The sequence below is a fragment of the Saccoglossus kowalevskii genome, chromosome 3 (assembly GCF_978046115.1).
Source record: "Saccoglossus kowalevskii chromosome 3, keSacKowa6.1, whole genome shotgun sequence".
Lineage (NCBI taxonomy): Eukaryota > Metazoa > Hemichordata > Enteropneusta > Harrimaniidae > Saccoglossus > Saccoglossus kowalevskii.
In genome coordinates this window covers 35,167,535-35,277,732 of record NC_140643.1, presented here as the reverse complement: position 1 = coordinate 35,277,732, position 110,198 = coordinate 35,167,535, and the positions used below count along the sequence as shown (strand labels likewise).

Here is a 110,198-nt window from a genome sequence, read left to right as displayed (position 1 = left end):
TAAATAGAAACTGAGCTCGCGACGTGGACTCGGGTCGCACACAGTCGGACAGAGCAAGGGAGCAAGGGAGTGTTTGGTTATTGAATGACCCTTGGTTTGCGGTGCTACTATTCGATGACTCGCGATGTAACGGTCGGTACTGTGACTGATTCAAACGCCGTGTGCCGTTATATTCCTGGGCACAGAATGTGTTTTGAGGCCTTCGAGTTCCAGTTCATAATCTTCAACTTACCGGTAGTGATGTTTTCAACAATTAGATTTTTCGGTACTTTGTATAAGTTGGTCATGAAGAGTGACACGTTTACTATAGAGTCCTGTAGGTCCTAGCGAAGTACTCTGATGACAACAAACAATGATGCTCGCAAGATAATTCTAAAATAAAACAGCGTTTGCTTATAATTATAAATGTGTGGGTTGAATAGAACTGCGGTGCTATCTAAATTTAACTTTGAAAAACAGATTTCCAAATAATCTGGGTGACAGGAAACTCTCAATCTATTACATAAAATATACATGATTCGTCTTCATAGACTAAAAAAATATTTGACCCATTATTTGAATTGACCATCAGCACTAAGTTTCATGTTTTAATGCTGTAATGGAATTATTTACGTTCAACAAACTTATATAGAACTCACGGTTTCACGTTTTGTCACAGTCCGTGCTATTACAGAGAATGGCATTTTCCAGTACACTAATAACGCTTTATAAATTCTCTCAGAGTGCAAATTTTATTTCAAATGACAGCAGTGTGATGATACCATTCAAGCGAATGTTTTATTTGCAAAATCAATGTCGAAATATGTAAGATGGTATGTTTTAATAGGTGTTCTAAACTCCACTTCTTATTTATATTAGAAAAGGTCTTAAAACTCAGGCTCCATTTTGGGTAAATTGTACTAAAATGGATATTCCATTTTCGACATTTTGATGAAGATGTGTTGTCATAATAAGACATAGTTCTACATTACACTGAAAAGAGGGGTTAAACAGTTTGAAATGAGAACTCCGTAGCGCAGAATGTACCTATACCTCTCCAACACAAGGAGCTTCAACTTGGCAGTGAACCCCTTCCATTCACGGTGAATCGTCATTTAAGGATGTAACCCTGCATATTGTCTGTCTTTCTGTTGTCTAATAAGTATATTAAATGAGATTGGGTAATGCCAAAGAAATATTATTTTCTATTGCTATTTTGACAAATTATTATACTCAGTTTAGGTGATGAATTCCACGTCTTTGTTTCACTCATTTAATGAAATATACATTGCACTTACTACTAAATCAGAAAATACAACAACAGCTACATACAAATTAAAACAATATAGAGTACTGAGGCCTTTCATAGAAATGTAGATGTTTTAAGAATTATCATATTTCTACCGTTAAATGCGATTTCAACTTGTTCATTAGTACGGCTGCCAGTGAATGCAATTCATATTCACATAACTGACTTGCAGTTGATTGCCGAATGCACTGTGAATCAAAACACATTTAAAAGATGCGTAAACTAACCACTGAGCTTAATGTTTCATTTCGCCACGGTTTTGAGAATATGGGCTACTGGCAATAAGCCCCTGCAAAATTCGCCGATTGGCTTTAATACTAACCTCGGAGTATGCAATGTTATTTTTCTTTTAAGGGGCAGTTACACGTGATTCTTTGTGAACCCTGTGACAGACTCATCAAGGCGTAAAAGACAAAATATCCGACATGTACATATAATACACATATCCATGTGATACTAGTATATGACCCAACCATCCGACTACACTATACATATCCATGTGATACTAGTATATGACCCAACCATCCGACTACAACTACACATATTCATGTGATACCAGTATATCACCTCAACCATTCGACTACAACTACACATATTCATGTGATACTAGTAGATCACCTCAACCATCCGACTACAACTACACATATCCACGTGATACTAGTATTTCACCTCAACCATCTGACTACAACTACACATATTCATGTGATACCAGTATATCACCTCAACCATTCGACTACAACTACACATATTCATGTGATACCAGTATATCACCTCAACCATCCGACTACAACTACACATATCCACGTGATACTAGTATTTCACCTCAACCATCCGACTACAAGTACACATATTCATGTGATACCAGTATATCACCTCAACCATCCGACTACAACTACACATATCCACGTGATACTAGTATATCACCTCAACCATCCGACTACGACTACACATATCCATGTGATACTAGTATATCGTCTCAACCTTCCGACTACAACTACATATATCCATGTGATACTAGTATATGATCTCAACCATCCGACTACAACTACACATATCCATGTGATACTAGTATAGTATATCACCAACCATCCGACTACAACTACATACATCCATGTGATACTAGTAAATCATCTCAACCATCCGACTACAACTACACATATCCATGTGATACTAGTATATCATCTCAACCATCCGACTACAACTACACATATCCATGTGATACTAGTATATCATCTCAACCATCCGACTACAACTACACATATCCATGTGATACTAGTATATCACCCAACCATCCAACTACAACTACACATATCCATGTGATACTAGTATATCACCCAACCATCCAACTACAACTACACATATCAATGTGATACTAGTATATCACCCAACCATCCGACTACAACTACACATATCCATGTGATACTAGTATATCACCTCAACCATCCGACTACAACTACACATATCCATGTGATACTAGTATATAACCTCAACCATCTGACTACAACTACACATATCCATGTGATACTAGTAGATCACCTCAACCATCCGACTACAACTACACATATCTATGTGATACTAGTAGATCACCTCAACCATCCGACTACAACTACACATATCCATGTGATACTAGTATATGATCTCAACCATCTGACTATACTACACATATCCATGTGATACTAGTATATGATCTCAACCATCTGACTATACTACACATATCCATGTGATACTAGTATATGATCTCAACCATCCGACTACTAGTATTTTATAAAGTTTATTCTTTACTCTGGGTTTTAAGTGTTCAGTCAAGAGAGCAAGTAAACATTATTCCTTGCAAAATCCGCTATTCTTATGATGATGCACAGTCCCTCTGATGATACAAGGGTTCTTCAGCTTTTTAAATAAATTTCAAATACGTACACAATTTTTTAAAAACAACAACAACAACAACAACAAAAACATTCAATTAACAAAAACATCAAAAGCATACCCTATTGGCGTAATTTCAACACATCAATAAAAACGATTGCCCTGTTAGCATTTTGCCCATCTTTATTCTAAACACCGAATATACATGTTCCCGAATGAGGTTTGCACATCCAACATTAGCCGGCCAAAAAATGAAAATATACTTCTATGAAATCCAGAAATATCATTTTGAAAAAAAATATAATTCATCATACCACCATCATGATATAATTCAGTGTTTGGCTGAACTATTCATTACAAATTAACTCACATCAAAATGTATCATACGCCTTAACGATTAGATCAACTAAGTTCTATATTCAGGAAGGAAATTATACATATTTATGCAGTTAACACGCCAGTCTGTTCTTCGCGATTATTCAGGGGCGGGGGAATTCTGAACGTCACGTACTACTAAGTATACCTTACCGGAGATTCGCTGGTAGGTTCGCCGGAGAGATTCACAGAAGAAATTACAAAAATGTAAAACTTGAAGATTGATTAGTAACCTCTTTTCCGTTTATCTTATATGTCGGAAAAAATATACCCGTATTTTGTTTTCTCGATTTTAATAACCCTACCTACGTGTAGACATTACTTTCTATTGCATAACCACATTCACGGGCATGCACGCGGGGGGGGGGGCAGTTGATACATAGCTGGGTAGGGAAGTGCCCCTGAGTGCTCAAAAGTGTGGCCAATTTTATAACTGGATAGTGGCAAAATCTATACCCATGTTTATACCAAAGTACCATTTCTGTCCTCACTGTTTATTTCGAATAAAACAGTTACCTAGGGATATGAGGCCGGAATCTGAGGTGGAGATATTCGCTCATATACGGAACCATAAATACACCAAATTGGGAAAATACTACCGATATTCATACCTATCTTGATCAGAAATAAGACCGATACTTATTTCTAATATTCTAAAAACGAGAACCACTTCAGGGGCACGTAAAATATGCCGCCACTCGAAAATCAAGCTGAAACCTTTTGTGTCAGCACAATTTGCCCCTCAAAATGAAGGAAATAGCTTAGGTTGTAGAGGGTCTAGATTTCAAAATTCAAGGAAGAGTATGCCCCTGGGTCCTCCTAGTAAGCGAGGGGTGATGAGCAGATCTCGCCCCTCCATGGGATATTTCGTTCCGCCGCCTCTGTAAATCATAATAGCGACTGATTTGAATATCTCGGCAAAATGTATCCTTGTTTATATTACTGTGACCCCCCCCCCCCCCAATACGAGACCACAAAATCTTTGTGCGCGTGTGTTCTCTAGAAAAGTTTGTTCTAGATGATTGGATATAAATTGTATTATCTGATGAAATGTTGAAACCTTTCTACACAACGGAGCAAATGTAACTTCCAGCCATATGTGCTAATTGTTGTAATCTTTCATTTTCCTTCGCAGTGCTGCAAAACAGCACGAACAAGTAATATTAAAATTTACTGTTTTGTCTATTATGTTTCTTTAAGGTTTATGCACACTACGAATTGTTTCCATAAAATGTTAAGAAAATATTGTCGTAACTAATAAGTTTTTGTTGTGTGATAAGTAACTGCCATTTTCGACGGATCAACATGAAACCTCAACCGCAGCCTTTCAAATAGAGCCTGCGACGAACCTCAGACCAATGGTCTGACATTTACAGATAAATATCACAACTAGGACGAAACGAAACGTTGGCATGGCGACATCGATACACATACTAGTATATGGCGCATTACGTGTGAAATGCTAGAAAGTTGTAAATATGCACAATGCTTTCAAAACCTTATGCTTTCACAAAGCTTAGAAGACAGGATGCCCATGCACGCTTATTTGTTCAAATACAAATCTGCAATATATGACCCTGATTTAGAGCTTGTGCTGCTGGGTGTAATCAGACCAGACGTCACAAACATGATTTATTGGTTGTCATCGTGGGTGGGAAAGTCCAATAACGTGTCGGCAGATGAACATTTGTAGACGGAGTACAGTTCATATAGCTGACGGCCGTACGTGGCTACATGGGGGTCGAAAGTTTTTTTGATAGTGGTTTGTCATCAGCTAGGTCAGTTTACCAGCTACCCAAGTTACAGTTGGTTTTCCAGTTCTCATCACGAATAGCGGCTACTTTTGTTTGAAGTAGATATAAGACGCATAATAATAATAACTGTATTTAAATCTACAAATACAACACTATCAGATATTGACAATAATGAGCTAAAATCGTCACAAATGTCACGGATATACGATAAAATAAAAAATGTATTTATAAAGCATTGGATTAACTCAATTAATGATGATAACAGACAAAATACTAATACATGTACAAAAAACAAACTGAGGACTTACAAAAAATTTAAAACAAACTTCATTTTGGAAAACTACTTAATTAAGCTAAAAAATAAAGAACTGAAAAGTACCCTAACTAAATTCAGACTGAGCAATCACAGTTTAGAAATTGAAAAAGAAAGACAAAACAGAATCAAAAGTAGCGACAGAATCTGCAAATTGTGTAATAAAAATGATATTGAAGATGAACATCACTTCCTCATAATATGCCCAGTATATAGTAAAGAGAGGGTCGTTTTATACAATAAAGCTGAAAAGATTATTCCTGACTTTACTAATCTCACACCTGAAAATAAATTCATAAAAATAATGTCAAATAATAACTTAGCAATTCCTCTGGCACAATATCTGAAATACAGCTTTGCTATTAGACAGCAGCACCTACCCCTGGTACTTAGTCATTCACTTTTTCTTTTATTTTTTTTTTACACCTATTCATTGGGTTTTTGTTTTTATATTCAGTTTATAGTTTTTTTTTTGTGTTTTATTTTACTTTATTATATATTTCCGTTACTAACTTTTATTCTGTTTTTAGTCTGATTTTGGTTGTCTTTAAACTATTAGCCATTGTAATTTGATTAATTTTTTTTCTGTAATTTTTGTTGTTGTTGTAACCTTTAACCTCCTTCAGTAGGTTGTTATGAGTTAATAAATTGTACTGTATTGCATCTTTAGAAATACGCAATTTTCTATCAGTACCGGTATATAGCAATAACTCCAAATGTATTAGAACAGTGTACAGAACAGTGTTGGGTGCTTCCGCAGTAAGCTATTTTGGGGGTTATGTATTGCATGGAGCTTCATGTGTAGCCAGCTGACAATGAATGTTTGTTAGTTCATGGTATTATCAGCACTTTTAATATGAAAAACATTTAAATATCATCTGAAACAATTTCTTTTCATTGTAATGTTTCAGTGTCACTTTATTTAACCCATCGAGGAAAGGGAATTATTTCCTGGACTCAAGACTCAAGTTAACAAATGAAAATAGCTTATAAGATGATTATCAAAAAAATATTTTCATTATAAACTGAAATAATCTGGCAAAATGTCTGTCCTGACGTTGCACCCACATCTATACAATGTTGATAATTCCAGGTTAGCCAGCATTAATTTATATTATATCCAGTATACAGTGCAGTAATGTTGGTTTCCATACAGCTTGTTCTAAAGAATATAAAGGAAAAAATATGGCATTCTTTATCAGCATCCTCAGTTATATTATATAGGTTCTCTAATAAAACACAATTTGTTTTATAATAATTGTAAATGGTTGCAGTGTTGTTCCATACTAAATAAACTTGGTTCTGAATGTCCATATGATTTGTGTGACATTTTAGGCGCAAAACTGACAATTGAGATTTGTGTCCACAAAATATAAATAACTGTACATCCACAATTATGAGCAACTAATTTAAAGGGCCAGTGAAAATTTGCACCACAAATTTCATCAAGTATCTTAAGTAGGTAAAGATAATTTTCCAAAAAAATTGAAAACTGTAAATGTGCTGCCTTCTAGATGACTAATATGGCAAGTGTCAGTTCTGCAGTAGCAATAATTAGCTATTTAAATTTGAACTGACATCAATGAAAATCAGTTGTCACTAATACCCTCATAATTGTATTAAAGTTGCCTACAGTGCATGTAAGTAATATACTGGAATGTGGTGGATACTTATGTCATCGTCATCTCAACATTTTATTACAAACTATGGAATTATAAACTTGTTAAATAGGTTAATCAGGTCTAGTGTGCAATGTCTTCATTATAACACTGTGTGACTATCTCTATATGCACTAGTGCTCCTGACAGGACTCTGTACGAACCTGTGAAAATAGGGCATCAAGGGACACCAAATACTTTCTGCATTTTCCTATACTAATGTAACATACAAACTAGAAAAGCATGCACTCAGAATGTCAAACACACATGATATATACAAGGATGATTTATCTGTGGTTCCACAGAATTTCTGTTTTCTTAGCCATGTTTTTTAAGATTTATATATAGTTTAAGCTCAACAAAACAAAATAATGTTTCAGATCACCATGCACATCACTCAAAGATTACATGTCAAATGTTTTTTTTTGTAGTTGGCCATGGTAGTAAAGAAATGCATCAGTTTTGAAAAAATAATTTGGCCAGAAACATTGTTTTTGGGCAAAGAGTGTACAATGTCACCTTTGACTTATTGTGGTACAATTAAACTGCTATAAATAGATAAAACCCAAGTTTTACTGTATTGCCTGCCCAAAAATACTATTAACAAGTTATACAGTCCTCATTGGTTATGAAGTTTAAGTCATTGCATAAAAAACAAAATCCATCCAAGAAGGGGCCTTCTGCAGTCATCTTAATAATATTTATTAGATGCATAAAATCCTCAGGGAAGAATAAAAAGGGTCTTACAAAAAGAAATTTAAAAACTATAATTTAAAAAAAAACAAAAAAGAAAACACACTATTCTAAAAATAAAAAAACAAATAAAAAACAAATATGAATAAAAAATATGCATCCCGAGTTGTGTGCATGTTTAAAGTTTCAGGTTAACTATCCAAGTACTTTCAAGATATGGAACCAGAATTATATTTGTTAAATCAAAAGGAAAGGACGCGCATCAAGGTTCAATATTAGTTCAGAAAGGCCAATTTAAATAAGTTTAATGCATTTTTAGTACTAAATCTTGAATCAAGTAGTAGCACATGTTGTATGGTGTTTGTATAAAGTTTGAACTTGACCATTCCAGTGTTTCCAATATAGAGACCTGGAACTGTATTTGGTAAAACAAAATGGCCACCAGTAAGCCATTTTTAATTATATCTGCATGTCTCGTGCATCAAGGTCCCATTCGTTTTCATTGTACCAAGTTTGAATGTAATCAGTCTATGCATTACCAAGATCTGTTTCTGAAATGGCCAAAACAGGGAATTTTGATGTATTTTTAGCACTAAAATTGCCACTGTTTGTCCATGTTAAATAAGTCTGTATCACAAATGGATGTTCATATGTAAGTCATATGTACAAGCCTATATAACAATTTTGTAAAAGTCTGGAAAACAACCAAATTTGATGTGAAATCAGTGAATAAATTCATTTGCACAGAAATTAAGGGTGACCAATACATTTTCAAGACTGTATTCAGAAATGGCTAAATAAAATGTTTCATTACTATACACCCTTTTTCAGTTTACATGGTGGTCTATGGGGAAAACTGCAAACATTTAACGTGATGGTCAATTTTGTAAAAAAAAAAATACCAGTTTTCTTTATACTCCAAAAAAATTAGAGAAAAGAAATAGAGAACAACAATTTTAATGCACCAATAGAGAAAAACTGTATTGATTGTATATTTTAATATCAGTAACATTTTCCATCAACTGTAAATTCTGCAGTACTGGTAGTAGCATTGGAAATGATGGGAAATGTTCTTAAGAAATATGTTGCTAACATAAACACTGTATTTGCTGTTTAATTTGTTTATGAAAATGATTGGTCAAACTACTACTTGTCCTAATCAATATGGAACTCATGACATACACAATACGTGTAAAATACACATTTGTTTACAGGGAATGCGCAGCAACGCTTTAATGACCATGAATACATTAAATACAATTATTTAATTGTAAATACGGCACTGCCAAACTGTGGTTATATTTATTCCCACTTTTAAGAAACTTTGTGCATGCAAATTTATGGGATCTTCGTTGATTTTATTATCAGGAACAACATAATATAATTTTTAAGATCAAAAGGTAAAATAATAAAGAAACATAATTCAACGAGCATGCAACACAAGCTATTATATAGTATTCCCTATTTTGAGTGACGTATCACTAGGAGTCCACAAACTTCAGATCTTCTGTGCAAATCAAAGACTCAGATTCCTATATTTCACATGGATGTTACCCTAATATTCAGAACTTGTAATGGTTGTCGTTTATAGATTGCATATGTGATTTGATAGCATACCATGTACACAGTGATGATTTGTGCTGTGAAATAAATCATTAATCTACTGAAAACCAAGCGACCTGACGGTCGAAATAGGTCCGCTGTCTTCATTATCATGGAACAAGAATCAGTGAAGTGGCATTGTGGTTGTAATATTCATAGTCAGTCATTTAGAAAACATTGCAGTTGCAGTTTCTTGCAGTTGCAATTATGAACTTTTATAGTGTTCATAAGGATAGTGCATTTCATTGGACAAACATCATTGAGGCTAAACTTAAGAAATCATGGATGTGCAAAAACCTGAGAAATGGTCGAGAAAAAAAAAAAATGTTTTTGTTTGAAAATTGTGGTCATGTTTTTGAAATGTTATCTTTCCTGATACGTTGTACATATATGTAATTGTTTTGTTACACCCAAGAACAAATGTTCAATAAATCTGTGCAGTAATAATCTTATGATCAGGTATAAAAGAGTCAATTACAAATGTACTCCAGTTTTACATAAGACATTGCTGAATGCAAGATCAATTGTTGTGCCATATATGTGGTGGCTTCTGAAATAAGCTGAGAAGATCTAAAAGTTGTTTCTAATGACTGTATCAATGTTCTATTTATAATGGCCATCCAAATTATTATGTGTGCAATTTAAGAGACCTGATATAAGCAGAATAATCATCGCATTTTTCATCAAAAATACCAGTTACTTAACTCACTTGTGCTATTACATATTCAAAGTATACTTTAAAGCTGTATTATGTTTTATATTTAGTTGAAAGCTCTCTGTGAATAGGGCTTACGGTTTTGAACCAGTTGTCAAAAATAACATTTTTTACCAAAAATGAGAAAAATGTTCACTAAAAATCCAAATTTGCTTATTTTGACACCAGTTTAACAAATCTGACCATCCAACGTATCATTGCTGGAAATATGAAAACATTTGGACTTATGGTTTCGAACTAGTTGTCGAAAATAACATTTTTTACCAAAAATGACAAAAATATTCACTTAAAATCTAAATTTCCATATTTTTACACGAATTTAACAAATCTGACAGATATATATATATATAACAATTTTTTTTTAGATGGTGCCGAGCATTTTTTAGTGGAACTCTGTTAAATCCAATAGCAATGTAAATCAGCATATATTTTTACTTAACTATAAAATATACAAATTAGCAATTGTCTCTTATAAACTTTACGCTTTGACCTTTTGTTTTAAAATTTTCACAAATGATTGACAATGTGTTTATCTTCAAAACGCCGTAGGGGCATTGTTTTTGGTTGAACAGTGTTACAACAATCATACAGACAACTAACCTGGGTGTTAATTTATGCATAAACTTGAATTAGTGAAATTTGAGCTGCTGCCCAGGTAGACAGTTTTCAAGACGAAACTTTCTTCATAGTAAACAGATGTACCCGTAAACCAATTTTGACAGGAAACAGAGACATGGTTTAGAAGCGAATTTGTTTTAAATCACTTTTGACCAAAAAAAAAACATTTTTGTGCATATTTCAATTTACAATGTCCATAAAAAAAATACTTACAAAATTTTAAAATTCATACAATAAGCTTTCTAAAAATATATAGTTATGTGGACAAGGGAGGTCATCTTGGTTGCCTAATTAACTAATTAAAATACCTGTCTGGTAAACTGCATCTCTACCTTAAATATCAATTGGCCCAAACCTAATAATCCCCTTATATAGCTACAATGGTATATTAATGATTTGTAAACACAATCACTTTTCTATTTCAAAACAATATTCCTTCCATGAGAAATCTCAACCCAGGCATTTGGGATGTGGGATTCAATTAGTCTCAAAAATTGAATAATGCTGCCTAGCACAAAGGGATGGCTGGACAAATGTGAACAATAAGATACAGTATTGTATTTATATATGCAATATTATGCAATATTCAAATGCTGCACCTTTCACAATATGAATGATTAAAATATTAAATAAATGAATTTTCAGGACAGCTGATTCCAAAACTATGGTGCACACAATATATTAAGACATGCCTGAAAAATGATATTCTTCACTTCATGATTTTAAATGGTAGAATTTGAACAAGGTGGAACTACATTTACAATTATCAGACATTAATCTTTCTTGAACTTCTATAAAACTAACAATTGCTATGCAATCTTCAATTTCAATTACCGGGGGTAGTTCACATTATTTTGTATCTTTCTCCAAGCAACCCATAGAGGGCACTGTGTATTTAAAAAACATTCACTGGTTTGAATTCCAGTGGATACTAAATAGAAATATTCATTAGATTAAAAATTCACTTGTTTGAGAAAGGTAACTATACATTCTACTGTTAAATCATGGACCATTTTATTAGGTTCATACTGTCTATCAGCCATCCAAATCAGCTACTGGTAATAATTTAATCTGATTTATGTACATGCAGCGGTAAATTTGATAAAAATCATTAGCCACATTTTATTTATTATAAGTAATAGAGATGACATCTATTAGTAAAATAATTTGATTTTCAATAAACACAAATTAGAAACATACATTGATCATTATTGAGAAAACAATTGTAGCACCTGATGGTTACCAAAAGAAAGTTGTTGTAAAATACATTGCAGTAATTAGCCTGTAGTAAGCACACCAATCACTGTCTTCCTTTTATTTTAAGGAACTATTCAACATCATGAAAGATGTTTATTCCAATCACAGTTTTGAAATATAGGTTCTGTCTTGTGTATAGGAATGGGATTGAATGTTTTGATCACTGAAGCAATATAAGACCAAACATGCTAAAACAGAAACATGTTATGTTCTAAGATATCAAATTTATACTGCTCCTTATACCGGGGTATAAACCACTACTATACCAAGATAATAATGTTTAAAAATTACAAAGGTATGAAGTATTGTTTTAACGACAACAATAATACACAGTCACCTGAGTTAACCAGTGAAATTTGTTTACGTCTAATGTGGAAAGAATATTACCCAGTTCTTTAATGCTGTGTTCCCCAATCTTAGAAAAAAAATTTACCCAAAAACACTCAGGTCTAGAACAAGTAATATCAGGATAACCTTACATTTATTGAAACATGTCAAATTCCTGGAGAGGAATTAAACTAGTTTTATACAATTGTACCAGTTAAATGCTACAAGCTAACATACTAGATGTTAAATAGTACATTGGAACAGTACATGCTTCAATGCCCCCAGACATCACTACCTCAAACAAGGATTAGCTGAATTAAAAAATAAATTAATTTGTCAAATAATTTATTTATTCAACACTAAAGCGAACTACAGTGAGTTGTTCTATGGTCATATAACAATAAAACTAGATAAGATAAAATAAAATAAACTACACTAAGATACAGTAATGTTAATCAACTACACAGAATGCTAAATAAAGCTAAATAATATTACAAACACGCAAAAGATCATAATAAACTTATACGGTACAATACAATACACTAGCTAATATTATTAAGAGGTAACAAAATCACATTAAAATCACATTAGTCATAATTATGGTGGAAAGAATATTTTTAATTTTGGTGGAGCTGCTCACATCTCATTTGCATACATTTTTGTATGTATTGTGCAGTTCTTATTCCTGAACAATATTTCATGATTGCATTGAATTTTTCTAGTTCATTTAACTTCCTAAAATTTTGTATAATTTCCTTACAGTACTTGAATAATTCAATTCTGTGTGTATTGTACAGACTGCAGTCCATAAGGAAATGTATCTCATCTTCAATCTGCTTTTTAGCACAGTGTTTACAGACCCTTTCATTCCTTGGAGTTCTGCAATGCCTGCCAGTTTCAATATGAAGTTTGTGATCAGAGATTCTGAACTGGCATAGGGAGTGTCTCAGTTTAATATTACTCATTGTTATTAAACATTTTTCCATTTTAAACTGTGTTTTGAATGTTCTATAATTTTCCAATTTGTTTGTTCCACCATTTGCTCTGTTGTCATCAAATAGAGCTTCTTTCCATTTTATTTTATAATTTTCTTTCAGTAAAGCAGAGATAGTCTTGGTTTGGTGTGGTTTCTTTTTTTTTATTTGTTGTTTTATTGCCTTATCAAGATTGTTGTCACTGATTATTTTGTCGACATTTCTTGTCCACCTAGTTTTTACTGTATTGACCTCATCAAAGGTGCTTTTTATTAACTTGGGCGTCTATGGAAGTTTTGATCTGAGCCAGAATTTAATTATTTGTGTGATAATTTTTATGGCAAGAGGGTATCTTCCCAATTCCCCTAAGATTGCAAGCTTAGTAGCATTCTTTTTAACCCTCAGGAGTAATCAGAAGAAAGAATAGTTAACAGTTTCAATAATATCGCTATTTTTAGTGACTTCCTCTCCCCATACTTCACACCCATAGCTAATGATGGGTGCTATCAATTTATCAAATAGGTTTAGAGCTATGCTTATTTTGAGGTTTGAGACAGAATTGAGTGTTTGTTTTAGTACGAACTTGTACTAGTGTACGTTTGTTTCAGTAATAAGCCTTCTTCCCTATACCCCCTCTAGATAACTATAGGCGTCCTTAGAAGGGACATACGCAATTAAATTGGGCTAGGAGTGGTATGGGGTGGTGGTTTTGGTAAAAGGAGCCCCCCCCCCCCGTGTTGGAGCACAGGAACTATGATCAAATTTGAAATTTTAAACAGCAACCAATATTCTTCAAGCTGGTATTTTTTTTTTAGATTTTATTTTTTCATTCCGTTTGACTGTTTTTTCGAGTTTAAAAAATATGAGCTGGCTGGAGCCTTCATCCCTTATTTCTTAAACTAGATACCAGCCGATAAACCCCCCCCCCCCCCGCTCATAGGGATTGCGTACAGTTGATCAAAGTTCCTGGGCTCCGACTGGTTGGAGGGTCACAAGTGTTCATAGCAAAAATGTCTGGAGAGCATTTATAAAATAAAAACGATTAAATAATGTTGGGCTTAAGTTACAGCTCTGTTTTACTCCTGAAGAGTATGGAAATCTATTTGTTATTCTTCCGTTTAACAAGCTGTCGAAGATTCGGGTCAACGCAACGAGTCCGATGCCAATAAATATTCCAATAAATGTCAATAAATCCTACGTTCATAAACATGAATAAACATGCAAACTGAATCGCTATCTCGCGAGGCGATATTGGTTCAAATACTGCGTCAGGAAAACGTACGATTACTGGTAAACGCAAAACATCGAGTACACACTGCGAAGAAACCGAAAAAAACTAACAACTAACCTACCAGCCATTTTGTATAATGCAATATGGGTAATATGTAAAGTAGGTCGTATTCGTGAGGTCCTATTTGAGAGCTCCCAGATACGACCCAATGTGGCGTGCGCATAACCCTTCTCGTTTCTTCAGACTATTGACCATTTGACGCACATGCATAGTTGTCTTTTCCGTGAGGTATGTATTCATGTCGTTACTGATAGTGTTACCTAAAAAATTGTGGCTATTTTTCGTTCTTTCGTTCTCGTATAGAAGTGGCAATAAGTTGGGTGCGACACACCCCCTGTTAACTAACTAAACATTCTTTTATAACTTTTTTGCTATAGACTGATAGAAAAATTGTATTTGTAAAGATTCAATAAAAATTATTATTATTATTATTAATCCCTTGCTTGGCGCAAAGTATAATATAATATAATGCAATTTTCTTTATCTATGAACTTTCAGAACTACCTTGCCACTTGTATTGATAGTTATTGATGTGTCATGGCTGAAGGTGGTGGTGTAAAAATTGATCTGCTGTGTGGTATTTGTCTTATGGAATACAAGAAACCCAAACTGTTGTCCTGCTTACACACGTTTTGTGAAGAATGTCTCAAGTTCAATGTTTCGGTCGGTGCAATTGTCTGCCCAATTTGTGAACACAAGACTTCTTTACCAGATGGAGGATTAAAAAGCCTAAAGGATAACAAAATTGTGGAGTATGATGAGAATGACTCCGAATTTGGAGCTCGATGTGATGGCTGCATGAGACCAATTGGATCAACTAAATGTCTGGACTGTTCCTCGACTTTATGTGAAGGTTGTGTGGCGAGTCACAATTATAATTATGCTGACCATGAGCTGAAAAGTCTTCAAGATGAGTTGTTGGTTTGCCCTGAACATCAAGACCAGTGCCAGCACTACTGTAAAATGTGTGATGAACTGCTCTGCGATAAATGCCTAAGATCGCATGAACAGCACATCACATTCTCTCTTCCAGAAGGAGATGAGGACGCTGCACTGAGTATCGTTGAAGCAATTAATAAGTGCAAACAACAAGTCAGGAACCTTCAGCTGACTTCAGCAGATATCGAAAAAGCTTCTGAAAAGATACAGCACGAGAAAACAGACAAGATAAATTTGATCGAGAAGAAATTTGAGAAGCTGTTTGAAGACCTTGCAAAGTGCAAAGATAAACTGATACAAAAGATTGAGAAGAGTTTTTATGTTCAGCAGAAGTATTTGCAAGTGGAGAAACATAGCATGTATGTTGGGGAAAGTCTAATCAACCATTGCTGCCAATTCAGTGAGAAAGTAGTTGGTAGCAACAACCACTCTGGTTTGGTTCTAGCTTATAAGAAAGATATTATGAAACGTCTATGTCAGTTGTACATGGCAACAAGCTTTTTACCCAGCTTCCAAGATAAGAAGTTCATTAATTGTCTGCCAAGTGTCAACACTCAAGATTTATGTAAGGTGGAAGAAGTAGTGAGGGATTTGGCTTTGGAAGATAAGGGAAATGTTAAAAGTGAAGTTTCCACAACAAAAATCAACTGGCCAAAATCTGGGGAGAAAAATGTTCTTAATTGTTACTGATACAACTTTTCTATTAAGATTTCATTGGTTTTTATAAAAAGAAAAAGTTATATTCATTCATCCAATGAGAAAGTACAGCTGTTTTACATCTAAGCATATGGCTTCATACAGTTAATATATATCCGAAAAATAACACAGAAGTGAAACAGGCTACTGTAAGTGTTGATATAACCACTAGTGCAATGTTACATGGACACAGTTCTCCTTTTAGATGGAACCTTGTCATTTTTTGTATTTTTTGTTATTTTGTTAAACTTGTTGAATTATCTACTTTAGTACACAGATCAGTTTTTCTAGTTTTAACATATTCATATGTTTACTATATGTACTAACTTTGTCATAAAGATGTCAACATGACTACACCTTACTTTGAAACATTATTTGATTTGCTGTTATTGGTCAGTTTAAGAGATTTTACAAATTATCTGTGATATCAGATAATAAGCTTTTATATTAGTCCAGAGGTGTAGTCTAAGAAAAAAACAATCTTGGATTGCAGTAGTTAAACTTGTACCAAAATATGGTTAGAATTATTTATTTTAAAAATGTATCTGATTTCAGTTAAAAATCTTTTCATCATGTTTGTTTTCGTTGGTAGAAAGATACCAGTTTGTTTTTAAATTTTGCTTTAATAAAGTCTTGCATTTTTGTTGAATGTGTGTTTGTTTGTTTGTTACAAAAATAAATTATAAGTGATGTGAGAAATGTATCTCCATATTTATTTTGTTTATGAGACTCCAAAAAAATTAGGTGCCATATTAATATTATGAGTTCCCACTTGAGAAATTATGGTAATTATTTTCTCATAAATTCTCGTACCTGCTTGGACCTGTCTTTAGCTTGAACCCAGTGTCAGCAGACAGATTTTAAAAGTTAATGTGAATTTAGAAGAAAGGACCCAAAAGGCAGAGGTGGTGTTTATAGCAAATCAATTCTGATGGGGTTCACATCAATTTTAGATTAAGAGGGATTCATTCACAAAATGAGTTTGCCAGACTAGATGGTGCCCTCTTTCGCTTCATGACATTCTAAGATGCTGAAAATTAAATCTAATCTGCGGAAATTATCAGTAATTTTTATTTGCGAAAAACATTCCGACCCAGATATGTTATAAATATCATAATTGTTGCATTTGACCTTTAACCCTAGATCTAGAGTCAATTATGTCATAGCATGGAAGGTACTAACGAATGGATCCATGATGCCTATCAAGTGGCCACTTAAGCCTCTTAACTTCCATGGCCATAGATACACAGCGCATGTAACAAAAGGTCATTGTAGTTTCTCTTGGGTTTATGATGGAACTAATTCATATATCAAAGGTTACATACAAAATATAATTGATAATATTTATTATACATATCACTTGACGATGAAAATATTCTTTCAAATGTATTTATTTGTGAAAGTCTTCTTTCCTGCTGAAGAGAGAATATTGGTTATAGGCAGTACCCAAATAAGTACAGATTTGATCCCAACATTGCTCATTTGTCGCAAACTGTTCAAACTTAATACAGTACAGTGAATTAATTTTCATATAAAATATTATGCATTTTATAAATTTTAAATGATGATTGAAAACAACTTGACCAATCACAGCAGGAAACATGGCAGTAAATCGGCCAATGATTGGAGAAACCAATGAAAACATACTATTTGGATTTGGACTTCCATCCTAGGGTAAAAGTCATAAAAAAACATTTATGCCTTCATAAAATTCAGTGTACTTTACTATCTATTTATATTATTTTAAACATTTAATTCAAGTTGATTTGTATAAAAACATATCTCTTCAAGAATCAGGTCCCCAACAGATATTAGTAATCATTTGATTTGGCTGGTTCTGGTTTTTCTATATCTTCTTTCCGGATTAATAATAAGTAAATTATCCTTTTTTTGAATAATTACATTTATTGATCACCAACGCAAATTGTATTTTGAAATATATAGTACCCCCGGTATACCTTTCTTTTTGTATCAAAAACGAAAGCAAATCTATTTCAAAATAAGTTCTTAGAGGGCGTTCACATTTGCCAATCAAGATGGCCGTCCAGCTGATCTAGAAACACGTGTGAGTAACATATTCAGGTTTATAGATTTACTTTCAAGCATATAATCAACAATCGCCATTTATATGCATATAATATCGTCTGCGATATTTACGATTCACTTTTGTGTATAGAATCAGCTGTGATTCGTGTATTTTAGTGGTCGGGCAGTAATATTACTGTAAGTAATATCTTCACTTCAAATGTTCGAGTGACCTGCTAGCTGTTTCTACCTCGCTACTGACTATTTCAGTCAGATCTTATGTCTGTCGAACTTTACACGCATCCATCTACTCTCGTGGATGTTGTCAGCTTCATGCGTCGGCAAGAGCATAGGTCGTGAGCGTGCAACATACCCCGGGCATCGTATGACTTTGATATCCACAATTCACGAATTACTATAACGCGGTGATCCCATATACGAATTTTGGGATTCTAAAAATAAAATAGTTTTAGCCACACAAGTTCAAACTGGTTTAGCCACTTGGCAAATAAGGAGAAATATCAGATAGGTGAAGAAATTTAAATGTGCTACTGTAATATACACTTTATATTATGAGGTTATTCACAAAATCATGAATGAAAACGTAAATTCCAGTATTTTGTGTATAACCTTATTATTATACTCCTTTTGTGGACTAAAACGTTGGGCTTGCACCTGCCATCACCCATATTTATATCATTGAACATTGCTTTAGCTTCACTGATTCCAGCTTGTAGTTAGCATTTCAATGTATGGGAACATGATGGTCTGAATTACCAACTAGATCTTTAGTGCAGTACTTGATGTTCAATTTACATTTCTATGGGAGACGACGACCATTATCATAGAATAAATTATGGTTTGAAATTGGCCATTTTTGGTGAAATTGCCACAGATCTAAATGAACTTCGTCATCGGTCACTGGGAAAGGGTTATCGGAAACCCAGACAAATTGCGTTGAATATGCATCTGTTAAAGTGATTATTAAGTGTGCAAACAAGGAGGGAGGATGTTTATCGTCATTATTCAGTGTGCAAATTTTGTTTTCTAGCTTGCCACACAAGACACATTTATTTTAACTTATGATCTATTTCTATTTATGTTATTACTGGTAGCATTTAGTAAAGGACATTAGTATGGCATCGGTTCAGAAGAGATTGTATATTGGTGGCTTGTTTGATGGAATCAAAGAAAGTGATCTGAAAGAAAGATTTCAACAATTTGGTCAAATTGATTCTATTAATATTAAAGGAAGAAAGAATGAACAAGGCAAGTGTATTCAAATATTATGTTGATTTGTAAGAAAGTTGTTTTTGAATGTTGTCACTAAACAGTTGAGCCTTCTTTTCTTCATTACTTGTATTTGATGTGTTTCATGCACTGAGAAAAGTTCTACCATTGTATATTTTGGGTGTTTAGGAAACCCGATCCTGCCTTTTACAACCTGCTTGAACTACAGGAAACAATTCATTTATCTTCCAAGATGTTTATTGAATTTTATAAGATGACATTTTCACCATGTTGATATCATTTCAGGTGAGACTGTGAAAACATTTGCTTTTATTCATATGAAAACTACAGAAGAGAATCTAAAAAAATGTAAGTAAATTTATGTTCAAATTTTATTTGCTGGATCTGTGAGATTAATCTCCTTGCATGTGTTACAATATATTGTAAAAAAAAGCATCAGTTCACATTTTTGATATAACAAAATTAATTAATTACAAAAACAAAACGTTGTTTCGCAACCATAAACTAAACTATTACCGAGGAAATCCTGGTTACAATATTTCTACTTTTATGTACGGATTGGCAAAACATATTGCTTCCGAGACAAATTGTGTCGTTCCTAAAACTTGACCCTATTTTTACTCCTTGACCCTAATTTTTTTTTGGGTCATATTTGTGAAAACATCACAAAATTGTGCCAGGCTTTGAATGTGATTTTACAGAAATTCAAAAATTTGCAAAACTCAGTAATGTAATCAACTTTCAATATCAGTTATGACACTCGTCTGCAAAAACAGTCCTTATATGGAAGGAGGTATAAACAGATACCTCCATGTTATATGCAAGAAAAAAATTTAACCCAAAAAAAATATATATATATAAACTACAAACAAATCCTTCCTTTTCCTACTGTATTTTTGAAAAGTCTGTTACATTTGGCCTAATGACACTTTCTGTTGGTAAAAGTAATATACTGTTAAGCAGTTGCCCAGCTAATTTATACATGTATATGATGATTTTTTAAAAGGTATCAGTATTTTCAGCAAATCAAAATGGAAAGGTCATCAGGTCGTAGTTCAAACTGCCAAGGAAGACTTTATTTCAAGGTAAATTCAAAACAGATTTATGTAGTAAAATTTTTAATTATTTGTACATAGTTTGTTTAATAAAAACCCTAAATCACACATATTCCTGCTAGCAAAGTTTTCACTTATCACCACAGAGGGCAGTTTACCCATATAGGATGTCATAGATTTTCAGCATTTTCAGTTTGTTTCTCAGCTGTGAGCAATTACTTTAAGAAACAGTGACATCTTTACACCTGTATGGCAACAATTTTTATTTCTAGATGATACTATTCTAGGATTTCAAGAAAACTGTTGAACCAACAGTAAATGTCCATTTCAATATTTTTGGAAAATCATTGTATTTAAGAAAACATTCTCTATGTTGTCAAGGTAACTGAAAACTATGGTATTTTAAAGTGTTGATTATTGCATGTTAATTAATTAGTTTCTATAAAATTTACGTTGAAACACACTCATAAAAAGATGGCTGCTCATGTTTTGTTCAACAGATTACAACAAGAAAGAAATTCAGCAAATATTCCTGACGTCATTCCTGAAAAAAAGACTAAGACAAATTCTGAACTGGAAAAACATTTATGTGATGCTGGTGTGAAGGATTTTAACAAGAGAGGAGCGGTTCCCGGAACAGGGATTCCAGGAGAAAGGGTTAATATGTTAAATAATATAAGTTTATTACGAAGATACCTCAAAGTATGCACGAAGACAGTACAGCGGCAGTATCGACCGATGCACAGCAGAGGTCAATGCGACAACGTACTGTCTGAGTGCATACTTTGAGGTATCTTCGTAATAACCTTATTATTATACATCTTTTCCTTCCAATGATACATCATGGGAATGCCGAAATCAGAAACAGAATCAGCGAAATTATGGAGTATGGAGTCCGGTCAAACCCTTGTGGCAGCTATGTTTGTTTTTCTTTAGAGGACGCTTATGCGTGTAATCATTCCATATTTGGAATTCGCATTTCCTAATATGGTAGGATGAAAATACCCTGTAAAATACCGCAAAATTATGGCACGATGTAATTTACGGTGACAGATGTATAATAATGTTGTATATACCATATGCACATGTTCTCATCTATAGTCTTTTGCTCCAACTTCAACTTAGTGTATCATGAGTGTATTTGTATTAGTCTATTCTTACTAAGTTAAGAAAATTGTAACTATGAACTACTGTTATTTTCATTTTATCAATTCAACAAAGCTGACATTTGAATGTCGTAATCATCTTCTATTATCTTTCACACAAAAAAAACCTGCATATTTTTTCTAAATTTAACCAAAAATTGTTTTTAAAATTTATAGCGTATGAAAAATTGTTTACACTTGGTCAAATAATAATTTCAAGAAAGTCACTATGACTTCTTGTCTGAAGAACTTCAGTGAAATTCATGAAAATTTGATTCTGATGAAGTCAAATGAGTTTACTGTATTTTAATGCCTTGCTTCTGTTTGATCATCACTGGTGTTTTTTTATTGCAGAATTGGGTTGTCGGAAAATTTGGCCGTGTTCTTCCTATCGTACATGTGAGAAGAAAAGATAAGAAAAAAATAATGAAGTATGATCCTTCCAAACACACGCATGGTCTCAAACGGTTCCAAGATGGTGCTGATAATGATGAAAATGACAATGAATTGACATGGGAGTTACAAGAAAGACAGGACGAAAATTATAAAAAGAGGAAAGGGGAGTTTGAGGAACGTGAAATAAAGAAAGGAAGACTGAGCAAAAGCCAAGATGGTTCTTTAGAAAATCGTGCTAATGAAATTTCCACTAGTAAGGATGCTAGAGATGAGAGTGAGGTAAAAAAGGGTAATCATTCAAGTAACCATGGCAATAATAATAAAATTTCCAAAGACGTTGACAATTTGTATATTGTGCAAGAAGATAGCAGTGATGAGGAAATTGTTTTTACAAACATAAGGCAAAAAATGAAGACTTCAGAAAGCGCCGCAAAATACAAGGATTTGTCTCCAAAGAGAACTTCATTGAACGATTTTTATGATTCTGATCATTTCATTGATGGAGACGAAGATTTCTTTGACAGATTAGATGCTGATAAAACACTAAAACAAAAACTAGAAGTGATGTCCTCAAAATCACATGAAAAAATGCGATCTTCAGCGTTAGAAGATGAGGACGGTGTAATGGAAGTTGTTAGCGAGACATTTACTCCTAAATCATACTTAATTTATGAAAATAAACAGGGCCCTGGAACTATGAAATCTGACAAATTGAGGACTAAGGTATCTAAAAAGGTTGATATCAAGACATTAGGATCATGTGATGATTCTGGAAACGACTCTTCTGGTTCCGCAGACACTGATGATATATGTACAGTGACAAAAAAATCATTTCTGGTTGATGTCATGAGCACATCAGAAAAAAAGAAAAAGAAGACAAAATTGGATTCTATGTCAACTGTTAAGAAAACTCCAGTGAAACCATTTATGGACAATGAAGAGAAGAAATCTGAAACAAAGAAGAATAAAAAGATTCTGGCATCCATGCCAACACCTACAACATGCGAAGAACAAATTAAAGTGAACTCAAAAATGGACATTGTGGATGAGAACAACAAAACATCAACTAGAAAAGTTGATACTGAGACAAAAAAACGTTCAAAAAAGCGGAAAAGTGAAAAGATTGATGGAAATAAACTGAAGAGCGAAAAGACAGCAAAGACTTTGGACTCCAGCAGAGCAAAATGTGATACATCAACAATTTTGAATAACAATGAGCACGGGAGAAATACTGATAGTGGAACATGTGACAGTTTAGTCGATCATACAAAAATATTAGATAAAACTGAACAGAACATATCAAAACTACCACTAACTTTGAAGGGATTAACCACCACCCCTGGTTGGGCTGCTGATGTGGAATTACCAAAACAAAAGCCATCAATAATGGATTTTTATGATTCTGATGATTTTGTTGATGAAGATGATGATTTGTTCGACAGATTAGATGTTGATAAGTCATTAAAACAAAGACTGGAAGTGATGTCATCTTTAAAATCAAATGAAAAGAAAAAAACTTCTGAGGATGTTGCTCTGGAAGTTGTGAGTGAGAAATACACTCCAAAGTACCGGTATAGATTGTTTTTCGGAAGTACTGAAGGTAGTGAGATAAAAACTGATAAGACAAGGACTAGAACATCCACTGAAGGTGATATCAAGAAACAAGGATTTCTTATTGATTCTGGAGACGATTCTACTGGCTCTGCTGACACTGATGATATATGCACTGTGGCTGACACACCGAGAATGGTCCTGTTTAATATGGATGAAGTCATGAGCACGTCAAAGAAAAAGCCAAAAAAGAAACAAATTGATTCCGTGGCAACTGATCAATCATTTCAGAATACACCAGTGAAAGTTATTGGAAATCATGAAGGGAAAAAGTCTGAAACAAAAAAGAAGAAAAAGATGGGAGTTTCCATGGAAACACCTACAGTATGTGAACAACAAGTTAAGGTGAAATCTGACAAGGATAAATATGATTCAGATGAGAAATCAGCGAGTGTAGCTGCGAATGCTGTCGAGATTAAGTCAAAAAAACTTACAAAGGAAAGAAAAAGTAAAAACTTTGAACTTTTAGATTCTGATTGTGAACAACAGAATGACAACAGTGTAAAAACATCAATAATGAAAGACTCATCGAAAAATTGTGAATCAAGAAATCAAGTGAAGGAAACTGAAGAAAATATGAGTATATTGGATTGTGAGAAGTCAGCTCACAAATCTGAAGTCAAACAATCAACTAAAGTAAATAAAGCCAAGAAAGTTAGAAAACCTGCAGCAGTAAGAAAGATGGAAGCTAAATTAAAAATTAAACATAAAAATGATAATGAAAAGAGACTGGAATCAATTCGTGAAAAGCAACGAAGCACTCAGAAACAGAAGTCTGCCATTCAGGATGCCTTGGCTTCTGTCGTAAGTTGAATCTATTTCATCTTGTTTGTCAACCCCTAACGAGTGGTATTTGATACAATTTATTCTGCCTTACCACAAGACAGTGGAAGAAATAATTGTATGTTCTTCTAATATAAGCAATATCTTTTTTAGGATTCCAACAAGAAAATGGGACAGTATATTGTGTTTGATTCAGATGAAGAATCTGAATCTGAATCTGAACCACAACCACAACCACAACCACAACCAGAATCAGAATCAGAATCAGAAAGTACTGGTACCATTGATCTGAAGGTTCGTTGTACATTTACTAGACTAATTTATTTCTGATTTGATATCCCGTTTTCAAGATTTATTCTGATTAAATGCAATAGCAAGTATAACCATGGCAACTGCTATATTGATAATTAGTGTTAATAAATTCAATCTTGATTCAAAATAAGATCAATATAGCTATTTTGATTTATTTTATATCGCTATATCTGGATTACCATTCTATAATTTGGAGTCAATAGGAAAATTAGTCATGTATTATTTTATTAGGACACAGATGCAGTTTCCGCTGGTGATGCAGAAGACTTGAAGAAAACCAAAAAGACGAAAGATGCCTTAACATTATTTGATAGTGATAGCAGTAGTAATGATGATGATGATGATGATGATGACAGCGATGAAGACAGATTTCAAATTAAACCACAGTTTGAAGGAAAATCAGGTGGCAAGGTAATAAAGGAAAGTTTTTTGGTTAAAAATTCAATTCAGTGACAAAAGATTTTGCACATTTTACTGAATTTTTCTTTAATGTTTTTGTTGTTTTCGAACCTAATGGACGCAATTTGTAAAAACAAATGAGAAAATTTGTTTTTCATGAATGGTGATGAACATCGACTTTAAAAGGTTAATTTTTGAAACAAAACTAAGACTTTGATGTCAGTTTTGAACAATTACTCTATTGATTTGATTATAATGTTCAATACAGACTTTTGTTACTAAATATTTTTAACTTTGTTTATATTTATTGATGTTTAATTTCTTTTGACAGTTGATGAGTTTACAGAGTAGATTTGGAATGGATGAAAGATTTAAAATTGATGAAAGATTTCAAGAAAGTGATGAAGGTAAGAGAAAAATGAAATCCCTTAACATTATGTTGTATTATGCAAATTGTTCATTGCCAGTGAATACTTTGAATATTTTAGTGGTATTAGCTTGGAAGGTTATTATGTTTTACTAAAAGTAGACTTTTTCATGAAATTGAAATGCCACTCCTGTGATAATGAGTGCAATTGTTATAGGACTGATGTATCTGCATGGATTCCAACAATTTATAATTTAGAAGGGAGGTGACAAAATTCACATAATAAAAAAAGGGTGAAATCAAAGGCAAAAATATGAATAAAGACGCAGTGGGAAGAAAATAAACTTGTGCGAACTTTATATGGTGAAGATTTGTGTCATGTGGCAATCAATGTTGAAACATTATGTGTGCAACTCAATGTTTGGATCCACCATTGTCATAGTGACCATGTTTGGTTTTCTTTTTCCCCGTGCAAAATTAAAAAAATAAATTATAGAAAAATGTTGTTTTAAAATTTCAAGATTAAAAAATCAGTCACTCAAATTCCTTTTTTATACTTTCTATAAATTTATTACATTGTATTTCAATATTGTATATTTTTCCACTGTATAGAAGACAAATCTGAAAAAATGAAAAATAAAGAAGATTCAGACAGCGATGCTACAGAAAATGAAGACTATGACTTGGTGAAAGAAAAGGCTTCACAGCTTTCTATCTTACAAGACATTGTTGGCACCAAAGCACTACTCAAATTTTCAGCAAAATCAAAAGGCTCCTTCAAGTGAGTGATCCTGAAAGTGTTATCAAAACAAGCCATGTTCTGTATATTGTACATAATATTTATGTCTTAGTAGACAATGAGTTCTGTCTCATGAATTGAAGTCTGTGTAAACCTAAAATTTATCTATTACACCAATCACCTATTGTAATATGTCAGGAATGACCATAGATCATTGAGCAATGCCCTCTATGGCAGCATTCGTTTTGACTTTGTTTTCTGGAATAAAAAAATGGATTTGTTAAGACATAACCAGATGAAACAAATACAGTACTGTATTTACCCTATTGATAGAGTTATGTCGATGATAAATAATTTTTTAATCATCCAGTATACTAAATTCCTTTCAGAGATGTGCTTGTAATAGAACAAACATGATACTTGGTGTTTTTTTTAAACTGAACATTTTTTGTTGGTGTTCAATTAAAGCAACACACAATGTACAGAGTTTTTTATTCTCTTCCTATTACTGTATGTATTAGAGAAATATTACAACTTAGGTCCTATGCCTACACTATTATAATCTAACATCAATTTATTTTTCAAAATAGGAGTAGCCAATTAATTTCTGTTTTATATAGACTACTGTAAAACATGAAAAAGCGGCATGCAATTTTAGCGAATTGTGGTAAAATGACGTAATAGCGAAATGTTGATTTAACGAATCTCTCTTGTCATTGTTGATTTCTTTGTTTGGCGGCCATTTTGAATTGATAATAAAGTCATTAGCGACATCTTGAATTAGCGAATCATTTCTCTCGCTAAATTCGCGAAAAAGACATGTTTTACAGTATTTTCTTTATTAGAAGTGGATCTTTGATTTGTATACTTGATTATTTAATATGACACATGTCTGTCATTTACGTAAACCCATGTGTTATAAGTAGAGCCTATCTGGTATGTATTGGAATGTTATGAACATCTTGTGATCACTGTGTATGCAGAAAGTAAATAATATTGCTGTTTTTCTCTCCTATTAATTCCAGAGACATGGCTTCATTACATTTTGATCCAACACGAAAAGATCACAGTGAATTTGAAACTAAGATAAAAGATGAAAGATTGAAGTAAGTGACCATATATTTATGAGTGTTTCAGTTTTGAAGTCACCATGTGCAAATATTATGTTTGGTTGATTTTAATAAAATTCTGAGTTCTTCTTCTATACAGTATAAATTCAGCTAAAATATTCTTTATATGTAATTGCACTTCTAAATAGAGATCAACAAATAATACCCAATATATATTGCTATACCTACATCATACTTAATACTAAGGGACGACGTCAAAAGATCGATGTCGGATAAAAGCAAGTTTCTATCCTACAAAAACGATTTAATTTTTTAATGAAGTCAAAAAAATCTTGGAGTATTTGTAGCTCGTTTTATTTCTATCCAATCATGGACAGAAATAAACGAAAAGGAAAAAAAAACACACATCCAAGACGAGAAAATGGTTTGGTTCAAGTGTAAATATGTGCGTCAAATGAGGTGCATTTGTAAGTCTTTTTACACCCACCCAACAACCAACTGCTATGCAATACTACTGTCGGATTATCAATTTGTATTTAATGGTGAATGTAGTCTGACGCCATGACCAATATTTATCAATTAAGTTTCAGTGGGGGGTTTGGAAAAAAAATAAAGGAATTAAGTTTTTTATCCGACATCAATCTTTTGACGTCGTCTCTAAATATATCTTATGGAATATTGTCTTTATATCAACTTTGAACATAATTGGGATTGCATACTAGAGAAACAGATATATAGTGGAAAAACAAAATGGCAACATTGAATCAGATCTTGAAAAAAATTATTTTCTCCATACTAAGTTTGATGAAAATAAAGCCGGTCATTTCCAGGAACTGGTTGTGAAAACATTCAACTATAAAAATCTATCCATATCTTACATTCGATTAATCATATCAAAAACAATATTGGCTAATGTATAAGATTACATATACGGTAATGTCTTTGTATTAAGTTTGATAGAAATTGACAAATAGCTCCAGAAAGACACATGTACGGACAAAATTAAATGTGCCCGTCTGCAGACTTTGTCCGATTGGTGAAGAAAAACCTCCAAGAGACAATCTTCAGTCAGACTGACTGTCTTCTATTTTCTCTGCATAAGTAATACTCTTTCACCATAGATGATAGAGAACAATTTTCAGCTGCAGTTGAAATGATGACAGGCATTTTCTGATATCTGCAATTACTTGAGATCTTTATGTCTTTCACGGTAACTGAACCATGCTATAAAACTGTACTATTTGAAATTACTCCAATAAAGGTGGATGTTTGAAAATTTTGTTTAGCAATGAATTTCAAACTTATCAACACATAGGAGCTGTGTAATGCAAGTACTTGTATTACCGTGGGTCGACCAATGATCTACCAAAGTCTTATAGACATTAGACATTTCAACAATTTGTGGAGACTGATTTCAATTTGTTTTTCTTAACAGAAAGAAGGACAAGAAAAGTGAAAAGAAAAAAGATGAAGAAGATCCTCCAGAAGTGACAAAAGATAAATATTTTGAAGTTAGTGAAGAAATAAAAGATGGATTCAGTGCTGAGAAACCATTCTCGTTTTCATTTTTACCTGACGACGGTCAGCAAACAGGTATAATATGAATCCATATGCAGCAAATCTAATCATTATTTGTTGCTTAGCAACATCTTATTAACCATCTTTCAAAGTTTCAGACCTGGGTTTATTACTGAAATCTGTAAAGAGAGTGTGTCATTGTAGTGTTCAAATGACATTTTGGATAAAAGTACCTTCTTACATATTCTTTCTGTGTGTGGTAATAATGAATAAAAACAACAAAGTAACCCGAAAAAAAGAGAAAATTTAGTAATTTTAATGCAATTTTTAAAATGTCATTGTGTTAATTTTCACTGTATACTATATATATTTAAATTTTTTTTGTCAGGAGATAAAATGGAAACAGAATATACCACTTCATCTGTCTCCAAATCACCATGGCAACCCAAATTATTTCGCTATGACAGCACTGATGAAGAGATTGAGGAAGATGATCCTATAGATGAGACTGTATCTAAGCAACACTCAAATGAGACAGAAGATAAATCACAAAATGTAGAAGACAAAACCTCTCGACCGACATTCTTCTTCCATCTAAATGATCCAAGATTAATTGGTAAGCACTGATCCAACTTACACATTTAGAAAGAATAATCTTTTCAAATTTGGTGTGTATGTATATTTTACAGTAATTGTAATGTGAAGATCAGAAAAAGGGGGTGGTCACTGATCTTTTATTCATCTTTATGATCGTTTAAGTATCGCCATAGGAACACTGCAAAACAAAGTTCAAAGTTTGGATTATCAAAAAATGTATTTTAATTCAGTTTTGTGATATGAATCAAACAAATTACAGTTGCACAGTAATCAATCTCAGTCATAGTCGTGAGACATGTGATTTGTCATTTAAGGTAGAGATGCAGGTTCGTGGGCACCTGGGAGTGATTTTTTTTTTTTGCTTTTTATTATCCAAACAGTCTTGGCTATTGACTGTTAACATTTTGTAGAATTGTGAATAGTGGAACATACTCAAAAAAACGATTTTAAAATATAGATAACAGGTGCAAACATTCTCTCTTTTGAATGCTTAGCAAGATTTAGCAAGGCTGTACATAAAAAAAAAAAAAAAAAGAAACAAGGTGAAAAAAAAGAAATGACGGGATCTCCATCTTATGCACTATATTTAACTTTTTACTAAACAATAATACATTTAAATTTGGAACTGTTACAGTCATTTTAATTATGAGCATAAGCAAACTTCTTACTGAGTGAATTGTTATGCAAATTAGCAATTATCTCAGCTTCTTTTTAGTGCACGTCCCAGAACTTTAAAAAAAAATAGCTCCTAGACGCTTTGACCTTTTATTTTGAAATGTTCACAAATGAATGACAATGTGTTTATCTTCAAAACGCCGTCGGGACATTGTTTTTGGTTGAACAGTGTTACAACAATCGTAAAGACTAGCCTGGGTGTTAATTTATGCATAAACTTGAAGTAGTGAAATTTGAGTTGCTGCCCTGCGAAATTGACAACTGGTAGACAGTTTTCAAGACGGCACTTTCTTCATAGTAAACAGATGTACCCATAAACCAATTTTGACAGGAAACAGAAGCATGGTTTAGAAGCTAATTTTTTAAATCACTTTTGACCAAAAAAGCACATCTTTGTGAATATTTCAAACTACAGTGTCCATGAAAAAAAATACTAACAAAATTTTAAAATTCATACAATAAGCTTTCCGAAAATATATAGCTTTGTGGACGGGTCCTACTACTTAACGCGCAGACACGCGAGGGAGTGTCCGGGCACGCGCGGAAGCGAACAGGTGGGAATACCTAACGCGCGGGGCAGCGGCAGCAATCCTTGTACTGTATAATATTCGTTTATGCTCAAAATTTGAACCGGAGTGGTGAATTCGAGCAACTATCCACACTTTTTATGATCGACGCCCGGGCATTTCGGCGAGTCGAGTCCGCCATGTTGTTTACTAATTTTGGTTAGCGTTTAACAATAGGACAATACCATTCGATCCATGGGGGTGACAGTCCTACGAATGTGCCGACATTGTCGAAGGACAAGGACAGGACAAGTTTGTGCAAGTGTGGCGAGACTCCCGTAGTTACGCGGAAATTATTTACCTCATGTAAAAAAAGCATCGTTTCTCATTGTTGTGCTATATTGTATTGTATCATGGATCTAGGTAGTCCTACGTACAGTCTATGGAGGTACGCCGGGCTGTGGTGGGGTCGTCCAACTAAACGCGCTCCCGTACACACAGCACTGTATGCAGGGCTAGCATCCAAGAGCTTCGTGATTGTGTAGTCAAAATAATGTTACCATGTGAAAACAGACAACCACTCAGCCATAATACGTATCGAGACAAAACAATTTGTCGATAATCGAGTGTTGCAAGGAAAAGTGAAATTGTCGCAAAATGTAGCAAATCGTTTTCAAAACAGTGCCGCTAAGAAAGTCTCGCTATATTGCAACGTTCAGTAAGACTTGAATCTTGTTTGCGCCCACTGTCAACATGTATAGTAAACAAACCGCCCTTTTAGAAAATATTTTTATTAAAAATAAGTACAAGTCAACTAAAACGAAAATTAAAACATGTATAGTAAATAGACAGACACCCGCACTCTGTAATAGTTCTGAAAAAAAAACATTAACATGTCGGCAAGTTCAATCGTCCACACCAAAGACAATGTCATAACTCTGTAATAGTTCTGAAAAGAAGGTGTTATCATGTCGGCAAGTTAAATTGTTCAAACTAAAAGCAACGTCATACACTGATTTAAAAAAAAAAAAAAAAAACGCCGATAGCACACAAGTTTGGAAAAGATCGATCACGGGGCGTGTATACAGAAAACTACTGGTATGTAGCTCGCCAACTGGGCTTGGGATCTCTCCATCGCGTCAAGTGGTCATTCATTCGCAAACGTGAATTCGTACAGCGGGCGATGAACTAAACTTGACCTTTCGATGTGTCGCTTCCAAGGCGTTTTGATACTCTCTTTATTACTACCTATATTTAATAAAAGTTGGAACGTCATTCAGTTTCATTGTTAACGGCAGGTTACACTAGTGCACCGGAAGTGTGCGAATAGAGGTCATACCCGTCGCATCGCGATTTTATAGTAGCTCACATACCAGACTCACATCCTGCTCGGGGATCATGTGGTCCGTGTTACGAGCCCGGCCGTTACAAATTGGTCTGGGATCAGCTTGTAAATAATCTACTGTACTACGCCATTAATTTATTCAAGACCTTTTGTTACCTGTTACAGCTCCAAACAGAAACAACAAATGCTTTGTCTCTCGACGCAACTCGCCCTGGTTATGTAAATGTTTTCCCTTACCATCAGGCTCCAAGCCGGAACAAATGAAAAACTTTTTTTTCTGAATTACGCAAGTTCATCATATTTGGTATGTCATGTTTATTTGAAAAAAAAACGTGCCTTGCTTGGGTTGAACCACGGTTACTAAAAAAATAGTGACCGTGGTTGAACTGAATTAAGGACATTGTATGTTTCCCTCTTTGTTGTAGTTGTACAATAGAGTGTCAATCACAGCTGAATATGTGTCGCGGCGTCAACCTTAAGCTTTGAAATATGTGGACGAAACGTAATATACCGTACGCTATACTGTGCACGAAATTGACCAAACTCTGTGTTTTCGACAAGAGGTATAAACCAGGTTTACCGTAAACTGCGTGTACAATAAAAAATTTACCGCATGCTGTAAGAGTGGGGACAGGGGGTGGGTGACTGGTACAGGAAATAAAAAAGGCATCTTAAGTTTTTACAGGAAGTTACCATTTACAGTAAAAAATTTGATTTTTACACTTAAAGATATATTTGATATTTTGTGTTTAAGAATCTATATTGGAAGCTTAATGTGGAAAATGCTTTATACACTTACAAAATATACGATCTTTGTACAAATCATGGATGAATAATTAATAATAATAATAACTTTATTATACAACTTTTAACCATCTGTGGGTTTAGTAAGGTTAAAAAAAATGAATACAAAAGACAAATAAAATAAGACACAATAAAATTAAAATACACTGAAATTCAACATAGAAAGAATAAAATAAAATGAATAAAACGGTTGATTACATTTTAAGGTAGAGATGCAGTTTATTTGGCTTGCTTTTTAATTGAGTAATTAGACAATGAAGATGGTATTATATATCCAGCATGTTATATATTTTCTGAAAGCTTATTATACAAACTTTGTAAAACTTGTCTTTATTTTAAATATCCAGAATACGTTTTTGATTTTGGGTCAAAAATATGCTTTTTTGGACAAAAGTGGTTTAAAAAAAATTAGCTCAAAAACTTCAAGTCCGTTTGTGGCTAAAATTACATCACTGGATACCTTGGTATACTACTAATTCAAATGCGTCCACTCATCTCTCTAACGGCTTTCAAAGTTGCACAGCATGACCTCAAAGTTCAGTCTTTTCTATTTTTGCATAATTTATATATCCATGTTAATTGCGGACTTGTTAATTTTGTTCCACTTGCAGTAATAAACTGTCCGGACGCATTTTGAAGGGGAAACATCTTGTCAATAATGTGTGAAAATTTCGAGGCAAATGGCCAAAGCGTCTATCAGCTATTTTAATTTAAAACCCAAGAATTCACCAAAAATAGAAGACGAGAAAAAGGCTAATTTGCATATTTGCGCGTTAAACCGGGAATTACTGCTTTGTCATACTTTGTCATACTTTCTAGACTATTGAAATTGAAAGTTAACGTATAGACATAGACATTTTATGTAAAATTGTTGGACCAGAACAACTGCTCTTGAATATATAAATCAAAAACACGTCATTCATACCAGTGTTTTGATGGGGTCGGTAAAAACACGTGTCAATGCCCAGTAAACATGACGTCATCTCATGAATAATTAAACAGGGGGCGGTCCTAGGAAGGCGACTTTTTATCACGATCAAAACATCATGGCTTCTCTTCGATGTATTTTCAATAAAAAATCTACGAGTATTTCAGAGCCTATGAAGAGTACAAAGAGTACAAAGTGGGATATTAAATTAATTATCCTTGATGATTTGTTGTATGTAGTATTTAGAACCAACTCCAGGAAGCGAAATCCTCTCGAATCGAAACGCGAGGCACAGAAGTTTTGTTCAGCGTTTCCAATCCCATTTTCCCACTGCAACATATTTGTTAAAAGAAATATTTGAATTCTGTTCGTTTTTTAAGGAGGCAATTTTTTTTTATTTTTTCCGCTTTTGGTAACGCCTTATTCAGGGATTTTCTAAGACAGTCGCACGGATGTACGTACTAGTACAAAACATGCTGTTGTACTACCGGCGACGGTCGCTGCAAGGAGAGAGCTCCAGCTCCTAACGTAAAAGTTTTAAAATTTCGACCGGTTTTAAATAATTTGTGTTGGAAATCTGACATGACATGAGTGCAAAATTAAAGTGCATTTTCGAGCGGTCGAATTTTTCTGAATAGGAATCAGCAAATGGAAAAATAGGAGTGCTAAACAGTGTGCTCGTTAGTTTAAAAAAAATGGAATGTCCGTCAAATTGACGTAAACTTCCCCATTTTTCACGGAAAAAGCAAAGGTCGTGGTTGAGTTGCAGGCTAAAGAACTCAAAAATCAAAACAAAATCATCAATCAGTAAGTATTATGACAAGGAAAACAAAACATCAGACGCGGAGAAGCGGTCAGCGCGTCAAAAGAGTTGTTAATGTATCAAGTTACCTCTCTCTGTGATTTATTTTTCATTGAAATTATTTGGTTATTTTCAATTAATTTTAGCATACCTCTGCAATTTATTTTAGCATTGTCAGTTGTTTGTTTCATTGAATTAAACGGAGTTCGTCCGGTTGCAAACAAAGCTGTCTCGCACCACCTAGCACCTAGCATTGGACAAAAGATACACGAAAGTTTGTATCTCCCCGACCCAGTGCAATATATCCGGTTAGAATCAAAGCTCACGTGTCCCTTATTTGAGGGACCAGATTCTGCCGTAAATTCGGGATGGGATTTAGAAAAAAAAAGGACTTTTAAGGTGTATTTTGGCGTCATTTTCGGACATTTCAATCATTCCTGATGCCTAATATAGAGTCTAAGTTTTACCGTAGTCATTGACGCCTATTCAAGAGTATGATGTTTATTGTGACTAGCGTGAATGGGTAAGCTTCGTTTCGACAATGAGCTGTTATCACTGTGAACAATGTTAAATTATTCTTCACATGCTCAGTTTATTTTTTGAGAACAATTATTTAAAAATAAAATCTCTCAGTCAATCAGAAACTCGGATTCACGCCTTCAGGGAAAGTCACGTTTAGACGCTCACATCGATTTTGTTTTTCGTTCGGCGGGCTGATGCCTTCAGTGTAGCTTTTGCCTCTTCCGACATAGAAATCTTCTGAATCTTCTTTCTACCTCTCTTTCTTTTCACACCACGCATAATGTAATGATAAAAATTAGGAAAAAACGCCGAGGAAATATAATGTTTGGTTTGCTAGCGAGCGATAACTGATTCGAGAATAATAGCACATGCGCGTGAATTGAATGAACCATGACCCATACAATCTCGATATGCATATTGTCAATCAAAGGTCCTGTTATTTGCTTACTTATGCAAATTAGGCAATTGGACATAAACATTGCCACGTGTGAGTGTTTTTTATTTTTAACCAAAAAATAAACAGTAATTTTAATGGTGTTCCAATAAGAATTCATTGGTCAAATTTTCACAGAATGTTCTTTAGATGAAAATCTATATAAAAAACGAAAAAAACTATTTTTGATTGAAATTCACAAATAAACTGCATCTCTACCTTAAATCTTGTCCATGGCTACGAATATACGTTTTTTATTTGTTTGAATTACATTACAAAGTATAAAAACATTGGACGAAAATATCCCCTCTGTATCGTACACAAGATTTACCGAACTCTGTACCGTTCACGATATTTACCGTATACAAACTTGCACTGCAACAGGAAACACAAAGACGTTACGATATTCTTAGGATACCGATGCTGTGTTTACAGGGACACATAACAATGAGAAAACGACATGAGGTGAATAATTTCTGCGTAACAGACATCTTACATGGTCATTTTTAAATGAATCTTACTAAACAATACTATGGGAGTCTCGCCACACTTGCACAAACTTGTCCTGTCATTGTCCTTCGACAATGTCGAATGGTATTGTCCTATTGTTAAACGCTAACCAAAATTAGTAAACAACATGGCGGACTCGACTCGCTGGAATGCCCGGGCGTCGATCATAAAAAGTGTGGATAGCTGCTCGAATTCGCCACTCTGTTTCAAATTTTGAGCATAAACGAATATTATACAGTACAAGGATTGCTGCCGCTGCCCCGCGCGTTAAGTATTCCCCCTGTTCGCTTCCGCGCGTGCCCGGACACTCCCTCGCGTTAAGTAGTAGGACCGTTGTGGACAAGGGAGGTCATCTTGGTTTCCTAATTACCTGTCAGGTAAACTGCATCTCTACCTTAAATGTTTGATTCAGTTTTATAGCTACGCTGTTGACTTTGTCAAGCGGAGCTTATCATTGTCTGTTGTTCGTGTCAACATTTTACTACTAGTGTGATTGCTTTGCTACATGGTGTATGTATATGTACCTTGGGTAGACCCCTCTTAAATTTGTTCATTGCATGACGACATGTTTGATTCTCTAATTTTGGTGAATATTTTTATCATTTTCTGTAAAAAAATGTTTTTTGTTGAAAACAGGTAGTCCACTTGCTTTGATATTACACATATAGGTGAATCTGCCTCAGATTTGTTCATTTTGGGATGAAATGTTCTATCTGAAATTGAGTGCTTTTCAGTTCCAAAGTTACATGAAACAGAAACTTTACATGACAGAATAACACTATATACAGCACTCATGTTTTTCAATACAGAGGGTCCAAAGTTGTTTTGTAGACCAAGCAATGAGACAGAGATTACAAAGAAATGGAAAGAAACAATTCCTCTCATTCAGGAGGTAAGATTGATTTTTATTATTTTTGTAACTTGTGCAGTTTGTCTTGTAATTTATGATGGCATTGCAAGTCAGCGTCGATGATGCACTAAAAGATGCTAGGCTGTACATCTGGTTACAGTGTTTTTGTGAGTGTGCCCACCTGTAGCAGAAAGTCTCATGCTTTCCAAATTGTGCATTTCTAACTGGACTACAAACTTTTTCTATATTTGACCCACATACAATGCAAATGCATTCATGTGTCATCTATATGGCAGTTGAGATGCTCATTTCTGTCTGTATGCTACCAATCGCTTGCCTGTCAGTCACATTCATCATTAAAAAATGTAAATTTATGTTTGAAAGCTCTGCCCATCAAATCCTGTGATATGTAAATTACACCAAGTCCCTTGTTAGTTTCCATTTATAAACTCACATAATATTTGATTTTATTCAAAAAACACCAAAAACAAGAAACTGTATCCACCAGGAATTGAAATGTCTAAAATGTCTGACAATAACACACACACTGTTCATAGTGTATGTATAGTAAAGTATGCACAAAAAGACAGTACTGGTACAACGGAAGTATCGACCAATGCTCATTATTATTATACATCTTTTCCTTCCAAGGATCATGGGAATGCCGAAATCCAAAAAGTTTAGAACAGAATCAGCGAACTTCTTTGTGTGGAGTTCGGTCAAAACCCTGGTGGCAGCCATTTTTTTTGTTTTTATTATTAGAGGACACTCACGCGCGTAATCATTCCATATTTGAAATATGCATTTCCTAATATGGTAGGATGAAAATTAAATATCACAAAATTACGGCATGCTGTAACTTATGGCGTTACGGTGACAGATGTATAATAATATACCGGTATATTATACAATAAATGTCTTATTTAATTTGTCTACCAATAATTGTGGGTGAATTTTAATTCCACTGCATCAGTTAGTTAGTTAGTAGAACTTGGAAAGAAAATGCACCCACAATTCACAGTTCATGCTGGTTATAATGCCTGAAATACTAGTATTGGATTTATTTTAATTTTCATTGTAGGATTATAGAAAACGTCATCAAGATGCTCTCAGAAGAATAAAGAAAGCTGCCAAACAGAGGAGAGGCAAGAAATGGTAGCTACAGCAACTTGCATTGATCTTTCAACATTTAGATTTACTACAATAACATGGTTTATCACAGACTTTCGGTCAACCTTTCATCGCAAATGTCTATCGCCTCCAACCTCATCTGTAAACTCACTCAAACTATATGCAGATACAAGTATTATATGACATGATATGTAATGGTGTATCTCTTCATTCATGGATCTCTGATTTTTTTTACCCTACAGGGTATTATTAATTCATTTTTATTTCATTCTTGTTGATAATATATTCTTGATTCTAATACTTATCTTTTGTCTTTCGAAGCAATGATGTGATTAATATTTAAAATCAACATTTTTGTTACCGGTACTTCTCATCTCCACTTCAGAAATATCTAAATTTCTGACCAAACTGCAGAAGTGTAAAACTGGATTTGTATCTTGAGTTCTCTGAAATATACGTTATGTTTATGATTTTATTATTTTTAAATAATATATTTGCTTAGATAATAAATATTAATCCCAAATATATTCAGTTGTTGTGTTTCTTATCTTACCCATCAATAGCAACAATTGCAGGATGCACTATATACATGCGTTGAATCTTCTCAAATACAGCTGTTTGTGGGATTTACTATGCCCCCACATGCCGTATTTGCTACGTTCACACAACAGCATTTTATCGGAGCCCTACGGCTTGAGCCAGCAAATATGGTCGTGTATACGCATTCGACTCGAGCCAAGTTCGGCTCCAATAAACCCTTGGGGTTGAACTCCGATAAGGTTGAGCCCCGTGACATGGCCCCGACCGTGTATACACAGGGCCCAAATCACACCCTCAATCGTCGTCTTCAAGTAACCTCTCATTTCAATTATGGTGGAGGCAACATCGTTTGTAACTTCACGCAATTTCAGAAAGAGTAAATACTGCAAAATACTGCAATAGATTGACAGGTCAAGGAACGGAACGGATCCAATGAAAATTGAAGAAACTTTTTAAAGACACCAGAGATATAAATAGTAAAAGCGGTCACGGTAAGGTGACATGTTCCTCGTAGGTTTAGACATAGACAGTATAGTAGGACTATAGTGTCTATGGTTTAGATTGACAACTGTAACACATATCACAACAATTGAACAATAACAATAGGCTGTAACACATATTAGCTGCTGTGTTTCCAGTGTATTGTCTTTTCTACCTCCATGCTCAGACTCTATCGTGACTGTTTCTTTTTTTCTCCCAGCTCAACAGAATCGTGCCATGTAAAGAAACAACACAAGCACGACAACAACATTGTTTTCAGTCATGTTTTTTTCATACTAATTATTTGAGGGCAATGTTCCGTTCTGAACTGAATCAAACTATGGCAGATCTCGGCTGTCATGCGCCTTCTGATCATATGAACACATTGGAGATCATCTCCTGTTAATTGGTGGGAGGAGCAGTAGTTCAATTTTTTCATCTTTCAAATCCACTTGATTGTCTCACATTTAATTGACTCTAAATCTAATATGCATTAATTTTATGGAGGGATGATTATTATGGTTTTTGATAGTTTATCTTGACTCATTAAAATTCCCTTATGGTCTGTTGCAATCATTAAAATGTAATAGAAAAAGTTGAAGAGAGATCTGCACCTGTCATATGAAACCCAATACACCCTATGGCCTAGTCCATGGGTGGTCTTGCCTCACTTGTAACTACTGTAGAATACTTTATTTTTGCTCAGAATTTATTTTCGCTATTTTCACTGAAAGGATGATTCCGTGAAAATAAAATCCAGCGAATATACTTTTTTTTCTATATTTCACATTAAACTCATCAAAAATCAGAGAAATAAATTCCATACAAAACGCCCAAAAAGCCTTTTCAGCGAAAATTAATTCCAGCGAAAATAAAGTATTCCACAGTATTCCAAATAAGGATTAATAACAACCATGATTATATGAACAAGAGAGGGATGAGCTCTGCTTAGGAAGATAAAGATAAATAACAACAGGAAGTTGTCCACATGCACCATTGATGACTTGTTCATTACAAATTAACAATAACTTAAAACACAGGATAGAGGGACTGTGCTTAAAATCTAAATTTTCCCTTTCTATTATTTGAGCTAACCCATTGCATATTGACTAGCCTCTTTAAATTTAACTTTACTCTTAAATTTATAATATATACATTCAGATATCAGCTTACTTACAGTACTAAAAACAGTATTTGTATGTGCAATCATGACCTCTGACCCTTATGGCAAATATGCAGACAACATCTTCCAAAGAAGTACATGGTTAGTTGAAGTGATTTCAAGTTATTTTTTTGAGTATATTATATTTTTTCAAAATTCCTATAATCAAATTAGTCTATTAATTATTATCCCATTTTCCTAAGTACATTTTTAGATATTTATCATAATTAACCTGCCAGTACCTGACTGGTGTACTACTTGGCACTACCATATGGTATCAATGTAAACAACCAGTGATCCTTCTAAGAAAACAATGTATCAAATTACCTTTCTGAGTAGACCTGATTGGTTGTTGGTTCAGGGTGACTGACACTTGTGTTATGTCATCTTGTTCCAAAAGAACAGTTTTCTGTTTTGTTTCTTCTTAAGAGGTTGTTGGTGACAGAGATCATGTCAAGAGTACTTATCTTTGTACTGTAAGTAAACCATTTAGTGAATATCTACCATAATGTAATTTTTGTGTGTGTTTCATGAAAATTCTGGCTTGTGTTTTTCCCTGGAACTCATGCTATTTCATTCAGCTTTATGAAGCAAGTACCTTATTTGCTACAGAACATGGAAGATAATACCTTCTTCGGTTATAAGCACCTCTCCAATAGTATTGCATATATATATACCGAATAATTAAAATATTACTTATTTGTCATGAATATTTATAGCATGTAATTATTTTTTGTTATTTTGTCATCATCCAATTCACTGTTGTTATATTAATTGATAGTATCCTAGAATGTCCCCAACCCACAATGGTATCATACATTCATCTATCCTAATCTAGCAAATTTAGTTTCTTTGTGATAAACTTTCAAAATTTTAGTGATTAACAATACAAATCAATTTGATAAATGTAATAGGCAATAGTATTCTTCTACAGGGGCAAACTGATGTTGTATAATCATTTAGTTTGTCACCTTTCCCAATACTGAGTCAATACTGTCCAACTGAGATTCTGTCCAGAATAGACATAATTTACATCAAAATACTGTAAAATACTTAATTTATGCTGGAATTAATTTTCGCTGAAAAGGCTTTTTGGGTTTTTTGTATGGAATTTATTTTCACTGATTTTTGATGAGTTGAATGTGAAATATAGTGAAGAAGGTATACTCGATTGATTTTATTTTCACGGAATCATCACCGAAAATAGCAAAAATAAAGTATTTTACAGTATATGATCTGGTATACATTTTATTTTTGATAATTTTAACCCAATAAAAGTTGCATTTCCACTTTGTGATATATATTAAACAACTTCCATTGAACATTTTATCACAGTGTATCACAGTGTTGTAATCACTCAAGGCCATTCACATGTGTGTACTAGTATTTTGATGTGGACATAGCTTCCTTTCTGAATTCAATTTTAGGATTCTGTTGAAAAATTTCATGAACTGTACAAAATCTGAAGCCTGTATGATGATTAGTTAGTGAAAGTTTTTTTTACAGATCATGATAACTGCATTGCAACTTTGAAATGTTCAGACTGAATTGAAGATAACATGTTTTCATCATCTCCAGGTTTTATTATGGATTCATATCCTTAGAATCCCAAACAAAAACAAAAAATTGGGTCAATAGGTATTTTATTCTTGTTATTGCAATTTTATATCTCAGTGATTGCATTTATATTGTTACTAGGTTTTCGGTAATAAACTGAATTTAGTTAGTACATATATTAAAAGTTTTCTCTCTCATAGTACATGCTCAGTCACTAAAGTTACTATGCATGGGTTGTCTAAAAAACCCGGAACCGGAATGTAAAATTAAAAATATTTGGGCATACGGGTTGTTATATAATATAAGTGATATTGCATTAATGGACTTAGTTTGTATATTATTAATATTATTTATTTTATTATAATCACAATTTGTAGTTGTGTGTACACTCATTCTAATAATGTGGATGTCATACCGGTAATAGACAGAAAGCGCATGTTTATGATGTTTCCGCTTGAGGGTGCACTTCACGTCTTGAGTCGATGTGTCACACAGTCCTGTGACGTGACGTCCTTGTTGCTTCCATGGATCCAGAATAGGAAGGAGAGAGGACACTATTGTTTCTGTCTGTTCTATGATAGTTATAGTTTATTTGCTCATTAGATATTGACCCCTTCATTGTAAAAGATTAACAGGGTTTAATCTTTTGTTGGTTGACTTCATGAATATCTGTATACTGTAAAATGACTAATTTTCACTGGGTTTAAATTCCACTGATTTACCATTTCAGACATATGTTCACTGGGTTTTAATTTAGCGCGAAATAGGCAAAATTAAAACCAGTGAATAATTAGCTCTTTACAGTAAGTGAAAAATTAGCCCTTTCTAGCTCCATGTTGCTTCCAAATATTTTTAATTTCACGTTCATGCTACTACAATAGATAAAAGAGAACCAAAACGCTATTTATAGCCTACAATGTTATCAACATCTTGTGCAGATCACAGTTCATTTGCTCATGGAGATTTTTTTTAGCTCCATAATTCGCATGATTTTGAATGTTGAAAAACAGTGTTTTCAATAGTAAAAAAGGCACACTAACAAAATTGTTGATCACATAATTCCTTAGACAAACATAGGTAAGGCTTATGCATTACTGTATTTTACTATATCTAAGCTTTCAGATGATATATAGGTTGTTAATACAATCATGGAGGTAGAAAAGAGATTTTCTACCTCCATGATACAATGTAGTAGCATGCTGAGTTGGATTTTTTACCTTTGTTGTTACCTTAATAATAATACTTTGATTTATTTTAGAAGTGTAATTCTAGCAGCGTTTGGTGCCAGTACAGGGGATAAAGGTGCCTGTGTTCATAGGTTACGAGCAGGTTCACAGTATGGAAGATTTACATCACCGCATTATCCTTTGTTATACGACAGTTCGACTGATTGTCAATGGATCATCAAAACTGATAGATCACACCATATTACATTAGAATTTGAAACGTTCTCATTGGAGGAGAGTTCAGATTGCACGTAAGCCAGGTTATTTAATGTTTTCAAATAGACCGTGATACATGATGACTTTTTAAATTTACTGTGAAATACATGTACTTCATTTTCGCTGGAATTAATATTCGCTGAAAAGACATTTTGGGTGTTTTGTATGGAATTTATTTTCACTGATTTTTAATGAGTTGAATGTGAAATATAGGGAAAAAAGTACCGGTATATTCGCTGGATTTGATTTTCACGAAATCATCCTTTCAGCGAAAATATCGAAAATAAATTCCAAGCGAAAATAAAGTACCGGGTATTTTACAGTACTATATATTGTATGTGCAGGGTTGATCGTTATCTTTAATTGGTGCTCTGTTTAAATTGTCATCGCCCTGTTATATTTCCTGTACGCCCTGGTCCCAGACAGAGAATTGTTTACAAAACAGACCATCACTCATTGTCTTCCGAAGATGATTCATCGTACTAAGATGTGTGCTCTTTGTCTGCATTGGTTTATAGAATGCACTAGAATGTTTTGTATGTGAAAATGTTCTTACTTTGACAGATATGACTATGTAGAGGTCCGTGATGGTGGGCATGAGAGAGCTCCTTTGATTGGTCGTTACTGTGGTCACGAACGTCCTCCAGTTCTTACATCCACTGCTCATTTGTTATTCATTCAATTTGTATCTGACGAATCTTATGAGAGAACTGGTTTTTATGCTAAGTTCAATTCAGGTAAATAATCTCATATTTGCAATCAGAAAGAATGAATTAAAAGTTTGGGGGGAAATACTGCTTTTATTAATTTTTGAAAAAAAATTTCATAAATCACATGACATTATTACATATAGTTTATTATTTACAATCATGACACAATGTAATAACATTTTTTGTGTCTGCAATGTCGTTTTTTGAGAACTTTTCCTAATATTTTTCAAAAATGACTACAGTGTATTTTTAGAACAAATGTTAATGAAAAGTTGCATTTTTTGACCATTTTTAAAACCCTGATTTTTATAATAATTCAGGACAACTAAACATACCCTATCATTAACAATATAGGATTTTTCCAGCTTATTTTCACCAGCCTGCCATCAATATAAGATATGGCATATTATCTCTCAGTCTACCATAGGAACCTATGGTAAAAGCGTTATAATAGTGCCAAAATGGCAACTACGGTACCACTAATTGGTGTCCCCCAACTTTTTATCAATATGCTTATAGGTATATGCTTATATTGCTGTTTAATACAAATTATTCTGGGTACCGGTATTTTTATTCATGAGTAGGCTTCTATTAATTTTAAGGGTAAAACTTAGAATTGGGTATTGCGATAAACTCTCTAGTCAAATTGTTTTTTCAGATATTGTCTTCTAGTTGGCTTTATTATATCACATGTTTGCATGATTGTGGCTGTTACAAGCCCTTCTTTTCATCTACCCTGATTGGTAATTAAAGTAGATAATATTTTTTTTTTTTGTAGGATGTTCACGGACACTACGTGGACAAAGTGGATCTTTCTACTCACCCAATTATCCCGGAAACTATGACAGCGATTGTAACTGTACCTATAAAATCATTGCACCCTTGGGTCATGTGATCAATCTTAGATTCCCAGTATTTAACTTAGAAGGTACAAGCAGTCTTGGAACCTGCGGATATGATTATATTCAAATTCTGGATGGAAGTAAGAATACATCTATTTTTTTCATTGGATTTGAATGATGTGGGTATGAACAGCACCACCATTCAACTTTATTTTTGAAAATATAAAAAAAATTATGTGAACAATTATGTGTGTTTATTTAGGGTAGCAAAAATTTATTTCACATTTCAAGAGATTAATTTATGTATGAGTTGTTATATTTTTCAATAGACTGTTCACTGAAAGATCCTATGCTGTGCGTGAATGTAAAATCAGAAGAAACAAAAAGTCGTAGTTATGTCAAAACATCACGCAGACTTCCACAAATACAACAGTATTTTTTGCATTTCAATGTTTAATAATGTGCTATACACATTTGATGAAGGTCAATTATGATAATGTAATGGTATTTCATCACCGTTTTGTCTACGAAAAATCAGCATTTCAGCATTGATCAATAAAAAAACAAACTTCATGCTCAAAATCAAATTATTTAATTTTTGCAGCAGACTTTCGTTCAGTCCAAGCCTCTCACGCCGTAAAATCTGTATTAGAATCGGCATTCCTAATAAAAGTCGCATGCAATCTTTTTGAACAATTGTGAACCAAAAATGTGTGTAGATTCTTTAATAGAATCTGCATCTCCTTTGTTGCATTGTACCATTTTAATAGAAGCCATGGCTTCTAATACAGATTTTACAGTATTTACACTAATATCTATATTGTGAACTATGCACATTATGTGTCAGAATTGTGTTTCATGTCAGTATTACTGAATACTTTGTTACTAGGTAACCATCGATACTGTGGACCAGAAAGACCAGATATAATTACTTCACACTCTAATGTCTTGACTTTGAGGTTTGTCAGTGATCGGTCTGTCAACTATCAAGGATTTGTAGCAGAGTTTGATACTAAAGGTATTACACATAGCTGATTTACTGTAAATAGCTTCAAAAAACCTACCACAGATCACTGCTCTACGATGCGGTGCAAAAAAACTGTTGTATCATAAGGGCTAAGCTTGTCTGTCTTGGACTTACTGGGTAATTTGCTGTTGTCACGAATTACAATGTTATTGAGTCCCATTGAGTTGCTTGCATTGGTCTGCACTTCCAGTGGTTTTGCAACATTAAAATGCACCAATCAGAGAATGGGTTAAAACTAGAAGAAGATGAGTAGATCACATGGTATGAACAACAATGAAAATAAAACAATTATAAAACTAGCTAAATACATACCCCGGTATATGAATGTTTCAAAATTAGAGAAAATAACATGAAAAAGCCTTCATTCTCATTCAAATAAACAACAATATTATTATCAAGGTATATCTGCAAGGTTTTTTTTTTTTTTTTTTTTTCCTGGTATCATCATTTTTACTTTATCTTATTGTCTTTCTGTCTTTCTTGTTTTTCCTTTCATCCACACTTTATTAGTCCCCGTTCGGACGCAGTCCGAAAACGGGTAGTCCCCGTTCGGACGCAGTCCGAAAACGGGGACTTATGTTTTGCCCTGTGTGCGTCCGTCCGTCCGTGCGTCCGTGATCACCTGTATCTCGAACATGCATGGACCGATTAAGTTCAAACTTCACTCATACATCACACATTATATGGGACATATGCACATGCATTTTTTTCATGATCCAATTAACGATAGCCGAATAGCGGCCATTTTAAGGCCGAAAATGCATCAAAATCACACATTTTCACCATTCCATACCCGGATCTCAGTTATGCATGGACGGATTTTGTTCAAATTTGGTACATACATTAAACATAATAGGACCTTGATGCACGTCATTTTTTTTTTGGATCGGGTTCGAAATGGCCGACTGGCGGCCATTTTGTTTTAAAGAATTCAGTTCTGGATCCGTATCTGAGACATGCTTGGATTGATCGAGTTCGAACTTCACACACACAAGGTACATCATGTCACAAATATGTATGTGCATTTGTTTCATGATCTCATTAACGATAGCCAAATGGCGGCCACTTTAAGGCCGAAAATGCATTGAAATCGCACATTTTCACCATTCCGAACCCGGATCTCAGTTATGCATGGACGGATTTCATTCAAATTTGGTACATACATTAAACATAATAGGACCTTGATGCACGTCATTTTTTTTTTCGGATCAAGTTCGAAATAGCCGACTGGCGGCCATTTTGTTTTAAAGAATTCAGTTCTGGATCCGTATCCGAGACATGTCTGGATTGATCAAGTTCAAACTTCACACACACAAGGTACATCATGTCACAAATATGTATGTGCATTTGTTTCATGATCTCATTAACGATAGCCAAATGGGGGCCGCTTTAAGGCCGAAAATGCATTGAAATCGCACATTTTCACCATTCCGGACCCAGATCTCAGTTATGCATGGACGGATTTCATTCAAATTTGGTACATACATTAAACATAATAGGACCTTGATGCACGTCATTTTTTTTTCCGGATCAAGTTCGAAATAGCCGACTGGCGGCCATTTTGTTTTAAAGAATTCAGTTCTGGATCCGTATCCGAGACATGTCTGGATTGATCAAGTTCAAACTTCACACACACAAGGTACAACATGTCACAAATATGTATGTGCATTTGTTTCATGATCTCATTAACGATAGCCAAATGGGGGCCGCTTTAAGGCCGAAAATGAATTGAAATCGCACATTTTCACCATTCCGGACCCGTATCTCAGTTATGCATGGATGGATTTTGTTCAAATTTGGTACATACATTAAACATAATAGGACCTTGATGCACGTCTTTTTTTTTCGGATCAAGTTCGAAATGGCCGACTGGCGGCCATTTTGTTAAAGAATTCAGTTCTGGATCCGTATCCAAGACATGTCTGGATTGATCAAGTTCAAACTTCACACACACATGGTACATCATGTCACAAATAGATATGTGCATTTGTTTCATGATCTGCTTAACAATAGCGGAATGTTGGCCATTTTAAGGCCGAAAATGCATCAAAATCACGTATTTTCACAATTCCAGAACAGGATCTCAGTCATGCATGGATGGATTTTGTTCAGATTTAGCACAATGTGTTGTACATATGCAGGTGCATTTCGGTCATGATCTGCTTTGAATGTATATGTCACTCAAATATGAACGGAACGGGGACGTGTCATTGACAATGACTTGTTGTAATTTAACTCAAGATCCTAGTTTATTATTATTATTATTATTACCAGTACACACTTTTCATCATGAAAACACATGGCAATCACATGATTGTGACAGTTGTCTTGCATCATGTTTTGGATGGTGATCTGTGGTGAGCTCTAGAAACAAACTTTATTAGATCAGGAAATATTCACCTAATTGTATAGAAATGAATATTTCACCGGGGTCTTTATGACAGGGAGTAATCAGAACTTGTTATAAAACAATAATGAAATAAATATTTATATTTTTTCTGAATATAGAATCAGTAGATCGCAGTCCATGTCTGAGCAACAATGGCGGATGTGATCAGGTGTGTACTTATCGTCGTGGTGATGTCTTCTGCACTTGCCTAACTGGTTATGTACTTCAAAGAGACTACAGGAGTTGTAACGGTAAATATTAAGGATGTTTAGGGTTGGCAAAATTTTGTATATGATAAGTGCTGGACAATTATATGCATGTTATTTTATTTTTATTTTTTCACTTAAATTAATAAATACATTTGCAATGCTTGCATTCTTCCCTGCAACAATTATCATAGTGGTATACAAGATTTTGTTTACATTCATTCATTCAGTCCGCACCTGGGCCGTCTGGCGCTTAAGGCGAAACAAGGAATTTCCATCTGGCTCTGTCAGCCGCTATTCTGGGGGCAGTCTCAAGGGACAGTCTCTTACTCCTGAGCTCCTTTTCTATTGTTCTTCTCCAGGTTTCTCTTGGCTGATTTTGTTTACAGTAAACATCAAAAGAAATGTGAACAGTATTTAGTTTATACTGCATGTACCTATGTACTTTTTATTTTTATGTGTCCTTAAACGTTTTTTGTTTGTATTAAATTTTTGTCAATGTAGGTACAAAGACAAGACATATGCATGTCAATTTGAGGATTTTTGACCGAATGGCAGAAATAGTTTCCCAGTCATGGGTTACTAATTTATTTTAAGATTTGTATGATTGTTGATTATATTACAGATCTAAATGAATGCATGGAAGATGTGAATAGTTGTAATCAGATTTGTGTCAATACACTGGGTAGTTATGAATGTTTATGTTCTGAGGGATTCTATCTCATGGTTGATGGCAAATCATGTAAAGGTATGTAATCCAGTTTGAACCAGTTATATCTAGATTCTGACATATCATGTAAAGGTATGTAATCCAGCTTGAACCAGTTATATCTAGATTCTGACATATTACTAATAATCAATATCTACAAACTTTTTGGTCAGGTCAGAATAGGGGTGGTAACGGTAGTAACTCCTCCAAATTCTTTAATGTAATATTTTTCCATTAGAACCACATCAAAATTCATATCATTTAAAGCCAAAAGTTATTAGCTCTGCTGTTGACTTCGTCAACTGGGGCTGTTGTTATATTATATACTGATTGCTTTGATATTGCATATACAGGTTGTACCTGTGGTGGACTTATTTCAGATTCGTTCATTTTGTGATGATACCTTCAATTGATAAATATTTGTTTGTAATTTTTGGTAAATAATGATATTTTCAACTTGGAAACGGCAAGCCCAATTGCTTCAATATTTTATATATAGACACCATGAATGGAATTTAGTCAGATTTGTTCATTTTGTGATGATATATTCAATTCTCTAATTTTAGAGATTCTCTAATTTTTAGTCTCACTATACAGCAAAGCTATATTAGCTGACATACTGCTTTTATTCCTGAAATATTCAATCTTCAGATAAATTTATTTTAAACATAATAAATAATAATATAAATTTTTTTATGTATTCTGTGGTGTTTATTTCCATTAACTCAGATGTTGATGAATGTATTAGTGATAATGGTGGTTGTTCTGATGAGTGTGTTAACACTGTTGGCAGCTACAGATGCCAATGCTTTCGTGGATTTCATTTAGCAGATGATTTACATACTTGTGTAGGTAAGTATCAATGATTGGCTACTGTAACTTTGTGTCACTCGTGTGACATTTGCTGAAATATGTGTATGAAATCAACAGACGTACATATCCGTAATACTTGGACCCTCATGGTGACATATGTATGACATCATCCATGTTATTTTCTACCAATCACATTCTATATATTAGGTGCTATGGAACAAGGTTGTGTGAATAATGGTGGTTGTGAACAAGTATGCCATCCTTTGGATAAAGGCAGACATTACTGTACCTGCCATCCTGGCTATAAACTCAAATCTGATAGACACGGATGTCGAGGTAATTTGTAAAATATTTCTAGTGATATTCTTTAATATTAATAAAGTGTAAAAGTTTGTGTGTATTCGCAATGTGAAATGAAGTCAGGCATGATTGTTACATGCTTTTGAAATCGGATTGACATTTTATTCAACATTCACCATGTTTTCTTATTTTATACTACCGGTACAGTGAATTATCATGGTTTTGTTCACATGTTTATTGATATCACTCCACAGTAATCACATATGTTCACTCAACATTTTTATGTTTTATAGATCCGCAGTACATTATAAATTATCATATAAAACTTGATTTTTTTAATTGGTTTCAGATATTAACGAGTGTGATAGAGAAGCAACTGAACATCAATATTACTCTCATCATTGTAATCAATTATGCATTAACACACCTGGTAGTTATTTCTGTGATTGTGAAACAGGATTTTATCTTAGTCCCAATGGTAAAGTATGTAAAGGTAGGAAAAAAATTCACTTTGTCAAGCATAGTGGTTGTCTCATCAGATTCATGATCAGTAGACCAAAGTTCAAATCCTACCTAATTAGGCTGGACACCAAAAAGAGTTGACTCCCGACCCTGGGTGAGTGTGCCACAGACTCAATAGGAAGGCCGATTCCACTGGCCGAGATTCATTCACTAACAAATGCGACTTTGGAGAACTTTGGTTAAGGTCTACAATGCTTGTGTTCAACCGAGCCTGGTTGATGCCACGATAGCGCATTATAATTCCATTTGATAGAAAGTCGATGGCCGCACATCCCTGTCATGTAGTCCCAAGCATGAATATGGTTTCTGTGTCAAATTTGAAATTTGCAAATTGCGCATAAAAAAAAATGTCAGGAGAGATAACACATGTTATGCTTAAGTATTTAAATGTAAGAAACCATCCATAGGTGGTTAAACATAACTCGTTTTGGCCCTAGTGGTAAAATAAGAAATTATTTTGACTACAATTTGTCTTTGATTCAACATCGAAATATTGAGAAATAAAAAAACGATATTCTGCTATACTTATCTAGTTGAGCTTAATCAGTTGATAGAATGGTCTAAGCTCATATTAAACCAAAATAATTTGAATTAAACTGTCATTTTATTTGCAGACATAGATGAGTGTACAACTTCAGAACCATGTCAACAGGGGTGTGTTAACTTTCCTGGTGGATATCGTTGTGAATGTTATGATGGATTTATATTAAATACAGATTCGAGTAAATCAGTTCAATGTGTGGATTATGATGAGTGCATTAATCCACCTGATAGCTGCCATACATGTATCAATACAATAGGAAGGTCAGTAAGAGTCTTCAACTGAATATAGTGTGTCTCTTTAACCTTTTAACCACCTGCAGTTCCCTCTCTTCATCACAAATTCACAAAATAGTTCTGTTTATAGTCTGCACTTTCTTTCAGAACATTGGGAAAGAAATAGCCAATTTTTTTGAGTAAAAACTGAAAATTTACTCAAATTTTGTCTAGGCTCCAAAATTAGGGTTCATTTCCAGAAATATTGAAGAATATAAAAAAAAGTGCACACAAATTTTGGTGAAAAGGTTGAGCAACCGTTTCAGGCAACTCAACTTTAGTCACCATCACATATTGTTTGAAAAATTTTCAAAAACTTTGTTCAAGACATGTAGTCAATAGAAAATTTTGTCCATTTGTGCCAAAATAATCAAAAAATACAGAAAAAATACATTAAAACAGCAAAATGTTGCACTAAAATTTTGGTAGGAAAAATTGCTCAGAATGTTTACTTCATCGGAATATTCATCTTCTTATCAGCTTCCACTGTGAATGCAATATTGGTTACCAGAAGAATGAAAATATGACTGGTTGCCTTGACAACAATGAATGTACTAAAGACAATGGAGGATGTCATCATGTGTGTATTAATCTGCCAGGAAGTTACAAGTGTCTGTGTCGTGGTGGTTACCATAGTAATAATGTCAACAATACGATGTGCTATGATATTGATGAGTGTGCTACTAATAATAGACGAGGACCATGTGACCAGTTGTGCACCAACACTGAAGGTCATTGTATTTATAATTATTAAATTATAATTATACTTTATAAAATAATAAATTATTTTACATGTTGTAAACATTGTGTATGGCAATCATCAAAAATAAAGTGGATTTTAATGACACTCAATGTGTTGCTCAAGATTTGACTCCAGAATTTTAGAAGGTGACAATACACACATTTTTCAAAATCTTTACTCTTAATTGCAGGCTCGTTTCTCTGTTCATGTGATAGTGGTTTCTATCTGGAAGATGATAGTATTTCGTGTAATGACATTGACGAATGTGCTACGAAAAATGGAGATTGTAGTCAGTTATGTGTGAATTTACCAGGTCGATTTCAATGTGGGTGAGTTTTCTATGATTTTGCAGTGCTGTCTTTTGTCATAACTATATTTAGTCCCTGTTCAGTCAGAATCAAAAAATAAGAAATCATAATTTTTGCTTTCATGTGTGTACCCACACCTATATCTCTAACATACCAGTACTTGGATGGATTACATGAAACTTTGCATGCACATACACCATTATATGTCATGTATGCATTTGTTTCACTCTCTGATTCAAGAGAAAATTTCTTGGAAATAATTTATATGTTTGTGTATCTTCCATCGCCATTTGAAGTCTATACCTATTTTATATCTAGATGTTTTGCTGGATATCAGAGAGAGAATCCTGAAATAGATGATTGTGTTGATATTGACGAGTGTTCTGAAGACGCACATGAATGCGCTATAGAGGAAGGTGCAGATTGCAACAACACACCTGGCAATTATTCCTGTATCTGTCCTGAAGGATTTCTGAATTATGACTGGTTCCATTGTCGAGGTAAAATAGTTATAAATAAACAGATTTATTTAAAAATATTTATATATCATATATCTACCCAATATTCATCATTAATTGTATACATAAAACATATTTTTTTAGCCAATTTAGCTAATACGTAATTTAAGATATTGCTAATTTAAAATAAAGTTTATTCTCACAATTCTCACGTTTTCTTGTAAAATAATTTCAGATTGGTAGCCCAGTCTGGCAGATTCTTATGGAATAAATGACATTATCAGTATGATGATATTACTGATATGTTTCAGTGAACAACTCTTTGAAAAAAATATTTTATACATTTGTGTGTTGATTTCAGATATTAATGAATGTGCTGATGAAAGTTTAAATGAATGTGAACAAATTTGTTTGAATATAGATGGAAGGTCAGTTTAATACTATTTATTTGGGGATTTAATGTATGCATTATATTTGCATAAATGTATCATGTTATTTCTTGGACTCGCCGTAGTCAGCTTCAGGCACTATTCATAAACTAGTTCCATTTATAGTTTGCCCTTTGCCACATAAAATGTTGACAAAAATTTCAAACTTTTGGAACTATATTAAAAACTAGAAGCAATGTCACATTTTGTTCATTTGATCAGATATCTTGTGCTTGTAATGTACTGTATCCATGGTTACTGTGTTTTTATTTGTAACAAATATGTATTTTATTATCCTTATTTTTTGTTATTGTTAGTTACAACTGTTCGTGTTATGATGGCTATACTCAGGTAGATGAATTCTACTGTCAAGGTGAGTCAAATATTATAATTACTGGTAGAGAATAAAGCAGTTTCACATGAACTCTAGAATCAAGACATCCTTGAGGTGAAATGATTGGTTTTGGTTGACAATATAGGATGTCATTTGCAATAACAATGACCATACTTAAAATTAAATGTAACTCTGTGTGGAGCGTAAATTGCTATGAACATGGTTCCAATGGCTACTGTACTTATGTGTACTGGAAGTTCAGAAACATTGTAGATTCAAATGTCTATGATTTTAATTTATCAAATAATAATTGATCAATAATTGACCTAATAATGATTACTGATTGATGAATATGATTAATAAATGATATAAATATGGTAATTCATTTAAATATGATTATGTGGTACTCATTTTTAGATGTGAATGAGTGTTTAATTTCACCGTGTTCTCATAATGACCTGTGTACGAATACTGGTGGCAGTTTTCGTTGCGGTTGTCATGAAGGGTATCAGATAACAGCCGATGGTTTGACGTGTAATGATATCAACGAATGTTTAAATGATAATGGAGGATGTCAAGATGAATGTGAGAACTATGACGGAGGGTAAGTTTAATGGTCATATCAAAGTTTATTTTATTACTATTTTCCATCACAGCAGCTTATACCGTTGTCAAAATATAGTTTTCACCTGTCCCGTATCAAGGAAAAGTGGGAGAAATTTTATCCTGTGGGTAGAATAGTTTTTGTGTCTTTCACATGTACCATTTGATACACACACAATGTAGGTGCATGTAAATATGGTTTAAAAATTAATTTCTGATAGTTACAATAGCTCAAGAAAATGTATTTATGTTGTTAACATATTGCCTGTAAGAGCTTCCAAAAGGAATGAGGTAATAATCCATCAACAAGCTCTGTATTTATCAGTATGAATTCTAGATCAACATTTATGTTGGTGTGACTAGCATGTACTAGTATACTTTGCTGTGATCTATTGAAAGTAAGCTACCAAGACCAGTTGGTACAAAAAGAAAAATCGGTCAAACAATGTGCATTGAGACTCAACGTAGAAGTTTACATTCATTTCACCGCACACGGAAAGCATTCTGCCACGAGTGGCGAAATTTATCAAACACAACAGATATTCACCATTTCGCCACGAGTGACTAAAATCTTGCGTAAAGTTGCGCGCACACGGAAGATTTTTGCTTAAGCAAACAGCAACGAATGAATTTTGCCTGAGCTGATAGCTCTCGTGTGCGCCAGGCTTTAGGTACATCAGTTCATGCTCTCAAATTTACCAAGTTATTCTTATTTGATTGTAGGTATAGATGTAGTTGTAGCCAACTTGGATATCATTTGGGTTTGGATAACAAGTCATGTGAAGGTAGGCAATGTTCGCATAACTTAAAAATGGCTGAAAAACTATGGATGACGTAAATAATTTAATACACAATTACATCAGATGATCATTAAAATGCAGTTGTAGTTTAAACTCAAATATTTGCTGCATGTTCATGATTCAATATTTTGATGGTCAGGTGTTTAACCCTTTAAGTTTCAAATTTGTTCACACTCAAAATGTTTTTCTTCACATTTTCTGTAATTTCCATGGAGTTCAATTTTCATTATGGATTGTTGTCAACGAGTTGTTGGGTTTAAGGTGGGATCAAGGATCAGGCAATTGAACGATACACCAAGTTACCGTATGTACTGTATGAACGTTGTCTCATTGTACTATATTATATGAACTGAACATTAAAAATGTGACATTGCTACTACTTTTAGATCACAATATTTGACATTTTTGGCAAAATTTTCCGTGGAAATGAACAGACTATAAATAGAACTATTTTATAAATGGTGTCTGAAGTTGACTTTGGCATTTTAAAGCGTGGTGGTCGTCGCGCAGCTCGTGTTCGAATTTAATGTAAATAAACAATGTATTTTACACGCGTTGTATACATCGCTATGAGTCCTATATCGAACAGGACGCGGCGCGACGACCACCACCCCTTAAAGGGTTAATCACAGTAACTATGGCAATATAATAGCACAGTCATACGTAATACTGTCTTAATTAAATCAACAGGAAATTTTAATATTTGGAATGATTTCTTTGAATTGATTCTGTGTATGGTAATTTTTATGCATAAAATAATTGTCAGCCATATGCATATGAATGGGTAGCAGTGCTTCCTTCATAAATGCTAATGTAGTTCCAGCTTTTCCTCTGGAGATCTCAGAATATAGATTTATTAACAGCCATTCTTTGTTAAATCAAAATAATGTGAAAATAATTCAACATACATCTTTTTCATTTTCTTATTGGTTATATATTTGAATAGACATTGATGAGTGTATGAACAGCATGTCATGTTGTAATGAGAAACGTAACTGTGTGAACTTAGCGGGTGGTTACACATGTACATGTGATACAGGATATTATATGGATAACGATAACTGCACATGCCTTGGTGAGTAAAACCATTGATTCATCAAGTCATCACTGATTTCATTGTCATTGATTTATTAAGTCATCACTGATTTCATTGTCATTTATTTATCAAGTCATCCCTGATCTCATTGTTATTGATTTATCAAGTCACCACTGATTTCATTGCCATTGATTTATCAAGTCGCCACTGATTTCTTTTTCATTGATTTGTCAAGTCATCACTGATCTCATTGATTTATCAAGTCATCACTGATCTCATTGATTTATCAAGTCATCACTGGTGTCATTGTCATTGATTTATCAAGTGATATCATTGTCATTGATTTATTAAGTCATAACTGATATCATTATCATTGATTTATCAACTCATCGCTGATCTCATTGTCATTGATTTACCAAGTCACCACTGATTTTATTATCATTAATTTATCAAGTCGCCACTGATTTCTTTTTCATTGATTTGTCAAGTCATCACTGATCTCATTGATTTATCAAGTCATCACTGATCTCATTGATTTATCAAGTCATCACTGGTGTCATTGTCATTGATTTATCAAGCCGCCACTAATATCACTGTCATTGATTTATCAAGTCATCACTGATCTCATCGTCATTGATTCATCAAGTCATTACTGATTTCATTGTCATTGATTTACCAAGTCATCACTGATATCATTGTCATGGACTTATCAAGTGATATCATTGTCATTGATTGATCAAATCACCACTGGTTTCATTGTCACTGATTTATCAAGTCATCACTGATTTCATTGTCATTGATTTATCAAGTCATCGCTGATCTCATTGTTATTGATTTATCAAGTAACCACCGATTTCATTGCCATTGATTTACTAAGTCATCACTGATCTCATTGTCATTGATTCGTCAAGTCATCTCTGATATCATTGAAATTGATTTATCAAGTGATACCATTGTCATTGATTGATTGATCAAGTCATTACTGGTGTCAGTTATTGATTTATCAAGTCACCACTGATTTCATTGTCATTGATTTACCAAGTCGCCACTGATATCATTGTCACTGATTTATCAAGTCATCACAGATATCATTTTCATTGATTTATCAAGTCATCACTGATCTCATTGATTTATCAAGTCATCACTGATGTCATTGTCATTGATTTATCAAGTTGCCACTGGTATCATTGTCATTGATTTATCAAGTCATTACTGATTTGATTGTCATTGATTTATCAAGTCATCACTGATATCATTGTCATGGACTTATCAAGTGATATCATTGTCATTGATTTGTCAAGTCATCACTGATCTCATTGATTTATCAAGTCATCACTGGTGTCATTGTCATTGATTTATCAAGTCGCCACTAATATCACTGTCATTGATTTATCAAGTCATCACTGATTTCATCGTCATTGATTCATCAAGTCATTACTGATTTCATTGTCATTGATTTACCAAGTCATCACTGATATCATTGTCATGGACTTATCAAGTGATATCATTGTCATTGATTGATCAAATCACCACTGGTTTCATTGTCACTGATTTATCAAGTCATCACTGATTTCATTGTCATTGATTTATCAAGTCATCGCTGATCTCATTGTTATTGATTTATCAAGTAACCACCGATTTCATTGCCATTGATTTACTAAGTCATCACTGATCTCATTGTCATTGATTCGTCAAGTCATCTCTGATATCATTGAAATTGATTTATCAAGTGATACCATTGTCATTGATTGATCAAGTCATTACTGGTGTCAGTTATTGATTTATCAAGTCACCACTGATTTCATTGTCATTGATTTACCAAGTCGCCACTGATATCATTGTCATTGATTTATCAAGTCATCACAGATATCATTTTCATTGATTTATCAAGTCATCACTGATCTCATTGATTTATCAAGTCATCACTGATGTCATTGTCATTGATTTATCAAGTTGCCACTGGTATCATTGTCATTGATTTATCATGTCATTACTGATTTGATTGTCATTGATTTATCAAGTCATTACTGATATCATTGTCATGGACTTATCAAGTGATATCATTGTCATTGATTTGTCAAGTCATCACTGATCTCATTGATTTATCAAGTCACCACTTATTTCATTGTCATTGATTGATCAAGTCGCCACTGATTTTATTGTCATTGATTTATCAAGTCGCCACTGATTTTATTGTCATTGATTTATCAAGTCATCACTGATATCATTGTCATTGATTTATCAAGTCATCACTGATATCATTGTCACTGATTTATCAAGCCGTCACTGATATCATTGTCATTGACTTATCAAGTGATATCATTGTCTTTGATTGATCAAATCACCAATGATTTCATTGTCATTGATTTATCAAGTCATAACTGATTTCATTGTCATTGATTTATCAAGTCATCAATGATATTGATTTATCAAGTCATCACTGATATCATTGACATTGATTTATACAAGAAGCAGTGTTCTTCCAAAATGTATTTATTATTGTACATGTATGTTCTAAATTATTCAGTCATATTCAGTGTCATAATTTGATTCTGTAAACAACCATTTTGTTTCTGTTCCACATGATGTGCATCAACTTATAAAAAAAGCAAAAATAGAGCATCGACATTTTCGTATAAATTATCTTTAGTTCATCTTTGTGCATTGTTTTTGCCATGGAATATTAAACACAGTACTCATCATGAAAATATCCCAGTTGTGGTCATTATCTTGTTAATGTACAATAATAAAATAATTTGTACAATTACCTGTATGTACTCTTATTCTATAACTCAATTTAGATAATACAGTTTACTATTGAGAGAAGATATTTTGAACTGTAGAGGGCAGTGTTTGTTATTGCCCACTCACAGTAACTGTATACCAATAATGTGTGCGAATACCCTGGTCTAAAATGTTTTATATTTGATATATAAATATTTATATAATGTTTATTGATTATTTTTACATCTAGATATTGATGAGTGTGCCGTAAACAATGGCGGTTGTCAACAGCAGTGTAATAACAGTGCTGGAAGTTTTAAGTAAGTGACAAAACAACGCCATGACAACAATGTGTATGTAATTTGGGAGTCTCTTACAAAATACTTGATTGTTCTGTTTTTTGTGTTGTGTTCAGGAATTAAGTTCATTACCAATGTTCACTGTCAAAATATGCCTGTAACAGTTTGTGTATTTGTTGAAAGCTTCTAAAGTTCAAATTATTCTAAGTAATTATTTTGTTTTTCTTGACAGTTGTTTATGTAAAGCTGGATATGTTGTTGCCGAGGATGATTCCAAGTCCTGTGTAGATATGAATGAGTGTTTAGTTGTAAGTTTTTAATCACTGATGGTATTGTGTGGTGTAACTATCATCATCTTTGATATTAATGTCAGTTTTGAACCAAAGTGACTTGATTTTATGGAAACAGGAAATGTCATTATATTTATCACTTTATCAGGTTTGATTGAGAAATGAAACATGCAAACAATGTACATTTCCTATAAGTCGTGCCCTCTCAGTTCTGTGATGTCAAAATGACATAGGTCGGTGTATTACGCAATGCCATTCAAATTGTTGTGCAGTTGATGGTAATTTTAAAAAATAGCAAATGTAACAAAAAAAAATCATTGACGAATGGCCGTTAATCAAAACAATATTGATGCTTCTAACAGGGTCCCTTAGACCCATTTACATCATAGAAATGCTTCATCGTTATAACGCGTGCCATTCTATGCATCCAATTGTTGGCAGTAAAAATGTTGTTTTCTGTAATCGTGTATATTTTTTTTGCTAGGACAATGGAGGATGTGATCATATATGTACGAATACCAATGGTAGTTATGAGTGTTCTTGTCTGGCTAATTTTAGATTAATTCCAGACTCTCATGGCTGTAAATGTAAGTTAATGTACAGTATATGAGATGTATTCTGAAAACACTGATATATTGTGTACTGGGCCTCAGGATATGTTGTCTTCGCAGCTGTCACTGTATTACATTGATTTATTGAACCCATCCTGTCATGCTAAGGTCATAACTTGAGATTTGTTTTTCAAAATAAATGGACAAAGCATATTGAGGAGAGAATGGCAAATCTGAAATTCAAAGAAATCCCATGATGTGTCCATATAATATAAGCAAGGTGGTTGGATTTCTGCTATTTACCATGCTTGCTTTCCAGTTGCCAATTAAGTCTGGTCAAACCAAGGTTCCTTTGAAATTGTGTTTGAATTTATCTTTATTGTTGACCTTCCATTTGAGTCAGTAGCACATCACCACCGGGATATGGCTTGATTCCTCTATGGTGTTTAACGTCTGCTTATAACATCACATCAGTAGTATTTGTGTCATTATAACCTTTTTGTGGCAAAAAAACAATTGTATAGCGCCCTCTGGTGGTATGTGCTTGTGTCTCTTTATTAAAGGACTCAAGTATGAAAACTATTTCACAATAATTAAGTTATTACAAGATATTTTTGTGATACTGTGCTGTTTTACTCACTTCATGATAAAAATACTAACAAAAAATCTGTTGTGATATTAATGTAATTTGGTATGTACACAGCTTGTCCGACATGTGCTGACTTTGAAGAATTGGAAGATCAGATGAAAGAGATGAGACTGACAATAAAAAAACAAAAGATGACCATTGATGACTTAATTGAAAGGGTAAAGTTCAGAAAAATATTTATTTTACTTCTATTACTTCTTTGAACCGTTCTAATTTTGCTGGAGATAATTCAGAGGAAATTCTGGTGACTGGTGCTAATTTTTTTTAGAGAAAATGCACTCTTTTTGTTCACCAATTTGTCTCAAGCTTGATATGATGATTTTATTTATTAGTTGCCTGATGCATGTACTGTTTTTTTGCATTTCAATTCAAAATGGCCAAGCCATGGCCATTTTATTTCTTGGTTTAACACCTCCATTTCATAGACCGATTTAGTTCAAACTTGCTACAGTGACAGGTCAGAATGTTAGTTTTTTTCAATTGACATGTTTTTTATTTAAAATTGCTGCTTTAAAATGTCCATAATTTCAGTGCCCCATTAAACTTTTTCAAACATACATTGATCAATTTTGTTTATGGTTATTTAACCAATGAGAGATAAACTTGCTAGACATTCAAGATAATTCTATTTTAAACATTTTAGTAATAACTGAGACATGTCTGATCGAATTGCCATTATGTACTGACAAATTTTCAATTTTTATTACTTACTAGTATATATGTTGAAATGATAATTATTTTTATTCATACACCGCATAATGCTATCACCTGAACTGATTCTGTTGATATAAACTTAGTGCTTCTACTCCTGTGCATTATAATATTCACAGTCATGTATTGACTGATCATCCACACACTTGGTATGATGATTGAACATGCAGGGTAGCATTTTCTCACATTCTGATGGGCAACTGACGGTGATTTTCTTTTTTGTGTTTTTGAAGAATGCACTTCCGTACAAAAACCACTGCTAGCATGTTGTTGTAAACTATGGTATAATGTTGTAGACTATGGGCATAATGTTGTAGACCTTAAATGTATTTCTGTAGACTTTGGATGTGTTGTTGTAGACTTTGGATGTGTTGTTGTAGACTTTGGATGTGTTGTTGTAGACTTTGGATGTGTTGTTGTAGACTATCGGCATGTTGTAGATTTAGGGTGTGTTGTTGTAGACTATCGGCATGTTGTAGATTTAGGGTGTGTTGTTGTAGACTATGGGTGTCACAATGAATACAGCCATAAAATGCTTGGTCTAGTTGTTATGCACACTTCTGTTTATTATAGGTGATACAGCTTGAGAATTTTCGCATTGATGTTAATGATAAATTGGGTAATGTGAAATCTGTTCAAATTCGCAGAGGGGATGTGCCACTGGAAGGTAAGTCACGAGATTCATGTATGTACCTAGTCATGTGAACCCAGGCACCTGTAAATCCCAGTCATGTCATCCAGGCCAAGAATTTTGCCAAGAATTAAGATAAACAAACCAAGCTCAGAATAACAAGAACAAGGATGACTGGTGGATAACCTACACTTCTGTAAATCTTTACTCAAGTAAAATGAAGCTTGGCTACTTGGAATAATGACATGACCTGTACTCGTTTTAAATTATGTCAGAATTATATTGGCAAAAACAATTAAAGTTTCTTATTATGTTAAGTTTTGAGCAGACCCCATAAAAAATAACTCTTTCTGCTCATAATAATGTAACTCCACTTTATCAGGTCGCCATGGTTACAGGAAAGCATTCATGATTATTTGCAATGAACATACTACCATTTCACAATAATTTTCACAGAAACTACAAACAATGTAATGTTACCAAAATGGTGTTGTAATTCACAAGACAAGAATCAAATCCTTTTTTTGTCCATTGTGTTTATTTAAGCTTATGGGTCTGTTGGTTTCATGTTTGACATCTGTTTTTGACTCCCGTGTGCGAAGCACAAAAAGGGAGTCTTTGCAGTTAGTGTGTGTGTATGTGTGTGTGTGTATGTGTGTCCGTCTGTTCCACTGATATCTCAAGAACCATACATCAGTTTTTGATGAAACTTGGTGCATAGATGCTCTGGGCCAATGCGCAGATTTGATTAGGTTTTGGTAAAAATCCATGCATATTAATTACCTAATTTGCATGATAATTAGCTGATTTTTAGCTGTTTCATGGCTGTTCCACTGATATCTAAAGAACCACTCATTGGATTTTGATGAAACTTGGCACACAGATGCTCCAAACTAATGCGCAGATTTTATTAGTTTTGGGTAAAAATCTGTGCAATATTAATTACCTAATTTGCATAATGATTAATCAATTTTCGGCTTTTCCACTGATATCTCAAGTACTAATCATCACATTTCAATAAAACTTGGTACATAGATGTCATAGGACACTGCACAAACCTGATAGTTTTTAGAGTAATATCAGTATATATTAATTAGCTAATTTGCATAATTAATTAATTTTTAGCTTTTGATATTTCAAGTAGTAATCATCACATTTCAATGACACTTGGTACATAGATGTCATAGGACACTGCACAGACCTGATAGTTTTTAGGGTAATATGAGTACATATTAATTACCTAATTTGCATAATTAATTAATTTTCAGCTTTTGATATATCAAGTAGTAATCATATTTCAATGAGACCTGCTACATAGATCTTTTAGGATTATGCAGACACCTGATTAGTTTTAATTGGATATTAATTACCTAATTTGCTTAATGTTCCACTGATGTATAAAGAACCACAAATTGGATTTTAATGAAACTTTTAAAGAGAACTATGCAGAAACCTAATTAGTTTTTGGTAAATATTTATGCTTATTAATCACCTAATTAACATAATTAATTAACACTGATATCTCAATTACTGATCATCACATTTGAATAAAATTTGGTACATAAATGCTCTAGGACAATAGACAGGCCTGATTAATTTTGATTAATATTAATTCTCTAATTAGCATAATAATTCACAATTTTTTTGTTCCGTTCTGTTCATATTAGTTACCTGATTTACATAATTAGTTTTCAGCTTTTCCATCAATATCTCATGTACAAGTAATTTTGAATTAATTTTAATGTTTCTTCAATACTCTCAGCACACGGGAGTTCTTTCTAAGCTTTCTTTGATATATGATTTAATAACTCCATGAGAGTACTTAACCCTGGATAGAACTATGAACGTCCAACACATAAACTTGTACATACCTTACACATCACTAAATGTGGATTTTTTTTATAATTTTTTTTTCAGTCTCGATATATTAACAGATGGTATATATATATATATATGGTGTACTTTCAACTCCTCCTAAAAAATATATCTGGTTTTATCATGGACTTCAACTCGTACTTATGAATGGTGCTTCTAAGTTTACATTATATCTTTGTTTGTTATCAAAACTTAGCAGTAAAATTTATTATCTGTGCCCTCAAGAGGCCACTATAAGAAATGTTATTTTTGTACTCTAGTTCATTACTAATCAAATCTATGACATGATAAACAAAGATATCTGATATTAAATTGCCAAATATATGAATTACTATACAACCGATAATGGTAGAATCCTGTAAACACATGAAAGTCATTTGGTTGTATGGTATATCCCTGGAGGAGTGGATAACTTAAAATGATGGGAATGCCACATGTGCCTGCTCCAGATATTGTATTTGACCTGCCAAGGTATCTGGTGAAACATGTTATTTTTTTTATCTGAATCATCTAAAATAAATATTGCACTTGAAATGATAAAACTACTAGGCATCTTTTTACATTCAAAATTGACAGTGTTCTACCACCTGGAGATCTATAAAAATCAAATGTTTCCTATAGTCATGAAAGATACACCATAGATGTGGCACCTTCCTGTTGGCACCACCCAAGTCATCACTAGAAATATATCCAATCACTTTTACAAAATCCTTTGCAGGTTATGAAGTAACTTAAAGTTGACTTTGGCATTCAGAGGGTTAAAAATGTAAAGAATATGAGGGATTACTTAAATTTGAAAGCAATGTTCTCAGAAAATTCAGACAAGCTATATGAAGTCTAGAATTATATTTTGGACACTGTCTTCATGTTATAGTACTCTTGTAATAAACCATGAAATTACAATATTATGCAAATAAATACATCAAATACAAAACAACTGTATTTTTATTCATTCATTACTTTATAAGTTAGTAGAATTAATATCCCACATTAAAATACTCTCAACATTTCTGGTTCTAATACAGATGACTTAATGTTACAAGTTAAAACAAATAAATTGAATTCCTAAAGACTACCTACTGCAAGGAACTCTCATTTTTGCCAGTGTTCTGTTTTAAGTAATGTATTTGCTCTATTTAGTGGCGCATTCATTCATGTAAATGGTTAAAATAAGTCTTGTTTGAATGACCACTAATGAGTTTTGCATTTTTAGCTTACCACAAATGAACTTTCTTGATCTCATCTGCCCATACCCACAAGACTTCAAAAGTTATAAAAACAAAAGAATCTCTATTGTTAGAAGTAGAGGGAGAATGGTGAAAAATGTTTGCCGCTACACATACTGTAAAAATATGTTGAAATAACTACATGCCATTTTAGCAAATTTGACTCCATGCATGAATTAACTGAATCTTAATTTAGCTAAAGTGTCAACAATTTCATTGTGAGAAAATACTTTATTTTAAATTAGTGACATCTTGAATAGGCAAAATTACAAATTAGCTAAAAATACATGTTTTACAGTAACTTATTTCAAAGCAGCTAACAATACATGATGTGCACATCAATAACACCATGTTTACTATTATTGCAGAAATTTTGGGAAATATTTCTTGTGGGGATGTTAACATTTGTATAAATCCTCCCTAATGATTAGAATATGTAAATCTGTTGCTGTCCATGTTGCATCTGTAAAAGGGGATTCAACTCTTAGTTTATCACTGTATTTACTCTATGGGAAGTACATCATCAAATCAAACATTCCCCAAAAAGTGCATTTATTGTGCACATAATCATTAAAAATATTACTGATGTCATTTATGCTACTAAGTAAATACACACCTCGTGAAAAATTATTTCTAATTCAAATCCTCCCATTAATGGCAACAATAAAAATACTGTAGGTATACACATGTATTAGCATCTGATGCCATTTCATCTTTTTAAACAAGAAGTGAGATGCACCATGGGAATACTACCATACATACAGGACATCATTAACACAAAAACTGAATTAAGATCTAAATACATTTTTTTTTCAAATCTTTCACACGAACATAATTTTAACTTAACTAACAATTTTCAATCAGTTTACCCGTAAGTTTTCTATTTAAAATGGGTATGTAAGAAAGCATCCTAATTGGAAGTATACCATATTTGCTCTATTAGAAATGAATCTCTGAATGCCAAAATAGTTTTATTTTGTAAAACTGTCTTTTTGGCTTCTTGTTTTTTCTGAATTCTTTTTAGTGAATCAAATGAAAGTTTGTAAATATGAAAACAGCTTCTGCAGCACACCAAAAATATGAGGTTGTAATAAAGAAAATATGGTATACATAATATTAAAGCTTTATAATCCTTTTCAGCCTATTTGTCAGAAATAAACAATCTATAATGTAAACTGTTAATATTGTAGTACAGTATTTGCTTTATTAGATGCGCAAATTTTATAAAAAAAAAAATTGCATTTAGTATCTAGCAAATCATTAAAACATGACTTATTTTAACCATAGAAACACATTGTGCATGCACTACTAATAAAGCAAACAAAGTGGTTACAAACTAAATATTTCAATAAAACATACAAATTTTATATAGTATATTACAGATTGCAAATTGAAAAATATCCCAGCTACCTTCATATATTTTCTCAGCTTTGCTGGGGGATTTCAACAAGTACTGCATTGTTCAAAATCCAGGTTAGTAACATGATTATGTGAAGAGTTGTTTTTATGTAGGGATGATTCCGTGAAAATAAATTCCATACAAAACACCAAAAAAGCCTTTTCAGCGAAAATTCAACAGTACTTCAAGTTTGTGCCACACACAAGCAGTAATTATTTAAACACCATATTCATTTACAACCAAAATATTGGTGTACCAATTAACGGATTTCACATATTAATATACAAATGTATTAAATTTGAGGCTGTATAAACATAATTACTGGCTTTTTGGTTTTCATCAACATTTTTGCAAAATAATGAAAAATGTTGCATTGGTTTATTTTACTAAAATTGAATCTGGCACTCAAATGGTTGAATGTAAATGTTGCACATAAATATTAAAATAAATACACTTACTTAGAAAAGAAGACATAAACTATAGATGCATATACCCTAAAGAATAATCTGTTTCAAGTACTAATAAGTGACAATTTTAAGTTTAATATATTTAATTATTATACATCTGTCACTGTAACGCCATAAGTTACAGCATGCCGTAATTTTGTAGTATTTTACGGGGTATTTTCATCCTACCATATAAGGAAATGCGAATTCCAAATATGGAATGATTACGCGTGTGAGCATCCTATAATGATAAATAATAAACATGGCTGCCACCAGGGTTTGACTGGACTTCACACAAAGAACTTCACTGATTCTGTTCTAAACTTTTTGGATTTCGGCATTTCCATGATGTACCCTTGGAAAGAAAAGATGTATAATAATAAGGTTATTACGAGGAAACCTCAAAGTATGCACTCAGACAGTACGCCGCCGCATCAACCTTCGCTATATACTGTCGCTGTACTGTCTTTGTGCATACTTTGAGGTATCCTCGTAATAACATCATATTATAAGAACTTGTAATTTGAAGTGTGGTTCAAAAAAAAAGTCTTGCAATCTACAGACAGAATATATTCTTGTGTTTCGAACGAAAATAGTTCAACTTTTAACTTTTAAGACAAATGGTAATGTAAGGTTTACCCATATTGACAGCATAAATTCATATTTCAGTTAGATCCAAAAACTAAGGATCCTTAAAGCACACAAAATTTTGTTTATAAAAAACAACAACTGAGTACAGATGTTCAGATCACACAATGCTTAGTCTGAGAGAATGCTACTGTGAATGACGGTATTACAACACATTCTCTTCATAGTCTCTGTATTGTCCACAATATGTGTGAAGTGCTGCTGACAGGAAATCACCCCCATTGTTTGTGTTGTGAACTCCGGATCTGTCTTTTATTAGCTGTTGAAATACAAAAATTGTAATAGCTATTACGGTAGCTATTTTAAATCTGGAAAATGATTGGGCCTTCAAAGCCACAAAAATCTACTTTGTCTTTCAAAAATGTGACATTGGAGAGAAAAAAAAATATGATGGCCAATGAATAGAGCCATAAGTTGGAGTGTCCCTTTACAAAGAAAAGAGAAGGATCAAGATGGAAACATTTATAAACTTGTTTATATCGATTGCGAGAAACTACCAGGTTCTTGTATATAAATATATTTTCATGTGAAGGTACCATTGTTTTGTAGTTTTTCATTAGAATGGAGACAATTTTAGAGAGAGAAAAAAATGTCTTGATACACTGTAATGATTTGAGGCTATGACGTTTAGTTATTTGCATAATGATATTGATACATTGTCATGGAACATCTCCTGAGTACTGTAAAATGACTAATTTTCACTGGGTTTAAATTTCGCTGATTGACCATTTTACGCCTATTCAGTGGGTTTTAAATTCACGGTTTTATCATTCAGATACTGTGTTCTATGCTAAATTTTACAAATTCACGGTTTTATCATTCAGATACTGTGTTCTATGCTAAATTTTACAAATTCACTGGGTTTTAATTTAGCGCATTTTCCAGTCAACGAAATAAGCAAAATTAAAACCCAGTGAATAATTAACCCTTTTACAGTATTTAGATTCAGTTCCAGGCCTAGCAGTTGAGCAATAAACACCTTGGCTACAAGTGCTCCTCTCCAGTGCGTTATTCTCCTCCCGGTTTTGTTGACCAATACTCACTTGGTTCACTCTACCTTGAGAAGTTTGTTCTCAGTTTACATACACATAGACTCAGTTTACATACACATACATGTACACTCAAAGAAGGGGGGTGTATACCAAAAAAAATACCTTACCCTATTATTATCTGGCAGTACAAATATTAGTATATATGCTTAAAGCAACCTAGGCAGTATATGATTGATCACCGCTTTTCAATATGATACTGTTTTTAATGGTGGCCGAAATGTCTGTTTACGCCGAATATAGTATACTGTATTTGAAGCACTGGCAATGTAAAAGCCCAGCCATAGTCCTTCTATCATAGAGGGACTGTGGCCCAGCTAAAAAAAAAGTTTGTTTGTAGTCCCACCATAAAATAACAAGTTTGGCTAATGTATGACCTCTAATAGAGATGCACTTCAAATGGAACAAATACAGTTGTGGTGAATGTGTTGATCACGATGTAGTAATCTTCACTGTTAATGTTTGTATCCTTCCACAACATAGTTCAATAATATTTTCTCAATTCGATCAATAAATTGCCAAAACATTAGTTTTTTTTTTATCTGAGATTGTCTCTCTGATAAAAACATTCACTTCAGAATAAGTGAAACATTTTTTGCGTGAAGCAATCTGGCAGTGAAATTGTTAATCTTAGTTATCATGGTGATGCTGTTTGAAGAAGTAAATCATTAAATTTTCATGATAATGATAATTTCGGTGATGGAAAGTCACTTTGTTGATAATGTTCACAGTTCTGACGATGGAATGAATAAACTGTGTCAAACAAAATTTAGTCGTATTAGGCACATAAGATTGATGTACTATAGAATATTTTAGCTGAAATTAAATTTTGCTGAAAACAATTTTTTGGATGTTTGTATGGATTTTATTTTCACTGAATCACGCCCTCAGTGAAAATAGCAAAAATAAATTCCAAGCGATAAAGTATTTTACATTTACTGTACTTGCATGCAACAAATTTTCAGAATGTTTTGACTTGACAAAAAAGTATTTTTGCTTGGAATAAATTTTCGCTGAAGGAGTGATTCAGTGAAAATAAAATCCAGCGAATATACTTTTTTTCCCTATATTTTACATTCACCAAAAATCAGTAAAAATAAATTCCATACAAAATACCCAAAAAGTTTTTTCAGCGAAAATTAATTCCAATGGAAATAAATTCTTTCACAGTATTTTACCAATAGTGCAAATTTAAAATGACTAACAACAATTCTTCAATTATATTTATAATGGGCTAAGGTGGTGCATGACAAACTCCAAAATATGTAAAACAGAATTTTTGTTTGATTTAAGTTATTTGATAAAACTTTTCTGATCTTCCATTTCAAATCCTGTAATTGTAATGATCTTCATATAAATATAAATAAATAAAAGACAAAAATAAAATGGCTCCTAAATGTTATGGTTCAATAATAAGTAAAAAACAAGTTATGTTTGTGAAGTGGTTCCATTAATGTCCACCATGTTCTTGTTGTATTCGTTCACTATTTTCTGATCCTTTTCGTAATAATTTGGGATATTAGAGAACTTCTTAGGATCCAAGTCAGCAAACTGGATGTGGTATTGAAACTTGTTTCCAAACTTGTCCTCCAACAGCGGTGTACCCTGAGAATTGCTGCAATGAAAGAGACAAGAGAGGGAAATAACCACTGAAACCAGAGCTTTATTAATTCTTTTCAACAACTGCGGCTTGTCTACAAGGATCGACTAATCATCAAAACCATTTTCACTTTCAAAGCATACCTCTGAGCGCAGCTGCCTGTATAAATACACATGCCAAAGACACTATTGTTATTTAAATGAGATATCACTCATCAATGGCAGTCAATTGGACAAAAACTGGCTTCAATGAAAACAATGGTCAATCAACCATAAGTGTGCCTTCGCCAACTTCATGAATATAACCATTGTTTGAGAAACAAGTCTCTTACAAGCTTTTAGTATCACTGTGAGAAAGCTTACCATTTTCACCATGATCTTGACAATAAGAAGAGTCATAGGGTGAAAGCAGAGGTGATTGTGCCGAGGAGATAAAAGCTATTGATGTGGACAAAACACACCAATAGGGATGGGAAGGGATATCACAATGGACTGATGATATATTTAAGTTTTGAATAAATTTAGTTACAATTAAGTTCCAATTAATTAAAGCTGTGGGGGCTACAAATAATATAGTTTCCTCGATAAGATATCAATCACCCCTGGTAACAGCTGCAGAAGTATACACTGGTCAAGGGGTGACGACCACAAGCATCCAAGCTCCAAGGGTGGAACAAGATCAACAAGCCATGCATGGCACAGTCCCCGTTAGTTATCAAATTTAAGATACACTGTATATAGTTTTGTATATAGTAATATAGCTGGAATATAACCATGTCAGGAATATGATTTTTTTAACATTAAAATGATTGACATTTGTATCTGATCGTCAAACAAGTACTTGTCCATATTGAGAGAAATTGCTCTGGAACAGCATTCAAAATCAGCCATTTTGAATACATGTATATATATAACATGATGTATAACGAATATATAAAATTTGAATATAATCAGTCAAAGCATTTAAGAGATGTGGCTCTAGAAGCCCAATCATTAAAACAAAATGGCCGCCAGTCAGCCATTTTGAATCCAATCTGAAAAATAAAATGATGACCATCAGGAACCCGTAATGTCTAATGTATGTACCAAGTTTGAACAAAATCCACCCATAAATGCTTGATATTTTATGATTTTTTAGCACAAAAATTACCACCATTCGGCCATTTTGAATAGGATAGTCAAACCAATATATCTGTTTATCTATGACATGATGTATAATGAATATTTAAAAGTTGAAAATATTATCAGTCAAAACAAGTCAGAGATATGGGTCTAGAAGCCCATTCATTAAAACAAAATGGCCGCCAGACAGCCATTTTGAATCCGATCTGAAAAATAAATGATGTGCATCAGGAACCTGTAATGTCTGATATATGTACCAAGTTTGAACAAAATCCATCCATAAATGCCAGAAATGCTTGATATTTGATGATTGTTTAGCACAAAAAAGGCCACCATTTGGCCATTTTGAATAGGATCGTCAAACCAATATATCTGTCTATCTATGACATGATGTATAATGAATATTTAAAATTTGAACATAATCAGTGAAAGCAAGTCAGAGATATGGCACGAGAACCACATTCAGTAATACAAAATGGCCGCCAGTTGGCCATTTTGAATCTAATCTGAAAAACAAAATTATTTACATCAAGGTCCCATACGTCTAATGCATATACCAAGTTTAAACAAAATCCATCTGTAAACAGCCGAGAAATGCTTGATTTTGATGATTTTTAGCACAAAAATGGCCACCATTCGGCCATCTTGAATCAGATCGTGAAACAAATTGACTACCCCAGACCATTCGTCCCGGTGTTATCGCTATCGCCACACGAGACTCCAGCTTGTCTCCTATACAATTTTCCTTCCGCCCACTTAATTTTAATATTCATATGACCTTTGCACTGACATCGATAGCCAATCGCATTCGACCGCGGACGTCACTCTAAATAAACAACTGAATAAATTAATATACCATATTTGGAAGATAGCGGGTAAATTCAACGTTGTTGGTGTGTTCCTTCGGGTTCCGAAGTCGCACGAAACGAGTTCATGTTCCGTTATCTTTCGCAAGTAAAACAGGTCGATATGTATTAAACATGGCATTTGTTTTCTTGTTTTAACCTCCTTATTACGCAAGCTTCCGTCGAAGTGGTGTTTTTTTCGACGATTTGTGGCATGTTGCAAAACGAACGAAACATTGCGGCATTCTTAGCGGTGGATAAGGGATCGACTATGTCGTCACATTTATGTCTCGTTTGAAAGAGAATAAACAACCGCTCAGAAAAATATGTTGCTAATATTTAAGTGCGGTGCCTTGAAATCGCCTGCCCGACGTCCAAATTTCAAAAGGATGTTCGATTTGCAATGACGACCGTTCATATGTACTAGGCGACGTTACTAATTACTACTAGGGTCGGTGTTTGCATTAAGAATTATAGAACAAAAGATCAGCAAAGCGGTGCTTTTGTCGGCGATTTTGTCAAAGGGAATATTGATAAAATGTTGCAAAACAGAATCGCGAGTTGGGTGAAAAATTGCGCCGGCGGCATTCTCAGCGATGGCGACACCCGAGAAACACCGTGTCACGGTGCATTCGTGCATCAGTACACCGAAGAAATACATACATATTGTTGCGGACGACTATTGTAGACTGTGTTCGTGTAGTCTTCGAGTTTGTGGACAGTTAAAGTCGTGTGTGAATTTATTCAAGCCAGGAAAAGCAGGAGGGATAACTTATGGAAATCGTCTTTCCAATTTGATCCAGTGCGACGTTGTGAAAGGAGCGACTCTGTCGTCTCATCTATGTCTAGTTTGTAAGAGAAAGATTGATAGCGCAGAAAAATCCGCCAATAATGTAAAACAGTGGCGTGAAATTGTCAGTCATTCTAATATCTCCCAACCTGTGAACGAAAGTGTTAAGCGTGCTGCCTTGAAATCGCCTGCCAAAACTAAAATGGCGCGTGTCACGTGACTTTGTTTACTAAAGATAGCGTGGGCGTTTGATTGACACTCAACTCATTAGTATTCCACCAATCACAGCTACATCTACTTTCTGGATGTGCGCAGTCAAATTGTATAAGAGACAAGCTGGAGTCTCGTGTGGCGATAGCGATAACACCGGGGCGAATGGTCTGGGGTACAAATTGACGTGCATATGTATAATATCATGTATGATGTATGTGTGAAGTTTGATTGTGATTGGTCAAGGCATTTCTAAGATACAGGTCCGGACGCATGCACAGACACACGCACGGAGGTCAAAACATAAGTCCCCGTTTTCGGACTGCGCTCGAACGAGGACTAACAAGGTGTACTGGTAATGCTAATTTCACCCCCTGATAAATATGCCTATTCACAATAGCCTATTTTTTTTGCAAAAAATGGTTAGTGTTCACTCATGCTGTGTCCATGCTCACTGTGAGACAAATTCTCATGAATTTTGTGATTTAGTGAAAATCAATAATTTTTGTACCAGTATCGATTTCTCTGGGGGAGCAACAAAATTTTATTTTCACAAATGCCATAAAATCCTCAGCAGCGAAAATTAAATGGTTTACAGTATTCATGTGTTTGCCCCAATTGGAATGCATGTCATAAAACCTTGATCAGTGTGTTTCTATAACATCTATATTTCACCATAATTGCCAGTTAGTAATGGTTTGATAAAAACTTGAGACACTCACACCAAATACAAATTCTATAACTTATCATTATGGAGTACTCATAATTTTATAATCTACATTTATCACATAGTTATGAAGAGTTATATAACATTGTCTATTATTACACAAATGCATCTTATGTGTGTTTCCCTAAACGTTGCTATGATATTATTATTATACCTGTGTGTTCTGTACTTTGAAAATAATTTTTACACCACTATGCACAAATTATAATGATTATTCAAATCTAAGCAGGTAATATTAACAAACTTGAGTTTTGTTATGAAATTAGATTTGTTCACTGAAAGTTGAAAATTTCCACCTAAATGTTTTGTTGCCTTCAGCGACTGACAGATAAATATGATAAATATGTTTTTTTTTTTTAATAGGGCCAAATATTAAAAACTTAACATTTTAAGCAGTAAAAAAGTGTTTCCTCTAAAAATTAATGATCCCGGACCGTTGTTTGACCCCTAGGGAAATAAGTGGCGACTTTGAACCTCGAGTTGATCTGTATTTCTCTGACATGTTCTGAATACTATGAAGTCCATATACATTGTACCTTGGCTATTTACGATACCCTTAGTTTTCATGAGGTTTAAAAAAAAAATCTGACCAACCGATCCAATTTTCACTTTTCCGACTTGAGGGCAACATAAGTTGTTTTGTTTTTTAGTCTAATGCTTCATATAACAAAAACCTCTGAAAATAGTTTGGGGAGCAAAAGTACTCCAACTAACATCATATCATAATACAGTATTGAGCTTGGTGAGACCAATTCTATAAACAGAATGGGTGTTAATTAAAAAAGCCCTGGAGTGTTATTTCTTATTAGATCCATATTGTTCTGTTTTTGATTTGCTAAAGCCTTTGAGAGAACTGTTTACAGTAGGTGGCCTACAACAATGCCAAGGACACGACAGCTGACCATGCAGACAACCATCATTCCAATCCAGGCACCCACATCACTCAAGTTAATATGCAGATGGCATGTAAGTAGGTGCATGCATGCCCAGAATGACACAGAATTTGAGTTCGGTGGAGATATCTCGTAACATACAGGATTCATGTATACTTCTGAATATCATGATTAAGGTATAGATGCATGTTCGTGGGCACTCGGAGTGAATTTTTTTTCTTTTTTGGCTTTTCTTACCCAGACAGTCTTGGTTAGATAGTGTTGAAATTTTGGAACATTGCCAATGCTGGAGCATGACAAAAATGGATTTTAAAATATAGGGAATTGAGGCACGCGTATGTGATTAAAAGTCCAGAAAGTTTGTTTATGTTGCTCTTTGATTGACAAGTTACTGTTGATGTTATATGCAAATGAGTTGCTGGCCTCAGTTACGGTGCAGCGATGTGTAACTTCCTCTCCGCGACCCTGTTTAACTTACCTCAAGCGCTATCAACTAGTCTTGCAAACTACAAACAAGCTGCCTTTTGGCTGAGATAGCTCCGCTGTTAGCAATGCACATTTCAATTAAAGAACAGAAGATATCATTAGAAAATGAACAATATGCATAGTATCAATGCAATGGGACTTGCTGTTTTCAACAAGAATTCAAAAATATCATTTTTCACCATAAATGATTGTGGTTTTTAACAAGAAGAAAATATCACTTTTTATCAAAAATGACAAAAATATTCACCAAAATTAGATAATTAAAGATATCATTACAAAATGAACAAATCTGAGAGAGGTCCACATGTAGTACCTATATATGTAATATCAAAGCAATTGGACTTGCGGCTTTTAACAAGAAGTCGAAAATATAACTTTTTACCAAAAATAACAAAAATATTCACCAAAATTAGAGAATTGAAAATATCAACATGAAATGAACAAACCTAAGAGAGGTCTACCCAAGGTACATATACACCAAACGACGACGGAGGACAATCACTCATATGATAAGCTCCGCTCGACAAAGTCGACAGCGGAGCTAAACATACAGTTGTAAAATAAAGTAAACTTTTTCACCCTTATCTCACAACATGTCGACAACTTCTAGCCTGGCAGTGCAGTACTGTTAAATATTTTTTTTTCACGCATTTTTTTCTCCAAATGCATTATAAAACTGACTAATTACACATTTGTCGTTTTGCTGTAACGATCACCGTGCTGATAGCATTGCGATGTAGTAGTGGATAAACACCATTCAGACCATTGCTGTGCTGTCATCTATAACTAACTTTTCAGTGGCAAAATACACAAACGTGAAATGCTCGGTCAATTAAAATTAAATCAAAGAAAGCTTAGAAAGAACTCCCATGTGCTGAGAGTATTGGAGACACATTAAATATAATGCGAAATTACTTAGCTGAAAACTAATTATGCAAATCAGAAAATTAATATGAACAGATTTGAGTGAAAACTAAAGAGGTCTGCGCAATGTAACAGAAAATCTATGTTTCCAAGTTTAATTGAAATGTGATTAGAACCAAAAAATTATGAATTATTATGCTTATTAGGGAATTAATATGAACAGATTTTTACCCCAAACTAATTAGGTTTGTACATTGTCCTAGAGCATCTTTGTACTAAGTTTCATTGAAATGGAATATTTAGTACTTTAGATATCAGTGTGAAAGCTTAAAATTGGTTAATTATGCAAATTAGGTAATTAATATGTACAGATTTTAACCCACAATTATCCAGGTCTGTCTATTGTCCTACAGCATCCATGTACATTCATTGATATGTGATGTTTAGTACCTGAGATATCAGTGTGAAAGTTGGTTAATTATGCAAATTAGGTGATTAATATGCACAAATATTTACTGGAAACTAATTGGGTCTGCATAATTCTAGATTCATTGAAATGTGATTAGTACTTTAGATATCAGTAGAAAAGCTGAAAATTAATTATGCAAATTAGTTAATTAATATGCACAATTATTTGCCCTAAAACTAATCAGGTCTCTGCATAGTCCTAAAGGATCTATGTAGCAAGTTTCATTGAAATGATTATTAGTACTTGAGATACCCGTGGAAAAGCTGAAAATTAACTAATTATGCAAATTAGGTGATTAATATGCACAAATATTTATCGGAAACAATCAATCTTTGCATAGTCCTTGAGTATGTAAGTACCAAGTTTCATTGAAATGTAATGCTCACTACTTATATCAAATGCTGAAAATTAATTAATTATGCAAATTAGGTAATTAATATGTACTGATATTACCCTAAAAACTATCAGGTCTGTGCAGTGTCAGATGACATCTATGTACCAAGTTTCATTGAAATGTGATGATTAGTACTTGAGATATCAGTGAAAAAACCGAAAATTGACTAATCATTATGCAAATTAGATAATTAGTATCCACGGATTATTACCAAAAACTAATCAAAACCTAGCATTAGTTTAGAGCATGTATGTACAAAGTTTCATCAAAATCCAATGAGTGGTTCTTTAGATATCAGTGGAACAATCATGGAACAGCTAAAAATCAGCTAATTATCATGCAAATTAGGTAATTAATATGCACGGATTTTTACCAAAAACTAATCAAATTTGCGCATATGTTCAGAGCATCTATGTACCAAGTTTCATCAAAATCCAATGAGTGGTTCTTTAGATATCAGTGGAACAGTCATAGAACAGCTAAAAATCAGCTAATTATCATGCAAATTAGGTAATTAACGAGCATGGATTTTTACCAAAACCTAATCAAATCTGCGCATTGCCCAGAGCATCTATGCACCAAGTTTCATCAAAAAACCGATGTATGGTTCTTGAGATAGCAGTGGAACAGTCGGACACACATACACACATACACACACACACACACACACACACACACATACAGACACACTAACTGCAAAGACTCCCATTATGTGCTTCGCACAATCGGAGTCAAAAATACCCCGAAAATTACAGAAACACCGGCAACGAGATGCTGTTTTTAAACACCGCAGAAAAATCACGCACTCTGCGATGCCATCTCGGTTACCTTAATCGGAAACCCCCTTGTCAGCTAGCATGCATCTGTAGCGATGTCGCAAAGTATGTTGTATGACCGTGCTCGACGACCTCTGATATTATGGCACTCTATGAATGAAGTATTTCCAGAGGTCAGGGTTCGTTTTAATTTTTATCAACCCGTCTCGTCTGCTCGTAGTTGAATGAAACCTGTTTCAATTTACAATAGTTGTCTTCCATTTCGACGTTTTTTATCCCATGGTTTGAGCGATTGAGTACAAAAACTGTGAATAGCCGTTGTGTAGCGAAATATTACGGGCCAGGTTGAAAAGTGGGTCTAACTTCGCACGGTCCATTTCAGCGGAGATCGTGAAAAACTGCGTCATACAGAGTATTTTTTAAAGGTTTGAGGAAGGGTAATTTTAGACTCAACCCACCCAATGGGAATCGCTATGTTTGTATAACTGTATGAATATCTCATTGTGCCCCTCCCTTAGTGGAAAAGATAACACGACGCCATGACAGTTTTCACGTAAGGTTTTGACACCGCGGACGATTTTACGTCCGTTTTCCTGGTATTGTAAATATTTTTATTTTATTTTTTTATCTGACAATTGAACATCATGTATGATGGATTTTTGCATGTCGTCGTGGTGCAATAGCCATTTTTGTGGACGATTAACATCACTTTCATAAAACAGGTATTATCTCTGTTCGCGTTTTCTGGTTGGTCAGAGAGATTGAAAATTAATTAGCTCCCACAGTTTTTGTCAGTTTGTCTTGACATTTTCACACTATTTTGACAACATCTCTATGAACAAAAGGACGTCTGGGCTTATTTTTAAAGCTTTACATTCTCGGACAATGACATTCGAAGTGTGAAATACTGACCGGGATTGACTATACGGCACACATCCTGCTTGACAACTTTGTAATATGAAAACAAAACATACTAAATATATGCCTGAACGCCCTTTTGTTAATAAACAACTGATAAACGTTGTGTGAAAGTTTCACTCAAAATAAACAAGAATTGTGCGAGCTATTTAGATTTGAACTTCCATGGTAAACTGAAAAACACAAGTGGAGATAATGACTAATTTGCATAACCATTCACTCAGTAAGAAGTTTGCTAATGCTCATACCTAAAATGGCTGTAACAGTTCCAAATTTAAACCTATTATCGTTTTGTAAAAAGTTAAATATAGTGCATAATATGGAGATCCCGTCATTACTTGTTTTCACCATGTTTCTTTTTGATTATTTATGTACAGCCTTGCTAAATCTTGCTAAGCATTCAAAAGAGAGAATGTTTGTACCAGTTTTCTATATTTTAAAATCGTCTTTTGAGTATGTTCCACTATTCATAATGCTGTGAAATTTTAACAGTCTATAGCCAAGACTGTTTGAATAATAAAAAGCAAAAAAAAAAGAAAATTCACTCCCAAGTGCCCACGAACCTGCATCTATACTTTAAGCAGCTTCAGTTCTGTGTCAGCTTCAGTATTGTATCAAACATGTTGACTTCTGAGGAAGCCGAGATATCACACTGTCTATTATTTATCTGCTAATTAGATCGATATTAGATTGATAATTATCTTAGGCAGGATAGAACTTGAATAATTACCAAGATATAAGATCAACAAGCTGTGACTGGGGTCAAAGTCAAGATTTATTATTAATTGTCTGAAACTCATACACACTAAAACATAACAAAATAAGACATCTTTTCATTTTAATGTCTCAGTGATTTGACAATCAATGATGCTTTGGAAAAAAATTTCTCGAGTGTTCTACAATTTTGTATAAGAAACATTGTACAAAGACATGAAACTGAGAGAAAAAAACATTTTTTTAAAAACAAAAGTGCAACAATTTTAGTATCAGTCTTAGGCAATATTTTTTTTTGAAAATGCAATTTTTTTAATAAAATGCTTAATTTGTCAAAAGTGATATTTTAATTAGAATATTATGGCCATATTGTTATCTTAAAATATTGCAGCAAGATTTTTAAGAGACAGGATGGTATATTGAGTTGGACAAACAGTATCTCAAATGCAACCCCCAACCCCTCCCTCTTTCCCCCTTCATTAATCTGCAAATATTTATCCATAGACCTTAAAAGACTTTTAAATGTTGACAAAAATCAACAGTTGTTTACCTTTCTGTTTTGTCCACTGGAAGTAATGCTATCATAATAGAACAGTCCTTGGCAGTCATGGCAACCAGAAATTTCTTAATGCTTCTGACATCAACATGGCCGTTCACAACACTATTATCCAGAATACTGGTCACATAGCCTTTCTTGTACTTTCTATCAAGGTTCCATATTTCTCTGAATTAAAATAAATAAAAAAGAAAAAAATATCACTGATCTATTTTGAAAAAAATAGATGGCTGCCAGTTGATCATTTCGGATTTGAACACAACACAAATCATCATGTATCTCTCCATGTACAATGTTTGTATCAAATTTGAACGAAAACCAACAAGTCTTGTCCAAGTTACCACATTTTCCAAAAAACAAGATGGATGCCAGTCGGCCATCTTTGATCTGATTATGGAACAAAGTGACATGAATATACATTCCTATGTGTATGATGCATGTGCCAAATATGAATGAAAATGGTCGTAGTAGTAGTAGTAGTATGGTTAAAAAGGAAGATGACCGCCAGTCGGCCATCTTTGATCCAATTGTAAAACAAATTGTCATGGACATGTAATCTAAAATGTCAAACCTTGTCAATGTACTGTGGAATACTTTATTTTCGCTGGAATTAATTTTCGCTGAAAAGGCATTTTGGGCGTTTTGTATGGAATTTATTTTCACTGATTTTCGATGAGTTCAATGTGAAATATAGGAAAAAAAGTATATTCGCTGGATTTTATTTTCATGGAATCATCCCTTCAGCGAAAATAGCAAAAATAAATTCCAAGCGAAAATAAAGTATTCTACAGTATCACATTTCCAAAATAAGATGGCTGCCAGTCGGCCATATTTGATCCGATCACAAATCAAATCTTCATAGACATGCATAAAGCATGCATTAGATACCACATTTTCAAAAAACTAAATGGCTGCCAGTCAGATGTTTTATATTGACTTAACTCTATGACCTGCAGAATTTCTTACTCCTAGTGTTTAGTCCAGATATTTCAAAATCAACTAGGCAATTTAAAGAAATGGATATTAAAAAGCTGTACGAAATTCAATGATCATTTTTAAGACAACAGACAATTGTAAAACAACATAAGGTTCATTAAAACACTAATGATGACATAGTAACCAGTTTGTAGAAAGATGATAACAGAATGTTTGGCATATGCACACCAGCTGGTAAATATCAAAAATTGGCGAGATTAAAAATAATTTGTTATGGCTGATCATAGTTCAAGGCTAGTTGTGATGAATACAAGATATCACCAGGGTTGTTCCCACACTGCATTGAATGCTTGTTGTGCAAGATGTAGTTAAAAGGCAGCCAAAAAACAGAAATAACGTATTTGCATCACCGTATTATAAGCGCATAATACATAAATGACAGAGGTATATATATGTCTATCTAAGTCGTGTTCTAATAATTCACATGTTATAAAAAACAATTTTTGGTGTATGTGCACTTCCATTTATTAGATCTACCGGGTACGTTTCAAATAGTTTGGTGGTGTGGATGCAAAAGTTGAGCTTGAAATTCATTTAATACGAACAATCAAACAAAAGAGCCGTTTCTCACATGCCATTGTCATCAATAGGGCCTAATTCTGGTTGTCTTATGGTGTTCGTTCAAAGTGAAAATGCTCTGATTGTTCCAAAAGAAAATTAATAATTTAATCTTCTCTCTTGACCAAGTATTGCTGTGTGGTATAACAAGCTGGAACCATTTGGATCACAAATCGAGGTACCCCGATAAATACAAAACAGGGAACAGCCCTAAAAAATTAGAGGTCATACATTGTACACAAGTCAATTGAAGAATAACCACTCATACTTTCTGCAAACGAACAAACAATGTTGTGCCAAGTGTGTAAGAGTGAATCTGGAACTTGACAATCTAACCTGTACCTGTATTGAGTAGGATTTCTTGATAACTGCTCCTGCATTTTACAATACAATGGATAAATTCCCTCAATATCAAGGTCGTCAAATTGTTGAACTTTAAGCAGATTGTAGAGCACACATCCCTTTGGTAGGCAAGACTCTGCTTTTCAAATAACAAGAAAAGACAATCATATTAGGTTAGGTTATTTCACTAACATGTTGACAGAATTCAGCAGGAGTCAGTGAATGGCGAGTAGTGTTTTCTTTGCTCTTATTTGCAACTTGCTTAGTAGTATCACCTAGTTAATCAGTGGCATCACCAAATTGATCAGTGACATCACCAAACAGATCAGTGACATCATCAAATTGATCAGTGACATCACCAAATAGATCAGTGACATCACCAAATTGATCAGTGACATCACCAAATAGATCAGTGACACCATCAAATTGATCAGTGACATCACCAAATTGATCAGTGACATCACCAAATGGATCAGTGACATCACCAAATTGTTCAGTGACATCACCAAGTTGATCAGTGACATCACCAAATTGATCAGCGACATCACCATATTGATCAGTTACATCATAAAGTTGATCAATGACATCACCAAATTGATCAGTGACATCACAAAGTTGATACCTGACATCACCATATTGATCAATAACATCATAAAGTTGATCAATGACATCACCAAATTAATCAGTGACATCACCAATTTGATATGAGACATTACCAAATTGATCAGTGACATCACCAAATTGATCAGTGACATCACCAAGTTGATACGTGACATCACCAAGTTGATACGTGACATCACCAAATTGATCAGTGACATCACCAAGTTGATCAATGACATCACCAAGTCAATTTTACTATGGGAGTATCAGCTTTTTCGGTGAACAAGCAAACTTTCGAAAAATATTGTTAAATTTGTTCCCTGTCAATGGTGACATTACCAAGTTGATAAGCTACATCAAAAAGTGACATTTCACCATCTGGGCAAACTTGAAAGGAAAGCTGTCAATCCCTGGGATTGCACCATGTAGTTGATGTAGTTTGCATCACCAGAGTTGTGTCTTAAATCATGCAGGATTTTTCGCAACTAATTTGAATCATTAATGGCAGACAGAGTGGACGCAAACGATCAGTTCAATTTGATTTTGGATATGAACTGTTTTGAACTGTTGAACTCTGTGACAGTGGAGAAACATATTTGGGCACTAGAACAAGACAATAGTTTTGAGGATATGGAAACAAATTTTTACATGATTTTCTTCTTTACAAATGTTGTTTTCAACTATCGCCTTAAAATCCGCCCACAGATGTCTCAACTACCTTTTCACTTGTGCTGGCATTCTCTCTATTTCAATATTTTTTAAGGGGCTGCAATCTTTTCATGTGGAAGTAGCGCTGAGAATTCTTTGTATTTTTTTCAATGATTTTGTTTCCATGGCAGTCAAATTGACACCTCTCACAGCCATTGTTGTTACGATTGTGAAAAGGTTTTGAGACTGCGTAACAAAGGTCATGAACATAATTTGCATATTTAGTCAAGGATAGAGATGATCACATAATCTGGTGCTTATTCATACTGTGATGAAGCCATGGATTAAAATTTAAGACGGCCTAAAAATTGAATGTAATAATGTACATCTTGTTACTTCATAATAGTGAACTACCGGGTACATGTGTTCATTTCATCAAATTACATCTGTAATAGCAGGAGTGACCATTATTTGTCACATGTTATGATCATTTTTCTAAAATGATATGTGATATGTAATCTATTGTACAATATAATTATTTCCAACAATAAATACAACCAATGTTTTCTATGAAAGTTTAAAATGTGTAATCTTGTTGCATTTACCAATGTTAAAATGACTAATGTTTGTCGTCCATCACACTGACACTGTTGGGAGATAAGTAGGAAAAAACCTCGGGTACAAAATCCAAGGATATAATTTTTTCTATCAACACCTTTGATGTGCATGAGTAGTTGACTGATCAATGGTTATGTTTATTTAAAAAAAAATAGAAACTCTAAATAATGACAATTAACACATCATGACAATTAACACAGATGTCTATAGCAATCAAAAGCTCGTCAACTGCCATTAAGAAAAATAATCTCACTTTATACAGATTAACATATTCAAAGCAAAGTTCAATTTTAATGAAACATTACTTATCCAGAATATGTCTCACAGAACAGTATGGGACTTGTCTTGGATTTTGTCCATCATCATATAGATGGATGTAAATCAGTATTGTCCTATCAACATCATGGGCCGGATGATTTGATGATCTTCGTAATAAACCCAAATCACTAAACATGACATTATCAAAATAAAAACAGCTGTGGTGAGGTTATAACTTTACTGCATACAACGTTATAGTGAAAAGTGATGGATGTTTAAATGAGAGATTTACCGGTTGGGGTTTGCAAAGGTTTGTATCCACTTGCAGCACATCTTGTATTGCATTGTATTTCAGTTTTTCTTTTCTTACTCAAGTGTTGGCAATTGTTATCACAGTGGGAAGTGTTCAATAACGCAGATATTATGATCTCTTCAAGGGACTGTAGAACTGAACTGAAAATGAAAAGATGCATTCAAAAAATCAGGACTGAAACACAACATGAAAAGTAAATACTGTAAAATACTTTATTTTCGCTTGGAATTAATTTTGGCTGAAGGAATGATTCAGTGAAAATAAAATCCAGCGAATATACCTTTTTTCCTATATTTTACTTTCAACTTGTCAAAAATCAGTAAAAATAAATTCCGTACAAAACACCAAAAATGTCTTTTCAGCGAAAATTAATTCCAGCTAAAATAAAGTATTTTACAGTACTGGTTGACGATATGACCATGGCAACAATAAGAAGCAATTTATATTTCAATCCGTCAATGCGTTGTTGTAGTAACACAGAAAAATTATCTGCGTCACTAGATATCTCAATTCAGCCAAGAAAAATAATTGCGATTCACAAAGGGCATGTTTAATCTTAGCAAAAAATGTTATAAACATATATTATATTAACCCTTGAATGCCTAGGTCAACTTTTGTCACCTTTTCAAAAAATAATTTTTTATTTATTTATTTTTTATCATGACTTGTTAGCCAATGAAAAACAATATTTTGAACCTAAATCAACAAAGAATTTATAATTAAATACATCAAAATGCAGTTGATACAGTTTTTTGGATTGTGACATGATAGGAAAGCATCACAAAATGTTTCATTGCATTTTGAGCTACATAGTATCTATGACCAAACAAATATTAAAACTAGAAAATGAAAGATCACCAGGTTACCTTTGTGAAATATCGGTGGTAGGGTCATCTTTATTCCCAAAGTGAGCCTCTAACTGATTATAAAGACAAGTTTTATCATCCTTACTCGGGACACCATTATCAATACAACCATAAATTAACATCCCATCCTGTGAAAAAAATATGTATATTGTCAAAATTAATTTTCTTGTCAAAAAATTGGCATATATTATTAAGGTTTGTTTTTTCAAGAGTATAGTCTAGGTTGTTCCGTGTTACCAATTTTTCCAGGAATGTTCAGCTGTTGTTATAAAACATTATCACATGACCTTAGTGTATACCATTCACAGCAGTGTAATTTGGTATGTAATTTTAACCAATATTTCACACATGATGATATGCACAATAAACTTCATCAAAATTATATGACGGTTTTATTTTTTAATGCTATAAGAGAATTTCAAATTGAATAACAACAATTATTATACATCTGTCATTTAGTGGTATTGCACTGGGTATTTTAATGCTACCATATTAGGAAACGCGAATGCCAAGTATGGAACAATTACACATGTAAGAGTTCTCTAATAATAAAAATCAAAATGGCTATTCCAGGGTTTGACTGGACCCACACAAGGAAGTTTGCTTAATCTGTTCTAAACTGTTTGGATTTGGGCATATTCCATGATGTATTCCTGGGAGGAAAAGATGTATAATAATAAAGTTATTACGAGGATACTGCAAAGGTTATTACAAGGATACTGCAATGTATGCAATCAGACACTACGCAGTCGCACCGACCTTGGCTTTGGCCAATACTCCCGCTGTACTGTCTTCATGCAAACTTTGCAGTATCCTCGGAATAACCTCATATTCCAATGCAATTATGATTGAAAGTTTATTTTGAAAAAATTACTATGAAGGGTTATATTTCTGATTTCGCAAAATATTGGTGACTGTAACTGCAAATGTGTGTATACTAATGCACTTAGACGTCATGCCCAATGAGCATCTGATTTTTAAGTGTAGTTCAGTAAAATCATGATTTTTCTGTCATTTTTAACAATCATGTGATGAAGGGATTATAACCTGATATCTTTTGTTTGTAGATGACACCATGGCCTATAATATCCATTCACCTTCACTTCATGAATAATAGATCCCATGATGTCACTCATATCAATCTACAATATTATGCGGTGATAATGCAAAAATATGGCATCATAAAAACCTCTAATTCTGATAGTTTTATATCAGGTGACAAGTTCAGAGAAATGAACGTGGAATTCCATATCACAATTTTAAACATTTAAACTTTCATGAAACCAAACTATAAACTTTGTGTTAATATATAATGTAAGCCAGTAAGGACATTCAAATGTCAAAACAAATGTGTAGATTTATTCATCTGTAAAAAATTACTGCATAGAACACACTGACATGACATTATGCTGACATTCAAACTTGTGCATATACATCATTGGACATCATTGGACCCATCTCATTAAAATCTTGTGGGAACAGAAACCAATCAGAGCTTGTGTTACAGGCTGCTATTTAGTAAGGCGTATTCTAATTGGTTGACAGAGCATGGAAGTCGGATGTAATTAGAGGTGATGTCATCAGTGACCAGAATTGAAAGTGACTGGAGCCTTTATCTGTATCTGATTTCAGCAAGATTACCATGTGACATACTCAAAAGGTTAACAACTCCTACATATAGTTGATAAATAAAGCATTTAGTAAGAAATCTACGCATGAGACAAGATAAGATTACAAAGAGAGACAACTTACCTTGAATATCCGCAGGTTGTTTTGAGGGTTTAATGCGAGTGATGATAGAGCATAATGCATGCGGTTCACATGGCTTCAAAAAAAAAAATAGGCAACATATGTCACCAAAATGAGAATATAGTTTTACTTTAAATCAGATACCTGTATTCCATTTATTAAGGGCAAATAGATACAGACATGACACCAATAAATGTACCCAGGGTACAGTCACCAAATACGTGCAGACACTGCTCCAATAAACATAAAGTACTAACACGTACAAAGATAGCACCAATAAATGTACCCAGGGTGAGGTCACCAAATATGTGCAGACACTGCTCCAATAAACATAAAGTACTAACACGTACAAAGGTAGCACCAATAAATGTACCCAGGGTAATGTCACCAAATATGTGCAGATACTGCTCCAATAAACATAAAGTACTAACACGTACAAAGGTAGCACCAATAAAGGTAACCACGGTAACATTGCTTAATCACATACAGATGCGACAAAATTTGAATTTGTATCGGAAATTTGAAAACAAACTTTTGAAAGAGATGGCATGCTTGTATTTCAAAGTGTTTTATTCAACATGACACCAAAATAAACATTAAAGATTAACATAAACATAAATATTTGTGAATGGAATATTAGCTGGTTTTGAAATGGTGAACCAAAGTCACTCTATATACCAGTCTGGAAAAGATTATTGTTTACGATGTGAATTGCTTCAATCTGATGCTCAATGCTCGATATCTCAAACTGCATGACGATTGTTCCACAGACTTTCATAATTCAGCCATTTTCCTGATCTATTATTGATCTTAAAATCAATAAATCAATGTTTTGAATAGATTAAAGTAGGTTTAAAAGTTGAGGGCTTGTTCAAGTTAAATTGTATATTAATATATCATAACTCATTTTATTCCTTGAGACTGTGGGTGAGTGAGGGTGAGTCAACTGGATTGTCAATTCATCTACAATGATGCTGTTTACCAGTTAAATTTTCAACTTGTTCTGCTTTCACATTGTTATCTATTGAGTTTTATAGCGAGACAATAAAAGTCAGTGGTTGTCACTTCATGTATGCCACTGATATGGGTTCCATATGAACACGATAACATTAATCACAATGCAGTGTGTATACATTCACAGAAACAACTTTGAATGTTCATGAAAATAGTTGGTAACAAGGTTTATGTACAATCTGTTTATGTATAATCTGTTTATGTATAATCTGGTGGATTATAGAAATTTCAATTTGGTTATCAACACATTTTCTATGCATGCATGGCATGACCATGCCCTTTTTTACATTATACAATTATGTAATTAGTTAAATGACTTACCCTGAAAACAAATCCAGTGGGCAGTAAGTACTAAGAGTTTTCCATTTATTCTCTTTCAACTAAAAATATAACAAGGAGAAAAAAGACACGATGTGACTATGTACTAAAGATGTTTTAATTTATTACGACAAATAATTCTGAAAATTCATCTTCACTAAGTCATACCATATCGTGTTGAACAAAATGATGTTTTTCTACACCTGGATAACCTGATACACAGTCTGTTCAACCATTGAATAAACCGATACACAGTCTGTTTGACCATTGAATAAACCGATACACAGACTGTTTGACCATTGAATAAACCAATACACAGTCTGTTTGACCATTGAATAAACCGATACACAGACTGTTTGACCATTGAATAAACCAATACACAGACTGTTTGACCATTGAATAAACCGATACACAGACTGTTTGACCATTGAATAAACCGATACAGACTGTTTGACCATTGAATAAACCGATACACAGACTGTTTGACCATTGAATAAACCGATACACAGACTGTTTGACCATTGAATAAACCGATACACAGACTGTTTGACCATTGAATAAACCGATACACAGACTGTTTGACCATTGAATAAACCGATACACAGACTGTTTGACCATGCATTGAATAAACCGATACACAGACTGTTTGACCATTGAATAAACCGATACACAGACTGTTTGACCATTGAATAAACCGATACACAGACTGTTTGACCATTGAATAAACCGATACACAGACTGTTTGACCATTGAATAAACCGATACACAGACTGTTTGACCATTGAATAAACCGATACACAGACTGTTTGACCCTTGAATAAACCAATACACAGACTGTTTGACCATTGAATAAACCGATACACAGACTGTTTGACCATTGAATAAACCGATACACAGACTGTTTGACCATTGAATAAACCGATACACAGACTGTTTGACCATTGAATAAACCGATACACAGACTGTTTGACCATTGAATAAACCGATACACAGACTGTTTGACCATTGAATAAACCAATACACAGACTGTTTGACCATTGAATAAACCGATACACAGACTGTTTGACCATTGAATAAACCAATACACAGACTGTTTGACCATTGAATAAACCGATACACAGACTGTTTGACCATTGAATAAACCAATACACAGTCTGTTTGACCATTGAATAAACCGATACACAGACAGTTTGACCATTGAATAAACCAATACACAGACTGTTTAACCATTGAATAAACCGATACACAGACTGTTTGACCATTGAATAAACCGATACACAGACTGTTTGACCATTGAATAAACCGATACACAGACTGTTTGACCATTGAATAAACCGATACACAGACTGTTTGACCATTGAATAAACCAATACACAGACTGTTTGACCATTGAATAAACCGATACACAGACTGTTTGACCATTGAATAAACCGATACACAGACTGTTTGACCATTGAATAAACCGATACACAGACTGTTTGACCATTGAATAAACCGATACACAGACTGTTTGACCATTGAATAAACCGATACACAGACTGTTTGACCATTGAATAAACCGATACACAGACTGTTTGACCATTGAATAAACCGATACACAGACTGTTTGACCATTGAATAAACCGATACACAGACTGTTTGACCATTGAATAAACCGATACACAGACTGTTTGACCATTGAATAAACCGATACACAGACTGTTTGACCATTGAATAAACCGATACACAGACTGTTTGACCATTGAATAAACCGATACACAGACTGTTTGACCATTGAATAAACCGATACACAGACTGTTTTTGACCATTGAATAAACCGATGGCCAGCATCATAAAATTATTGTATAAACAAATGTATAACATGGTGTACTGTAAATTTAAATAGGCTGAAGTGAATTGCTCAAAGGATGTATGAGATAAATATCTGAAATAGAATTTGTCAAATTTACAAATCAAATTGATGCGCATCAGTTAACCATTATGATTAATTATTTCACACATGCCAGAGATCTGGTTCAAAATATCTCATTGTAATGTAGTTTTACAACAAAAATGACTGCCTTTCGGCCATCTTTGACTGAATCACTATATCATCACACATGCCTATGTATCAGACTAGGTGTTAGGTAAATGCAAGGTTTGAAGAGAATCGGTCAAGGTATGCCTGAGATACAGCTCTGAGTGAACATACACACACACAGAAAATATCATAAGTCCCTGTTTCTGACTGAAAAGGGCCCAAAAACAACTATTCATTAATAATTTTAATAGTTTTGAGGAAAATCTAAATCAGGTCTTACCTTCAGCCTCTGATGAAGACAATGACGACATACTTTATGTTTTATATTATTAGAGCTGGCAATATGAGATGATGTTGGAAGAAAGCCAGCCTTGGGCTAAAACAAAATTACACATTATGCATGACATTCAGTAAGTTGAAATTTGCTGACACTCAATAGATATAATTACGCTATAATTACATACATGTGTCAGAATAAACAAGAAAATACTAGGTACAATTAAAAATAAAATAGCTGGGTGATATTGGGTGGTATTACATATCATAAAGCTAGTACATTTTTTGAAATACACCTGTGGTGGTGTTTCAGACATTAAATATATGACCAATAATGTGAACTCATACATAAATTTTCATACATGAATTTATTTTCAATATGTAGAAGTACATCTGTAATACAATCTCCTTGTAGTTTTTGAGATAAAAACAAAAATTAAGAACAAGCTCGCTATATGCCTCTCTACTAGAGCCTAGGTATGATGCTAGTAATATCTCACTGCAGTCTACAACTGACTGTAGATTTGAAATTTTAAAGAAAATTCTGAAATATGGATGTCTAAGCATTATTAGGGACGACGTCAAAAGATCAATGTCGGATAAAAAACTTATTTCCTTTAGTTTGGGGGTGGGGGGGTTTTGACCTCAAAAAGTTTCCATCCGGCAAAAACGATTTTATTTTTTAATGAAGTCAAAAAAATCTTGGAGTATTTGTAGTTCGTTTTTTTTCTATCCAATCATGGACAGAAATAACCGAAAAGGAAAAAAAAACAGAAAAATTGTTTGGTTTGAGTGTAAATCTGTGCGTTAAATGAGGTGCATTTGTAAAATCTTTTTACACCCACCCGACAACCAACTGCTATGCAATACTACTGTCCGATTATCAATTTGTATTTAAAGGTGAATGTAGTCTGACGCCATGACCAATATTTATCAATTAAGTTTCAGTGGGGGGTAGGGGGGTTTTGAAAAAACTAAAGGAATTAAGTTTTTTATCCGACATCGATCTTTTGACGTCGTCGTCCCTTAGAAGAAAATGCTTTCAAGCTGGCAATGAACATCATTATTGTCTGAGACCCCCTATAACATAATATACATAAATTCCATGCATAAATCTGAATAGATAATGAGATATTACAAGCATCATACATGTACCTAGGCATTATAGGAGATGTATAGAGGAAGTGGAGTGTTACATAGATTCTAGAACTTGTAAAAGTCCTTCCAGTTTTCACCAAGAACTAACTCCCCAAAAATGATAACTCTGACACAAACAAACTTAACTGTGATTTCAAAACTGGGGCATGAAACTAGTTTGCTAGGAATGTCTATATCAAAGTTGACATGGACATGCACGCCACAATAATGCTTACCTTGATTTCAATACAATATGTTGGGACATTCTTATAATTATGCTTCCGGGGAAATTGACAAAAGTCAAGAGATTTTTCTGCGTATATGCTGTGAATTTCACTCCCAAGACGTGATGGTGGTCTTAAATGGCGAAACACTGAGTTGATGCTGCAGACAAACTGTAAGGATACTTCAACAAGAGACTGTATGCAAGTGGAAAAATAAAAGGGTTACACAAAATGAAATAAATTATTAAACATAAGATACAAAGTTCACATAGTTGATAGATCTATTTTTATTACCATACTTCCTTAATCAAAAGCCCCTACCCTCTATTTTTAGACATTTAACAAGTTGAGGTCATCCCAATTTTCAGTTTGTGACACTAGTCTCCCACAATGTGAACCATATGGACATGATCATGTCATCTTGGAAAACATTGGTAATCATGCAAACACAATCCATTTGGGATTCAACAATAACAATCATGAAAAATCCATGGATATGGAAATGAAATCAGTTTGGATGGGAGTTACAACATAGAATAATGTTTTTGATCAGCTGTGTCAGATAAATCCAGGAGACATGGCAGTGGATGCCTTCAGAACAACTGAAAAATATTATCGCTGTCCTGATTATTGAATTTAATTTATTGATCATATTACAAAATGCAAAATAAAATTGGTTCAGTTATAATTAAATTACTTAATAATTTTATGGCAGGGCGGGTCAAAGATGTGAGCATCCCCCATTCTCCCTCAACCAACTAGATGACACCACTGAAACAAGTGAACTAGTATTTTAATCTTATAGGTGAAAGACCCCTAGAAAATTATAGAGTATGAATAAATGTTTCCCCAGGTCAAGTGATTTCATCCATTGACAAAGGTTGACAGTCTGTCACAAACAGGTGTAATAATGTTTGATTAAGGAATACAAACATTGGCAGCAGCCCAAACCTCTCAAGCATTATGTAGAAAACACCAGAAATAAATGAATCAGTGCCGCCTCCAGTATTCAGAAAACATACATTTTGTTTTGTTTAAAGTGATATGGTCATAATCTAACATTACTAATCACCCCATATCTGAATATCTTCTTGTACTCAAATGTTGATATACTTTCACATTTGACATATTATTGTGAAATATTCATATCTCATAATGGGAAACAAAAATATTAAAATATGATGTTGCATCACAAAAAAATCTGTATGTCTTTGACACCTCATATTTAAAAAATAAAAAGCACTGTCAATAAAATAGCAATCACATATTTTGAATAAAGAGCAGTTTGAATTGTTATAAACCTGCAGCAGTGACCCAATTTAACCCCAAAAGACCCCCTAGCTAAGTTAAATTGGAGAATGTGATGACAGGTCAGACACAGTCCAATACTGTCTGAACTTCACTCATCACTGCCTGTTACAACCCAAGACTGCTAGTTCAAACTACACAATGAACTTGAATGTGATAGAAGTAAATCAGGGCAACCGTAATATAAAGTCATGGTACGGTGATTTTAGTTCTATGGGCTTTAGAAATGGACATGTACATGTATATTCTACTTACCCTTTTGACAACATACTCATTTCCCAAGAGAGGTATCATTACATTTTCAACATAGTTAAGGTTTCGCTGCACAATCTCCCTATCAGTATCCTATTGTGAGAACAAAAGTATTGTGTTTTTGAACCTTAAAAGACAATTTTCATTGTAAAATGTGAGATGGATGTGTTTCTCAACCTCACACTAAGACACTTTTTTTACGAGTAATGTACCAGAGCTATTCTCTGTGAACAGCGCTATTTGAAGTCTGAAGAAAATCCCCAGGTTACATGTTTTTTGATCAATATTCAGTTCAAAATGGCTGCTATACTAGGAGTTAACACTATGGGGATACCATATTGTATCATTTTGTCCATAGAAACAAGTTTGCGTAACCCCTCTTCATTTTATCTTTTCATTTATTTATTTGATAGAAACTTTCACTTCTCAAAATATGGTTTGTTTTTCGTGTGTTTCTGGTTCAAATTAAAACTGCACGTATTCCTGATTTGACAGTACGCACACTTTATATAATATATACTTATATATACATTTGCAATATGTACATATCTACTCTCCTCATATCATTACAAAGGATGTCAGTTGAAAAATATTGACTCATGCATGTGTCGATGTACTCATTACAATACAGCGATCTGATGACCTATTTTTTTGGTTGTCTGGTTTGCTTGGTTGTTGAAGTCAATACATGGTTGTATATCAAACAAAATGACTACCGGTATGATCAAAATAATAGAAATTATAAAAATTAAACAATTTGGTAATATAATGCAAGCATATATTATTAAATTTGAACATCCACACTCTGGAACACCCCAAATCACTAATACTTATAAGGATAAGGTTCTGTATTGGGACATTCCACCCCATAGACGTCAATGTATTAACTTCAGCAACCAATCACACACATAGATCAAGAAGATCGTCAGGCCCCTGTGATGCAGAAGTTGTTTAAAAAATAAGATCTGACAACAAAAGACAAATGTTTACACAGATTACAAAAAACCATGCACCTATCTATACCAGATCTCAGTACATGCTGTCTACGAGCACTATCAAGTGTGCACTTTACAGTGTCAATAACAAAGACGAGTTGACCACTATGGACAATGCTACCAACTTTATATCTTTAGTGAGTTTTCATTGGCAGGGGTTAGGGCATCGTATTTGATTTTATCTAAGTAATATATTTGTGCGTTTAGTATTCACTTTGTTTGATTGGCTATCAACTGCACATTTATAGATAAGAAGTAAACAGAATGACATGCTTCAAAATCCTATAATGTCCATTATGTACAAAGCTTTAATGAAATCTGTCTCTGCACTGCCAAGATGTATTTCCAATATTTTTAATATTAAAATGGTCGCAATCTGAGATGCATTGAAAGCTTGCTCGATTTACATGTTGTGTCATAAATTTTCATAATAAACATTTATGCCTTAATGAAACTGAGTGTATTGCCATGTTGCTCATCTTCACACGTCAACAATGTCTAAGTTCACAGTGCATCTACATTGTATGTTATACTATAAAGGCATTAATTATTCACTGGGTTTTAATTTTGCTATTTTCGCTGATAAGTAAAAATCCACTAAATTAAATCTACTGAACATGTAAAATAACAATACTAGTAAAACTTATTGTTTCTTTGACTTATTCATGAAATTAAATTACAGTGAATATGCTCAAAATGAAAATAAAAATAAAAATAAAAAAAAATAAAAATAGTGAAATTAAATGTTAGTGAATATAAATGGTTTTACAGTATGTGATTTGCCAGGCACAGAATGTAAGCACAAGTATGCAAGAGCTGTGTTGTTTATTTTGACTGCAATGCTATCTCTATCCTGTTGTAGTATTCATGTTTTTATATTTATGACTGTTTAAATTAACCTAAGCTCTTGGCCACTTCAAAACACTTATTGAGGTCTTATAACTACATGCGTTACATATACTGTAAAATACTTTATTTTTGCTTGGAATTAACTTTCGCTATTTTCGCTGAAGAAATGATTCAGTAAAATAAAATTCAGCAAACATACCTTTTTTCCTATATTTTACATTCAACTTGTCAAAAATAAGTGAATATAAATATTCCACACTAAACACCTAAAATGTCTTTTCAGCGAAAATTAAATTCAGCTAAAATAAAGTATTTTACAGTACCGGGTAGATAGAATACAAACACACTTTCATCATACTGTATGGATATTAAATAAGTGAAAACAAGTTTCAGAGTCATATGATAACTCATTGTTCATGTCGTACAAACTTTGTACATTTGACATGCATACAGAACTGCACACTGTGTTCGGTTCAAAACACTCATTGAGGTCTTATAACTACATGCGTTATGTAAACTATATGATGGTTTGAGTTTGTATAAATTAAAGAAAAAATAATTTTATCAATGATGTTCTTTTAGTGTTTCAAATGTTGGCTAATGCTCATGTTCGAATACATTTACATTCATGTCTGGAAAAAACAGCAGCTAACAGTAATTTGAAGCAACAGGAAATTGAAACGAATTCACAAAAGTTTTTCCGCAATTTACTAATATTGATGCCAGTATGGTAATTATATGCATAGTGACTATAGTAAGGTTGGATGATTGAATGACAGCAAATCAAGCAAGACGAAAACACCTAGCATTATGAATATTCAAGGACATGAGAGAAACAACAACTGGTCGTCATTGGTTACTTGAAATCAGTAAATAGAAACTGTGTTCTCTTAGATTTCATTTACTTGTAAAAGAGGTCTTCATCATATGTCATCATTTAATATTCAGAATTATAGTAATGAAACAACAAACATACATACCTTTTTGTCCTCTTTATCTGCATTTCGTTTCATGAACCGGTATACAACATTTTCCTATAAATGCAATAATTCAGAAGATGAGAAATAATGACCAAATAGTAATGGCATCAACAAGGAACAAGGACCTCTTCCCTGATAAAAAAAACTTTTAAAGGGAATCTTACAAACCCAGGGATTGTACCAAAGAATCATGGGATAATATTGTTTATGTTGTTTACAATGTTAATCTATCTTTTGTTATCCATTGTAATCCAGAAAGTAAATTTGTTGTGAGATTAGGTTTAACTGGAGGTGCCCCTTAAACCAGACTGGTCATGCTGTCACTGTTCTGTCGTGTTTTCAGGTCCACCATATATGAGTAATACAGTAAAGCATTGAACCAAATTATTTTTGTTCAACCACCAATCAATAAATTTATTAATAATTAATAAAAATGAGAAAATGACATGTGCTCTGGGAATACACAAAAAGATCCAGAGACCAACAGTAATCAATTCTCTCACAGATTTAGTATTTCAGGAAATACATTAGTCAAGTGAGATTTGGTCAAATTGTAATTAGTGTGACTTCAAATGGGAACGTTATCGCATACCTATCATCCGAGTATCTTTATTTTATGTAGCCATGGTCTAATTCAACTACTTGAGTTGTCTTAGTAACTCAGCAGGTTATAATCACTTCTATACCCAACATTCATATAAAGTTAAAATGCAACAAGTACAAGATCCTCAATAAGCCCATCTAGATTACACCTAGAGTTTTGTGTTGCCAGAGGAAGACATTTAAATTAGAGCAAATGCAAACAGAGCTGGTACAGGTGATGTTCAGTCACAGATGTGGCCAAGCTACGATTTTGTACAAAGTAGACAATGCATATTGGTAACATTGCCAGCTAAATCGCTGAATGGTTTGCAATGTGCTTCTCAAGATTGTTTGGTCAAATCATCTGAAGAGATACATGTAAGTTGAGTAACAATAAAAGATTCATTTTATTTCATCCAATCGTATAAATTGCTATGACAAACAACAAATGCATTTCAGAAAAGTCGCTGGCTGAACGGAACAACTCATAAAACTGGTTTGATCTAACCAGTTGTGATCACGTAACGATCTTACAACGCACATATCAAAACAGTCAGCAACTTAGCTTGCAATGCTGCTGTTTTGGTGTAAGAAACAATATGGCTGTGACATTAACTTTTTTCTTAAAATCAGAAAATATGTAAATCATTAAAATTGACCATTCACATTCAACTAATACAGTGTCCAGCATGTCATTTGAGGTTGTATCTCACAGAGATCAATGTGAAAATAATTTTATTTTGACAGTTAAAAATGAAATATGGATGAGAACATCTAATTTTGAATACTGCTGTTTGATAATATATGTTGATGTATACAATTGAATTATGATTTATACCCAAGTATTCATTCAATGAAACGATGAAAGTCTTTAGTAATTTTTAAGGTATGTACATCATGTATAACAATCACTGCACATACGTATTAGATGTTTTTCTATTCTTATCCAATGAATACTATATAGTATGTTTCAAAAGCGAAATAATCATATTGATTACGAATGAAGTTGATCAGATGATGAAACTGGTTATGTCACTATATTTCACAAAAACTGGTGATGTCACAGTAAAAATTGGTCATCATGTAACTTAGTGATGTCACTAAACAGGTTACACATAAACAAGGCTTAGAGGTACATTTGTGTAACAAATCATGTCAAAATAATTACAAAATATTAACTATAACCAAATGATTGGGAGTGTGTGCAGCCATCCACTCTCAACATCCCACTGTTCCACCATCCTGTGGTATTAATTATACACAAGGAATTAGTATTCAATAAAAATGTCCATGAGACCCCATACTAGTTAATACACTGGAATGCATATTCTATTTATAAACATCAATATTAATTATTTCTCAAATACCATAATGTTGTTGTTCACATATTTACTACAGAAAAGTGGAGATTTTTTTAAAATTAATTGATATCAACACTGTTAACAGTTTGAAACACTTTTCATACATAAATTTGGCATAATATTCAGTAAATCCAGCACCACACACACACTGCTCACATTGTTAAGTAATTTTATACAATTTCTTTATTACCTTGTTTGAAAAAGCAACCTGACGGTATTGCAATACAGTTCACTGATTTAAAAAAAAAAATACTTAGTTTATATAATTTGACATTTACTATCATTATTTATTATTAGTAGTAGCATTACATATTATTAATATTTTTCTTGTGTGTGTAAAATCCCCACCTCATACAATCTCACATTACAAATCTTACATTAGCCCCCACCTCATACAATCTCACATTACAAAGCTAACATTAGCCCCCACCTCATACAATCTCACATTACAAAGCTAACATTAGCCCCTACCTCATACAATCTCACATTACAAAGCTAACATTAGCCCCCACCTCATACAATCTCACATTACAAATCTTACATTAGCCCCCACCTCATACAATCTCCCATTACAAATCTTACATTAGCCCCCACCTCATACAATCTCACATTACAAAGCTAACATTAGCCCCCACCTCATACAATCTCACATTACAAATCTTACATTAGCCCCCACCTCATACAATCTCACATTACAAATCTTACATTAGCCCCCACCTCATACAATCTCACATTACAAAGCTAACATTAGCCCCCACCTCATACAATCTCACATTACAAAGCTAACATTAGCCCCCACCTCATACAATCTCACATTACAAAGCTAACATTAGCCCCCACCTCATACAATCTCACATTACAAAGCTAACATTAGCCCCCACCTCATACAATCTCACATTACAAAGCTAAATATTTTCCACAAGCAAGTTAACTGTTATTCGAACACTGAGTTATGATTTGGTTGTGATTTCTCACAAAAGTGGGCATGGTTTAAAAAATATGGGCATGATCATATTTGTAACTCAATGTTTTCGTAACTCGATGCATGTGACTCAAACTAATTAGCATCTCTAAACTGTTACATAACTATCATTATTATACATCTGTCACCGTAATGCCATAAGTTACAGCGTGCCGTAATTTTGCAGTATTTTATGGGGTATTTTCATCCTACCATATAAGGAAATGCGAATTCCAAATATGGAATGATTATGCGCTTAAGCGTCCTCTAATAATAAAAACAAACATGGCTGCATTCAAGGTTTGACCGGCCTCATCACAAAGAAGTTCACTGATTCTGTGCTAAGTATTATTGAATTCGGCATTCCCATGATATATCCTTGAAAGGAAAAGATGTATAATAATAAGGTTATTATGAGAATACCTCAAAGTATGTACTCAGACAGTACGCCGCGGATCGACCTCCACTGCTTGTCGGGCGATACTCCAGCTGTACTGTCTTCAGGCATCTATTGAGGTATTCTCGTAATAACCTCATAATATTGCTATTTTATTTGCAAAACAATCAACTATATTGCAATACTACTGGTTGGGTTGCACTTTTTGTCTCCAAATGAAATAATTCAAGGCCGAATGAAAAACTACAAAAAAATTAAGCATACTTTTACATATGATATAAATTGACTTTGGTATCATGTAGGGTTGATAATGGACCTTGAACAATGAAGATGCATTCCTTTCAAGTGTATTTATTATAAACAGCTCTTATCAAGTTCAAGTCATTTTTCAATGGTATTTAGGTCACGACATAACCTCAAAGCAAATATATGTGACTGAACATTATTATATGACAATTCTGATAATTAACTGCATATGTGTAAAGATTTCATCCGTCAAAGTTCAAAATAAAGAAGACACACCTTTACAAACAAGTATTATCGTGAGATGCACCTTTAATGTAAACTACAAGGTAACTGATAAATGAGCTAACCATGTCATATTTTTTTTTTTCAAAAGTGAAAAAAAGTGTTAAACAAAACAGCTGCATACATGTAATTCAGCAGTATGACTCACTCCTACATATTCTATCAATGTCATAAGACTATACCATGTAGTGGGAACTGAAATGTCAGACAAGTGCAATTATTCCAATTTTTTGTTTTTCGACATAACATAAATACAGAGCATTGTATGTTGCTTATTAGACCATGTAACTATAGTCTGTGTTAATTAAAACACCACAGATCTGATGACTGTGTTTGGCAAATATACTAAAGTATCCCGGTATTTGGCTTACATCAATGGGGAGTAAGTGTGTAATGAAGTCAAATATTCTGTTTTCACATCGATTTTTTTGTGTCACTCATTAAGTCGGTGAACTTATTGCAGTGTAAAGAAAAACAGATGTGAACATATCATGCGATCACCATCATAACGAGTCTTAAACATGTTCAGTATCCGCGACCATTCCCTCATGTGTCCATAACAGCAATCAAATGTATTTATGTACCACCAATGCAATCAGGTAGGGAATCCTACCTGTTAGTTATCAAATTTAAGATAGTTTAACCATGTCGGAGATATGGATCCAGAAGCTGATGCTTGTTTATGATGATTTTTTAACATTAAAATTATTGACATTCTGTCTTCTTTAATCTGATCGTCAATTGAGTACTTGTCCATATTGAGAGATATTGCTCTGGAAAAGTATCAATTAAAATAAAATGGCTACCAGTCGGCCATTTTGAATCAGATAGTCAAACGTGACGATGTATAAAACATATATAAAATTTTAACATAATCAGTCAAAGCATGAATCCAAGGAAATAGTGGGTATCACCAAAGCAATTAGGTGGGGAATACAAGGAAATAGTGGGTATCATCAATGCAATCAGGTGGGGAATCGGAGGAAATAGTGGGTACCATAAGTGCAATCAGGTGGAGAATCCAAGGAAAAAGTGGGTATCACCAATGCAATTAGGTGGGGAATACAAGGAAATAGTGGGTATCATCAATGCAATCAGGTGGGGAATCCGAGGAAATAGTGGGTATCACCAATGCAATCAGGGGGGGAATCCAAGGCAACAGTGGGTATCATCAGTGTAATCAGGGGGGAATCCAAGGAATTAGTGGGTATCATCAGTGCAATCAGGTGGGGAATCCAAGGCAACAGTGGGTACCATCAGTGCAATCAGGGGGGGAATCCAAGAAATTAGTGGGTACCATAAGTGCAATCATGTGGAGAATCCAAGGAAAAAGTGGGTATCACCAATGCAATTAGGTGGGGAATACAAGGAAATAGTGGGTATCATCAATGCAATCAGGTGGGGAATCCGAGGAAATAGTGGGTACCATCAGTGTAATCAGGGGGTAATCCAAAGAAATAGAGGGTACCATCAGTGCAATCAGGTGAAGAATCCAAGGAAAAAGTGGGTACCATCAGTGCAATCAGGTGGGGAATACAAAGAAATAGTGGGTACCATCAGTGCAATCGGGGGGGGGGGGATCCAAGGAAAAGATGGTACCATCAGTGCAATCGGGGGGGGGGGGGAATCCAAGGAAAAGGTGGGTACCATCTGTGCAATCAGGGGGGGGAATCCAAGGAATTAGTGGGTATCATCAGTGCAATCAGGTGGGGAATCCAAGGAAATAGTGGGTACCATCAGTGCAATCGGGGGGGGGGGGGAATCCAAGGAAAAGATGGTACCATCAGTGCAATCAGGGGGGGAATCCAAGGAATTAGTGGGTATCATCAGTGCAATCAGGTGGGGAATCCAAGGAAATAGTGGGTACCATCAGTGCAATCAGGGGGGGGGGGAATCCAAGGAAAAGATGGTACCATCAGTGCAATCAGGGGGGGATCCAAAGAAATAGTGGGTACCATCAGTGCAATCAGGTGGGGGAATCCAAGGCAATAGTGGGTACCATCAGTGCAATCAGGGGGGGGGGGAATCCAAGGAAAAGATGGTACCATCAGTGCAATCAGGGGGGGATCCAAGGAATTAGTGGGTATCATCAGTGCAATCAGGGGGGGAATCCAAGGAAAAGATGGTACCATCAGTGCAATCAGGGGGGGATCCAAGGAATTAGTGGGTATCATCAGTGCAATCAGGTGGGGAATCCAAGGAAATAGTGGGTACCATCAGTGCAATCGGGGGGGGGGGGAATCCAAGGAAAAGATGGTACCATCAGTGCAATCAGGGGGGAATCCAAGGAATTAGTGGGTATCATCAGTGCAATCAGGTGGGGAATCCAAGGAAATAGTGGGTACCATCAGTGCAATCGGGGGGGGGGGGGGGAATCCAAGGAAAAGATGGTACCATCAGTGCAATCAGGGGGGGATCCAAAGAAATAGTGGGTACCATCAGTGCAATCAGGTGGGGGAATCCAAGGCAATAGTGGGTACCATCAGTGCAATCAGGGGGGGGGGATCCAAGGAAAAGATGGTACCATCAGTGCAATCAGGGGGGATCCAAGGAATTAGTGGGTATCATCAGTGCAATCAGGGGGGGGGATCCAAGGAAAAGATGGTACCATCAGTGCAATCAGGGGGGGATCCAAGGAATTAGTGGGTATCATCAGTGCAATCAGGGGGGGGGGAATCCAAGGAAAAGATGGTACCATCCTGGGCTCTCTCTGGAATTTGCTAGGTAATAGTAAATTTACTAATGAAGAAAAAAAAGTATTAGTAAACTTTGTCTGGAAACTGCAGAGCATTTTCCTGCGACCGAGCACAACGGGGAAGAGAGAAGGAGAGGAAGCTGTCCCCTCTGTCGTCCGCCGAAAACAAGACCAGCATGCTGAAAATGGTACTTGCTGGTGCAACCTGAGTTCTAATTTTGTGTGTAATTTCATGACATCAAATTAGGCAGTCTGCTCCACAAAATGTACCATTTATGATGGTACAACAAAACATCACAACAAAATCTGCAATGTAGACACCAGAACCTTTACTTGAATAACTCAGTATTAACATATTCATGATAAGGTCACATTGTTAACAGTGGGGAAAATAGTCATCATTCAAAAGTTCACTACCTAGAACACAAGTCATCCTGTGAATAAATTTTCACAGGAAATTTCTCAGAAAAAAAACTTTATGCCAATCAATATTATTATGAAGTACTCTCCCGTGCTCATCATGCAAACCCGCATGTTGACGTTTATGACGACACAAAATGACTATTTATTTTCATCGAAATTTCTGAATTAAAGTGAAAAAGTAACTAAAGTAACTTTCGGTCTTGTAACTCGATCTCAATGCTAAGAATGCCCGGTAAGAATGTTACACAAATTATAGTATTTTTCGATCGATTCGCTAACATTGTCTCACCTTCCATTAGCTGTGGAATCGTAGCCCTATGTTGCCGACCGCATTATTTACGTGACAGACACTGGCCGGCCCATGTTCGACATACAACAAAAATAAAAACAAGACGTCCGAATGAAATTGGTAGGGCAAAATTAGATTGTATGTCGCACCAAAGAGCTACGGAACCGCAGCTAACCTTCCATTATTTCTGAAATCGTGCTGCAGTACGATCAACTTTCCGTTTCTTGGTGCTGTCAGGGTTAGGACACCCATGGGTTTCTGGTTCTGAACACGATTTAGCGGTTTCTCCATCTCGTCATGAAAAATACTCGTCGAGCAGTTGTCTGCTCCTTTTTGACGTAGTCTCCATTTTCAATAAATAAACAAATCACGTGTTTGATAAGGGCGGCATGAAACCGTCCCATACTGAGAGTAAAGTCGCGGGGCATCTTGAAACACATGTCGACTAAACTACGCATGTGCGATGACACCAAAATAACTTTAGAGTGGAAAAGTGCATTCAGTGGCAGTTCCGTGTTGATCGCGATCACCATGCATGTAACAATTGTTGCAATCTTAGAAGTAACGGGACATTGTTAAAATGGCAATCATTCAAACCGTAACACGCGTGATGATCACAGTCGAGTCTTGACAATTAAATGAGGCGATTTGCGAGGGTATTTTGTACAAAATGTGTTCGTAAATCCTACTAATAGATATTTATTTTGTTCGTAAATCTTGTCCAAATTTCGTAATTTACGACATTTGCGAGCGACAGCGAGAGCACAGCCATCAGTGCAATCAGGGGGGGAATCCAAGGCAATAGTGGGTATCATCAATGCAATCGGGTTGTTGAATCCAAGGCAAAAGTGTTCACGAGTTTCCAGCCCTGTAATGTCATTTTGAAGACACTGAACACATAACATTTAGTCAACCAGCCAGTCTGGAATGCTTACATACACACATCAATAATCAACAGCTGTTGGCGCACAGAAGATATCTTTGATAAAATGTATTTATGTATCACCATACATTGTATATATCAAAACATGGTCTCCAAAATGTTATTGATTCTACAGGAATATATTGTAAACAGTGGAAGCTGGATCAAAGTTGAAAATAATAATTTTCAACAAATCTGGGAAAACCTTATCAGAAAACTAATTTAACATAATAGACAAGAATTCGAAAACATGTCATCATATACTCAGCAAGCACAGGAAGAGCTTGGACACAGAGCACTATTCAAAATAAAAGAGCACTATTCAAAATAAAAGAGCTACATATGTAGTACCCAGTATACCCAGAGAATAACATCCCAATAAAAACACACCTGAAACTATTTGTCAGCATAATCAAACTAGTCGTACTCTACTGCAGTGAAGTATGGGCTAGTGATTGCATACTACAATCCAAAGATCTTCATAATAATATGCTCCCTATGGAGAAGCCACCCACTAACTTCTATATATATGTGTTACAAGTTAACTGTAAAGATAGTAATTTAGCATCTCTATTAGAAATTGGCAGGTATCCCCTAATTCTTACTAGCATAAAACACTTAAGCAATACACCTAACTACCGGTACATGTAAGTAACAGGAGTGAAAAGCATATTAAAATATGTAAATGCAAACAATGAGTGGGAGAGCCAACATCTGCAATTATCTTGCCTCTGCAACAAAAAAGGTTATGGACAATCTCCAAATAATCTTTTAAATTAACAGTAAAGAAAAAATGGATGATGACAATAAAGGTAAAAAACAAATTGCCCTCATACAGAATGCCAATGACTACTCATATGAGGATAATAATAAAAAAATAAATAAAAATCAAGCCATGCATGGCACAGTCAAATTCAAGATAAATAGTTTTGTTTATAGTAATATAGTTGGAACATAAACATGTCAGAAGTATGGATCCAGAAGATGCTTGATTATGATAATTTAAAACATTAAACATTAAACATTAAAATGATTGACATCTTGCATCTGACCGTCAAATGAGTACTTGTCAATATTGAAAATTATTACTTTGGAACAGCATTAATTAAAACAAAATGGCCACCAGGTGGTCATTTTGAAAACATCTATATATCTATAAAATGATGTAAAACGAATATATAAAATTTCAGTCAAAGCATATCAGAGATATGGCTCTAGAAGTGCATTCATTTAAACAAAATGGCCACCAGTCAGCCATTTTGAAACCGATTTGAAAAATTAAATGATAATGTATGTACCAAACAAAATCCATCCATAAACGCCAAGATCCAGTTCTGGAATGCCAGTAATGCTTGATTTTTGAAAACAGCTGCCATTTAGCTATTTTGAATCAGATAAAGAAGTCAAACCAATATATCTATGTCATGATGTAGAATAATTATATAAACAAGCAGCCTGTCGGCTGAGATAGCTCTGCTGTTAGCAATGCACATGGCAATTAAAGAACAGAAGATATCATTAGAAAATGAACAAATCTGAGAGAGGTCCACATGTAGTACCTATATATGTAATATCAAAGCAATTGGACTTGCGGTTTTTAACAAGAAGTCGAAAATATCACTTTTTACCAAAAATGACAAAAATATTCACCAAAATTAGAAAATTAAAGATATCATTACAAAATGAACAAATCTGAGAGAGGTCCACATGTAGTACCTATATATGTAATATCAAAGCAATTGGACTTGCGGTTTTTAACAAGAAGTCGAAAATATCACTTTTTACCAAAAATGACAAAAATATTCACCAAAATTAGAAAATTGAGGATATCATTACAAAATGAACAAATCTGAGAGAGGACCACATGTAGTACCTATATATGTAATATCAAAGCAATTGGACTTGCGGTTTTTAACAAGAAGTCGAAAATATCACTTTTTACCAAAAATGACAAAAATATTCACCAAAATTAGAAAATTGAGGATATCATTACAAAATGAACAAATCTGAGAGAGGTCCACATGTAGTACCTATATATGTAATATCAAAGCAATTGGACTGGCGGTTTTTAACAAGAAGTTGAAAATATCACTTTTTACCAAAAATTACAAAAATATTCACCAAAATTAGAGAATTGAATATATCATTATGAAATGAACAAATCTGAGAGAGGCATTCAGGCTTGTAGTTTTCAAGAAGAAGTCGAAAAAGTAAAACATTGACACGGACGACGACGGACAATCACTCATATGATAAGCTCGGCTCGACAAAGTCGACAGCGGAGCTAAATATGAACATAATCAGTCAAAGCATGGCAGAGATATGGCACTAGAACTGCATTCATTAAAACAAAATGGCCACCAGTCGGCCATTTTAAATTGGATCTGAAAAATAAAATGATGTGCATCAAGGTCCCATAATGTCCAACGTATGTACCAAGTTTAAACAAAATCCATCCATAAATGCAAGATTTTGATGATTTTTTAGCACAAAATTGGCCACCATTCGGCCATCTTGAATCAGATCGTGATGTATGTGTGAAGTTTGATCGTGATTGGTCCAGGCATGTATAAGATACAGGTCCGGATGCATGAACACACACACGGACACAGAGATGCACAGAGGTCAAAACATAAGTCCTTGTTTTCGGACTGCGTCTGGACGGGAATCTAATAAACAAACTCAACACTAACAAAACTAAGAATTAGTACACATGTTCTACAAATAGAAATGGATTGCTACAATAAAATAGATGCGTGCAAGAGGAAATGTTCCGTGTGTGACAAACATGAGGATGAAAAACATTTTTTTCTAAACTGCTAATTGTATGAAAATGAAATAAACCAGCTAAACACAATCAAAAATATCACTGCCAAACACAACAGATGTCTGAGTGCATATTTTGAGGTATCCTCATAATAACCTTATTACTATACATCTTGGCATTCCAATAATAACCTCATATTATTATTATTACATTGTACACAGGGTTCACAAATCAAATTTAGCTATTTTGCATATAAATAGCATATCTAATTGCCATCAATGCCAAACAATTAAAGGAAAATGAGAAAAAAAATAGCTACTTGTATTGGAATATCACCGTAAGATACACTGTCCAAGTACTATATTGATGTTCTTGAATTATTATTTTCACAAATAAATTAAACCTAATTGTGTAAATTCAAACACACCCTGTGTGATGACTGCTGCTTTTCAATGTATTATTACTGTTTGTTGAACAGACATATTGTGGCATGTTAGCTATATCATACCTAGTATTAAATGTAGTCATAGCGGTGATATGATTAACTGACAAATCTGATAGCAAGGTCCTTATGTCATTGGCATAATGTGTACATTTCAACTGTGTGAAATAAGACATACAACAGAATAGAATCTAAATCACATAAATATACCACTGTACTACTGTACTTTAAGGTTTTCTGGAGCTTCTTTTCACAGTGTCAAATACTGTAAGTAGCTAGAAACATAAGTCTCTCTGTATTTTCAAATTCATGGGTTTGTTATTAATGTGTCACTGTCGCCAGAAATGTAAATATGTATAGGAAAGACTTTGACACAACAACAAATGTTTACAAAATTGATAGCAGCCAGTTTTTAGAGATCTGATAAAACTCATGTGTGTATTTACAGACAAGCTAGTAAATTCAAATACCGTATTTGCTCTATTTGCTTGTGTAAATGATAGACATTCATGTATGATCATAAAGTCATATTTTAGTGATCCTTACATAATAAATGTAATTTTGAGTTCATGTGCACTTATAAACATATAAAAATGTTTTTTGTGATGATAATGTACTATAGTTAGGATGATGGGTAATGTTTATATTTTGTAATACATCAGATAGTGCATAGTGAGAGTGATGTAGTAAAGATCAACTAAAAGAAGAACTATAATAGAACAGTTGAATCCGCACATCTAACTGACCAATAAAAGAGTCAGAAGAGGGATTACTCAACATATTATGGAAATATATTAATATAACCTATACAGATGCTGGTATCATGCAATTGGTGTAAATGTTGGATTGGGCTCAACAATACTGATGGGGAATTTGAGAAGCGTACACATTAAATCAGAAATGTTGGTGAGAAGTATTGCCCTCTGCTCTGTTCCATGAGATGCATTTATCACAAATGACTCTTGCCCTTGTTATGGAAAACATGACTTAGATCCTAATTGATCAGTAACTCAATACCAAATATAACAACAAATAATATTCACTTACAAAATTAAACAATGTAGAATAATATACCATATTTTTAGATGAATTTCAACAACAAAAATAACATACATGTATCTCATAAAATAAGTAAGTGACAAGAATTTTCCAAATCTCCACCAAAAAAACATCAAAATGGTTTTGAATTCCAAAATTATATACTGTATAATCATAACCTCAAATTGTTATTTGTTTACAGCAATCAATTACCTTAATAAATTACCATTATAATCCTGAATAATTTTCATTTTTGTCAGAAAAATATGATTTTTGTAAAAAGAAATATCTGTATTGCTTGATGTTTGATGATTACGATCTCGACTGCGTTTTAAACAAACATTTACTTACGCGTTCGGATGCGACGACAAGACAAGAATTTCCTTCCCCGCGATACTTCCAACCATTCACGGATAAATCCATCGTTACTGGTAAAGGTGTGACAGTGTAAACGACAACATCGTTCTTGTCAGCCCAGCGATCACTGACCTGTAGTGCTTGATTGGGGAGTGCCAATCTAAATCAGAAGTCGGGGCTGGTCGCCGTATCCCGGAAGCTGTATTCCGTTAATATCAAGCTCCAGTCTAGATCGTAAAGTCGAGATTTCGGTCCAGTAGCGATTCTATCAACACAGAATACAAATGATTCTAAACAATACACTGTTACCATACCGAATAACAGAGATCAGTCTTGAACAAGATTCACATGGTCAACAATGTTGAATTGTCCGCCATATTTGAATAACTTCTGTCGGAAGACCCCCTAGCCGAATGGTTGTTATATATTCTAAACTCACATCGCAGCTGTTCATCAGTATGAAATGTGCAATGCAAGTAACCTCGATATTGCGTTTGGTAGCAATAAATCGGATAGTAAACTGTGTTTGTACTATCGAAACAACAAAACCATTCCCCTCATTTTTATAAATATTTATAAATTTCACAAATCACAAGGAATCCAAGGTTCTATTGGAGAAGGAATATGCATGTAATATTAAACAATTGTCAAACAGCGTCATTGCTTTTTGCGCTCGTTGATTTTTTTTTTTTATTTATTTGTTTCCATCCTTTTACATCAGGGACTCACTAATAAGTAATTAGAAGCTGCAATAAAATTATTGGAAAAAGCACATATTACTAGTATATACATGAAAAAAGAAACAGAATTTAAAACTTAAAAGAAGTACAAAAATGAAACTTTAAAAACTTAAAGAAAATACAAAAGATGGATCTTTTAAACTTAAAGTA

At 33.9% G+C, this 110,198-nt stretch overlaps 4 protein-coding genes across 5 annotated transcripts; 3 read left to right on the top strand and 1 right to left on the bottom strand.

Moving 5' to 3' along the window:
- The first annotated feature begins 15,268 nt into the window (after positions 1-15,268).
- LOC102801575 (tripartite motif-containing protein 2-like) lies at positions 15,269-16,360 on the top strand. The gene has a single exon (XM_006822410.1). The coding sequence runs from the start codon at positions 15,269-15,271 to the stop codon at positions 16,358-16,360; it is 1,092 nt and encodes a 363-aa protein (XP_006822473.1).
- Positions 16,361-18,379: 2,019 nt separating this feature from the next.
- Positions 18,380-38,667, top strand: LOC100373737 (uncharacterized). The gene is made up of 15 exons (XM_085497130.1): positions 18,380-18,431; positions 19,507-19,660; positions 19,928-19,990; positions 20,649-20,727; positions 21,198-21,354; positions 22,197-24,653; positions 24,786-24,926; positions 25,176-25,355; positions 25,675-25,750; positions 26,323-26,491; positions 27,475-27,555; positions 28,955-29,112; positions 29,426-29,653; positions 36,969-37,051; positions 38,091-38,667. Exons 2-15 carry the CDS (start codon positions 19,528-19,530, stop codon positions 38,166-38,168), a joined length of 4,083 nt encoding a protein of 1,360 aa, XP_085353256.1. The 5' UTR covers positions 18,380-18,431; positions 19,507-19,527; the 3' UTR covers positions 38,169-38,667.
- Positions 38,668-40,673: 2,006 nt separating this feature from the next.
- LOC100373587 (uncharacterized) lies at positions 40,674-65,031 on the top strand. The gene is made up of 25 exons (XM_085497127.1): positions 40,674-40,798; positions 43,138-43,356; positions 43,886-44,058; positions 44,810-45,013; positions 45,763-45,891; positions 48,409-48,540; positions 49,121-49,243; positions 49,934-50,056; positions 50,225-50,353; positions 50,667-50,810; positions 51,454-51,643; positions 52,136-52,386; positions 52,588-52,726; positions 53,024-53,205; positions 53,525-53,591; positions 53,909-53,964; positions 54,343-54,529; positions 55,252-55,313; positions 56,275-56,403; positions 59,339-59,408; positions 59,620-59,695; positions 60,162-60,264; positions 60,932-61,035; positions 62,162-62,255; positions 64,137-65,031. Exons 1-25 carry the CDS (start codon positions 40,773-40,775, stop codon positions 64,148-64,150), a joined length of 3,126 nt encoding a protein of 1,041 aa, XP_085353253.1. The 5' UTR covers positions 40,674-40,772; the 3' UTR covers positions 64,151-65,031.
- LOC102801216 (inositol-pentakisphosphate 2-kinase-like) lies at positions 65,022-109,683 on the bottom strand. Of its 2 annotated transcripts, none has more exons than XM_085497128.1 (12): positions 109,303-109,683; positions 96,547-96,600; positions 93,726-93,815; positions 92,175-92,357; positions 90,806-90,901; positions 88,509-88,567; positions 87,177-87,249; positions 85,425-85,552; positions 84,538-84,698; positions 82,122-82,260; positions 80,220-80,393; positions 65,022-70,477 (listed from the first exon to the last, which is right to left on the bottom strand). In XM_085497128.1, exons 1-12 carry the CDS (start codon positions 109,372-109,374, stop codon positions 70,291-70,293), a joined length of 1,416 nt encoding a protein of 471 aa, XP_085353254.1. In that variant the 5' UTR covers positions 109,375-109,683; the 3' UTR covers positions 65,022-70,290. The 2 variants fall into 2 exon arrangements, with proteins under 2 accessions (XP_085353254.1, XP_085353255.1); XM_085497129.1 differs by having other exon boundaries at positions 82,122-82,257.
- Positions 109,684-110,198: the final 515 nt, after the last annotated feature.

Bases quoted from the DNA above. Each gene is read 5' to 3' on its own strand.
- LOC102801216 (XM_085497128.1), bottom strand. From the start codon at position 109,374: ATGGATTTATCCGTGAATGGTTGGAAGTATCGCGGGGAAGGAAATTCT. The intron at 96,601-109,302 runs GTAAGTAAATGT...TTGCATTTATAG, and splicing joins TTGTCGTCGCATCCGAACGC to GAAAATGTTGTATACCGGTT. The intron at 82,261-84,537 runs GTAAATCTCTCA...TTATTTGAAAAG, and splicing joins ACCTTTGCAAACCCCAACCG to CAGAGTCTTGCCTACCAAAG.
- LOC100373737 (XM_085497130.1), top strand. From the start codon at position 19,528: ATGGCATCGGTTCAGAAGAGATTGTATATTGGTGGCTTGTTTGATGGA. The intron at 25,751-26,322 runs GTAAGAGAAAAA...TCCACTGTATAG, and splicing joins ATTTCAAGAAAGTGATGAAG to AAGACAAATCTGAAAAAATG. The intron at 29,113-29,425 runs GTATAATATGAA...TTTTTTTGTCAG, and splicing joins TGACGACGGTCAGCAAACAG to GAGATAAAATGGAAACAGAA.
- LOC100373587 (XM_085497127.1), top strand. From the start codon at position 40,773: ATGTCAAGAGTACTTATCTTTGTACT. The intron at 40,799-43,137 runs GTAAGTAAACCA...GATTTATTTTAG, and splicing joins AGAGTACTTATCTTTGTACT to AAGTGTAATTCTAGCAGCGT. The intron at 45,892-48,408 runs GTATTACACATA...TTCTGAATATAG, and splicing joins AGCAGAGTTTGATACTAAAG to AATCAGTAGATCGCAGTCCA.
- LOC102801575 (XM_006822410.1), top strand. From the start codon at position 15,269: ATGGCTGAAGGTGGTGGTGTAAAAATTGATCTGCTGTGTGGTATTTGT.